Below are 144,179 nucleotides of genomic sequence, written 5' to 3'. Positions count from 1 at the left end.
TGAATCGTGTGGATGTTACCAAACTCAGGTTCCTGTGCCCAATACACAGTGAGACCAAACAAACCAAGACATCTGAGTTTGCAGCAGAGGAAGGTTTATTGCAGGGGCCGCAAGGAGCACAGGTGGCTTCTGTTCAAAAACGCCGAACTCCCCAAAGGGTTTCAGCAAAGCATTTAATTAATTAACTTATTTATTTATTTATTACTGTGCTGCACGGCTTGTGGGATCTTAGTTCCCCGACCAGGGATTGAACCCGGGCCCCCGGCAGTGAAAGCCCAGAACCCTAACCACTGGACTGCCAGGGAATTCCTATCAGCAAAGCGTTTTTAAAGGCCAGGTGAGGGAGGGGCATCCCAATGTATGTGATCAGCTAGTGCACAATTCTCTGACTGATTGACGGTGATCAATCCTTAGGCACCAGAAGGTCTGGGGGCTACGTGCTCATGATTATCAAGTAGTCAATTTCTTCCAGTTGGTGGAGGTTGTAGCATCTGAAAAACTCAGGAAATATGCATCAGATACTATTATCTGGGTACTTCAGAGAGGCCCTAAAGCAAAGGATATGAGGAGGGGGTCTGTCCTGGGAAAGTCCAGAGGGTCCTGCTTGGTTACGTGGAGATGGGCAAGAGGAGAATTCCCACAGTGCAGCCAACATGGATCTCTCTCTCCACCCCAGAGTGGGAGGCTCCCTCTACCTCTCAATGCCTCCACCCACCCCAGGGCACGGGGCTTTGGGAACCCTTTGTTGCCTGAGGTTAATAAGGCTTCAAAGGAACTTCCACTCTCTTGGAGTGAAGTAGAGGCCACAGACCAAGAATGAAATGCAAATTATCTTGCCTTATTATCCTGCCATATTAGGTATGCATAAATTGCTAAAGAATTTTTCAACAAATATTTTCAGAAGTAATCTCTAGTTTCTTGTGTTTTTGTTTTGTTTTGTTTTTTACTAATTGTACTTTCTTCCTTATAGTGTTCCATATTGTTTAAAGCTCTGAACAATAAACATGTTCTTTTATAATTAAAAAAAGAGCTCTTTTCATGTCAAAAAATTATGGGAATTTATAGATAGGTCAATTGAGGGGGCAATTGACATCTTTACGGTATTAAGTCTTCCTGCGTAGGATGATGGGTAGGAATTAACTCTGTCTATTTGAAGCTCTGCTTAGGGTATTTCAGGTAAGTTTTGTAGTTTTTTCGTGTACTGATAGGTATTTCATATATTTTGTTGATTTGGGGCGTTTTTTGTTGTTGTTGTTCTTTGTACATTGCAGCATGTGAGATCTTAAGTTACCTGACCAGGGATTGAACCTATGCCCCCTGCATTGGAAGCATAGAGTCTTAACCACTGGACCATCAGGGAAGTCCCTGATTTTGTTAATTAGGTGTTTTTTTTTCTATTTTAACTTCAAAGTAACTCTTGCCGGTATACAGGAAGGGATTGAGTTCAATGTATTTCTATGAACTGACTGTCAGGAGGAAAGTTGACATCCTGGTTTTGTAATCAACATTGGTGCAAATGCCTTTGGTGTCTTGCCCTGAAGGGGCGTTTGTGGTTTATTTCAGAAAGCTGTTCTTTTTATTTGTTAGGAAGTTTCCCGTAGTTGCCTTTTTACAGAGTTTTTTTTTCAGGAATCTTTCAAAAATATTTTAGTATATATAAGGATTTTCTTATGGTGGTTCCTCCCAAACTATTAATACAGTCTTTATTATTAATCTATTTCTAAAACTGAATCATCCCTGGGTTTTTGGGGGGGGAACAAAACAACCCCACCCTTCAAGGAACAGTATTCTTCTATCATAATAATTCTATTGCTAATATTTTTCTTTGCTTTCATATATATTTATAAATGACACGTGTGTAGCTCTCTGTTTTTATATACTACATTTCTCAGCCTTTCTTAGCTACACTCTGCTAACTTCATAGAATGAACTGGAAAGTTTTCCACTGTTTTCCATGCTTTTAAGTGCTTAAGTGGTATAAAAGCTGTTTCTAAAAGAGCTGATAGGGGTTAGGGATGAACAAGATTGGCCACGAGTTGGTAATTGTTGAAGCCAGATACTACTCTACTTTTGTATATGTTTGAATTCCTCATAACAAACAGTTAAAATAATTCTTTTTTTTTTTTTAATTTTTATTTGTTTATTTTTTATTTATGGCTTGTGTTGGGTCTTCGTTTCTGTGCGAGGGCTTTCTCTAGTTGTGGCAAGTGGGGGCCACTCTTCATCGCGGTGCGCGGGCCTCTCACTATCGCGGCCTCTCTTGTTGCGGAGCACAGGCTCCAGACGCACAGGCTCAGTAATTGTGGCTCACGGGCCCAGCTGCTCTGCGGCATGTGGGATCTTCCCAGACCAGGGCTCGAACCCGTGTCCCCTGCATTGGCAGGCAGATTCTCAACCACTGTGCCACCAGGGAAGCCCCTAAAATAATTTTTAAAAAAAAGAGCTGATAGGCCTTGTGTCTCAATACTGTCCAAACATTTTACAATGAACACTGTAGATTATTTTTATAATCTAATAGAATGAATACTTTATTATACAAAATATGTTGAAGAATACCTAGACAAGATGAAATGTAATGATAAATTAAATAAAAACTGGGTTGTAGAAATCGTCTGTGTGGAATAATCCCAAATCACTATAAACACAGGCACTGAAATAAGCTGGAAAGAAATATCACAAGGTTAACAGAGGTTATTTCTGGATGACAGAATGACCAGTGATATTTATTTTCTCCTTTGAGTTGTCCTGCATTTTGCCGCTCTTTCCACCATTCACATGTAACATGTCTGCAATTAGGAATAAATCGATGAGTGATTTGTTAAAGACGCTGTCCCCTTGAAAGTAAGAGCTGAGGACACGATCGTGCTCATTGTCTCAGAAACCAGCATCTACTGCAGGATGATCAAGTTCTGTCCAGAAAGGCTCAACCATGCCTTTTCTCTCCATCCATTAACAGTGTCCCACAGGAAACTGAAAAGCGGAGAGGAGCAAGGGGTGAAGGTATCACGGGCATTCTGGGCAGTCCTGGGAGGAGAAAGGTCAGCCCAGTTCCCCTGAGGATGGTCACCAGCCAGGGAAGGGTTCCAGCATCTATGATGAACTCATTTTGCAGACATTTCTAAGAAAAAGTCAACAATTTAAAAGATGGTGTCTCACTATTGCACTACAGCCGTACCATGATGCGCATTGTATGGTGGCGGTCCCTAGACGCAGAAGTGAAATATGATTTTTCGAAGAGGCACTGAGAGCAGATTTCCTCAGGTCGGGACTTATTCTGGTCCAGCTACCCTCACACACATCAGTTTCATGTCCAGTCCAGCCAAGAAGTCCCTCTGCCTTCCCTCTGCACAGAATCACGGGGCATCACAGCTCAGCTCCATGATGGGAGGGATGCTTCCCATCCCTCCTTCCCCAGCCGCCCCAGCAGAGACAGCAGCCCTCAGCTCCTGAGATAACGCAGAGGAGAGGAACTGCCCATCCATCTCTTTCAGGTTGTTTCTCCCTGATCTCCAAACATCATTAACCCGGTGAAAAATTCCATAAAACCAGCTGCGTGGCTTCATGTCAACACAAAAGTAAACTCATCGTCCTGAGAGCAGAGATGCCGTGGAGTGTTTGTCCATTACACACACCCTCCCGCTGGGCCCACCTCTGCTTTCATGTAAATGGAACCATCTGGACCATGTGATGCCCAGGCGCTGAGCAATCTTAACGCAGGAACATGCAGATTAGACACACGGGTCTTCCCACAGCTGTCCGGCCGCGGCAGCCTGCTGTGAGAGGAACAAATGTTCCTTTCCCATCATCTTTCTTTCTTTCTTTTTCTTTCTTTCTTTCTTTGTGGCAGTAGAGGTGTCTGAAAAGCTCCTAAACTCGGTTCAGGAGTCATTTCTTTTCCAAGGCTGCCCCTGATTCTGTCCCAGGTGTCCTACCCTTCTGTACCTATCTCCCCGCTAGCAGTTTGTACCAACAGCCAATCATCAGTTTACCTCCCCAAATGATAGTAAGCTCTTGAAAGATTAATAATTACAACAAAGGGTAGCATTTATTGCACTAATCGCTGCACTAAGCACTTAATATTTATCACATTTATTACAATAGTTATATGAGTTATAACATTTACATCATTTATATCATCATATACCTTGGACTTAATATATCATCATACATACATTATACTTAAAATATGTATATCATTTCTCAAAATAATCTGCAGGTCGATTCTATCACTGTTCCCATTATACAGATGCATAAACTGAGGTTTAAAGAAATGAATTAACTTGCCCAAGGTCCCTAGCTACTGGGTGGTGAGCTGTAGACTGCACAGCCCAAGCACTGTCTATGGCTGGATGCTGACAGTAGCTGATACACAGAGTTACTCACCTCTACAGCCTCAGGACCTTGCAGCCTGCCTAAGACAGAGAAGATAACCACCAGGATACAGTCATTGACTGCATACCTGGCACATTTAACAGCAGAGTCAGACAAAGACCACCTGGATGAGGGAACAGAAAAGCTTCAGGGTCAATGTTACAGCCTGGTTACTTCTCTGACCACCCTCTTTTTTTTTTTTATCTGAAGTATAGTTGATTTACAATGTTGTGTTAATTTCTACTGTACAGCAAAGGGATTCGGGTATACATATATAAACATTCTTTTTTTTGAACTTTTGAATTTTATTTTATTTATTTTCTATACAGCAGGTTCTTATTAGTTATCTATTTTATACATACTAATGTATATATGTCAATCCCAATCTCCCAATTCATCCCACCACCACCACCTCCCCCTCACCACTTTCCCCCCTTGGTGTCCATACGTTTGTCCTCTTCATCTGTGTCTCTATTTCTGCCCTGCAAACCGGTTCATCTGTACCATTTTTCTAGGTTCCACATATATGCGTTAATATACGATATTTGTTTTCCTCCTTCTGACTTACTTCACTTTGTATGACAGTCTCTAGATCCATCCACGTCTCTACAAAAGACCCAATTTCATTCCTTTTTATGGCTAATATTCCATTGTATATATGTACCACATCTTCTTTATCCATTCATCTGTCCATGGGCACTTAGGTTGCTTCCATGACTAAATGTAAATAGTGCTGCAATGAACATTGGGGTGCATGTGTCTTTTTGAATTATGTTTTTTTCTGGGTATATGCCCAGTAGTGGGATTGCTGGGTCATATGGTAATTCTATTTTTAGTTTTTTAAGGAACCTCCATACTGTTCTCCACAGTGGCTGTATCGATTTACATTCCCACCAACAGTGCAAAAGGGTTCCCTTTTCTCCACACCCTCTCCAGCATTTGTTGTTTGTAGATTTTCTGATGATGCCCATTCTAACTGGTGTGAGGTGATACCTCATTGTAGTTTTGATTTGCATTTCTCTAATAATTAGTGATGTTGAGCAGCTTTTCATGTGCTTCTTGGCCATCTGTATGTCTTCTTTGGAGAAATGTCTACTCAGGTCTTCTGCCCATTTTTTGATTGGGTTGTTTGTTTTTTTAATATTGAACTACATGAGCTGTTTATATATTTTGGAGATTAATCCTTTGTCCGTTGATTCGTTTCCAAATATTTTCTCCCATTCTGAGGGTTGTCTTTTCATCTTGTTTGTAGTTTCCTTTGCTTTGCAAAAGCTTTTAAGTTTCATTAGGTCCCATGTGTTTATTTTTGTTTTTATTTCCATTACTCTAGGAGGTGGATCAAAAAAAATCTTGCTGTGATTTATGTCAAAGAGTGTTCTTCCTATGTTTTCCTCTAAGAGTTTTATAGTGCCCGGTCTTACATTTAGGTCTCTAATCCACTTTGAGTTTATTTTTGTGTGTGGTGTTAGGGAGTGTTCTAATTTCATTCTTTTACATGTAGCTCTCCAGTTTTCCCAGCACCACTTATTGAAGAGACTGTCTTTTTTCCAATGTATATCCTTACCTCCTTTGTCATAGAATAGTTGACCAAAGTTGCGTGGGTTTATCTCTGGGCTTTCTATCCTGTCCCATTGATCTGTATTTCTGTTTTTGTGTCAGTACCATATTGTCTTGATTACTATAGCTTTGTAGTATAGTCTGAAGTCAGGGAGTCTGATTCCTCCAGCTCCATTTTTTTCCCTCAAGACTGCTTTGGCTTTTGTGTCTCCATACAAATTTTAAGATTTTTTGTTCTAGTTCTGTAAAAAATGCCATTGGTAGTTTGATAGGGATTGCATTGACTCTGTAGATTGCTTTGGGTAGTATAGTCATTTTCACAATATTGATTCTTCCAATCCAAGAACATGGTATATCTCTCCATCTGTGTCATCTTTGATTTCTTCCATCAGTGTCTTATAGTTTTCTGAGTACAGGTCTTTTACCTCCTTAGGTAGGTTTATTCCTAGGTATTTTATTCTTTTTATTGCAATGGTGAATGGGATTGTTTCCTTAATTTCTCTTTCTGAACTTTAGTTGTTAGTATATAGGAATGCAAGAGATTTCTGTGTGTTAATTTTGTATCCTGCAACTTTACCAAATTCATTGATTAGCTCTAGTAGTTTTCTGGTAGCATTTTTAGGATTCTCTACGTATAGTATCATGTCATCTACAAACAGTGACAGTTTTACTTCTTTTCCAATTTGTATTCCTTTTATTTCTTTTTCTTTTCTGATTGCCATGGCTAGGACTTCCAAAACTATGTTGAATAATAGTGGCGAGAGTGGACATCCTTGTCTTGTTCCTGACCTTAGAGGAAATGCTTTCAGTTTTTCACCATTGAGAATGAAGCTTGCTGTGGGTTTGTCATATATGGCCTTTATTATGTTGAGGTACGTTCCCTCTATGCCCACTTTCTGGAGAGTTTTTACCATAAATGGGTGTTGAATTTTGTCAAAAGCTTTTTCTGCATCTATTGAGATGATCATATGGTTTTTATTCTTCAATTTGTTGATATGGTGTATCACATTGATTGATTTGCATATATTCCTTGCATCCCTGGGATAAATCCCACTTGATCATAGTGTATGGTCCTTTTAATGTGTTGTTGGATTCTGTTTGCTAGTATTTTGTTGAGGATTTTTGCATCTATATTCATCAGTGATATTGGTCTGTAATTTTCTTTTTTTGTAGTATCTTTGTCTGGTTTGGGTATCAGGGTGATCGTGGCCTCATAGAATGAGTTTGGGAGTGTTCTTTCCTCTGAAATGTTTTGGAACAGTTTGAGAAGGATGGGTGTTAGCTCTTCTCTAAATGTTTGATAGAATTCACCTGTGAAGCCATCTGGTCCTGGACTTTTGTTTGGTGGAAGATTTTTAATCACAGTTTCAATTTTGTTACTTGTGATTGGTCTGTTCATATTTTCTATTTCTTCCTGGTACAATCTTGGAAGGTTATACCTGTCTAAGAATTTGTCCATTTCTTCCAGGTTGTCCATTTTATTGGCATAGAGTTGCTTGTAGTAGTCTCTTATGATGCTTTGTATTTCTGTGGTGCCCGTTGTAACTTCTCCTTTTTCATTTCTAATTTTATTGATTTGAGTCCTCTCCCTCTTTTTCTTGATGAGTCTGGCTAAAGGTTTATCAATTTTGTTTATCTTCTCAAAGAACCAGCTTTTAGTTTTATTGATCTTTGCTATTGTTTTCTTTGTTTCTATTTCATTTATTTCTGCTCTGATCTTTATGATTTCTTTCCTTTTACTAACTTTGGGTTTTGTTTGTTCTTCTTTCTCTAGTTCCTTTAGGTGTAAAGTTAGATTGTTTATTTGAGATTTTCCTTGTTTCTTGAGGTAGGCTTGTATTACTATAAACTTCCCTCTTAGAACTGCTTTTCCTGCATCCCATAGGTTTTGGATCGTCGTGTTTTCATTGTAAGCTGTCTCTAGGTATTTTTTTATTTCCTCTTTGATTTTTTCAGTGATCTCTTGGTTATTCAGTAGTGTGTTGTTTAGCCTCCATGTGTTTGTGTTTTTTATGTTGTTTTCCCTGTAATTGATTTCTAATCTCATAGCGTTGTAGTCAGAAAAGATACTTGATATGATTTCAATTTTCTTAAATTTACTGACGCTTGATTTGTGACCCAAGATGTGCTCTATCCTGGAGAATGTTCCATGTGCACTTGAGAAGAAAGTGTAATCTGCTGTTTTTGGATGGAATGTCCTATAAATAAAATTAAATCTATCTGGTTTATTGTGTCATTTAAAGCTTGTGTTTCCTTACTAATTTTCTGTCTGGATGATCTGTCCATTGGTGTAAGTGAGGTGTAAAAGTCCCACACTATTATTGTGTTACTGTCGATTTCCTCTTTTATAGCTGTTAGCAGTTGCCTTATGTATTGAGGTGCTCCTATGTTGGGTGCATACATATTTATAATTGTTATATCTTCTTCTGGGATTGATGCCTTGATCTTTATGTAGTGTCCTTCCTTGTCTCTTGTAACATTCTTTATTTTAAAGTCTCTTTTATCTGATAGGAGTATTGCTACTCCAGCTTACTTTTGATTTTCATTTACATGGAATATCTTTTTCCATCCCCCACTTTCAGTCTGTATGTGTCCCTAGGTCTGAAGTGGGTCTCTTGTAGACAGCATATATATGGGTCTTGTTTTTGTATCCATTCAGTGAGCCTGTGTCTTTTGGTTGGAGCATTTAATCCATTTTCGTTTAAGGTAATTATCGATATGCGTATTCCTATTACCATTTTCTTAATTGTTATGGGTTTGTTTTTGTAGGTCTTTTTCTTCTCTTGTGTTTCCCACTTAGAGAAGTTCCTTTAGCATTTGTTGCAGAGCTGGTTTGGTGGTGCTGAATTCTCTTAGCTTTTGCTTGTCTGTAAAGCTTTTGATTTCTCTGTCGAATCTGAATGAGATCCTTGCTGGGTAGAGTAATCTTGGTTGTAGGTTCTTCCCTTTCATCACTTTAAATATATCATGCCACTCCCTTCTGACTTGTAGAGTTTTTGCTGAGAAATCAGCTATTAACCTTATGGGAGTTCCCTTGTATGTTATTCGTTGTTTTTCCCTTGTTGCTTTCAATAATTTTTCTTTGTCTTTAATTTTTGTCAATTTGATTACTATGTGTCTCAGCATGTTTCTCCTTGGGTTTATCCTGCCTGGGACTCTCTGTGCTTCCTGGACTTGGGTGGCTATTTCCTTTCCCATGTTATGGAAGTTTTTGACTATAATCTCTTCAAATATTTTCTCAGGTCCTTTCTCTCTCTCTTCTCCTTCTGGGACCCCTATAATGGGAATGTTGTTGCATTTATTGTTGTCCCAGAGGTCTGTTAGGCTGTCTTCATTTCTTTTCATTGTTTTTTTTCTTTACTCTGTTCTGCGGCAGTGAATTCCACCATCCTGTCTTCCAGGTCACTTATCCGTTCTTCTGCCTCAGTTATTCTGCTATTGATTCCTTCTAGTGTACTTTTCATTTCAGTTATTGTATTGTTCATCTCTGTTTGTTTGTTCTTTAATTCTTCTAGGTCTTTGTTAAACATTTCTTGCATCTTCTCAATCTTTGCCTCCATTCTTTTTCCAAGGTCCTGGATCATCTTCACTATCATTATTCTGAATTCCTTTTCTGGAAGGTTGCCTATCTCCACTTCATTTAGTTATTTTTCTGGGGTTTTATCTTGTTCCTTCATCTGGTACAAAGTCCTCTGCCTTTTCATCTTGTCTGTCTTTCTGTGAATGTGGTTTTCCTTCCACAGGCTGCAGAATTGTAGTTCTTCTTGCTTCTGCTGTCTGCCCTCTGGTGGTTGAGTCTATCTAAGAGGCTTGTGCAAGTTTCCTGATGGGAGGCACTGGTGGTGGGTAGAGCTGGGTGTTGCTCTGGTGGGCAGAGCTCAGTAAAACTTTAATCCACTTGTCTGCTGATGGGTGGGGCTGGGTTCCCTCCCTTTTGGTTGTTTGGCCTGAGGCGACCCAGCACTGGAGCCTGTAGGCTCTTTGGTGGGGCTAATGGTGGACTCTGGGAGGGCTCACGCCAAGGAGTACTTCCCAGAACTTCTGCTGCCAGTGTCCTTGTCTCCATGGTGAGCCATAGCCACCCCCGCCTCTGCAGGAGACCCTCCAACACTAGCAGGTCGGTCTGGTTCAGTCTTCCCTGTGGTCACTGCTCCTTCCTCCGGGTCCCGATGTGCACACTACTTTGTGTACGCCCTCCAAGAGTGGAGTCTCTGTTTCCCCCAGTCCTGTTGAAGTCCTGCAATCAAATCCTGCTAGGCTTAAAAGTCTCATTCTCTGGGAATTCCTCCTCCCGTTGCCGGACCCCCAGGTTGGGAAGCCTGACGTGGGGCTCAGAACCTTCACTCCAGTGGGTGGACTTCTGTGGTATAAGTGTTCTGTAGTTTGTGAGTCACCCACCCAGCAGTTATGGGATTTGATTTTATTGTGATTGCGCCCCTCCTACCATTTCACTGTGGCTTCTCCTTTGTCTTTGGATGTGGGGTATCTTTTTTGGTGAGCTCCAGTGTCTTCCTGTCGATGATTGTTCAGCAGTTAGCTGTGATTCCGGTGCTCTCGCAAGAGGGAGTGAGCGCACGTCCTTCTACTCTGCCATCTTGAACCAATCTCTAAACATTCTTTTTGATATTCTTTTCCATTATAGCTAATCACAGGATATTGAATATAGTTCCCTGTGCTATTCGGTAGGACCTTATTGTTTATCCATTCTATATATAATAGTTTCCATCTGCTAATCCCAACCTCCCACTCCATCCCTCCCCCACCCCTCCTCCTTCTTGGCAACCACAAGTCTGTTGTCTATGTCTGTGAGTCTGTTTCTGTTTTGTAAATAAGTTCATTTGTGTCATATTTTAGATTCCACATATAAGGGATATCGTATGGTATTTATCTTTCTCTTTCTGACTTACTTCACTTAGTATGATAATCTCTAGTTGTATCCATATTGCTGCAAATGGCGTTATTTCATTCTTTTTATGGTTGAGTAGTATTCCATTGTATATATGTACCACATCTTCTTTATCCATTCATCTGTCGATGGACATTTAGGTTTTTGCCATGTCTTAGCTATTGTGAATAGTGCTGCTGTGAACATTGGATCTGACCACCCTCTCCTTCATGGCTTTCCTAGCAGCCCCTAGAGCACTTACTGCACTGTGCGATCACATTTATCTGAGTGCTCATCTGTCCAGTTGCCTGCCTGCCCCTCTTGACTATAAAGTCCTCGAGGAGATCTGCACCCCTGGTGCCTGGTGTCCTCTCTCCTTCAATAAAAAATGAGGGAATGAATGAATGAAATGCATCCACTTCCTTCCAAATGCAGCTCCTCCTCACTTCTCTGTATTTTTTAAACTAATGATGCCAAAAGCTTTCCCCATCACTCTGGCTGGACGGCATCCCTTCACCAAACACCATCAAAGTCTTTCCTCTTACTGTGTTGTGTCTCTCTCGTGCGGGGCAGTTCGACACCACCGTTGAGGAATGAACTCTGACTGCTTTTCGCAGGGCAGGGGTCCTCCAGGAAAGAGGGAGCCTCCTTCAAATTCTCTCCTCCCGGGTACCTGGCCTCCTGGAGGTCTGGCTTGATTCAACTTTAGGAAAATAAAGAAATGTGACCCCGCATGTATGCTCCAGTATCCGAAAGCAATCATCGTTTACAATTTTCTTGTCCTTTCCTTCCACCAGGATCCTGGTTTAGACCCTGGCCTCACGTTCAGACTGTGTAAACAACCTCCTTACCATACATCAGAGGATCTCCCATGGAAAGGGAGTTGGAAATCAGATCGATACCACACGCCCTCTCCTGGCTGCATCTGAGCCCCAGAGCTGTAAAGTGACTTGGGCGATACCAGAGCCTCACGCAGACCCTGGGCTCCCGGGCTCTCAGAGCCCTTCAGGGGTCTTTTATTCTCAAACTCACCCTCTCATCTCTTAAGACCACTTTACAGCCTGTCTCTTTTCCATGTTAAGAAGCAGAACTAGGCTCGTTCAGGAACAGAGGAAATTGCACATTTTTAAAACATCAGATTGATTGTGAACTGTGCAAGAGCGAAATGCTTCCATTTCCTATAAATCTGTTTCCACTCAGTCAGCTGAACCTCCCGGGCGCAGTCGGCGGCCGCGCGTACCACCCAGTGGACACAGCCTGGTACTACACCCGTGGGGGAAAAAGACCCTGGCCGACATCTGACTGCAATTTCCTTAAGGCTATTTTCACCGATGAATTTCGACCCACGTTCTTCTCTGTGTCAGTGAGCTGAGCAGATCAGCTAGACTTGAGCGGTATTGCCACTGGGATATGATGGAATTTCAGGAGAAAACAGGGAAATCCTGCTAACACTCATGACTGTTCATTTCCCTTTAAAATGTGGAGCAGGGGAGGGTCTTTAGAAAAGGCAATTGAGAATTTGCTCATTATTAACTAATGGTACTTAGAACCTACTATGTAGTGACGATCTCCTTACACCTGCCTCTAAGTCCCAGACTCCAAGACCTTCATGCACGGTTCACCATTTCTCCTAGCCAGAATTTTGTAATACAACCAGCATTCCTGATTCTCAGTTGGATAAACAGAGAAAAAAGAGTTCAAGAAGCCCCTCAGTGACTCACAGAATCTCAGAGGTTCACAGTAATATACACAGGCCTACTTGATGGTCTACAGTGGCTGTAGCACCTTCTAGAAATTCAAGAAATTTAATTTGTAGATGTTATGAAAATACAGAAAATGAAAATACACTTTAAATGACCGTCCTCACCCTTCTCAAGTTGTGAGCTAATAATTATGAAAAAATGAACTGTAAGTCAGACACAGGACACCTATGAATAAATTTAAAAGTCTCCCCCAAATCGCACCAGTTAGCCTATATCTACCCATACTCTTCGTTGTGGGGATTATATCTACCCCACAACTACCGAATCTGAACTCTAGTGCCCACGAGCCACAACTACTGAAGCCCATGCGCCACAACTACTGAAGCCCACACACCTAGAGCCTGTGCTCCACAAAAAGAGAAGCCACTGCAATGAGAAGCCTGTGCACCGCAACAAAGAGTAGCCCCCGCTCGCCACAACCAGAGAAAGCCCGCGCGCAGCAACTAAGACCCAACGCAGCCAAAAATAAATAAATAAATAAAAATTATTCTTAAAAATCGATCATGGCAGAGCAAATTATCTTTAAAAAAAAAGTTTTTTGTGTTAGTCAGAAATGGCCATTTGCTCACATAAGTGCCTGTAATAATCCATCAGTGAGGACACTTTCTTCCGAAAGTATGAAAAATGGCTGAAAAAATAAGATCATTTGTTATTTCAAACAACAGGACTTGAAGGCAAGACTTGTTCAAAGTAGGTTCAACATTGTCCTCAGAGACCAGGTCTTGTTATTTTTCTACCCCAGCTAGACTCATGGTCACAAAAAAGCACAGGCATCGCTTGTAGACACAAAATCCTACAGAAAGGGCAGGGCCTTTGTGCCTGCGTCTCTTTTACTACAAGAGCCCCTCCCAGCAGGCTTCTCCCCGGGCCCCACCAGCCAGTCTTAGCTGCAAGGGAGGTGGGAAAAGACTCAGCAAGCTTCATGCTCAGCTCTATTCTGGGAGGGGGTCCTGCCAGGAGGAATAGGGGGATGGGCGGTTAAATGACCATTTGGTTCTAGTTCTAGTTTTTTCTCTTTTCTTCTTTTATCCCCAAGTGCTCGGCATGACACCATGAGCCCCTTCCCCATAGCATACAAGGAGCATCTCACTCTCTATCCCACCCTACCCCCTCCCTCTCTACACAAACACAGACACACACACACACACACACACACACATAAACACAGAGCTTCACTGCATTCATTCAGCCAACAAACATATGCTGTGTCTATGATGGGCCAGACACTTAGCTAGATGCTGCAGACACAGGTGAACAAGGTGGGCATGGTCTCTACCCTCTGGGAACATCTGCTCCGGGCAGGGAGCTCCCCAGGCCGTAAGGGAAGGGACCAGCAGGTACGATGGATGCCGAGGGGCCAGCGGGGTGGGAAGCAGAGGCTCAGGGCACCGAGAGGCTAGGTGGGCTGTGGGGCTCTCTGGGCCTCCCCCTCCGCCGACACTGGCCTGTGGCACCCCACCCTCACCCCAGGAGGCCGTGAGCTCTGTGGCTCTGAGCACCCGGGCAGTGCAGAAGAGGGCCAGGAACCTGTGGGTGACCTTCAGGGCAGCGGGAGGGATGGCAGATCAACAGATAAACTTGGAGGGTGGAAGAGATCAGCGGGAAATGAGGGGTGGGGAGGAGGGGAGGGAGTACAGAGGGGCGAGACTTTCTAAGCAGAACAGTGTTTCCCATCAGTGTTTCTATCAGGTTAACTTTAATTCTGCGTTGACACTGGGTTTTGGCCACAAGGAAGAGAGAAGAGCAGGAAGCAGCCCTGGGCTCTGATGGAGCGGCCTGTCCATCATCACCTGGACCCGAAGACAGAGGGCCTGGTCTTGGTCTCCGGTCCCTGCAGCCAGAGCTCTTTTCCCTCGGGATCTGCAGGGAAGAGGACCCACCTGTTGCCATGATGCCCCCTCAATCACAGACACCATACAAGGAGCACGTGAGGTGTTCCAAGGACACCTGTGGCCCGGAAGGATGACTTTAGGAGCAATAAACAAGGAGGCCCTTGGCCCTAAGCACATCCTACCTCAACTGGTAGATGCAGTCACAGCATTCATTACTGAACGAGAAGCAAGAACTAAGGATGCCCCAGTCTGAACAAGGTCCCATGGGAGAAGCTGGGGTGCTGGGCCTGGACACCTGGTCGGGGGAAAGGCCTAGGGCGGGGGATGGGTAGTCCCCAAGGGTGAGCTTTCGGGTACAGAAAAGTACAAACCTCAGCCATCAGTCAAAGCAATGCTGTCCTCAGCCAGTAAGGCTTTGCAGAGACAGAGGTTCAGGTCTGTTCCAGGACCATAGGGCTGGAACTGGGAACCAAGGGGAGGAAGGAGGGCTTGAGTCGTATTTAAATGGGATGCTTGCAAGGCAGTGGAAATAGCCTTTTCCTCTAGCCTTTTTGGGTCTCGGCTGGGTCTCTGTAACAACAGACAGATTGACAAGAGAAAAGCATCCATATGCATTTACTATGAGCTGTATGGGACACAAGAACTTTCAAAAGTGAAGACCCCAAGGGGCGGTACAGCCTGAGCGATTTCGTGCCAGTTCTGATGAAAAGTGGAGGGTCCTGGGAAGACGTGATGGGACCAAGGGTATGAGCTATGAGGGATGAACTGGGGTGGGGGGTGGTTAGCAAGGCTGTTCCTTCAGATTCCTCAGCTCCGTCCATCTTCCCAGACGAGGATCCTCCTCTCCTCCAGGTACCAGGAGGGCACCTCGCACATGCTTCAGGGGAAGGTCAGAAAGCCCTTCCTGTACCTGCCGTTTCTCAAATGCCTTTGGTCAAAAATACTCCATACGCCCAGGGGCCATGTTTTGGGGTCGCATGTCCTGAACCTCGTCATGTTTGTCCACTGCGAACTATGAGAAACAGGTGCCAGGAACAATTCAGCATCCATTGCCCGTCGTTGTCTTGGTTTCACTGAGGTTTTACCTTGGGTACATTATTTCACTTCTCTGCAGCTCAGTTTTCTCTTCTTTAAAATGGGACTACATAGATAATCTACAAGGACCTACTGTATAGCACAGGGAACTCTACTCAATATTCTGTAATAACCTATGTGGGAAAAGAACCTGAAAAAGAATGGATATATGTATATGTGTAACTGAATCACTTTGCTGTACACCCAACACTAACACAACGTTGTAAATCAACTGTACTCTAATATAAAATAAAAATTAAATTAAAAATAAATAAGTAAAATAAAATAAAATGGGGCTACAGATATTCACCTCGTGAGGTCATGTACGAGCCCTTGCCTGGGTTACACGTGGTGTGGGCTTTGAAGGAACCCTTGCAGGTGTCAACTTAAAAAAAAATGCACAACGTGAGAGTTTTGAGTTCAGTTTTATTTGGGGGCAAAACGAGGACGGCAGCCCGGGAGACAGCACTTCAGAGAGCTCTGAGAGACTGCTCCAGAGAGGCAGCGGGGAAGGTCAGGATAGATGTGATTTTGGTGAAGGGGGAGTACATGCAATCGAGCACATATTTTTTTGCAGCAAGTTTCTGCTAGTCACGAGGAGCAGTCGTCCCCATGAAGGATTTTAGTGCTTTTCTAGATAGGAGGAGATACAAGGACTGGGCTCATAAAATCGGCTCCTGAAAATATCTAACTACCTGAAGACCTGTTCCGCCAGTTTTCCCCAGAGCACAGAGGGCCTCATTTCTGCTCTCCACCCTGAACTCCTTTCGGGGGGGTGGTGAAAGTCAGCAGCTGCAGAGCCCATGATTTAATCCTCGTAGAGGTAGATGGCAAGTGCCAGTGGCAAGTGCCGATTTGTAGCTGACACAGGTATGGAGGTTGGGGGGCAGTGGAAATGTGGTCACCGCTGCTCTGAGAGATGTTGGACTTTCTAGCCCGAATACCTCCTTTTTTTGGCCTTTGTCTTCAGCTCTGGACCTTTCAGAGGTTTCTCCTGGGTTTGAAATCTCTCAGCTGGTTCTCTGCTAAGGATGACCCCAAGTGATTCTTTATGATTCCTTGTCATTACTGGTCTCACGCAGGTCAGCGTTCGCCACACCTTACTGAGCAGTTTCTCCTGTCTCTTCCTTAAGGAAGAAGTAAGGTTTTCAAATTCACCTGAACATGTAAAGGGACAGATCGAACCTCTAGGGGATCCCCTAATTGGCAGCTCAGCCCAGGTCCCTCCCCTGTCACTCCCAGGGGACTGCAGCCCATCTGCCCCTGCATCTTCCAGAAGCTGTTTCGGCGGCTGACTTGGCTTCCGCACGCCCTGTACTGCTCTGAACGTACCTGTAGACAGAATGTCTACCTCAGAACGGAGATCATCAATGTTCCCCTCTGTGAGAGGCCTCCCAAACTTTCCCGATGAATCAATTCCATTGTGCGTGCATCTATATACTATACGTGAACATAGAGGGCTGCCTAGTGTTTGACGAATGAATTATGTATTATATTATAGCTTTATAAAATTGCATAATACACAAGTATATAATAGAAATGGTTAACAATGACCTATAGGTCTCCCCATAAGTCTGAGAGTTCCTTCAGGATAAAGGGTGTCTTTTCCATGTCTCTGTGCCTTATAACTAAGACTAAATAAATGCTAATTACAGGAATGAATCTATTACAAACTTGCTGTGGAAATAGACACCTATTGTTACAAATTTTTTAAATTTAAAAACATTTTTATAAAGTAATAAAGCCATTTGTTGTCTATAATTAAGTCTTGGTTGGGTGACATGGGATTTAGCATAAGTGACTCCATTTTGGGCCTGTTGTCTTGTTTTTAACAGAATAGACAAAAATACAATCACTTATATAGGAAGAGGTGAAATATATAACTAATGTACAGTTAATATTTGCTTTGAAATTTAAAATTCATTGGTAGGGAGGATGTGTTTCACTATGCAAATGACTGATGTAACTTTGCACTTGGGGACCAAAACATTGAGGCACTGGATCAACTTGGCTCTCGAGAGAGAGTTTTCAGTGATTGTATATTTCGTACAGGTCCTCGGAGCTCCTTTCTATCTGCCAGGTTGGATGGTGCCTGATTCGTGAACTGTTGAATAAAGTCAACGAGATCTTCAAAACTAACCCAGTTGAATTTTGTTTTTTAACATTTCCCTCCTCCTGGGTTTGAGGTGGTTAAGAAGGAAGATGGGGAAAGGGGTGAAGGACCTGACAACCAGAGTGGGCTTTTAAAGTGATGCTTCCTTGGCGCCATTTTCTGGCTGAAGCTGAATTGTGTGTCTAACGTTAATAGAAGTGAAACAGGAAAGAAAATGCACTGGAACCATTATTATTATTAGTGTTGTTGTTGTTATTATTATTATCATTACAATCTGCTTTCTACTATCCTTCCAATAAGTAGATATTTGTAACCCCACTCGTGCTACCTACAATGGCCATCCTCTTACGGACGTTACTTGCTCACAAAATCTTCAGAGAGTGAAATAGCAGGATGCCCATCTCCTTCTGTGTGAGCATGATGAACAGAATCAATATTTGAATTTTAAAAGTTGGCCGTTTTCAGGGCTCCATGTTCAAGGCATCTGATGAGAATGACTGTAAAATACACAAAAAGTCTACGACAATTTCCACAAGTCTGATCTCGGCACCCAGACGAAATGCTCATGACAGATCCACATTATTTGGTAAAACGCTTGAAAACCAAGAGCTTATCGAGAACGATCCTTCAACCAGCAGTAGTTCTCTCGATTTGTGAGCGTATCCACATTTGGGTCTTTGAAGGAGAAAAGACAGTAAGAAATGAGGTCAAGCTGGGATTTTCAAGCTAAGTTAGCAGCTCAAAATGAAGGCGTATGAATCTCTGCCTTTCTGTTGTGTGGAAAATCTGCCAGGGGCTAAACTTTGTCGTTAGATGGGCCTCAATAAGCAAGCCAGGTTAGCTGGGGAGGGGAGGGAAGAAAAATGTGGCTTCCTGTGGTTTTCTGAGGGTCACATCAGTCTTAGGAATTAGGGATACTGGGGGCAGCTAAACATATGCAAATAAAATGCAACTTTTCGGAGGGAATTTATTGAGTTCCTTCATTAGCACTGAGGCCAAGGGCGGTCCAGAGCTAATGCAAAGTAGATCTGAGGGTTTCCTTTTGTTTGGTTCAAGGTCCTCCTGGCGGTGGAAGTAATGGGGTGAAAAGGCACACAGCGCTGTCCTTGAAAGGGAGCAGGACCTGTGAGCAATCTCAAGTCCTTTTGGCTTGAATACCAGCCTTTGTCTCCAAAGGACCATGGCTGGGCTCCCCGAGAGTCCCAGTAATGAAGCAGTTGATTAAGACCTCATTAAAAGTTCATTGACATTCATCACGCCCCGAGCCATCACTGCAGCCCAGTGAGACGGGGCAAGCGAGGGCTGGGACCAGCCAGAAGCTTAAACCCTAGGTCTGAATGCCCTCTCTGCCACCCCATGGCTCTGTGTTCTTGGGTAAACATTTTAATCTTCTGCGATGCCACTCTTCTCAGCTCTAAGTGACTCCAGTTCAACGCTGCCGTGAGCAAGTACTTTGAAAGCTTTAGTCATTTTGTACCTCTGCACTCTTACCATCACCCCTTTCCTGTCTTCATCTGGTCGTGGGAGCCCCTTTAGGAACAGCCAAGACATTTATTTCTTGCATCGCAGCACTGTGAAGCTTCCTGAGGCAGGAAGACCTCTGAGAAATACAGTCAGGTTATCAGAAAACAAGAGTCTCTGGTCTCTGGCAGGTGCTGACACAATCCACTCGGTCCCCAGGAAGGAGAAAGTGCAGGCAGCTTAAAGCTTCTCTGCCCAAAGGTGTCAGGTGTGCTCTTTTGCCCAAATTCAAGCTCCTGGCCTCAGATCCAGGAACTAAGCACAACGGCAAATCGCAAAGTGTGTTCTAGGGACCACTTGTTCTAACAGATGTCTGGCCTTCCACCAGGGGGCTGGGGCAGGGAATTCTGCCTCCTTTCCCCAAAGGAGCCCAGGAATCTGCAAGGCCACCTTCTTTTTTTTATTTTTAGTGAAATATAGTTGATTTACAATGTTGTGTTAGTTTCAGGTGAACAGCAAAGTGATCCACTTATACATATATATATGTAAATATATATATATTCTTTTTTCACATTCTCTTCCATTATAGATTTTTACAAGATTTTGGGTATAGTTCCCTGTTCTATACGGTATGTCCTTGTTGGTTGTCTATTTTATATATAGTAGTGTGTATCTGTTAATCCCAAACTTTTAATCTATCCCTCCCCCTACCCCAAGGCCACCTTCTAGACCGTATGGTTCCACGTCAACTTCAACCACTGGACTCAACACGGGCATGTTTTGTTGTGTTTTGTTTGGACATAGACCTGTTAAAAAATAAAATTTAACTGAGTAAATTTTAAAGATCTTATTGGCTTTACTCAATGATTCATAAATTGGTCATCATCCAATCTAGCAGAGAGAAAGGAGCTCCGAGGAACTGGACAAAGTCAAAGACTTTTACAGGCAGAAGGAGTGGGAACAGGAAGTTATACTCGGCAAAAAGCAGATTGGTTATTGCAAGGTCACTTCCCTTTAGGGGATGCAAGGGTCCACCAGGCAGATGACCTCACTGGTGCTGATCAGGGGATTCCTGATTCCCTGGTTTAAGATTCCATTTCTGGGAGAGGCTGAAACTGTAATTAAGTCTTGGTTTCGTGACATGGGGCTCAGCATCAGTGACTCCACTTTGGGCCGGAAATGGCCTCTTCTGCTCTGGGACCCTCCTTCAACTCCTCTGATGATACTGTAAAAATTTCCATCCCTGACCATCACCTCCAACCTCAAGTACCCTCTCGCTCTTCCTTTCTTACCGATGTTTGAGATCTCTCCTTGTCCCGGCAGGGGAGAGAGTCTTACTTCAGCTCCAATTCTTCTCGTGCTCCGAGAGATGATATATACTTCATGTCTGATTCCTCCGCTTAGAGCCAAGTTTCTGAAAAATCAAAGCTTTATTCTCTCTACTCACAGAAGAGCGGTGGCTTTTAATTCTGTATTTGGGCTACAGATTTCTAAAGGTCTGCTTCAGAGCTCAAAAGGCAATGAATTTTTTTTGTTACTCTCTCTGATTCTTCCCTGCCCAGAGGGCGATTTATAGAGTGTCCCACTGGCTATACGACTGCTTGGTGGTGACGACAGAGCAGTGTCTACAGAAAGAAGGATTAGAGGTAAATGGTGTTGGCATTTTTTTTTTTTACTTTTATTTTACTTTTTTAACTGAGATATAATCGACACATAGCATTGTGTAAGTTTGATGCATTTATATTTTGTAACATGAATACTACAGCAACATTAGCTAACACCCTTATCATGTCATATAACTACCATTTCTTTTTTGTGTTGAGAACAGTTAAGATCTAGTCTCTTAGCAACTTTGAAGTTTATAATGCAGTATCTTTGACTATCATTGCTATGTTGTGCATTAAATCTCCAAAACTTATTTATCTACCAGTTGCAATTTGTACCCTTAAATAACGTCTCCCCAAATCCTCCATCCCTAGCCCCTGGGGACCATCAATCCAGTCTCTTGTTACAAGTTCAGTTTTTTTTTTTTAAGTTTCCACATACAAGTGAGATCATATAGTATTTGTTTAAAGACTTATCTCACTGAGCATAATGCCTTCAAGGTCCATCCATGTTGTTGCAAATGGCAGGATTTCCTTCTTTCTCATGGCTGAATACTATTCCATTTCATATATACAGACCACATCTTATATATGCATTCATCAGTTGACAGACAGGTTGTTTCCATGTCTTCACTGTTTTGACTGATGCTGCAATGAACATGGGTCTGCAGATATCTCTTCAAGATAATGATTTCATTTCCTTCAGATATACACTCAGAAGTGGGAATGCTGGATCATATGGTAGTTCAATTTTTAATTTTTTAAGGAACCTCCATACTGTTTTCTATCATGGCTGCACGAACTTCCATTCCCATCAACAGTGTAGGAGGGTTCCCTTTTCTCCACACCCTTGATGTTAGCACTTTTTAAAGGCCACTAAATTAACACTATTCATTCTCCTCCAAAGTGCAGAATGAATAAAAAGATAGAGGAATCAGATGGAGATAAATATTAGCTTGATTACTGATAAAAACTGGATTGGATGACACGGTCTAGATGCACAGCTAAATGGTCTTGCTAATTTTTTGCCCTTGAATTCAGTAAATTTCCCCCCTGGTCACTGGCCCAGCTTAAAGCCCAGAGGTTTTTCCTGTAATGCTACTCCATGGAGAAGCAGAGGAGGCTTACATTCCATGGAGAAGCTCATTCCAAAAGAGACCCAGCAGGCCCAGTGTCCTCTTCAACACTCATCAATTAAGTAAGTCATTTCTCCTCCCTTGGGAAGGACAGAATAAGGAAGGAAAGAGTGGGGATTTTCCTTGAAACATGAAGAATCAAAAACAAAGCGTTCTAAAAATATACGTATATGAAATTAGAATAACAGCCAACCCAACTCTAAAGCATTATTTGCTAATAGTATCATTATAAAGTTCTGAATTCAATTTGCTCGTATTTCATCTCAATAGTTTTGCATCTCTATTTAGAGGCTAGGTTGTTCTCCACTTGTGTTCTTTGTGCAATGCTTCTCAGGTTGCCCTCAAGGTATTGCAGTACCATGGTGTGTGACAGGACTTCCGTTGGCCCCTCTAGGGCCACCTCTACCTTCCTCTACCTGCTCTCTGCCCTAGGAGGCTGACCCCCAGGGACCACATCAATGGACTCCATTGACCTATGGCTTCCAGTTGGGTTTGGCCAATGAGGAACCAGGACGGAAATTGGAGGGTGGGAGAAGAAGGGGGTGAGGGCATCTATTCTCCCAAGCCTTCCCTGCAAGTTCACGGGAAGCTGACTGGGTCCAAGGAGCAAATATCACAACTGCTGCCAGGCCCTCCTAGGAGGTTCTGATAAGACCCTCTCCCCGCCCCTTCAAGCCAAGGGTGGTGAACAGGACTGCACTACCATCTGGCACTTCTGCATCCTTCCCACACCTTAACTGAGCGCTCTTCAAATTAGTCAATGTGAGTGTGATATCTGTTTCCTGCTGGAAAGCTGATTGATACGTGTGGTTAGGCTAACTTAGTAAAACGCACTGGAAAGCCTTCTATTTTTATCTATGCTCTGGAACACATTAAATAGTGCAAGAATTTTCTAGTCTTTGAAGGTCAAAAAGCTGCTTTTTAGTGCCCTCTTGGCCTCGTATTTAGGGGATGGGATAGTCCTTTAACAAATGCTTAAAAATTTTCTCACGGTGATTGCTTTATTTAGGTCTCTTCCTTGTGTCAAGTTTTGAATTTCCTACAAAAGCATCCGTTTCTGTAACAATTTGAAATGTATTCACATGGAATTGTTTCCAGAATCATCTTTTTACTGTTTTAATCCACTTAGAATCTATGGTCACCTTCCCCGTCTCACTTCTACTGTTGTGTATTTGTTTTCCCTTATTTTGGTTAAGTTTATCTGGTTGTGTGTGTGTGTGTGTGTGTGTGTGATTTGCCCCAGGTCACACTGGGCATCAAAAGCAGAATCCATGTTTTCTGGTATCAAGCCAAAATATTTTGCCTGCAAATGACAGTTTTTCCTGAGCCTCTGCCTGTCAGTCCTTCTGGGCAAAGAATCAAAATGAGCCCCAGATCAACCAGGGTCAATCCCAAGGTGAAAATTTCAGGAATCAAATGGAGAAGCAAGTGAGTTCTTTCACCGCTCTGCGTCCTTAAAGCCAATTCATACCTTGATAGAGCCTGTGACGTAGGTGATGACTCTCAGCCAGATCACCAGGCAGATAAGAGAGAGGGCAGGAGGACTCTCCACTCTGATCTTCTGGGTGATAATACTTTTAATTTTCATCAGCACAAGACACTGTCCCAAACCAGAAGGGGTTTGCCTAATTCATCGTGGTCCCTGGCCACACGATGGGACCCCTGACAAGCTGAACATTGAGGAGTGAGAGAAATGGACATCATGAACGCTCATGAATTGCAAATGCTTCTTCATTAAAGGATGCTCTCCTACTTGGGACCATCTGCTTGATGTAACGGGGCCCAGGTCCTCAGGCTAGAAACATCTGCCACTTTAATCATTTTACCTCTTAATTAAAGCGCAACCAAAAGGAGGCCAAACATCGCTATGACCCTGAACATGTCAGACCTTAGCCATACAGAGTGGAGAACACATCTGACTGGATAAAGCATGAATGAGAGCATATAGGTGTGCGGTTCACCCAATGGATATGCTCCCCACGGAGATAAAACAAATTTGGGCAAATGAATCCCCTTTCCCCATTAACTTTGTGTATCATTTCAAAGACACTTTGTCTTCAAATTTAATTGATCTTCCACCGGTAGGGCCACCTGACCAGTTGTCTGTGAGCTGCTCTGCCCTGCGGCATCTCTGTCAAGTAGTTAATGATCTATAAATAAACACATTAATACACAGGGGAGATGCTATTTAAAGGAACCCCATGCTAATCCTTTTGCACCACAAAGAATTCTTTTATAATGCAGATAGTCACCCTTTAATTGATCTATCTTGTAAGTTCAGATTTTCGTATGCATTTTCCATGCGTCATCAAAGAAACAATGCGTGGAAACACTCCAGTCTGTGCCCAGTAAAGCACTTAATAAGTGGCAGGTGACACCATTATTTCTCACTTTGGGATGTACCCATATTGTTTTGAGCTTAGGTCAAATTGTACGCACGCCACCGAGATTCTGGGTATACATCTGTCTACCCCGCCTCATTAGTCTGTAGTCTCTCTAAGATCCTAGACGTTTATATTTCTTTTATTTTGTTTCTCATATAGCTGTCTTGTGCTGAGTTCTGTACCCCAAGTAGTGAAATGTTGATATCAGTTGATACCAGCAAAAAAGTCATATATGCATCTTTTAATACTAAAAATCCTTTTAAAATGCTAAAAAAAACTATATATATAGTTTTTGGATATATACTCAAAAACACTATAAAAGATACCTGAAAGAATTGAAAGCATAATCTCAAAAAGATATTTGTACACCATGTTCATAGCAGCATAATTCACAATAGCTAAAATGTGGAAGCAACACAAGTATCCATCAATGGATGAATGGATAAGCAACATATGGTCTACACATGCAACGGAATATTATTCAGCCTTCAAAAGGAAGGAAATTCGACACATGTGACAACATGGGTGAACCTTGAGGACATCATGCTGAGTGAAATAAGCCAGTCACAAAAGGACAAACACTGCAGGATTCCACTTGTCTGAAGTACCTATCATGATCAGATTCATAAAGACCGGAAGAACAGTGGTGTTAGGGGCTTGAGGGAGGAGGACTAGGGAGCTAGTGTTTACTAGATAGAAAGTTTCACTTTTCCAAGATGAAAAGAGCTGTGGGGATGGATGGTGGTGATGACTGCACAACCTTATAAGCATATTTAATACCACTGAACTGAATACTTAAAAATGATCAAGATGGCAAATTTTATGCATATTTTACCATAATAAAAAAATTGGAGAAAAAAAACATTCTAAAAGATCATTGTTTAGACAAATACAATAACAGTGTAATGTGAGGTTGATAATGTAATGTAAAATTAAAATATACAACAATAATAGCACAAAATGCAAAAGACATAGAAAAGCCACAGGAACTTGAAACAGAACAAACTAGGGTGGTAAAACTATCTGGTTTCAAGACTTATTACAAAGCCACAGGAATCAAGACAGTGTGTTTTAGCATCAAGATAGACACATAGATCATAGAAACAGAATCTAGAAATAGACCCAGACATGCTGAAAAACTGATTTTTGACACTAAGGAAATTTTGTGGAGAAAAGATTCTTTTCAACACATGGTGGCAGGACAACCAGATATCCACAAAAAAAAAAAAAAAAAGAAGAAGAAGAAGAAAAAAAGAATGAAAGATAGACAAAGGGAACTTTGATCCACACCTCACACTACACTCAAAAATTAACTCAAAACGGATTATAGACCTAGATGTAAAGCCCAAAACTATAAAACTCTAGAAGAAAATACAGGAGCAAATGATTTTGACTTTAGGTTTGGCAAAGGTTTCTCAGCTACAAACACCAAAAAACATAATCCATACAATTAAAAAATTTGTAAACTGGGCTTTGCCAAAATTAAAAACTTCTGCTCTTTGAAATACACTTTAGGAGAATGGAAAGATAAGTCACAAATATTTACAAATCCTGTATTCAACAAAGGGCTTGTATCCAGAATAAATAAAGATATATCAAAACCCAGTAATAAGAAAGCAAACAACCCCATTCAAAAATGAGAAAAACATGTGAACAGGGAGTTTAGCAAAAATATGCAGATTGAAAATAAGCACAACAAAAAATGTTCATAAGTCATTTGAGGGTGTGAGTTAAAACCACAATGAGATACTACTACACACTGATTAGCATGTGTAAAGGAAAAACTCAGTTCTCTACCCCCCATGTAGGGAAAAACCTAGTTCTTCCCTATTGTGTATTTCTTCCCTGGGCATCTCCTGTACAATGTACACAAACACTTCGCTTCTGACACTTCTGGTCACCAAATGAATGAAGGTTTCCCCACACACCAAGCAATTCTCTGTGACACCAGCTGGGTGTCCTATAATTTAACTCAATTCTGACATCACCTACCCAGAGATAGTGTCAGATCCCATGGGTTATGGGCTCAGGCCCACAAGACTCACACACACACGCACACACACACACACACACACACACCCTCTTAACCTGGACTTCTGACCAACCAGCTAGAGGTAGGAGTTGTCAACGACCCCCTCCTCGGGTTCAATTAATTTGCTAAAGTGGCTCACAGAACTCAGGAAAACAGTGTATTTATGTTCACTGGTTTATTATACAGGATATGATAAAGGATACAGATGAACATCCACGGGGAAGAGATGCATAGGGCAGGGTATGTAGGAAGCACTGCAGAGCTCACGTCCCACTCTGCCAGCATCTCCACGTGTTCATCAACCCGGAAGCTCCCCCGAACCCTGTAATTTCGGGATTTTATGGGGTCTTCCTCACGTAGGCATGAGCGATCATTAACTCCTTTTTCAGCCCCTCTTCCTTCTAAACAGAACCAGGAAGGTGGGGCTGAAAATTCCAAGCTTCTAATCATGGCTTGGTCTTTCTGGTGACCAGCCCTCATCCAGGAGTCACCCAGAGTCACCTCGTTAGAACAAAAGACACTTGTCACCCAGGAAATTCCAAGAGTTTCGGGAGCTCTGTGTCAGAAACAGAAGTCAAAGACCAGTATGGAATGGGAGATGCTCCCAGTGTTCTTAACACTTAGGAGGTTACAAGGGTTTTAGGAGCTCTGTGCCAGGAGCCAGGGGCAGAGACCAACATATATTTTCTATTATCTCCCGGAATTGCTAAAATTGGAGACTGACCTCCACCTGCCTTGCGGGTGGAGGTATAAAATGGCACAACCACTTTGCAAAACAGTATTGCCGTTTCTTACAAAGATAAACTTACCCTGGCCATAGAAGTCAGTCATTTTATTCCTAGGAATTTGCCCAAGAGCAAAGGAAATATGTATTCATTCAGACTAGCACACAAATGTTCATAGCAGCTTTATTTATAATGGTCTCCAAACAGAAACAACCTTAATATCCATTAACAAGTGAATGGATAAACAAAGTGTGGTAGCCAAACACTTGGAACACTTGTCCACAATTAAGAGGAATGAACTACGGATGCATTTTTAAAATATATTTTCAAATATGTTCAAAAATGTACAATGAAATGGATAAAATTAATTTCAAAAATATATTATATTTAACCCAGTATATCTAAAATATTATCATTTCAATGTATAATAAACATACAAAAACACTGTACATAAATTCAATGGAAATTTTTTCTTCTTTTTTTTTTTGGCTGCATTGGGTCTTCGTTGCTGGACGCAGTCTTTCTCTAGTTGCGGCGGACAGGGGCTAATCTTCCCAGACCAGGGATCGAACCCGTGTCCCCTGCATTGGCAGGCAGATTCTTAACCACTGCACCACCAGGGAAGCCCTCAATGTAAATTATTACTGAAGTTAAAAATTCAGTTCCTCATCACACTGGCCACATTTCAAGTGCTCAGTAGACACACGTGGCTGGTGGTTACTGGGCAGGGGAGTGCAGATCAAGACCACTTGAGAATACACTCACTTCCTCCGTGGTCAGTATTTATGCAAAAAACAAAGGTCAGTTTAATCCTTCAAACACTTGCAACCCACCTACAACAAGTGAAGGACACATTCATGTTTAGCAGCAAAAAGGGGAGGTAATCATCTCTTTTCTCCTCCCCGTGTCTTAACACTTCATTTTTAGAAAGTGATTGCCAGTGGCCTTTGGGAACAGCTGGATGTGTCCCAGGGGTCCCAGTCCTTTGGACCACTTGTCCCTCACCACTGGAAGCCACTAGAGCTCCTGGAAAACAGTCATTTACTTTTGCAAACTCAGGTCTCCCCGGCTCCATCAGTCCGAAGTAAGGAGCACCTTGCCGTGAGAGGGGCCTTCCCACCCCTCCTTCTGGGAGAGCTGTCTGCAAAAATAACCCCCAACTCAACAACCCTTCCTCTTGCAAACCCTGTTTTATTCTCTCCACGACAGACCTCTAAAACTTCCTTCCACCCAAAGGGCAGATTATGTAAGAGATTACAGGAGAAAAGAGCAAAATCAATGAAAAAAAAAAAAGGAGGTTTTACAACAGCAAATTTTTCTTTTGTCAAATCAGAAATGAGAGTGACTCTCAGAAAGAGTCCAATAAACAGAGACCTATTTATTCTATTCTTCAATTTCCTTTGATACCAGATAATAAAAATATGCACAGGATACAGAGTGGGGAAAAAATTATATAGTGTATTAAGCATAACAATTGCCTAATTATGAGTCCTGCAGTTGTCAGCAAGCTTCAAGGGTGAAGCAGAATTAGAGGATTTCAGTGCAAGAATTTAGGACACCAAAGGCAAACTGGGTCTAATAAAAACCACAAAAACGAGGGGACCTTCAAGATGGTGGAGCAGTTAAGATGTGGAGATCACCTTCCTCCCCACAAATACATCAAAATACATCTACATGTGGAACAGCTCCTACAGAACACCTACTGAACGCTGGCAGAAGACCTCAGATTTCCCTAAAGGCAAGAAACTCCCCATGTACCTGGGTAGGGGAAAAGAAAAAAGAAAAAACAGAGACAAAAGGATAGGGACAGGACCTGCACCTCTGGGAGGGAGCTGTGAAGGAGGAAAAGTTTCCACACACTAGGGAGCCCCTTCACTGGGAGTGGCAGGACATATTTAAAGTGATGAAAGGGAAAAACCTACCCAGCAAGGACCTCATTCAGATTCGATGGAGAAATTAAAACCTTTACAGACAAGCAAAAGTTAAGAGAATTCAGCACCACCAAACCAGCTTTACAACAAATGCTAAAGGAACTTCTCTAGGCAGGAAACACAAGAGAAGGAAAAGACCTACAAAAACAAACCCAAAACAATTAAGATAATGGTAATAAGAACATACATATCAATAATTACCTTAAATGTAAATGGATTAAATGCTCCAACCAAAAGACATAGACTGGCTGAATGGATACAAAAACAAGACCCGTACATATGCCGTCTACAAGAGACCCACTTCAGACCTAGGGACACATACAGACTGAAAGTGAAGGGATGGAAAAAGATATTCCATGTAAATGGAAATCAAAAGAAAGCTGGAGTAGCAATACTCATATCAGAAAAAATAGACCTTAAAATAAAGAATGTTACAAGAGACAAGGAAGGACACTACATAATGATCAAGGAATCAATCCCAGAAGAAGATATAACAATTGTAAATATTAATGCACCCAACATAGGAACACCTCAGTACATAAGGCAAATGCTAACAGCCATAAAAGGGGAAATCGACAGTAACACAATAATAGTAGGGGACTTTAACCACCCACTTTCACCAATGGACAGATCATCCAATATGAAAATAAATAAGGAAACACAAGCTTTAAATGACACATTAGATACGATGAACTTAATTGGTATTTATAGGACATTCCATCCAAAAACAACAGAATACACTTTCTTCTCAACCTAAGTGTCCATCGACAGATGAATGGATAAAGAAGATGTGGCACATATATACAATGGAATATTACTCAGCCATAATAGAAACAGTCCTTTGGTTCATTTCTGCCAAAAAAATTCTTGTGCTCAGTATACAAATAGAGCTGGAGTGGTGTGGAGGTATAGCTCAGTGGTAGAGCATTTGACTGCAAATAGAGCTGGAGGTGGAAAAATTATGCAAATGAATTCTATTCAAAATCTTTAGTTTGTTAGTTTTAATGGAGGTAAAAGGAACATTCTATCACCCAAGCAGGGGCTCTCTCTGTGGAAATCTACTTTGAAACCCATACATTGTAACTGACTCCTTGAATTACCTACTTGAGAGTGGCATGAGAAAAATACCCATAATTTATAAACTTTCAAGACTGACATCCCCTGTCCACGTGGGTAATGAAAGCCTTTCCAGTGCTTTTGAAGCTGAGTCACTGATTTAGTAAGGTAAAAGAATATTCATCTCCTTTAGGATGAATAGTGCGAATATAGGGAAGTGCTCTTAGAGAATAGTTCTCTTGTTGTTCTTCTTAATTTGGCAAAGCAATAAAATTATCCTGGGAAATACCTAATGGAAACCAAAGGGGCACAAAGAGTAAAGGGAATGCTTTTTCACTCAATTAGGAAATGTTTCTTGTCTGCAATCCTTCAGCGATGTGGACTCACCGTATATTTCTCAGAGATTCAGGTCCAGATAAACAGTGTAGGAGCCTCAAGGTGGTCCCATACCTCTCCAAATCTTAAACCTACATGCCTGCCCCATATGGATCAGCCCATTGAAGATTTTATATTCTAAATCCAAGTGCAGTAATAAAGCTTGGGCATTTAAAAATCTTATTTTTACCTTCTTCTTGGCTCCATCTGGAATTCCAAAAAGAAAAGGGTCACTATCAATCCCAGAGAAGATCCACTGGAAATTCTCAACGTGTAGAGTTAAGTTTTAGAGTCCACTGATTAGATTGTGAATGTTAGAGTCTAAACATCACAATCAATTATGTCAAATCAATAGGTAAATCGATTGTGAATTGTCTTACAATTCTCAGCAGTCATTGCACAGAAGTGCACAAATGTATTGAAAATGAGTGTCCCCATACAGTCCCCCAACATAAGAAGCTCATGTTTTCTCTGTACTAATACGGATGGAGTTCATGTTTTCTCTGTACTAATACGGATGGAGTTCATTCCACACTTCCATCCTCAACACACACACACATCCCTCAAAATCAATCTCATTTACAAATATAAACACCAAAAAAGCCTTAATAAAATACTAGCAAAAATAACCCAACAATATGTCAAAAGAATGCTGCTTTCCAAAAAGTGGACTTTATTCCATTAAAAAAATCAATGACTCAATATTAAGAAAACCATTGATAGGATTCACCTTTCTTTTTTAAAGGTATAAAAAAATAGTCTTCTTGATAAAGATTGAAAAAATTGGTAACATTTAATATAAATTCTTGGTTAAAATTCTTATTGAGAATCAGAAATATGTACTTACTGAAATAAATTATTGCTAAATAATTATAAGCACTAGCATTCCTATTAAATTCAGAAAAAAAATGGAATGATGTCTACTATCACAGCTATTATTTGGCATGTTCTAGAAGTTTTAGAAAATTAATAAAATTTTAAGAATTAAGAACTGTAAATACGGAAAAGGAAGAAAAGGCACATTGTCCCGCTTTTTTTTCTGTTTTTGCTATGCTGTGATTATCTATGTGAAAAGCCAAGATAATCAACTAGAGAAATATTGAAAATAATGAGGCAATTCAGTAAAAGAAACAAGTATAAAACTTGAGAAAAATCAATGTTTCCAACATGCCCACAATAACTAGCAATAAAACACCATAGAATAAAAGAAATTCACAAAAGCCATAAAGCATGTAAATGCCTAGAAACAGAGTTAATGTAAAAGAATAGGACCTATATAATGAAAACAAAAAATGTTACTAAAGTGTAAACAAAGAGTGGAATCATTAGAGTTTATCCAGACTATGTGCCTGCCTGGGAAGTTATCAACGTTTCCCCCAATTGACATTTATACATTTAAATGAACTCTTTCAAAATAAATACTGAATTTTTGTTTTCAAAATAAAAGGGTCTCCTTGTAGAACAGCTCATAGCAGCTTATAGAATAGATAACTTCTTCTGGCCAAGAACTACTAGAAAATCTGGATTCTATTTTTTTCATCTGTTTGACAGCATCAAGAGATACCAAGACCTACAGGACTCAGGCAGCAGATGTGAGAAGAAAACCCCAATGTCCTTTCCTAAATTTCTGCTTAAAAAATTTGCCAATTAATAAGCAACAGACCAAGAGATTGAAAAGCTGTCCTGAAAGCAGTTGCAAAGGGCAGGAAGGCTAACAGCGTTCTTAGCACCTCGAAAAGTTGGGGAGACAAAATCGAAGTTCAGAGTCGCTAAGACATAAAGGGTTCAAGGTCCTGGAGAGAAGATAATTGCAAAGAAGCCAGCCTGACACCTCCCTGCATTTGCCATTTCATAAACGGTAACCTCCTGAGTGCAAAGCACAAAGCAGCTGCTAGGAGGGCAGTTTCGAACCAAAACTCCATTGCTACAAATTCCTAAGATTGCAATATTTCTCAGAAGAGCTCAAGGACGGAAAATAAATGTCATCAAAACAATCCTCTGGGAAAACCCAAGATTCTGTGAGTGAAGAGCTATGTTAACTGTTCATCTCCAATATCCTGTTTTGCTTTATATCACTCAGAAGGAATAAGAATCTCATCCCTTTAAAATATACATCCGAGAGCACAAAAAATAAAAGGTGATGACTTTCCAAACAGAAAGAACAGACCTAATGAGAAAATTAGGAAGGGCTAGAGCAAACAGCTGTCCCTTTTCTTTTCTTTTTTAGGAGCTTTATTGAGATATAATTCTCCTACTATACAATTCACCCATTTAAAATATACAATTCATTCGTTTTTAGTATATTCACATCTGTGAAAAGAGGTGCAACCATCACCACAGTCAATATTAGAGCATTTCATCACTCAGAAGGAAACATACTTTTTAGCTATTACAGCCCTACATCCTTGTCCGCCCTTTCCCAGCTCTAAACAAATCTGTCTCTATCCATTTCCCAGTTCTGGATTTTCATAGAAATTCAATCGTGTAATATGCAGTCTTTTATGACTGGATTCTTTCACTTAGCATAAGATTTCCTAGGTTCATCCATGTTGTAGCATGTAGCAGTACCTCATTACTTTTTATGGAGAAAGCATGTGGATAGACTACATTTTGTGAATTCATTCATCAGCTGATGAACTTTGGGGTTGTTTCCATCTTTTGACTGTTATAAATAATGCTGCCATAAACATCCACATACAAGTTCTTGCTCAGACACATTTGTTCATGTCTCTTGCATAAATACCTAGAAGAGGAATTGCTGGGTCATAGGGTCATAGGGTTACTGTGCTTAACCCTTTGAGGAACTGACAATCTTCTCCAAAGCGGTTGCACCATTTCCATTCCCACCAGCAGTGTATCTGGGCTCCAATTTCTCCACCTCCTCATCAACATGTGTTATTATCAGACTTTTTGATTTGAGCTTACCTAGTGGGTATGAACTAGTATCTCACTGTGGTTTGTGTTTGCATTTCCCTGATGACCAAAGATGTTGAACATTTTTTCAGTTGCTTACTGGCCATGTGCATATATACCTTGGACAAAAATCTATTCACGTCCTTTGCCCACATCTTAATTGGATTATTTGTCTTTTTATTATTGAGTGTAAGAGTTCTTTATATATATTCTGAATACAAGTCCTTTTCCAGATATATGATCTGCAAGTATTTTCACACTTAGAATAAACTACGGCAGACGGGTTCCCAGATCAGAAAGACTGGCCCACGGATGGGAGATCCACCACAGCCACGTGCGAAGAAAGGAACTGGTAGCAGGTACCTGTTTCTACTCAAGATTTTTTAGTTTAACATGCCTCTGTTTTGGGCAGCCCCCATGAGTTATGTGTAGAAAAAGGGCACCCTGTCAGAGTTGGTCCAATTTTTCTGGAGACAAAGTTGGCCATACCTATTATACTTCTTAAAAATATGCATGCCCTTTGTCTTGGTAATATCCTTACCAGGAATTTAGCACTTGGATGTACTGTTAAAATGCATCAATATTCATGTGTAAGAATGTTCACTGGAACATTTTGGTAATAATAAAAACCAGGACACAATCAAAGTGCTTATCATTGAGGGATTGGTAAATAAATGTGCAGCTACACAGTGAATTACTATGCAGATTTTGAAAGACTGAAACAGAGCTCACTAAAAATAGAATAAGGTATATGTTCCTATAGAAAGATCTCCAATTTATATCCTTAAGTGAAAAGAACAGCATGGTGTAGAATAATGTGAGTACTTTTCTCCATTTTGTGTAAATTTTACAAACACTTGAATGGATGTATCTGTGTGGGCATTGCATTTTTTCCTGGCAGAAATCATGAACTATCTCTTCTGGTTACCTTTGGCGAGAGACTATGGAGAAGAGGGGGAAAAGAGGCTCTCGCATGTCATGATCCTGGATGTGCATTACTTTTTTAATGCCAAAAGTGTTACCTAAATGGTGAGATTTGGGCCATTTCTGTTCTTCTTTGTTCTTAATTATTAATTTTTAATTTTTAGTTAAATGTTATAAAAGAAACCTTATGAAATAAACATGTGTGTTTTCAAAGTTCAAGCACGTTAAGTTAAATTTCCAGTTTTTTCAATCACCTTGTGGCCATCTGTGCCACTTTACCCAATCTATCCGAGTCAAAACAGAGAAAGCGGGTCTCTGCTGGAAACCTTGGAAGGGAGAAGCCCTTCCATCACGGATGTCCAAAGACGCCAGAGCATGAGGTGCCTGAAGGTGGACTCATTCTATATCCTTCCACCTCAGAGTGTGATCGGGGCCGGCAGCACCGGCGTCGCTCAAGCTCTAAGTTGGAAATGCAGACCCTCAGCCCCTACCCAGACCTACTGCACCAGAATCTGCATTTCACAAGACTCCCAGTCAATTCATTAGCGAGTTAAACTCTGAGAAGCACTGGACAAGCTCAGAGGTTGTCACCCTCAGCTAAACGCTGTAATCACTGGCAGGGTTCTTGAAACCTATCAAGGCAGCATGGGTCCCACCATAGACACAAGGAATCTGTATCTCTGGGTGAGCCCTGCACGGGAGAGTCTAATGTACAGGTAGTGAGATTCCCCAGAACAGCCAATATCTCCTTGTAATACACCTCTATCATGACATTTGGGATAAACACTCATTTATAGAGTGCCTTCTACCTGCCCGTCCCTATGCTAAACATTTACACATATAGATCACCCTGAAGGTCTGGCCTCAGGTCACCATCATGCAGACGGTCCATCGCATCACATCTGTCCCCCAAAGGTTAGGGACCCGCGCTGCTCACGCCAACATCCCATATATTAAGTGAGTGTGTGCCATGCTCTGGACCCCATGCGGGTCACCAGAGACCAGAACACGAGAAAGAGGGTTCAGCTAAATAACACTCAGGCTCCTCCGGCCCACTTTCAGGGTCTGTTTCAGCTGCAACGCCCAGCCTCTCCAGTTAGCAGACGTTTGCACAGGCTTCTGGAAGGCATAAGATGCCCCCAGAGTCTGGACAAAGGTGATGATTTTGGTCCCTTAGCACCAAACTGCAACCCAGATCATCTGCCCAGCAGCGGCTCCGTGACCCTCTTGCCTCTGCTCCGACACGCACCTCGCACCCTCACCCACAAAAACCCACAAGAGCTCAGTGAGTTACTCTGATGTTTATTTTAATGCATCTTAGTCCACACAGTTGGTATAAAATCAGAAAAAGCTAAGCAAAAAATATAAAAAAAAAAAAAAGGTCTGGAGTCTTAGCATCAGAAGGGCCCCGTATATACATCTACAGTTGGTGGCCAGTACGAGTCATTGCCAGACAGTCCTTGGAGGCAGAGGACAGTCTAGACCCTGCTGCATCCCGGGAACCCACTGTCCCAGGGGGTCTAGAAGCTTGTCCTGATGCTCCGACCATAAGGAAAACGTGGGAGTGATAAAGGCGGTGGTTTATTATTTATTATAGTAATAATAGCAGCCTAGCTAGGTACAAACGTGGTTATAAACCATTTATCTTACACAGAATTATTCAGGTCTCCATTCGACTTCATGCTGTAAAATTGTTAATTGAATTTCCAGTGAGGCGTTTAGATGATTAGTGATCATAAGGAATGGTAAATACATAGCACCACTTTGTAGGTTTGTTGTCACCAATTTCTCACCTAGATGCGTGACTGGGACACCCCCCTTCAAGGGCAAGTATTCCAAAGCCACAAGCCGTGATTCTCCGAGGGCTCCAGTTTGGGGGTTCTGTCCGAGTGCAGGTAAGGCTGCACACAGAGGCGTGGGCAGTGCATGTCTGTGTGTCACGCACTGGGTCACCCACAGTAAAAGGGCTTTGGGCCATTTGGGGTTTCTATCCACACTTTGGTTTTCTAAATGAGGTGGAGTGGGAGGGAGGTATCTTCTTTCAGACGAAAGGGAAGGGGCAAGATGGACTTATTTTATTTCTGGGCAAAACAAACAAAAACAAACAAACAAAAAAACTGAGCTTGAGTATATGGTTAGGATGTCAAGTTCCTTAGCTACTTTAAGGTTCAACCCAAGGCTGATGGTCAACACATAAAGCAAACAATACTATGTACACATATGTAGAAAGTGTTATAAATAGGTTTTATAAACCGTCGATATTATATACATCTTCAATCAACACTAACCACCCCCCCGCACCTGCTTTCTGTTTGGTTTGGTTTGAGTTTGGGTTTTTTGGCTAGCTCCTTTTTTTTCCTGGCTTCTGGTTTACTTCCTCCCTCCCTGCGTGCGCTCAGACCCTCGGACGTCCTGTCCCGGTGCCTCATTCACGTTTCCGCAAGATCACATAGATGACGCCGCTGAGGAGGGCCAGTGGGAAGGCCACCCAAGCCAGGATGTAGGCAAAGCCGTAGGTGTTCTCCGAGTTGGGATGCCATTCCGGGTGCCTGACCGTGTAGATGGATGCCGCGCTCATCACACACAGACCTGGGAAGGAGAGGGACCAGCTGGGGGCAGGAGGGCTCATGGAGCGGGGACCCTGCACCACCCCCGTACCAGACTCCATGGGACCCGGAGCACCTGCCCCACCCACCCTGCTCTCCTCCCAGACTCGACCCCACCTCACACAAACACACACACACACACCAGTGCACCCTTCTCTCTTTCTTAGGGAGAAGGATATGGGCTGCAGGAAGAGAGGGCACATCCATCTCAGGCAGGAATCTGCCACCAGATCCAGAACTGACAGGAGGGGCTCAAAGGTACAGGAACCCAGGAAACGATCTGCTCTCTGTGTCCAATCTACGTGACCCAGACCATGGCTTTCAAGGTCTCCCCTCCTCTTTCCTCCTCATTTCCTTTAACCGTCACCCATTGCCAGTTGACACGAGGGGCCCAGCGAGAATTCGGGTGGCAAGAGAAGTCCACCTATATCTTTGCAAGGATGGCTGGGTGTGGGAGCCCCTGGAAGTCTGTAAACCACTCCACAGATGGGTGGTGGCATTCTCTGAAATCAGGGAGAGTGACACCTCACCGTTATCTGAGCGGCACTCATGCTGAGCACAGGGGCAGAACTCCATGCTGACCTCCTTAGCAGGATCGCTACATCAGAGACCAAGCAAGCAATGCCCATGGGCACCACTAGGCAGACAGAAGAACACATGGAGAGGAAAGGGGGGAGGACACAGGGAGGAAGGACACTGCAGAGAGAGGAGGTGGTCACGGGCAAGCTGCATGGTGCCTGGTCCCTTTCAACTATTCTTGGTCCCCCAAGGTTGGTCTAAAGCCCAAACAAAGGTGAAAGGGTATCAGATCCGCAGGCAGGTCAGGCAACCCCTTCCTTGTCTACCACACAGCCTTTGGTGGAGGGACAAGAAAATCCTCCACCTGAGGCCTCACAAAGCAGGCAAGTTCAAGCGTGACGGTCCATGCCCACGGTGACGGTCAGCATCCCTGCAGGGAGGAGTCCAGTGACATGAGCACCCCAGCCCAGAGCAGCACAAAGCCTGCTCTGTCCCCTCCTGAACACAGGGGCTTTGACAGGCTCTGACTGACTCTATTATAAGTCCAGCAAGCATGTGGGATGCCTGTGGGTCCAGAGTCCCCCAAGGCCCGGACCACCTACATCTAACCTCACTGCTATTTGGGTTATTTAACTGGACACTGCGACTCTGTTTGAACAAAGTGCATAAGTGGGACTGTGTAACATTCACTGCCCCGATAAGATTGTCCTTCTGCAAGTCAGAGAGAGAAAACGCCCACTCCATTGGCCCCCATTGAGAGAGTCACACAACAGTCTTGGGACCACAGGGGCATCAGCTCCAGGACCTGCCACCTACAGATAGCCCGGGAGATGGGAAGACATCTGTTTCCGCGGGGAAGTCATAGCTGGCCAATGGTCACAGGAGGGAAACTGCAGTTTCGATCTGCTGGACCTCAAGGTCTATAGCTCACCTCTCCAAAGTGCTAATTCTTGCCTGTCTCTTAGGCTATATCTGACCTACCTAATGAAGGCAGAGCCTCAAAGGTGAGGCAAGAGCAAGGGAGAGAGTGAGATGTAAACAGAGCAACTGAAGGGCAAGACGGTGCCCATCATCTTTCAAATGGGGCGTGTGTCTAGCCAGCATCGGCATGAGAAATGCAGTGATAGCTGTGTGGACCAGCTGTGTCCAGATTTCCCCAGCAAAGAGAAAACAACAAAGAAAAAACACTTTGTCTATGACCTGGAGGGAGCGAGAGAGACAGGACACACAAGTGCAGTGACTAACTCAATGGCTTAATTATATGACATTCACCCTGGGAGAATCTCAGAAGTAAAGGAATTTATGCTTCACTTCAAGAAGCCATACACTTATACACTTGCAAAGTCAACAAGAGGATACACACTTTATAATTATTGTTGTCGGGAGACTGATGTTTTAGGGAATATATCATTACAAGGCTGTCTGTATGCAAAGCAACAGACGTGCCCCAGAATACAGAGCAGGTAGTGCCATACAAGGGTCCCAAAAAGTCAAACATTTCTCCCAATAAAGGGATTGTGACGCGTGTTCTTGGCCACCAGTAGGTGGAGATGCGTTTTTGAAGGTCTCCATGGAGAAGGTAAGTGAGGCCACCAACTACACACAGGTGTGCTGCCCTCCCCAGAGATGAGCAGGGAGGGGCCTGCATCTGGGAGCGAAGGTCAGCTGTACGTGGAAAGGCACTGATCCTGTCCAGACAACACAGAAATGCTGGCCACTCAAGACTTCCCAAGAGTTCCCCCCTGCCTCAGCATGGCTGGGTCTGCATCACTAGAAATGCTCCCCGAAGACCAGGCCTCGAGCCCCCTTTAATGGTGACAGCAACCACAGGTGAACAATCAGAGCCCAGCATCTTTAGAAGGGAGCAACCAAGAGACATAAGGCAGAGGAAGGAAGGGAGGGGGCTCTCTAGGCTTCCTCATCTTCATTCTGTTCGGTTCAGTCAACATGGAATGAGCACCTGGCGTGTGCAGGTGCCATTCTGGATGCTGAGTGCACCGAGATCCACAAGACGTGGTCCCCACCTTCAAGGTGAGTGTCATCCAGAAACAGACACGTCAGTAGAGACTTCCAATAGAGTAGGATGTGATTCCAAGGAAAGCAGAGAGAAACACACCGGATGCCTTGAGAGCACGGATCGATCAGGGCCTGGGGAATCCTGAAAGGGGACACGGGGCTTGACCGGGGTCTAAAGGATATGGAAGAGGTGACCAGGTGCAGAAAGGTGTGAAGGAAATCCCAGATAGAAGGGAGACCATGAGCGCAGCAAGGAGGACGGAGGGCCCCGTGGACACCACCAGTGGGTCCCCCTCAGAGTCTCCTTGATGGAGGCTGGAAGAGAGGGCCATCAGGGCACTTGACGAGGTCATGGAGGGAAGCACAGCTTTTGTGGAGGAGAAACAGGATCAGAGGTATGTCCAGAAAGACCGCCCCAGATTTAGAGGTGGGGACAAGATGAGGGGCAGGAAGGTGCATGAGTTGGCTTTTGCCCAGCAATGGTGTTTGCAAGTAAAAGAAAAGAAATGAGCACAATATCTAGGTGTGATGCCACACAACGGAGGAGCCGGTGGTGGACTGGGGTGGGGGTGGGCGGCTCTGGCATGACTGCCTGGTGAGTTAACTTAGGGAACTGGGGGAAATGGTCTTGGAAGCTGAGGAAGTACAGTTTCAAGGAGAGAGATGGCAACAGTATCGAAAGCAGGGGAGGGAGTCAGCAAATGGACATCAGTGTACATCCGCGACCTCTGCTAAAGCAGCTCAGTTAGAGCCTGGAGCAAAGCCAGGAGCCTGGGTGGGGTTGGCTAGGAAGTGAGCATTGGGGGAGACCACCAAGATGGGCAGCGGAAGTGCCTCCCTGGAGCTGGTTTCATGAGCGAGGCCCCTGTCTCTCCCCAGCTCACCCTTCAGGCAACAAGGTGGGGCAGGAAGAGGCTGGAAGGTCCATTACCCGGAAAGCACTGGGCTCTCTGTCCCGCCCACACCGAGCCTCCTCTGTGCCGCCAGCCCCCTTTCCATTCTCAGCCTCTGCGTGATTCCTGCAGCCTTGCAAATCACCCACAGCATTACTAGATGCCCATCTGGGCCCAGCCAGGGCAACATCTGGGATGATTCGCCCAGAACTGGTGTTTCTTAACGTGGTCTCTGACTTAAACTGTCTTTGAACCACTCAGAACAGGCAGGGCACTGGGCTTTTATTCCTCCCCCAGATTTTCATTCTAAATGCTCTCTACCCATCTCAATGTGTATGAAAGAAAAGGAACAAAACAAACAGAAAAAGTAAAAGTCACTTTTAAAAGGAGTCTCCTCCTGCCATCCTTGCTGTTCCTCGTAATCACAATAAACACAGATCGCAAAAACTACACAGGTGGCCTGAGTTTAATTCTGCCAAGGGAACACATTACCCAGTCACCCAACAAGTGGGACATTCAGGGTGTTCTATGAGGTGTGCGTGGAGCTCGCCGCTGGGTGTGACTCGTGAAATAAATCAAAACATAGTCTGTATCTCCGTGAATTTCTTGATGCTTTCCCATCCAGTGTAACTCAACCCAACAGAGCCAGGGCCAGGGTAAGCACTGCCTGGGAACAGATGGCTGCAGGTCCTGAAAGTAAGAATGACTCCAAAATCCAGATATAGGATCAGGACGGCCCTTGTCTAAGAAGAGGGTTTAGAAGAATTGACGGCTCGTGGATAGGATGAGCTCTGTAAATCATCCTAGAAGAACTTACAGTGCGATTAGGGCAGGTTAACGGCTGCAATAGTGGTGCCCAACTCTGGATGGACGTCAGAGTCACCAGGGAGCAGCCCTGCCCAAGAACTCTTAAATGAGACTCTCTGGGGATGAAGCCTGAGCACTAGCCTTTTTTAAAAGCACCCCCTTTTTTAAAAAAGGTGATTCTGGTGTGCAGCTAAGATTGAGGAACACCCAGCTAGATGATGGAGCCTCTCAAAAGGTCTTCAAGAAGCAGCCAACCTAAGAAGTACGTAATCAAGGAAAGACAGTTCTTAAAGGTGAGACTCGCAGCTTATTATAAGTGGAGAAGAGATGATGCAGTGAGACAGGCAGCCCCACAAGCACACGCAAGGCAGAGATGGCTCCCAAGTCTGCAATCAGCCGAAGAGCCCCACACACCTTTCACCTGCTTTTCCTGCATGCTCACGCGTGTGTTTAAAAAGTCCACAGCTGGGCCCTCCAGAAGGAAGCTACGCAGAGACAATCCAGCCCTGACAGCCCCTGGGACACTCAGCATATTTTGGAGGCTTCCACACAACAGGCTTCAGTGTTTGAAGAAGCATCTGCCCTGCGTGGATCCCAGCTATGGTGGCCAACCCACTTGTAGACTGCACATCCCATGATGGTAGGGCTCCTTCCTTCCTTCCTTCCTTCCTTCCTTCCTTCCTTCTTTCCTCCCTCCCTCCCTCCCTCCCTCCTTTCTACTCTTCTTTTTGTTTTCTGATTGTTTTTGCTTTTCTGATTTGTTCCTTGACATTAAGGGGTAATTTCTCAGGCTATCACCAGTCCTCATCCCCAACAACCCTTCCCTAACTGTCTCTCTAGTTACTGAATCCTTCATAGGCCGTGAGATGGGAAACACACGAGCAGGGTTGTCAGACACTGAAGTCTGGGAATCTCTAAGGGGAGTCCCCACTCTCTTAAATCCCAAGTTTAGTGGGAAGACCCTACAGCAAGTTCAAACACAACATTCTAGAGAGCTGAGGTTTCTAGAAGACTAGCTCTCTCAGGTCCTTTTGACCGGAGGGAACAAGCACAGAACATTCTTAGGACGTACAAAGTACAACCGCTATTCTGGATCAACACTTCAACCTCCAGACAACTTCTTATTCACAGATGGACCGCTAAACTGACAAATCAATAACTGAAAACTAGGTCTCATGAGAGATAAGAAGCTAGATTTGAAGGGGATAACGCAAGAACAAACCATGTGCTTCTATATTTGGAGGTTTTCATGGCAGAGTTCTAGAAGGCTTGGACTGAGTTTGGAGAAGAATCCAAACAGTGAAACGAGGAGGAATGAGTAAACAAACTTTGGAAGATTAGCAAAATCTCAGTACCTAAGAGGGTTTGGGTTGAACGAGGTACTTATCTCTGGACTTTGGTTTTTGACCGAAAATGACCTTGCTAAAAAGACAATGTTAGAGAATTTTAAGCTAAAATATCTCAGTTGGAAAAATGAAGATGAGGCACTCCCTGCCCTGAGATGCCCCTTCAAAAGTAAGTTCGCTCTGTCCAATGTTTTTAGTCTCACTAGTTCTGATGGTGTAGACTCATTCATCACAGATGTTTGGGAACTTGGGGATCATAAATGGGGTCGATTTGAACTCATCTTCCACGGTCAATCAGGTTCAATGAAAGATCATACCAAAAGTAGAGTTCCTTAAAAACTCGGGTGGATTCTGAATCTCTAAATATATTCAGTCCACATGGGATGGGAAGAAATGGGGGCACCCAGTGTCCTTGCATGAGCTGCGTGTTCATTTAGCCTCTCCCAGTCTCAGTTTATTTATCAGTAAAATAACGAGTGCGTATAGATCAAATATAAGTATTTTACATCACTTTTTCTTGAGGATATAATCATTGATACCATGGAGAGGATCACCATTGATATCAAACTGCAAACAGGGAGCCTAAAAGGAAATCCCAGAATATATTCTAGTTTTCTGTGTTACTTCTGGAAATGGGGTGAATAATGATCACTGCTCCTAACGTACCCAGAAATGATATCTCACTGAAGAATTAGTAATTTAGCAAAGCTGGCAACACTCCCAGAAGCTTGGCTGATATAATAAAACCTTGATAAAATCAAGTGGCAAAGCACTATTTGGTTTTGAAATTCCAAACTGTGCACATTGACATGTTGTATTTAGGTATTTGATGAGAAATGGTTCTCTAGTTTACTTACTTTTTCCAGTAAAGCATAAGTCTCTGGCTTCTAGAAAAGGGTCATAGACATTCAACGTCAGGTTGTGTCTTGCCATACAAACCTATGTAAGCCATGAGCTCTGCCTGCCCATCCATCCACCCGTCTATCCATCCATCCATCCAGGACTTGTGTGCTGTTTTCAACCCTCCAATGACTGCTCATGAGTCATGGTGGTGATTCAGCAACTAAACAAGAGATGCTACACCCCTGCCCACTCAGGGGCCAGAATTGAGAACACTTCTCAGTCCCCAGACGTACTCTGGCACATACAGATTTTATGAGTTATTAGCCTGGACTGTAGAATCCACCACATCTGCTTCCTATGTCTCTCCAGTGCTCTGCTGACTCAGTCAACTGGCCATCAATGGACAGAAGGATAAAAGGAAACAAAGTGAGACAATGGCCAGAATCCAGAGACAAGAGCTAGAAGGCATCATCACGTCTAGGACCCTGCACATGGTGCGTGTGGATAACCTGGAACCGATGGCGTGTTACACATGCCGAAAGGAAGACACCAGTAAGTCAGAGCCTGGTGGACCCCAGGGGCCAGAGTAAAGGAGAATAAGAATTTGTCAGGTGGCTCCCTCACTGCTTAGAGGTAGGCGACAGGTACCTGAGAGCAACCTCGGCAGCAGATCGGGGCCATTTCCATGCTGAAGCAGGGATGGTCCCGGGGCATAAAGTGAGCTACAGAAATCCACCCTCAAGCCTGTCCTGTGCTCTACCGACATCTTCAGCATTTACCTCTGATGATATGTCCAAACTGTAGCTCCATCCCAGGTTACGGACCCTCCTTCCAGAACCCCTAGTCCCGTTTCCTATGCACCCCGTTCCATGGAGCAGTGGAGAGTTCCCAGATTCACACACACACACACACACACACACACACACACCCTGTGCTGTATGAAATCCATCCGCGGGGAGGACTCCTGCACGCCAGTCATTCTGGAGCCACGCCCTTCTGATTGATCATCCTGCAGTCTGGGGGTGCCCAGCCCCCTCATGGACTCGGTCATCTCCGACTTACCAGCGAGGATCTGGAAGACTCCGGTGATGTAAAACCGGCCCCCCTTGGTGAGGGTGAAGAGCTGGCAGAAGAACAGGAACAGGGACAGAACGCTGAAGATGATGGACAGGATCATGGTGGCCTGGACAGACTGCAGCCATTCTGAGGGAGGAGACACTGGGTTAGGAAAAGCCAGGGCTTGGGGCGCGGGGAGGCGGGGCTCTGCCGCGGGGGGCGGGGCCCGGGGCACCAGGACAGCTGAAAGCCACGCCCCCCGGCCCCGCCCCGGGCAGCAGCAGCATCCCTCCTGTGAACAGAACTATTCACTTTCCCGCTCTGAAAAGTCATTCTTTATTTCCTGCTTCCTTTTGGAGGGAAAAAAAAGGTATTAATACATGTTTAATCGTAGACGCTTTAAGCAAAGGCTCTAAGACACTACCTAGTCCCACCGCAGGCAGTTAAACTCCAGTTCAAATACATTGAATTCCCTTCCAGTCTTTTAGCCAAATGTGTTACTGACACAGATGTGCGTGTGTTCAAGGGGCTCTGAGCCCCGCCCTCTGCCTCTTCTCTCCCTGCCCTCGGGGGTTCGAAGGGCTTCTCGGAGCCCCTGGATTCTGAGAATAGTTCCAAACCACTGTTCAAAATATCAGCATCCCCCAAGGAGACAGAGAGACCGTGGGGATGGCTGGGAAGAAGAAAATGCTATTGGAGCCAAGACTAATTCTGTAGAAAGTCGTAAGAAAATGCTGATGGGAAGAGCATGCTTTATTTAGCTACGAACGCCTGCTCTCCCTCAGCCACGCTGTGTCTTTTCTTGGCTGATCTCAGAGCAGCTGGTGCTCAGTCCGACCATCAGATAGGACCACGGATGACACTTCCTCATCTTTGCTGAACCCCCAGCCTTAGATCAGATCTCCAGGCATCCAACTGAAATTCAGGCGAGGAAGGGAACTCTGTAGTTCACCGTCTACTGCAAATGAAGGTCATTTCAGGAAGGAACGGATAAGAGGCAACAACCTGGGTTTAACACCAGAGAGGGGAACTTGCAGTGTGCCCCCGGGAGACCTCCAGGGGCCTCGCCAACCTGTCGCCTGCATCCTTCCTTCCAAGCACCTGAGAATCTCTGGGGTGGGCGCTGCTCTAAACAAGAAAGATCAATTAGAGACGACCCAGGTTTGATCCTCTCCACTCAGTAATGGATTAATGTGCATTGGCTTAGAAAAACACACACCAGTGCTTAACACAGTAGAAAAAGCTGTGAAATCTGGATGGTTTATCATCAATAACTTGCGAAGATGTTCCCTTTTTTTGGTTTCTTTTTGGCCACACCATGCAGCATACGGGGTCTTAGTTCCCCGTTCAGGGATCGAACCCAGGCCCCTGCAGTGGAAGCACAGAGTCTTAACCACTGGGCTGCCAGGGAAGTCCAATAACTCACAAAGGTGAACCTGTTTTGAGCTGCGAGTAGCTCAAGGCAGAATTTTAAGGGTGCTGGTTAGGGTAACCGTGACTAGAGTTTCACAGACACAGACGTTTTTCCAGACTGAGCCTGGAAGCATTTTAGAGTTGGAAGAAGCCTGAGGGATCAACTAACCCACCCCTTTGTACTGACCGAGATTTCCGGAGATGTTTGGATGAGCCCCATTGGCACAGCCAAAGCTGGGAGGCCCTTGATTCTAGTCTAGTGTTCTTTCCACCGTGACGGACTATATGCTTCTTTTATCTTTGCAATTTCTTTGTCAATTAAGGTTAGAAAAGGATGTCTGATGGGCTGTGAGCCATCCCAACTTCATTTTTATATCTCTAATTGAACCACTATGCCCAGCGTAGCAGTTCTTCTGGAGGAGTGGTCTGCAGCAAAGCCAATGCTGCCATAATATCATTTTCTGTAATAAAGCAATTATCCAGCACTCTGGTAGGTGAAGCTGGAAACATAAAGAAATCTCATCCCCAAATCTAGAACTAAAACAGTGATTCTATTTTGCTGCGGAATAGCCTTCAAGGCACACCCTCAGAAGGGGCACAGCTGGTGCAGGTGACATCCTAGATTTCCTTCTCTGATTCTGAGATCTTTTCCTAAGTCTTTACCTATCATTAACAACAGGAACTTCTGCCAGACCTCATATTTAGAGAAAACTCAAAATCATACATGTTAAATCTACATCAATAGGAGAAGTCCCTTAGATTTAATAATGTAATGAAATTCTTCTCGAAACTCTTTCACCAGGAACTTGAATTTTAGTGCCAACCTCATTACAATTGAGTTAGCTTTCCGTAAGTTGCTCCTCAAATCAGATCACAATCAGGAAATCAAGGAAGTTTTTATTCAATGGGTCTTGGCTGAACGCCTACTGTTTTGAGCCAAGCTCTCCGGTTTGTTCTGGGGATACAAAGTTGAAGAAGAAAGTTTTCAACCTTAAGCACAATAAGTAATACACATACACGATGAGAGCAAGTCCAACTATATCAATTACAGCATGTGTGAATGGGCTCAGGTCACTCATTATAAGATGTGGAATTCCATCTTGAATTACGTAATTCGTCTCTATAGTCTGATACAAGAGATATACCTAAAACCAACAACTGTTGAAAATCAAAAGATTTTTAAAAGAGACACCAGGCAAATATTAACAAAAACATACAGTAATAATAGCATCAGGCGGACGGAATTCAAATCGAAAAAGATGAAAATGGCCAAAGAGGGATTATTTCACAGTGAGGAAAGATCCAGTTTACCATGAAGAAATAAAAGTCATAAATCTCTATGCATACAATAGCATGGCCTGGAAAAAATATAAAGCAAAAAATAACTGAAATATGAGAAGAAATTGATAAAGCTAACAATCATAGTGGAAGACTTAAGCATAGCTCTCTCAGAATAGGTAAATCAAGTAGATCAAAAATACGGTAAGATATAGATTATTTGTATTACAGCATTAACCAATTCAGTTTAATAGTTATGTAGAAAATTTATGTCCCTATAACAAAGACTACAAATTATTTTCAAACACACATGGGACAGTCTTACAAGCTATGCAGCAGGCAACAACCAAAAAATCTCCATAAATCTCAAAAAAAAGCAGACATGATGTAAACACAACTAAAGGCAAACAGAAAGTAGAAATTCAAAACAAACCAGCCAAAATAAATTTGGAAATTTTAAAATAGTATTCCAGATAATCCCTTGGATAAAGAAATCAAGATGAGAAGTAAAAACTTCTTCAGCAAGGAATGATATTGACAGTACGTGTGTTAAACCTACAGGCTGTGGTCCCAGCCGTGCTCAGGCCATGCACTCCATTAGAACAGGCGTGTGTACCCCCGGCTTAACTGGCTACTTGCATATTTTTGCCCCTGAATCCCTCTGCTGTAACAAGTGGGATTAACTATCTCAGAGGATTGTTGTAACGATCAAATAAAAGTGTTGATATAAAAGCTCTGTACAATACAAATAACCCCATTAAAAGGCTGAGCTGAGGGGCAGGGTAAATAAGCACCTACAGACTGTTCCAGGGGTGGTTCCTGGGGCATCTCCATCTGGGCCACACCAAGTGAATGTATAACGGGGACAACCGTGTCCACATAAGCCATATTATTATAAGGTGCCAACAGGAACACCAAAAAGTATTTTAATACAACTCTGCTATCAATTCATACGGAATCTTCAGCACAGAGGTTGGCAAATTATCTGTGACGAGTCAGATTGTAAATAGTTTAGGCTTCGCAGGCCATATGGTCTCCGTGGCAACTACTCAAGTTTGCCATCTTAGCAGAAAATCAGCCTTCGTCGATATGTAAATGAGTGGGTGTGGCCTGTTCACCTAATAAAATCTTATTTACAAAATCAGGCCGGGGACCCAACTGGACCTGCAGGCTATCGTTTGCCAACCTCTGCTACAGACAAGCACATCCGATGTACAGAAAACAATTGTTAGAGTGGAGAGACCTGGACGGCAGGGAAAGCCCTGTCGACTGCAGTCCTGTTTCCTACAGATCAACCTTAATGTGAGGCCACCGTGCCAAGCGGTGAGTCTGAACTTCTACCCAAGCCCCGAGGCAGTGATACTCTTTTCTCCCAAATCACAAGTTCAGGGTCATTAGCAGAGCCCATGATCAACACTCACTGTCATTCTCCAGGCCTTGTTCAGTGCCTGAGAACTATTCGTGGAATCCCCGGGGGCAGCGCTGTAACCTCCAACGTTGGTGCCAAGCACAGGAATTAAAAGCCTGTCGCAGACCTGCTGTTCGGATGCGCGTGTCAGGTAATAGGGCTGCTGACAGCTCTCTGACGTGGGCCAGGCCGTGGCTGTCAGCACACCCGCTCCCCCCGCAGAAGGGAAAGCTGGAGATGCCCAATGACCAAAGGTCAGATTCCTGCCCCAGCGGCAGCTAAGCAATGAAGGAAATACATCTGCCCCCTCAGCTGTATTCTTAGCCCAGGGCCAACGATCTGGTGAGTTAAGAGCTCAGAAGGGATGCAACCCTCTTCAGTGCACCAGCCCCTCTGTGTTCCTGTGCATCTTTCAGTCCCAGCCTGGAGCCACGCCCCTGGCAGCCCCTCCCCACCTTGCATTCCACTCAGGCAGTTCATAAGAGCTCTCTGACTCCATCGAGAGAACAGGTTTTCCGGAAAGTGAACAGAAGGACAGTGGCAGTTGAGTCAAAGCATAAACTGGGGGAAGCCAAGCCAGGAGGAAAGAGGCCATGGGGGTGAGTCACCACTGCAGGAGCAAGTGCCACCCATTTGCATAATGCTGTGCTGCTTTCCAAAGCACGTGACCCCCCAGGCCTCGATCCCCACCCTCAAACCTCGCTACCCACTGCCATCCCACAAACCGCCACTTTCCTTCCTCCTCGGGATGAATGTCATCCCAGAGATGGCTGACCTGCCGAGCGGCCTGCCTCCTATCCAGGTGGCCTTGGCTGTTAAGCTTCGCCCAGGTGGGAGCCTATACAGGGCCCCGCGTGGTCCTCGCCCAGGGCTCCAGCTTCTTCCCATTCAGTCCAGCTGGGAGCTTTGAAATCGGGCCCAGGGCTCGGGCTAACTCTGCCCGTGACCCACGCAGGATGCTTGCCAGAGGCGCAAGCTACACAGGGGCTTTCAGCTCCCTCTGGCCAGGAGGAGCTCACGCGGATGAGGAAGACCACGGGGGAGGCTCTTTCAACCCACAATCACGAGGGCATTTCAACTCCAGCAGAACCTCTGGCTGATGACTAGTGAATAGAAGTTCAAGGCGCTCTGGCTGCACCTGACACCATCACTCAATTAACTGCCCTCCTAACCAAGAGGCTTCCTGATGGGCACAGGAACTAGTTTTCCAGAGTCTAATTTATACGTGTGGTTTGATACCACAAGTCTTATTCTCACTAGTCTTTAGACTTGAACAGGGAATATAATACAGCCATTGAGGTTCTGAGGTTACTGAAAATATTCAGCTGTTTCAGGCTTCCTCTATTCCCTGGTTGGAAAACTCTAGTAACAGGAGGGTCAGGTTAGGCTGTGTTTCCCAAAGACTTGTTGCTAATTAAACAGAAAAACAGAGGGAGTGGTTCCATGGTCAAGTATATTAACCTCCCTCCTCGGACACTGCAATGTACAATGACGTACTCAAGGCTCTGAGAAGTCTTACCATTAAAAAAATAGCCTGGGTAACTTTTAAATGGTGTTTTCCAAATTGACTTATTGGAGAACCTTTTTTGTTGGTGTTGTTAAGAACAGGCCACCTGGACATGCGGGGTTTGGCCACACACAATGACAGTGGAAAGGAGAAAGGCATTTTAACTGCCCGATCACAAGCTGTGCTGATGGAAATGTACAGGGAAGGAGGGTATGCCTGGGGGGAGGGGGCTCAAGATCTTTGCTTTAAAAGGCATTCTCCATATAAAAATAATCAGAGGTCCCCTCTCCTTTTTAATCCTAAAATATAAAAAGAAAGCCAAGCATCATGGAAATTAAGAGCCCCCAGCCCACCAGTCATAGTGAAGCACCCACTCTTCTCTCCTCCCCATGCCTACTGAAGTTCTACCCAATTTCCAAGGCCCACCTCAAAGGTTCCCCTCTCCGCACCCGCTGTCACAATTATATCCTGAACAGCAAGAGGCTCCAGGACACATGGGATGCGATGGGTGCCTATTCAAGGTCCCACCTCCACGCTCACCCTATTAGGCCACCAGGGCACCTGCCCCAGGTAACCAGCTTGGAAGAGGCAGACCCAGTGCAGAAAAGCAGGGACTCCTGGTACCCGTCCACTGGGGTGCTGAGAAGTTGAAAAGCATGTTTGAAATCTAACAAATTAAATAATCCTGCTGCCCTCCTTTAGGTTTGGCATCCACAGAACATAGGGAGGAAGGAGGAAGAATGGGACAGCAAAGGGAGAGAGTTTCCCCTTCTCTGCTCACCCACCTGCCAAGCCAAACCACGAGCCACCTGCAGAGAAGCAGCAAGAGGCCGATGCTTGCCACCCAGAGGCAACACGTTAGCCAGCTGGGACAGCAGAGGACTGTCACCCGCACCAGAAAAGCCACTGCAAGAAGAAGGCATCACCCAGAGAAAGGAAGACCCCGGGGGGATAAAACCGCAGCCTCCAAATATTTGAAGAGTCAGTCTGGGGACACGACGGGGGTTTAAACTCCTTGAGGACAAGCCTGCAACCTGTAAAACCCAGGTCCAGCCCACCAGGCATGAATGAAGACAACCAGAAACGACTGGAAATTCAGGGGACAGCCGTGGCCTCAGCTATGTAATTTGTTAACGACAGCATCCCATGGCATTTCCCCCGCGTCACCGGCCCCTCCTCCCCAACCTCTCTGCCAACTCCTTCCTGTGCCCATCAGCTGCCGGAGTGTCACGAGACTCACTCTGGACCCCTTTGCTCCTTCGGCCTCTCCTCTCATCAACTCCCCAGCACCACGACATTAAATACCCTCCGTAGACACGGAGGACTCCAAATCTGAATTTCCAGCCCAGACCTCTGCCCTGAGCCACAGATTCCCAAATCCAAGTGCTTTGCTGACATTCTATATTCTCAGTGTAATGGCCAGAATGAGCTTTCAAAACACAAATCAAGTCACGCCACTCTTCTGCTCCAAACCCTTCAGTGTGGCCGGGCTGTCCTTCTCAGCATCATGGCCCGAGCCATCAGCCCGTCCTCTCCTGCCTGTAGCCAGCACACTCAGCCACGCCAGCCTGGCACTGGTGGACACGTCAAACTCTTCCCGCCTCAGGAACCTGGCCCTTTCCATCACCTCCTGGAATTCTCTTCCTGCTGTTCTTCATACAGCTGGTCTCTCCCATCTTTTAAGCCTCCGTCCACGTGACTCTGGCAGGAAGAGGCCTGCCGTGACCAGCTGCTTCCTCCCCAGTGGTGACTTTTATTCCATCGCTCTCTCTGTCTCCTGCAGAGCGCTGCCCACTGCCCACAATGACTCATTCATTGTCTATCCTCCGTCTCCCCTGCGTAACTGTGAGCTCCATCCATCAGGGCAGGGACTGGTCTTTCTTGTTGAGCTCTGTCTGCCCAGCACCTAGGATGTGCTCCATATATTTGAAGAATGGATGAATGGACCACGCTGGCAGCTCTTTGAAAATGAAAGAGGTTCTCTTGAAAGGTAGTGAGCTCCCCATCACTGGTAGCAATGTGCATGTGGTGGGCACATTGCAGAGAGTCTGAAGCTAGTGGGATGGGAAGGGGGATGAATCTGATGACCTCCCAGGTCCCCGCCAACGTCAGAGCCTACGTGTGTGCTGATGAGCACATACTCAGAAGGCTTCGTGCCAGACTTCCTCTCCTCAGGCACCAAAGACCGACATCCACACCCTCAGGCCACCCCACGGCCAATCCCTGCTCCTGAACTACAAGGGATGCTTTCTCTACTCTGGTAAAATCCTGGGAATGCAATTTAAATTTTTTAAAAAGCAAAGCCTGAGCTTCAAGGGCCATATGGTACAGACACAGGTCTGAGCAAGCCTTCTGAATTAACTCATGGATGCTGGCATCTGACGAGAGACTCCAAGGGTTGAAACAGCATCATTGTGACACCACGTCCCACTCCCTGCACCTCCCTCATCCTGCCAGGACCTCCTCATCCCACGAGGGCCTGTAAGATCAAGAGCCATTACTGGGTCAGAGCTTGCGGGTTGGCCCAGGGAGCCACAGAGATTTTAAATTGCAAAACATGAACCCATAAGTGCAGAGGGCCTCCTGTGTTTTCTAAATTCTGACCAAAAGCTGAGCCACAGATGAGGAAATGGTATGATGTCCTTGCAGAAATGACAATGCCACCAAGTGGATAAACGAGATAAATCTGGGATCACAGAAGACACAGACACAGGAGACCATCGAGGGCTCAAGTCAGGGGCTCCTGAGACTGGCAAGACTTATTTTTTTCTAATTTTCAATCCGAAGCATTGGTCTAACGCTGCCCACAACCTAACGGCCACGAGGTCGCTGCTGCTGCTGGAAATAGATAGGTGCATTTCTACTTTGGAAGATTTCTGATGTATTCTGCCTTATAAACGCACAAGACTGTTACTCCATCTTGGAATAAAACAGCCGAGAAACGCGTATAAGACAGAGCAGGTCTAAATGAAATCATAAAAATTAGAAACCCATCCATCTGCACCAAACTCCTTTCTGGGGTCTAGAAGGCCCTACAGGCTGGCCTGCTGCTTCATCTCCTGTGCTCTCTGTTCCTCAACTCTGCCAGGCTCCTTCCGGCCCCAGAGATCTTGTCCTCGGCAGGTCCCGCTGGCTAGAACCTGCCCCAGATGTCCCTGTGGCTGACTCCTTCCTGGTCATCCTCAAGCGGCCATTTCTCCAAGAGGACCTCCTTCCTCACCCCCGTCCCTCCTGACACATCACCCTGCTTTATTCTCTTTATCCTTCCTATCACTGCCCCTGATTATCCACGTTTATGGACTGTTCCGCCCAGTAAAACGGAAGCTCTTATCCACTCTTGCAGCCTTGGTGTCTGCGATGGAATCTTCTACGGGGCAGGTGTTCAGTGAATAGTCCTGCATGAAAGAACAGAGGGAGGGGGGAAAGGAGGGCAGGGGGAGTCCTGAGGTGGGAAGTTCAGGATCAAGGAAGTGAGAGAAGGCTGAAATTCCAAGATGAAGGGGAGGAGAGATGGGAGGTGAGGCTTAATGGGAAACAGGAGCAGGTCGTTCAGGTATGGACCTTAGCAAAGATGCTCATCTGAAGATGGAGAGCAGTAAAGGACCTCTGAGAGGTTTTAAATTGAGAGTAATATGATGAGGCTTGTATTTTTAAACTTCATCCTTGATTCAATATGCAAAACGAGTTACAAGGAAGGAAGAAAGGTCAGGAGTTAGGAGGCTGCAGCAATGGCCCTGACAGTAACTGCAGGCATGGTGACGGGCGTGGGGATGAAGAGTGACCAGGGGGACCTAGGATGATTCTGAGAAGGGAGAGAAGGAAACACATCCTGGCAGACTCTGAGCATGAAGCTCACTGGATGGTGAAGCGGCATCCACTAAAACACTAGAAACCATCAAAGAGGGAGATTGGGTGGAGGGGGGCAAAGGCTGGCTGGTTTGGAGATGCCTCTGGACATCCCAGCCAAACTGTCAGGTAGGTAGCTGTGTATGCTCGTCTGGAGGTCAGAAGAGAGGTCCGGACAGGATGGAAACAAGGATTCAAGAGACATCATGAAACAGTAAGACTTGTTAATGACTTGGGAGGTGGAAAGAAAGAGAGGGAAGTCGAAGGAATATCCAGTTTCCAATATGGGTCACTGTCTGGCTGATGGGGCCCAGGACACAGCAGAGATGGGCTATTTGGAGAATCCTAAAGTAATTGGGCTCTGCTCTGAAACTGCATAGGACACAGCAGAGCTCTTGTAAAAGAGTATGATTGGTATGGGGGGGTGGGGTAGTCAAAGCCCTGAAGAGAAGAGTTTCAAGCCAGGCTTACTGGGAGGTGCTTGCTATTAAATTTCTATGAATCGAGAAGCCATGCTTCCCATGCAGCCAAATGACTCCATTCTCAGCCTCCCTTGTCATTAGGTGTGGTTCTGTGATGAACTTCCAGGAAAAGATAAAAGCAGAAGTGTGTGGTCTATCTGGAGACATTTCATTAAAAGGGAGGGGGACACATTCTTCTCCTCCTCCTTTCTCTACCCTTGTTTGAAGGGTAGAGAAATGGCTGGTGCTCTAGCAGCCTTTTTGGTCCATGAGGATGAGGACCAAATCTGAGAGATGGCAAAGAAATAAGCTAGAAAGTGCCTGGGGCTCTGACAATTTCATGGAACAACCATGCCTATCTCAGGCTGCCTACTTCCACACTTCTTTTGAAAGAGAGAGAAATAAACTATCTTATTTAGGCCACTACCATTTAAAGATGTACTGTTTTATGCAGTCAGTCTTAATCCCAATCGGAACGCTAACCAACTGGTCTAATGTGTCCTTCCATTGCCTTCCCCTTGCTTTAGGTCATCATTGCCTCAATAGGGAATTGCCTCCTCCTTGCCTGTATTTATTTAAATCCTGCCCATCCTTTGGAGGATGGATCAAATCCCCCCTCCCACATGAGACCTGCCTTCCACTTCCTCCCCTGAACTCTGGCGCTGCCCGCCTGCCCCCACTCCTTGGGTGATTCATCCCCCTGCACAGAGCTCAGGACTGTCAAGGCCAACGTCCATATTCTCCAAGCCCTTATATTCCTCAGGCCGAAAGTCATTCAAAACAAGGTCATGATAGATGTTCCCCCACTAAGCCTCCTTCACCTCTACCTGCAGCCAGGATCAGGATGGGGCCAGAGGGTGTGTAAATACATTTAGAAAATGGAAAAGCAGACAGAGTTGAGGGCATTTAGTAAGGAATCTAAAACTACTCTAATATCAAGAAAGAGTTTGAGGGAAAAAATCTAATCTGTTTCCTTCCAACTGTATAACATAGACGTTTGACTGCCATGCAGTTAATGTGGCAACAAGCACCATCCATATAAGAAAAAAAAGTGAATGACGCCCTGCAGAGGTGCACTGCCCCAGCCCCGCACATGCAAAAACAAGCCCCTTCAGCAAAAATAGCAAGTCATGTAAACCAACGCGTTTTCACATAACATGCTTGCAACGTATTCTTCACAAATTGGTATCAGTAACGAATTACTTTCAATTACTAAAATAAAAAGTATGTTTGAAACATTCTAAGAGCAAATACGGACCAAGGTGACTGGTTTACACCTGTAAAGGCAGTCTAATTTTTTTAATTCTGTATTTTTTTCACCTCTTGTTTGGCACAGAAATGGTTAAACCCAATCGAAAAGGCAAAGGAGTCCCAGAGGCTTCACCCCCATCAGAGCTGAGGTTGTAACACAAGCTGACCCATCAGAAGATGAGAACAGAGATACCGACCACTGGGGAAGCTTAAATGGAAAGTTCTGACTTAGAATCAGCCCAAGTGCAAACAAACCCAGCTTGTCCAGAGTTCCTCAGAACGCCCTTCCTGGGAGAGACGAGAAGGCAGATGTGGAGGGGAAGCACGATCTGGGACCCCCCCCCCAGGGAAGCAACCACGCGGATTTGGATAAAGACCCTGGATGCACACCCCAAAGCCACTGTCAACGAACCCGGGAAGATGAGTTTGGACACAGAGAGCCAGCTGAGCGATAAGAATAACGCCGGTGCCTCTTTGAGAGCTGCCGCGAGGGCGGAGCAGCCACTCCTGACCGCAGAAGATGCAGAAGGCAGGTCAGCAGCAGGCAAACATCACTGTTCTGCAGGGAGGACCATTTAGATCACTGCGCCTCTGCCGACTCATCCCTCTTGAAACCCAGCCGGGTTGGAGTATGCCTGCCAAAACTGCCCCTTCCGGGACTAAGAGTTGCGAATCCCCTGCCAACCCCACGTGGCCAAATGCCAGTTGGGCAATGTCCAGGTGGACACCTCGGGGTGGGGGGGGGGGAGTGTCTCAGGGAAAGCCGGCCCTTGTGGGCGGAGTCACAACTCGTGGCCACCAGGTGTCAGTAGCGAGCAGGGAGCCTCCCGTCCTGAGCTTCAGGGAACTTCAGCCAAACCCTGCCCCGGAGACCGGATGCTGTGGCTTTGGGGCCAAGCAGTGCTGTGGCCACATGCGCAGACACTCCTGAGTGTTTGTTATTTGATTGCCAACTCACAACGCAACCTCTAGGGTGGTTTGAATTCAATATCCTTCACAGACTCAGAGAAACGTTTAAGGACTGCTCCCTTCAACAAAGACTGGGGTCTTTCTTTTCTTCCCCCCAGGAAAGTGGAAACATAAAGCAGGGTCTTCTAGACCTTGCCTATCCTCCCCATATAAACTACAGTAGTTCGAGCGGTCTCTCTTTATACTGAGGTTGGAGATATTTCGTTGGTGATGCTTCAGGGACAGCTTGAGTACTGCTGGGTGCAGAGCCCCAAGGAGAAAAGTCCAGCAAAGAAACTGGACTGTGCAAATCCAGAACGAAGGGCCACTGCCCTCCCTGCTTTGTTGAGCTGCATCTGAACTGGTTTCTCTCACTGAGCGTAACATCTTCAACAGAAATACTTGATCTAGGGGCTGCTGCAGCCTCATCAAAACGTGTACTTTGCTGGTCTTTAAACCCAAGATGTCAGGAAAGCTCTGTCACATCTATAGGTACTTCCCTCTCCAGGCTAAGGACACGTCCTTTGGAACATGAGACCGTGCAGAGCCTGGCCCACTGTGTTCTCAACACCAGGCACTGTGGCCCCTGCCAGGGTCCACGCTGCCACCAGACACCTCCCAGTCACCAACAAGAATGCATCCTATTTATCTCTGCCTCTCCACATCCAAAGACACCAGGTCCCCGCTGAGCCCTCCTTCCCTCCGGGTGCTGGAAGTATCTGGTGTGTGCTTCCATGGCCAATTAACCCCTTAACCTGAACCCAAGAAAGCCTGGTTTCCACTATCTCACAGAAAAGATGCTAAGGACAGAGCAGAAATACTCCCGGGCTCAGCCTGAGGTTGTGCAAATAGCGTCAATGCCCCATCTTGCAAGGAGGAATCACTCAACAGCTGTGATGCTAAATGGCACCCCTGAGGCCCAAGATGCAGAGAGGAAATCCTATAACTGGAGACCAAAAGCTGGCCCATCTATCCTTAGGACAGCGCCTCCATCACTGCTCCAGGAAGACACAGGACATTCCTGGATATTCTACCACCAAACCAAAGACGCTAATTGGATTGAAACTCCCAGTGGGGTCTGCCTACGGTTTTGCATCATCACTGCTTATGTGTGTCCGCATTTCTTGGCTCACAAGAAGCCTTACACAAGTGATGGGAAGCAGGGGGTGTGGTGCTCCAGGGTTTCACTGTAGGTAGAGAGAATGCACAAAGACTCCCCAGGATCTCAGTGTAGCCAGTGAAGCGACTGCCCCTCCCCTTTTGCCTTGGGACGTCTTGGCCACGTCCCACCCCACCCTGGCAACAACTCTCTAGCTTGTGTCTTCCAAGAACAAGTGCTTCCAGGTCTGGACAGAGAAACATGCCGCGGACAGATCAGGACGAACTTGTGGAATAAAAAACCATTCTCACCGTTTGCTGAGGATGTGAAACAGTGTTGGACGTTGCTCGACGAAGAGGTGCTACAGTTTTGCCAGAGGTCGGTCGCGTGTCCATTGCCCACCATCCATTGCTGGAAAGAACCAGACGTGGTGAATCAGGGGAGTCCGTGAGGAGGGACGGAAAGGGGGAGGGAGAAGGCCAAGGGCAGGCAAAGAGCAACCTCATCAAGCCGTCTACGGGGCCTGCCCCTGCCCTGCCCCGGGGCTGCCTAGCCGGAGCCCAGGGTCGTGCTTGAGAAAGGGGAGAGGTGGTGGTCTGGCCCAGACATCCAGAGGGGAGGGCCGGGGCTTTGCTAGTGAAAAGCACTCTGTAAGTGGAAAAGTACCACACACACATAAGTTGCTCTGTGCCGAGGTGTGTGCTGTAGTAGAAGAAGCCATGAAGTCAACCCAGGACACCTGCATCCAAGCCGTCTCCCCCCACCCCCAATCTCCCGGGTATCATTCCCGAAGCTGCAGCCACTCTGAGCCCATTTCCTTACTTACAATTCCTATCAACCGGACAAGATCGCCATAAGGCACACTTAAGATGTTGGGAGGATGCTGGTAAATGATGAACCAACTCACCAATCCCCAACATAATTATTTCTCAACCTTTGAACCAGGCCAGAACATCACGCCTGGGACTTGCTATATATACAGAAGTTAAGGCCACGGTCGCATAACTGCCCGAGTCTGGGCTCAGCTTCAAGAAAATAAGTTTAAAAGCTAATGAGCTTGATGTCTGATGGTTTTGCAACACAAGTTATCCCAGTGACCTGTTTGTACTGGAGGAGGCTTTCCTGAGAAGGTGCCATGTCCACAGCGCAAAGCAGACCTGGGGCTGTGAACTCTCAGGGAAAAGCCAATTTGAACTTTCCAATTTCAAGTCCTAAAGGCTGTTTTATGAACTAAACCGCCCATCTGATGGATGCCATTTGGAGAAAAAACAAATCTCCCTAAATACTCCACTTCCTTCCTCAACGACCCTGCATTAAGGAAAATGCTACACAAGCTTATCAAATGAAAGGCGGGGTGGGGGAACCCCTAGATCTGTACCTAAATTCTTTGGCTTAAAGAGAGACCTGCGCGGCTTAACCTAGCCCCGCGCTCGCTTCCTTCCTCCCCCTGAATCTGCTCTGGTTTTCGCAAAACTACTTTTGGAAAGGCGCGGATTGCCAGAAACTGCAAAAGGCCCTGGGATGTCTGAGACGCTTTGTCTGCAAACTGGAGGGGGCACGGTCGGAACGGCCATCCGGAGGCCGAGCTCGGGGTGAGCCCCGGCGCCCCTCCCGCCCGCTGCCCGCCGGAGACTCACGCTGACGATCGTGGAGACGAACAGCAGCACGAGCACCGCGACGTGGAGAACGATGATACCCAGCAGCAGAAGCAGCATTCTGGCGGCGAGTTCTGCTCAGCGGAGTCTCTGCCTGGCCGGAGAGAGAGCCGGACTGGACGTGAGGCCGAGCGAACTGGCCTGAGCGAGCGAGCGAGCGAGGCAGGAAAGGAAGGAGGCAGGAAAGAAGGGAGGGAGGGAGGGAGGGACGCGGAGGGAGGGTCCTGCGCTCGGAAGGCCCGGGCCTGGCGCCGCGCCCGGCCGCCCACCCCGCCCGGCGACCGCCGAGAGAGGGCAGCAGCCGACCGCGGCATCCCCGCCCCGCAGTCCGTCGAGCCCGCCTGCGACCGAACATCTTTTGCTTTTGGAACAAAACAAGTGGTACGCACGACGCACGTCGAAGTCACCCCGGGAGGCGAGGTTTTTCCAGAGCGCCAAGCAGGGGCCGCAGCGCGCCTCCACCCACCTGGGGGCTCCGGGGGCAGCCCAACAAGGAGAAGGGGGGCGGAGGGCGAGAGCTCGCGTTCCGCCGTGGGGTGGAGCCGGGGGTGAGCGGATGGGGCCCAGATTTCTGCGAGAGGCCCGGGGACACCAGCGGCGAGCTGGGAGGGAGAGCGCGCGGCGGGAAGCCGAGTTCCCAGACCCCAGGGCGCTCCGCATTCCGTTAGACTCCCAAGTTTCCACCCAGTTCCTCCCGCGCAGGGGAGCCGGCCCGGCCCCAGCACAGCTTGGCATCGACACCAGCGGCCCCGGAGAGAAGGCGCAGAGCGGGGTAGAGCGGAGAGGAAAGGACGGCCGGAGAGAACTGCTGGGGCCGGCGCCTCCTGCCCACCGCGCGCGCTTCCCCAGGCAGCCCTGCGGGTCGGGCCGTTGCGCTCCCGGGACCGGGGCCCAGGAGCCTGGATGGAGGGGAGCCAGTGTCCGGTGGGAAGGAGAGACGGAGGGAATGGGTTGGGTCCCAGGAGAAGCGCAGCCGGACGGAGCCGGCAGGACATCTTCTCTCCGCCACGGTGTGGTCCTAGCCCCACATTTTGCAGACCTTAGGGACTGAGACCCGCCGACCTGTGGGAGGATTTGCACGTCTGCGAAGATGAGCTGCGTTTGGGGGGCTACTTCAGGACAGAATCTTGGGCCAGAGACATCGTTTCAATAACTCGGTTTTTAAAATACCCAATCGCAAACCTCTCCGTTCCTCCCCTTAAGCAACACGTTCAGTGAAACTCTGGAATGTGCAGGAGGAAATAAGCACGATTTTCTGATGTCTCCCAGAAGGTTTAAATTAAATCCAGTGACTCCTAATGCCGAGGGCGGGGGCTGGGGGGGGGGGGCACGGGGGTCCTGTACCCCGGGGATGTCCACCGCAGGGACCGCTTTGCCAATGAGTCCAGCGAGGCGAAAAGTGCTCCGCCTCTGCCCCATACCCGGACACCAGCACCCACGTCCCCGGCGGCTTATAGACCACCAGGCACCCCGCAATGGATCCCTACAAGCCCCGTAGGAAGGACGCGAGACAGGCGGTGGTCTACCCGCGATCGGGGACCGCGCCAGCCCGGGGCCCCCTGCTCCGCGCGTTCTGTCACCGTCTACGGAAGATGCCCACGTTCCTCCTCCATCTCCTCCACTTTCCCTGCCAAAAGCACTTACAGCCCAAAGGGATAGCTGTCCCCGATCCTCGGAGATCCTCAGAGTGGCCTCGGGCACAAACTGCGTGCGTCCGCTCGGCGGCTGGCGTCCGGAAAGACAGCTGCTCTGCGGGGCTGCGTGCGCCGAGCGAGGGGCCGGAGGGAGGCTCCCGGCGTTCCCCTTTAACGGGAACAACGCCCTGTCTGCGTCGCTGCAGTAGGGTGTGTCCCTGGGTCAGCGTGTGCAGGGGGGCGGGACTCGGGGAGGGGAGAGGGCAGTGAGGAGGGAGGCAGGGCAGGAGCCAGTTCCTCGGCCTTCACTGCGCCCCAGGAGAAAGTCGATGACTGCAAAACAGCGGTGACTTGTCCTCGAAACTAGGAGGCAGCGAGCTTTCTCACCTCCGCTTCCCTGGCTCCGCGGAGTTCACGGAGACCAAGAGTTGACCGATATACTGGCCCCTTTGCCCACGTGGGAAAGCCCGCCAGAGGTCGCCTCCGTGGGTGACCAGCGCGGGGCTCTGGGGCGCACGCAGTCGGACCGCGCCCGCGCGGAGAGCCAGCCTGGATGCCCCTCCCACGGGTAGGGGGACAGACCTAAGCGCTGGCAGACCTCCCTCCCCTCGGGTCCTGGCGTCCCTGGCCTGCCCTGCAGTCCTAGCGGGGCGCACCCGCGCCAAGCCCGCCCGCGCAATCAGGTCTGCGCCCAGGCCGTGCGCCGGTTGCCTCGGATTCCCAGGACCGATCTAGCGGGCCTGCTTGGGTGAGGTTTGGGGGAGGAGGAAGAGGCTTGCCCACTGCAGGACAGCGCGCCCTGGGGTCGCTGGGGAAATCCAGACCACAACCCGGAACGCTCCAGGCGAGTTTGCCTGGCTTGGCGCCCGGCCTCGGCTCGCGTCCCTGGCCACAGGGTGGGGAGTTGGCCATTTGAGGTGGGGGAAGAGCAGCCAGGGAAATCAGCTGATTCATAGCCGCCTGAACGGGGTCCGCCCAGCGTCACGGGGAGAGAGGATAGCCCTTCCGGGCGCACGATAGGCGCGCCCCAATAAGACGCTCTGGGGGTCCAGCCTTGAGGCAGGAACCCGGAGCCGGAAGGTGGGTGCAGCAGGTCATACACAAGACACCTCCACCTGCCAGCGTTTGTGTCACAAAACATCGTCGCTCTGAACGAGTCAAATACTCCCACGCTACTTATTTTACTATATGAAAGCAGCTGCTTATTGTAGCTAATTGTACATTCTTCAAGTAAAAATAATTTGAAAAAATCTTCCAACAATGGGCTTTCAAAAATCCTTAGATTAAAAAGAAGACTCCTTGTAAATTTTTCGCTCAGTGCCCATGACACCTCTGTGAGAGGTGGTGTGGTCCAATGGTTAGGCACGTTGACACTGGGCTCAGATGAACCCGATTACCCTGCTTACTCAGGGTTGCGGGTTTGGGCACTTAGCTGAAGTTTGGGGTGCTTCGGTTTTCTCATCTGGAAACAGGACTGAGAATGGCCATTTTAAAGGGTTATGGTGTTGATTAAAAGTGTGTGAAGCAATTAGCATAGCGTCTGGAAAAAAATAAAGGATCAGTACCCAGTAAATTGTCACTATTATTATTATTATTATTATTTCACATTTAATCCTCACAACAACCTTTTAAGGAAAGCCTGACCCCCTAAACTAAAATTGCTTATCAATCCCATAGATTGAAAGCACATATGTAGGTAGAAGGACTACCTTCTACCTACAAATGGGAGTGACCTCTCGCCTGCTGGGTCATGGTCTAGGCCGGGTTTGCCCTGGGAATTATTGCCCCCCTGCATATGCCATTCAGACATTTTTATTTATTTAACCAATATTCACGTGATCACCGTGTACCCGGGACTATTCTACGCACTTTATAAATATTAGCATGTTTAACTCAGGAGTTTCTTTCCCTTCCTTTCTTTTTTTCCAACTAAACTTTTAAATGACGTATATACATCTAGAAAAGTGCACACGTGGTCAGGTAGAGCTCATTTCTTCCTTTCTTTTGAACCCAATGTTTTAATCAATAACCAGGTCATACCACACTGCGGGACACCTGAACACACCCGTCCCTGGCGGTCACCTCACTGCCCCTCGCCTGCGTCCTGCCTACTCAGCCCCGAGGGGTGGAAGACAGGATACCACCCAGTGTGGCTGGTGTCACCAGCTCCGCCACACCCAGAGCCCAGCCAGGGCTCCGGAGCGGAGGTTAGGTTTCTCCCTAACCTGCTTACCAATCCAAGGCCACCTGCCAGCTGTGCGTGCAGAGCTGTTTCCCATCAGGGAAGGTGCATCTGGTCCCCTTTCTCCCTTCCACTCTGGGTACACTGAGGTTTCTAGATGCTCCCAGAGGGTCCTTCTCGCCTCCCCAGCCAGAGTGTATATCCAGCTCTTAACCAAGGATTTTAGAAATCCTCTGACTCTCCGGTGAATTCCAACACACACGTGCCATCTCCCCTGCCACCCTTTCCATTTGTGGTTGGCAGGGCATGGGGCTGGGCAGCTCTCTGTAAAGCATAAGCACACACCATCCAGAGGCATAGTTTGCCAAGACAACTCACCAGGCCAAACAGTGTAACCCCTTCCTCCACGCGGCTCTCTTTGCAGTCAAACGTGACGGATGCCCAGGCAAGACCCCCCCCCCACCCCGGGGACAGGGCAGTGGACAGACCGGCAGTTGGCAGATCTAGCCCCGCTGCTTCCAGCCAGGCTCCTCGAGATGTGCCCTGGTGGTGCTCCCTGTAACTGAAGCCAGACCGGGCGTCCATCCAGTTTATTCAGGGGCTGGTCCAATGCTGGGATATGTCATGGTGGCCTGAGAGCCTCTCAGCCTCTACTATTTAAAGAGACAGCGCCCAGCTTTGCGTATTTGAGAGTAAACACAATGATCCCTAGAGGCCCTGGGGGGCGTGGACAGCCTGGACTCGGCCAGGAGAGGAGCTTTGGGTGTGCCCATTCTCACCGCAAGGGGCAGCCCGTGTGAGAACAAAGAGGTCCCCCAGGCCTCAGTCCCATCCCCCTCCCCTCCCAGGGGAGTCTGCAAAGATGAAATACACTGTGTGTATAACACGTGCGTGCAGGTAGGTTTCATCCTTGATCAACAACATCATTTTAAGGGGCTCAGACATTGCACAGGTCATCTCTTCACAGCATCTCTGCAGGGAACCAAATCACGTCCACAGTCCCAGCCCCCAACGGCAGAGGGGCCCTGCTACCTGCCCTGTCTGTCTAGACCCCTCTGTGTCCTACCACATGGGCAGGTACTGGAACACAGCTCCAAGAAATGGGTTCTTTCAGCTCTGTCTTCCATGGGCCTTTAATCGAGTCATGATTAAATGTTGACCTTCATGAGATAACTCAAATAAGCAAAGCTCTGTTGAGAACATTCTAACCTGTCAGGCAGGACAGACTGGAAGAACAATTGAAAAGCTGCGGAGAGGCAGACAAATGAAAGCAGGTGTTCCTCGGGCTCTTTGCAGCTTGTCCCCCTTCAAGCTCGGAAAGCGTCCTCCATCTCTAGCAAGTCCTCCTGGGTGGAAGCTTCAAGGCAAGGGGACTTGGTTTCATTGAATGAGTTTCCTGGAGTTCTGGCAGTTTCTCCCCCTCTTATGTCGAGGGTGCCCCATCCGGAGCGCCCATGTGTGCGGGGACATCCCTCTCTGCCACAGATGCTTTGCGTTCTGTTGGCCTCCGCAGTCAGGAGGTGGCCTGCTGGCCTTCCCCCCTGTCCTACCCCCAGCCAGCATCTTTCCAGGCCCAGGGAAACAATTTAGCCTCTTTTCGTATCTCAGATCTCAGCTTCGGCTTCTCCTTAGAATCACCCGAGAGCTTGGGAATATCCTTGCCCCTGCCCAGAGCCGTGGACACGGTGGCCTGGGAGGGGGCTCAGGTGTGGGTCATTTCTAACGACCCCCGGATGTTCCAGCATCCAGCCAGATTGTCACATGGTGTCAGGCGGTCCCGGGCTTCCTTCCAGCTGCCTTCTCTTGTGGAACCCAAATCGAGGTAAGTCCTAGTGTGGGCTGCAGTGTTACACAAGCTGTGGTCAGAGTCTTGCCAGGCACAGCAGGGGCGTGTGTGTATATTTGGTGTGTGTGTGTGCGTGCGTGTGAGACAGACAGACAGACAGAGGAGATTCCCACAATCCTCCGCTGACACGGTGGTGATGGGGACCGATGAGCATGATTTCCCGGCCTCCCCAGACAGCCCCCTTCCTGGGTGCCCCCGTGATCCGACTCTGAAGCCTGCATGACAGAGGCCGCTGCCCCTCAGGCCAAGACTAAGCCTGGAGACGTCTGAGAAGATTGTTCCTGCTCCGAGCCCTAAGGATTCAGAGGAAGAAGGCTCGGGTAGGGTGGGGTGTGGGGAATGGATCTTGCTTCTGGCTGGATTGGGCCAATCTCATCAGCCCTCCATCCTTGCATGAGCTCTGCATCCGGGACCTGCTGTCCCAGCCCTGTGCATCCTTCCACGTGGCCCCCTGCAGCCAAGCCCTGACGACCCGCTGGCTTTGGCTGTGACCTGTTTGACATGCTTCTGGAGGCTTCGAGGCATGGGAGCCGGTCACTGCTATGCTCTGCTGGCCCCTTCGTGGGTCGCAACACGCTGTCCCACCAACCTGGGCCAGGGTCTCTGCCTCCCCACGGTCAACCGAGGAAAATGCCTGCCGAGACCTCTCTCCCCGCTTCTAGAGGCCCCTCTTCAGCCAGATGGGACCCCAATCCAGGCATCTGTGCTGAGCAATGTATCCTGAGGACCATGGAGAGTATCCACTGGGCTACTTGCCATGATAATAAATAGAATAGTCACCAGATCACATTTATTATTATTATTATCTCCTCCCATCTTCTAGCTAGGGAAAATGAGAATTGGGCAAACTCCCTGAGGAAAGAAAGTGAAGTCACATCAGACTAGCTCGTCCCAACACCTGGCTGCACAGTGCTACCTCGGCTCACTAGAGATAAGTCATCCACAAGTCACTGACCAAGGTAATAACAGCAAGAATAGCTCACCTTTACTTGGTGCTTCCTGTGTGTGAGGCATCATTCTGAACATTTTGTGTGAATCAGATCATTTTATCTTTACAACAGCCTTTGGAACCAGGCACCCCATCAGCCTCTTTTTTGCAACGGGGAAACCAAAACACAGTAAGACACCGAGTGACTTTCTCAAGACACCCCGTGAAGAAATGGCAGAGGCCAGATTCAAACCAGGCATCTGGCTGCAGAGCCCATGCTCGGTACCCAGTGCTGTTTGGAGCCTCTTATGAGTGTCCGACTTTCACAGCACATCTGTACCTTTTTCATGGCGCTTCCATAGATGTTATATAATCTAATTCCCTTTTCTCACCAAAGATACTGACACGTTTTATCCATTTACACATCCCGGTTTCTTTTCTCATTAAAAAAGGAAGAGAATGTCCTAAAGCCTCCACCAACTGCCCCAGTCCTGTGCGTCCCCCTTTCCAGCGCCCTGACTTACCCTGCCTCGGAGGTGTCAGTTTCACTGTCCCGTGCAGCCAGCACCGGGTGGAACAAGCACGTGCCTCACAGTTTGATTTCATAAGAGCATCACTGTCCTCTACGGAGAGGAGAATCTGAGCAGATTCTGAAAGTGAGAGGCAGCCCTTATTTTCCGCACTTACAGTGGCGAAAATGCTGTTTCATATGGTCTCTTATTTGAAGGGAATCATGACCATTTTTCTAGCTGGAAACTGAGGCTTGCAGAATTGACAGTGTTTCCTCCAGGGGCCAGCGAGTACCTGCCGGGGCTGGGACCTGCAACCAGCTCCTCCGATTTCCAAACCTGTGATTTTTTTTTTTTTTCCATTATGCAGATTCCCCAAAGGAAAAACAGAGGTGAGTCTCAACTGGGCATTTGTCCAGTGGATGAGGTGGTTGTTGGAGCATCGGCCCCTCACCAGGCACTCGGTCAATGTCTGGGGAGTGTTTACTCGACCAGGGAGGACTTTCCTGTCTCATGACAGCCAGCAGCCTGTGTGGGCGTTCCTGGCGAGGCCCAGACCCAGCTGGACTGAAAGGGTCCTCCAAAGGCCGGCTACTGCCCCGTCCAGACCCACCCAGACTCTTCTGAGCAGCTTATTATTAAGAGAGCAAGCAAAGGAGGGGAAAGAAGGCAGAGCGGAGGGAAGGAAGGAAGGGAGGGAGGGAGGAGGGGCGAGGGAGGGATGGGGAGGAGGAGAGGGGAAAGGGGAAGGAACGAAGCCGGTGTGACTTCCGTGAGCAGATCCCGCTAGAACTGGACGTGTCTGAAATTATGTCATCTCCAAGTCCCTGGAAGATGTTCTCAATGAGCAAGAGAAGCAGGTGAAAAGCAGCCTACGAGACACAAACTCTGGTTGGCCCAAGGCCGTTCCCTAAATTACACAAATATACAATGTATCATGGGATAAATTGCACCTTTAGCTCCTTCACCTGTGGGAGAGAGAAAGCACAGACTGATCATGCAGAGCCATTGGCATGATGCAAAGTACAAAGAATTCTTTGTTCCCAAATGCACTGTTGCTTAGGAAGGCCAGATTCCATAGATGCAAGCAGAGGGGGGAAGGTGGTTTTTTCTCTGACATCTCACGGGCTGGCAGAGAGAGGATGTGGAAACAACTCAAGCAAGAGAGGGTCTGGATGGATTTGTACTTGAGATTGAAAACTCTGAAGCTTTACTAGAAACTCTTACTCCTAAGGGACATTTTTCTGCTCTGGGTGGGGAGAGGCTCCCGGAGGTGGAGAAGGGGACAATCTTGCCACATCACGATGATGGGCTAGGAGAGGCGTGGATGGGCTTTCCAAGCCCCGTGGAGACCAGGTGCGACAATGCCAATGTTGGTAGTTTTTGAGGGAGGTGGACAGCAAAGTCCACTAAAAGCTGAGGGAATGCTTGATTCAGGCAGATGGGACCACATCAGGCTGTGGGGCATTCATCACCAGCAAAACAAAAAAAAAGCAAAACAAAACAAAAAAGGTACACCTGAAACTAACACAGTATTGTAAGTTAACTATACTCCAATAAAAAAATTTTTTTTAAAGAAAGGGTGCACGCACACCATCCCGCAGGGGACCTGGGGGAGCACACCCGCGAAGCCTCGTTGCCTCCACGGTGCTTGTTTCTGTTCCATGAGTGCCTCTGAGCTGGAGGAACGAGGTTGCACTTCAAGTGAACTTGAGAGCAGAAGTTTTCCTCCTCACGACTCCTCAAACCACTTACCCAGCGTGAAACCTCAACGGAAGCCAAGGATGTTCACAGATGGAGGTCAAAACCTTTGCAGAGGTTCAAGGCAGGACTGGGCAAAGCTTCAAGTAGTTTGACTCTTCATTGTTAAAGACTAGGAAATTTCTCTCCAGGGGACGTCGGTGATAAGGCCTGGGCTTCATGCGGCAATTACCTTAGAATTCTGATCTAGACATTAAAATTCTAGAAATGTGGATGTGCTAAACAAAAACTGCAGCTATATGTTTCAGCACTTTTATAACGAAGGAAAACATGAATATCCTAAATCTTGAACAACAGGGGAGTGACGGGACAAAAGTCGGTACAGTCCTCAGATGAAATGCCGTGTAGATATTAAACATAATGTTGAAGAAGATGATTTAATGAAATGAGGAAAAGTCAACAATGCGTGCTTGGAGGGGGGAGTTACAAAATACCATCCCTATAATTGATCGGCACTCCCCAGGTGCTGTGCTAACACCTCGCATTTAATACCTACAACGATCCCAGGATGGGTGGACGGCTGTGACCCCTGCAGCCCCGCAAGGCTAACCGAGTGCCCAAGGGCACAGAGCTTGCAGGTGGTGGAGCCCAAATGTAAACTTGGACCATACGTCACTAAATTCCATCAAATGTGCCATCTTAGACTCATCCCAGGTTCCACAGCGACAAAAATGAAAGACTGCAAATCTTGGAGAATGACAGCCAACGTCTGTGTTTCCAACTTCTAACATAAGATGGGAAAAATAAGGTTGCATGCAACTGAACATATCACAGGGTTATTCATGATTAATAATCACAGATCTTAGCCTCGTGCCTCCGTCAGGATGAGCCTCTGACTTTTCTGGTGTCAGTGGAGGAATTTGCACTCGGCCCACCCCAGGGAGGGGTCAGCAAGGCCTTGGGCCAGGCCTCGCGTCATCTTTTGTGCTGTCTCCAGACGGGACTCACACACCCAGGCACGGAGGTGGTAGGACACCGCTGAATTACAAATGAAATACGATGTGTATCTTACAATGTGGATGGTCAAATGTAAGCATTTACATGGACCATGAGTTTGGCAACCTTATGTTGTTCATGTTTAAATACATCAGGAGACTCAGAAAAAAAGGGGGGGAGTGGCCTGGACTTTGGTTGCTCCTTAGGGACCCTGAATAAGCCAACAGTTCTTTAGTTTAGCATGTGACTTTGAATCTGAGAATCCCTACAACCCTCAGCAAAAGCGAGGTCAGACGTGGTTCAGATGAAAACTGTGGTTCATTCGACCAAGGGGATTAAACTGACCCCCTTGTCTTACTATCTTATTTCTCAGAATCTCTCTCTCTCCCTCTCTCTCTCTCTTTCCCTCTCTCTCTCTCTCTCTCTCTCTCTCGCCTCATCTGTCCCTTATGCCGTGCAACCATAATGAAATCAAAATACCCTTAATATCTGAATTTCAGTACCTTGTGAGTTCCTAAATCCTTGGAAGACCTCAGGACCCTTTTGAATTTTCCTCCCAAGTGATATATCTTCAAGAGTCTCCCCAAAGGATGCTCTACATGACATACTCACTCCTCTATAGTCTTGGATCCCTGAACTTATAACCGTGTCTTGGGAATCCCTAGGAGGGCGCTAGGTGATGAAGCATGTTCTAAATGTGTGGTACCATGGAACGTTTGTTCCCAGATTTCTTCCCGAGACTTAGATTCCCTGGAGCTCACTACTGGAAACTCTGGGCTACGTGACCCTCCCCGGCCCTGACATTCTAGCCTCAATCAGTGGAGACAAATGGCAGAGATGGCATTTCCTCAAACTGGCTCCAGGCATTTCAGGAAACGAAGAGGCGATGTGAAGGTAGCAGGCATCGGCTAAGGCCCGCAGGCCAGCTAACTTCCCCCCAGCAGGGAAGAGACAGCTTCCACAGAGGCTGTGATCCTGAGTAAAGAATTGGCTGGATGTGGTCTGAGGTCATCGGAGCGACGTGGTTCCCAATCGCCACTCAGGCTCTCCCCTGTCATACGTTTATTCTCCTTTTAGGGGGACCACAGCATCTTAACTCGGGGTGGCCTCATCATGGTCTTCAGAAGAACACCCCAGAACCCAGGTACGGGGTTATAGGAGTGATCCGAAGGTGGCCTCTGGGTATTGGCCCCTCAGTGGTTTATATCTTGAGCATAGGCTGAGACCCATTACCTGAAAGCTTGCTGGCATCTAACGCCAATTTTTACACAGCCAATCAGTTTAAAAATAGCCAGAATGAGTAAAGTTTTAGTTATTTAGAACCTGCCTGCTTTGCATACCCCATGAAACCTCACCTCACATCTGCAGGCTATTGATGAGAGCCTTCTGGTTGTAAGACCCCCAAACCACTTCGGTCCTTCAGTCCTCTGACCCAGAGACGCCCCACCGGGCAGCTGGGCAGCCTCAGTGGGACCCCCCTCCTGAGGAGTTCCTTTCCCTCTTCCCTTTCTGGATGGTGGTCCCTATGCAGAGTCTCATGCTGTGACGGACCTTGTCTCTCATTCAACCCTGTCCAAGAGCCTAATGAAGCTTGCTGTGTGTTACAGCTTCTTGTGGTCATATCTTTTTTCCTAGATCAGCCCCAGGCCCCTCTGACGCACCCCAACATATAGAGAGAGGTGACGCGCGGAGGAATATTGGAGCTGGTGCACAGAAACCCAGCGATGACCGTAGGATGCAGGCTGCAGGGGAGGGCAGGAAATCCTCCAGAGAAACAGAAGCATCCTGGTCGTATCATCACGCAGACCATCCCAGCTTCTTCAAATGACCCAGCTGAAGAGCTTCTTCCAGAGAATCCAGAGTGCGAGTGGTTGGCATGGGTTGCCAGTGATGGACCCCCAACTGGAAGACCTTCTGACAAAGAAGCTTCACTCGATCCAGCTGAGGGAAAAGACCTGTTATGGGGTTGGGTGCCTGGACCACTTAGCTATGCAGCTATGTAACGGAAAACCTGGTCCATGAGCCTGTCCGTAAGCCTGGTGGCACCAGAGCCCCACTCTCAGCGCACCAGTGGGTGTGCGTCCGCTCAGATGACTGCTGGGGCCATTTTTCTTATTTTCTTTTTCTGGAAACGTGAGGTTTATTAGAAAAGGCAAGAAAACTGTTTCTGCAAGCTCAAGTTTCTCTATTCTTTTTTCTGTGTTTTTAAATTGAGGTATAGTTGATTTACAATGCTGTGTTAGTTTGAGGTGTGCAGCACAGTGATTCTGAAAAATCTTTTTCAGATTTCTTTTCCTTTCTAGGTTATTACAAAATATTGAGTATAGTTCCGTGTGCTATACAGTAGGTCCTTGTTGTTTATCTATTTTATATACAGCAGTGCATACCTGTTAATCCCAAATTCCCAATTTATCCTCCCCCCCACTTTCCCCTTTGGGAACTATAAGTTTGTTTTCTATGTCTGTGGGTCTATTTCTGTTTTGTAAATAAGTTCATTTGTATCATTTTTTTAGATTCCACATATAAGCGATATCCTATGATATTTGTCTTTCTCTGTCTGACTTAACTTCACTTAGTATGATCATCTCTAGGTCCATCCATGTTGCTGCAAATGGCATTTTATTTCATTCCTTTTTATGGCTGAGTAGTATGCCACTGTATATATGCACCACATCTTCTTTATCCATTCATCTGTTGATGGACACTTAGGTTGCTTCCATGTCTTGTCTATTGTGAATAGTGCTGCTATGAACATTGGGGTGCATGTATCTTTTCCAATTAGAGTTTTCTCCAGATATATGCCTGATGGAGCCATTTTTCGCCTAACAATTTCACCAGCTGATCCCTACTCCCTATTCTTTATGCACAATGTTATGTGTGAATACCTGTGTGAATAGCTGAAACCAGCTGGTGTTGTCTTAACAACCACACAATGAATGAAGATCGAGTTCCCAGCCTACACCAGTGGTTGCTTCTATATGGGAGACAAAAGTCATACAGTTCCTCTTACTAAGGTCACTGGACTTTACTGGCTTCTTCCATGATGACAGAGTAAACAGATGACTAAGCGTTTTTGGCATCCAAGGCCATCGACAGTCAGAACCAGACTCTGGGAGCAGCGTATTTTGAACATCTTAACCTCAAATATGTGAAGAGAAGGAAAACTGAAGCCCTCTTAAAAACATATTCATTCAATAGCTCTTTAGTGAGCAGTTACTATGGGCCAGGAGCAAACAATGTCACTTGGTCTCTTCAATCTTGATTAGATGCAAAAATAGCCAGGAAATCTTCCCGTCCCTGTATGCCCGCCTCTTTGCGATGTAGCTTTTCTGTTCCCTCCATGAAGAGGTACAGTCTGTTTCTCCACTGTTTGAATCCGGAGCTGACCACGTGACCTGCTTTGGCCAATGGGACGTTAGCAGGATGACATCAGCAGCAGCTTAACCCCCACTTGTCCATTGGGGGTTACCCTCCTGCTGCTGGGCACTGTTCCCCGTCATCCCAATAAGCCCAGGGAGGCCCGCTGGGTATCGAGAGACCACGTGGAGCGTGATCTCAACCATCCCAGCCAACACAGCAAAGGCCCCAGACATGTGAGCCACCCCAGGAAAGAACAGCTGATTCTGGCCCAGACCAGAAGGGATGCCAAACAAAGCCCAGCCAGCCCTCAGCATCGTGAAAACCAATAATGTGTCATTTTAAGCCACTGAGTTTGGGGATGATTTCTTACACAGCAGAAGCTAACTGATACATGAAGAATCACAGGGATGGCATTTGGTACCAAACAGGTTGTATTCAGAAGCAGGACTCTCTGCCAGCAGGGCAGAGGCAATGTCCTCGCGGTAGTGGATAGACTTCGTGGCACTCCTGGTGCTCTGGGGCCTGGAAAACGGGTTTTCATTGCTGGCTCAGCTGCGTCTCTGAAGAAGGAGAGTGGTAAGGTCAGAGAGACTGAGAAGACTCCTGAGCCTCCGTGGGATCCTATAGACATGCCAGATGGACGTGTCCCCTGGTCACGCACTGGATGTCATGCCACGTAAAATTGCTCTGAAACCTTCTAAATTCTCACTCTCAATTTCTACTTACTCACAGCAGCCCTGTACTAGTTTGTGAGCTGGCACCGGTCCCATGTGTGCACAATACTTCCAGCAGCATCGCTGTGGAGAAGGCTGAGCCGGGCCCTGCAGTTGGTACAATCCCTGGCCTGGAACCATGAACTCTCATCTGTGGCATAAGCTTGACTATTAAAATGTTTTCTGTGAACAATGAAACAAATGGCACTTTTTCAATCCCCAACGCAAGGCCTATGGAAAATCAAAAAACAGGAAAGCTTTTATGAAGAACAGAACCCTTCCTTGGGAAGAGCGCTGAATAATGAAAATAACTCTCAACGTTCAGCACTTCCTTGGCTAGAAAAACTAGTTGTACTGGGAAGCATTGTTCTACCACCTGTGAGCCACAGTTTTGATGGCAGCACTGATCTGAGTGCTGGCCCTGCCTCGAGCGCTGGTACAAGCACTGCCCAGCGAGGCTCAGCTCTCAGGGCTGCGGGAACTGCACTCCAACCCGCGGAAGGCTGCAGCCTGCTCTCTGAGCGGCCACTCCCCTCCACCGAGCCACCACTTTCCTAACAGCCTGCAGACACCAGGACCACGCAGGGTGTCATTTCCAGAGAAATCTGCGAAGTACTTTAAAGAGTGTCCCTTGAAGCATCTTCCTGAGGGAGGGCCTTGCAGCCTTAAGATTTTCCCTTCATGGGTGGAAACAAAGTTTGACATGTGTTGAATTGTTCTTTGGAAGGGGGGAAGATAAGACTTGTCAAAGAGTCAGGGCTGCTGCGGCTCCTTGGCAACGAAATTGCATGCAGCCCCAGGACATTCTAGAGCCAGTTTTCCTTCATCTGGAGAGGATGTTTATCTCTGAAAGGTACCAGCATCCATCCATTGCCAAGACCAGAAGCTGCAGCATCATCCCAGACTCTTCCCCTTCTCTCAACACCAGTTACCCACTGGCCACCAAGTGCTAGCAGCTGCACCTTGGAAATGTTTCCACCACCTTCATTCTCACGGCAACTACTCTATTTTAGGCCCTGGTTTAATTTCTCTGAATTACTGCCAAAGCCAAATGCTCTCTCCACCTCCATTTTGTCACTATCTAATTACCATTAGTAATAACAATCATTGGGGCTTCCCTGGTGGCGCAGTGGTTGAGAATCTGCCTGCCAATGCAGGGGACACGGGTTCGAGCCCTGGTCTGGCAAGATCCCACATGCCGCGGAGCAACCTAAGCCCGAGAGCCACAACTACTGAGCCTGCGCGTCTGGAGCCTGTGCTCCACAACAAGAGAGGCCGCGATAGTGAGAGGCCCGCGCACCGCGATGAAGAGTGGCCCCCGCTTGCCGCAACTAGAGAAAGCCCTCGCACAGAAACGAAGACCCAACGCAGCCAAAAATAAATTAATAAATATTTAAAAAATAATCATCATCATCATCATCATCATCACCAACTTATTATGTTCTGGACACTGTGCTAAGTATTGAAATTTTGACCTGAGAAATAGTTACTATTACTTTTCACCAACATTTTATTACAAAAAAAATTACCAAAAAATTTGAAAGAGTGGCCCAGTGTACACCAAATTCCTACCACTTAGAGTCTCTATTTGCTACCTTTTAGCAGAACTTGCTTTATCACAGAACTATCCATCTACCAACCCATTTAACTTTTATTCATTTAAAAGTAAGTTGCAGATGTCAGGGTATTTCACTCTTAAATAACATGGCATGAAAATCATTAAAGTGCAATACATGTTTAACTCTTTTGAGGTAAGATTTACATACAGTACAATGTGCACATCTCAAGGACACCACGGATGGAATTTGATGATTGCATCCACCTGAGTAATACAGAACGTTACTGTCAACCCAGAAAATTCCATCAAGCCCCTTGCCAGTCAATCCCCAGCCCCCAGGGGCAACCACTGTTGCCAACTATTATTTTTGGAACTAATATTTGTATTTTTTTTTTTTTAACTAATGAGGGAAACAAAGCTAGAAAAAGTGAACAATTTGTTCATAGAACCAGTCAAAAAACCTGGGTCTTTCTATCTCCAGAGACCACTTTCTCAGCCCCGTTTTGTCCACGGAGCTTCAGCCAGGTGCCTCTACTGAGGTAGCACTGCCCACTGAGGGCTCCATGGAACACGCTAAATATTTCTTGGGAAAAAAGTCCATTGGAGGATTTCCTGATGGACATGAGCATCTAGAAGAATTCTAAAGGTTCTGAGAAGTCCTGCAATAAAAAAAAATCAAAACAGAACAAAACGAAAACCTGGTTATAGCCTATTTATTAGCTGACTTACATCCTTTTCTCCTGTAACAAAACGTGGTGTGATGGTGCTTTGAAATATCCCCGACGTATTCCGTCCCAGGTGACAGGTGGGCTGCACTTTGCAGTGCCTCTAACGAACATGTGTGTTCTGTCCTGCCTTCCAAGCCCTGCCCTACCCCTTCTCACCGCCTGAAATTCTCTCGGCCTCCTTCTCCTCTCTGACTTGTGCTCTCCTCCAGCTCTCAGCTTATTATTTCTTGGAAAGTTCCCAAACGCCCTGAAAGGACCGGTTAGGAATCCATCCCCTGTGTTGCTACGGTCCCCCCTCACCACCCCCGCATCCCGCCCAAATAGCAGTCCTCTCCGTTGCCTTGGAGATCTCTTTTTATTAGTCCGTCTTCTGCACTGTCTCCGAGTTGGGCCAAAGCACCATTTCTGACTCACAGCAGGTGCTCCGTGGATGGCTGTAAATTTTAACCTTGCGGCTCGGAGCAGGGCTGACCTTGTTGGTGAGTCCCTAGTACATCACAGAAATGAATCTGTGACAAAGAGCTGTTGCTTGGGCTCCTGTCCCACAAAACCACAAATGTCACAATCCTGCCACCAGCACACCGGGGACCGTGCACAGAGGTAGCCGTGGACTGTAATGGGGGCACCCAGGCTGGCTGCTGACCTCTGTCACATCTGGCCCTGGAGGATGGGAAGTGAGTGAGATGGAGGGGCCATCGAGTCCCTGAGGCTGCCCGGGACCCTGGTCAGCTTTGATTTCAGTTCAAGTTCTCATATGTTCATACAAGCAGCTTCTTTTTCTTCCTCTGTCTCTATTTCTGACAACCAAACTAACTACCTGCACATCGAGATTTTTAACACTTCTTGATTTCATTGCTGGAGAGTCCTTCTTTTAGGTTAGGAATGTTGAAACATGCATCAGTTTTATCAGATTTTCCAAGGGATGGAGGTGGAACCTACTCCCTGGAGAGGACCCCGTGGACAGAGAAGGACAGTGCTGGGAGGAGGCGTGGCCCGGGAAGGGGGGAGGTGCAGGCTACTGAAGGGCGTCCAGACAGAGGAGAGCATCGGGCAGCAGGTGCTTGGACCCGGGGTCCCAGGAGCGTGTGGAAGGAAGGTGCTAAGGACTTTTGGTGAGCACCAAAATGCACCAGGCTTAAATGCCTAACACACTATTTCTGTGCTCTTCAGAGCAACCCTATCATCCCAAGCCAACTGAGGCTCAGAGAAATTAAACGAGGTACCCAAAGTCACACAGTTACCATGTGCTTACAAAGAACTACAATCACTACATGAGCCCCCAACAAAATCACTCTTTTCCATTCACTAATGATGCAATTTTAGAGAATTCTTTTCCTTAAATCTTTTTTACGCCTAAAGTGGGCCATATCGATGCTCCGCCCAAATACCCTCACATCCCATTTTATCATTTCTCTGCACCTGCACCCCCAGTTGCCCCCATCACTGTGTTTCCAATGGCCAGTACCTGCAGCTCTTTTTCGAAGGGCTGCCCTTGGGCTCCTGGACCACTCTACCTGCAGGCTCGGAGAGCTGGGGGTGCCTGGTTCTCACATACCTGCCCTGCATCCCCACCTTGGTCATTAGCCAGACTGTCCGGCTGAGGAGAATGAAAGCACAGACCCCTTGCTTTGGGTCGGGGCAACTCGGAGGTGTAACTAGCCCTCCAAGCTTCCCCATAGGGTCAGGACAAGTTACCTTCTGCAGGATTTTGCCTGAGATGGTGGCACCTTTGCTTGGCTCCTCCCCTTTCGCTCCCTGCTTTCTCCATCCCTTACCAACCTGCCCTGGGAGCATCTGCTTAGTAAATCACTTGCTCTTGAAGCCGCATCTCAGGGTCTGCTTCTGGAGAACCTGACCTAACGCACGCCTCACATCCTTTCTGGAAGGTGATGGGAAGGGCAGGGAAGAAGAGGAGGGGAGAGAGAAGAAGGAGAAGAACTTTCGCTTTGGGTTACCCTCCTTGGCTATGACCTCGTACGTTTTAGCTTGAAGTTTCTGAGACATTTATTTCCCCACCACTGATCCCCGTAATTGTTGCCTTTAAGTCTGAAATTAGAATGGTAACAGGACATTAAGTTTGTAAAATACTTAAATAGGCTGGAGGGACCTCAGAGATTGGAAATTGGCCCCTGATAGGCTGAACTCAGCCCACCGACATGTTTGGTCTACACAGCGTAGAACCATGGTGTTTTCAAGTTGAATATGTCGCCAGCATTTCAAACCTGGAGTCACACGAAAATGTCCATTTCTGGCTTGTTTTGAAAAACTGGGATATTAGGCAACACCAATCCTGCATTATGTATGGCAGCAACCATTTGGCTCAGACTTAAATAGTATATTAGTCAAGGCAGAATGGGCTCTGATGACATAACAAATAAAACCCCAAATCTTAGCAGCTTAACCCAACGAAAGATTAGTGTTCATTCACTCAAAGTCCAGAGAGGGTTGGTGAGGGCTCTGCTCCAAGCAGCAACTCAGGGATCCAGGCTTCCTCCTTCCTGTGACCCATCATATAAATTAGTAGCATCCAAGATTACTGGGGGGAGGAAGGAGAGGTGGAGGAAGCACCTTGGCTGTTGACCACCCAGCTTGACATTTCGCTTCAGAATCCATTGACCAAAACTTATCAGGTGGACCCAACTCAGCTACAAGGGAGACAGGGCAACGTAAGAGCCGACAGAATACCTGGTGAGTATTTTCTCTGCCACACAGGAATATGTGTTCTCTGTTTTGCTAAATATCCACAGATCCTATTACCTGCTGAACATTGACATTTATTTGCCATTTATCATCTCACACCACTCCCTTCACTCATTACATTACCTGGGTTAAAAGGAACTGTATCAAGCTGGAGAGCCTCTGGGTCCATAAGAATTCCCCAGTTACCCTTTCAGGGCAGCCCAGAGCCTCGGACAGCCCTCCCCACGGAGAAGCGGGCCCTCAAGTGCTTAGACAAGACCTTCATCCACTGACCAAAAGGCGCCTAACTGTTCCCAAAGGCCAGACCTGTCACCCACACCTCTCCATTTCCATTTCAGCAGGCACCTGGCAGCAGGTAAAGGGGCTTTTTGAATAAACATGGTTTCCTTGCTCTTGTCTCCCAAAATCTCCTCCAGGAAAACAATGTATAAAGTGGGGACTGTGTCTTCAAACCAGGCCACAAAACCTACTTAACAGAGAACGTAGTTGAAATTCCCTCATGCGGAGGAAACAAGCTTTTGTGGGTTAGCCAGGAATGAAACTACCACTTAAAACTGATGCTATTGGAAACGATATTTCAAGGGCAAAAACAACCAGCTTATGAACTTTTCTCGCCATGATCACTTTTGTTTGTTTCTGGTCAGCGGTTAAATTCCTATCACGCTCCTTGGCCAGCAACAGAAGTCCCTTTGTTTGGTTTTTGACCAGTATTTTCCAAACAGGCGAGGGTCTTTCTCATCTTTTGATCTTACTCACATGGTCAGTACATGACTTATCTTCCAAGAATCTGCCCCAAGATCACTCCCTTCGTGAAGCTTAACCTGACACTTTCCCTCTACCACTACACACTTTGTATAGAATAGAGCCTTTCTATTCGTGAGGAATACATTCTGAGCACTTCATGAGTTCCTGCATCGGGGCCCACCAGTAAAGCACCCTTATTCTCTCTAAATGCTCTGTTTTCTGGACAAGAACAGTCGTGTCCTTGGAGGTCTTTCATTTCTCCTCTTTTCCATCATTGTCACTAGCAACTGGATTTTTCTCAAGGTTGTTTCTCACTACACTGAGATAGTTTTTTATGACACTGTGAAGGTAACTGTGCCAGTCCCCCCATCACCCCCCCAGAAGCCAGCATCTGTTGGTGGGAAGTCAGTTGGTGCCCTCATTAATTTGGCGACTTGTTCTTGCCCATACACTTCACACTGTGCCCTCAGCCAACCAGGTCATACTGCACCCAGCAAAATTAAAATCACTGCATGTGTGAATAAACTATGGTACATCCCAACAATGGAATATTATTGAACACACACAATGAGCTATCCAGCCATGAAATGATGTGGAGGAAATTTAAATGCATATGACTTAGTGAAAGAAGCCAATCTGAAAAGTCTACATACTGTTTGACTTCAACGTTATGACATTCTGGAAAATGCAAAACTATGGAGTCAGTAAAAAGATCAGTGGTTGCCAGGAATTTGGGGAGCAGTTAAGAATGAATAAGCAAAGCACAGAAGGTTTTTAGGGCAGTGAAAATACTCTGTATGATATAATGATGGGTAGATGTCATTATACATTTGTCCAAACCCATAGCATGTACAACACCAAGTGAACCCTAAGGTAAACCATGGGCTTTGGATGATGATACTGTGTCAGTGTAGATTCATCAGTTGTAAAAACTGTACCACTCTGGTGAGGTACGTTGATAATGGGGGAGGCTGTGTATGTGTGGGGCAGAGGCTATATGGGAAATCCCTGTACCTTTCTCTCAATTTTTGCTATAAACCTAAAACTTCTCTTTAAAAATAGTCTTTAAAAAAATCAATGTATGGCATAGACCTATGTAAGTACTCAGAGACTGCTGACACCATGAATACCAAGTCCATTGGTTGAGAATCTAATTATACTTTATTGCATTTATTTATTTATTTCCTTAGTGGCATCTTCCTTCTAGGCTATAAGGCTTGGAAGGCTGGGACTTGTCTTACCATTTTCTGATTCCTATGGCTAACTACAGTCCCTGGCATAACATAGGCACTTTATTAATATTTGTTGAATGCATGCATGAAAGAGTTGTTGGAGAAACATACAAATCTCCAAACTTCCATGTATTACTAGAAAGCCTGCACATGAACATGGGGACCCCATGTTTATATATGCACCACACTTTGTTAAATATTGCTTTGAGTTGTTTTACAGCTTATTTATTTATGTTACTTCAAGCATTTTAAATTTCCAACCTAATGATTCATCGACTAACCACTCTGTCACTTGCACTTCAAGACAGGTTTAAGGAAAATAGAATTTGGTACAGTAGAATCATAGGATGTCACAAGAATGCCTAGGGCAGTCATAAACGCTTCTTTGAAGGTCTTTATCATCTCACCATCATTCTCTATGACGCTTCCTGAATGCTAATGTGTATAGGAACTTTGAGAGCTTTCCTACAATAAAGTAGGAACCCTCTTTGCTTTTTAATCTGATTAAAAACTTAGAGCATGTGGGCTTCCCTGGTGGTGCAGTGGTTAAGAATCCACCTGCCAATGCAAGGGACACGGGTTCGAGCCCTGGTCCAGGAAGATCCCACATGCCGCGGAGCAGCTACACCCGTGCGCCACAACTACTGAGCCCGCGCACCCTAGAGCCCGTGCTCCGCAATAAGAGAAGCCGCCGCAATGAGACGCCTGCACACCACAGCCAAGAGTAGCCCCCACTCGCCACAACTAGAGAAAGCCCTTGCACAGCAATGAAGACCCAATGCAGCCAAAAATAAATAAATAAAATAAATTTTTTTAAAAAACACGTTATAAAAAACAAACTTAGAGCATGTATGTGAAGACACACTATTATTATTATTCCCATTTTAAACATGAGGAAAATGGGGTTCCAAGTATAAAGAAACTTCTAAGTCCATTGGAGTTGGACTCTTCTGCCACCAGCTTGATCTCAAACTTCAACTTTCTCCGGGTTCACGTTACCCAAGGATAAATACTTCACGGCGTTGGGTGGCTCTAACAGCGGATCTGATAACTCTTGACGAGCCGCTGCCTGGAACAGGCTCAGAATTTTATGTGAACTATTTGGAGGCCTCTGATGAAAGGCTGTGCGGTATGAACATTCAGTCATGGTCAAAACATCTGAGGGACTGAGCTATGTTTATCCAGACCTGGCAGATCTTATGTTCAGAACTATTTTCCTGGAGCACGCTGGAGGGGTTTGTCTTTGCCAGAGAATGTTCCTATATCGTTTCTCTCGAGTGAGAGGAGAGCATCGCCCCTGCTGTGCACGGCAGGATGCAGCTGCCTGCTCTGCGGCCCTCCCAGGGGTGTGGGAACACAGTTTTCATCAGATGCTTATAAGCACTTTGTTCATTACACAGCCCTCCCAGCGCATGCGTGCGGACACCACGGCCAGACAGATATGCGGGACATCCACGCCAGCTTGTAGACAAGCCCGGGGGTTGTGACGCCAGCTTCTACTGCTCTTTTCTTGGCCACGAACTTGTGGTCTGAGTCCTAACCCTGCTCTCAGCACGTGTGACCACATGGCTCCAGGACAAAATGACAGAGCTGTGCTGTTGGGGATCCCCCTCTGGAGGCAGGCGATGGCAGTAGGACCCAAAGGCATCATCAATCCCTGGACAGATCCTTTTGTGAATGGGATGACTCGTTAGCATCTTTAAAAGCAAGCCATTTCTTACAAGCTTGATGACCTAGTTTTACCTTAGTTTGGGAGTTCGGTTCCTTTCTGCTGTCTCCCAAACTTTACAGAAGCCTGCCTTAAATGCCTCCTCTCAGCGGGACTCTAAGACATCAAAGGAAGTCACTTTCCACTCCCACTGTATTAGTTTGCCAGGGTGGCCCCAACAAATTGCCCAGAGAAGACGGCCAACTTCTCCCTGTGTCTTCACCTGGCTTTCCCTCTGTGTGGGTTGGTGTCTAAGTACCCTCCTCTTGTAAGGACCCCAGTCCTATTGGATTAAGGCCCACCCACACGACCTCATTTTAACTTACCTCTTTAAGGATACTTTCTCTAAATACATCGCATTCTGAGGTACTGAGGTTTAGAACTTGAACATAGGAATTTTAGGGGGACACACATAACACATAACACATTCCTACAGAGAACAGTGTAGTGGAGCCTTGGCGATTAATGAGGGATTCTTCAAAGGGAAGACAAATTTGAGAGGAGAGAATTGCAGCATCACATCTGAACTCCCTTCCCCCCCAGAAAAGAGCAGACTTGGAGTTTCTGGGTTTCTTCCTTTCTTTCTTCCTTTCTTTCTTTCCTTTCCTTTCTTTTTTTCTTTCTGTTTAAATTTTATTGGATTAGAGCCGATTTACAATGTTGGGTTAGTTTCAGGTGTACAGCAAAGTGATTCAGTTACACATATACATATCCACTCTTCTTTAGATTCTTTTCCCATATAGGTTATTACAGAGTATTGAGCAGAGTTCTCTGTGCTAAGTAGGTCCTTATTAGTTATCTATGTTATATATAGTAGTGTGTATATGTCAATCCCAATCTCCCAATTTATCCCACTCTCCCTTGCCCCCTTGGTAACCATAAGTTTGTCCTCTACATCTGTGACTCTATTTCTGCTTTGCAAATAAGTTTCATCTGTACCATTTTTCTAGATTCCACATATAAGCGATATTATACAATATTTGTTTTTCTCTTTCTGACTTACCTCACTCTGTATGACTATCTGTAGGTCCATCCACGTCTCTGCAAATGGCACTATTTCATTCCTTTTTATGTCTGAGTAATATTCCATTGTGTACATGTACCACATCTTCTTTATCCATTCCTCCGTCAGTGGACATTTAGGTTGCTTCCATGACCTGGCTGTTGTAAATAGTGTTGCAATGAACATCAGGGTGCACGCATCCTTTCCAATTCTGTTTTTTTCTGGATACATGCCCAGGAGTGGGATTGCTGGATCATAGGTAGCTCTATTTTTAGTTTTTTAAGGAACCTCCATACTGTTCTCCATAGTGGCTGCACCAATTTACATTCCCACCAACAGTGTAGGAGGGTTCCCTTTTCTCCACACCCTCTCCAGCATTTATTGTTTGCAGATTTTTTGATGATGGCCATTCTGACCTGTGTGAGGTGATACCTCATTGTAGTTTGGATTTGCATTTCTCTAATGATTAGTGATGTTGAGCATCTTTTCATCTGTCTCCCACTTTAAATCTCACCCCCTGTATTAAGCTTTCCCAGATCCTAAAAAGAGCCCCCACCTCCATCCTTACCTCCTTACACCACTTCCTTCATGTTTCTTCAATGGTGCTTATCCTACCTTGTCTTCCAAGAACTGCCCCCCATGACCCTGCAAGCACGAGGGCAGCCCTGTCTCCTCTTCACTTCACTGTGAAGTGCCCCCTGCATCACCTGACCTTTGAGGATACCACACAAGATTAACTGGATAGAGTTACCACCCCTTCTATGTGTGCCTTGACACCACGTTCAAGTTCTTTATTGCTACCATCATCTTCTGAGTCAATGTCTTAGTTCGTTCAGGCTGGCATAACAAAATACTGCAGACTGGGGAGCTTATGCACAACAGAAATTTACTTCTCACAGTTTTGGAGGCTGCAAGTCCAAGATCAAGGTGCCAGCAGATCTGGTGTCTGGTGAGAGCCCGCTTCCTGGTTCACACATGGCCATCTTTTTGCTGTGTCCTCACGTGGTGGAAGGGCAGGGGAGCCCTCTAGGGCCACATTCATAAAGACAAGAATCCCATTCATGAGGGCTCCGCCTCCCAAAGGCCCCGCCTCCTAATACCATCACCTGGTTGGGGGTGGGTAGGTTTCAACCTGTGAATTTTAGGGGGACACACATTCAAACCATTGCAGCCAATGAACACTAGTGCCTGAGAGAAGGAACATCTTCCTCTACCTTTTCATATTTTGGTTCACAGAAGAATGGACTTTCTCTCCCCTCCTTATGGAACACTTTTGAAGGGAGCATGGCTGGCCTTTCTCTACCCCCTTCCAGGCTCCTTCCCCAGGAAAGACTGGGGATCACTGACTCACTGCACCGTGAAAATCATCACAGCACTGGGGCCACTAGGTTCAAGCCCCTGCTCAAGGGCCCAACACTCTTTTTGGTATTACTAGTGACATAAAGCCAGCTGGCTATCCTCACTCTTGTGCGACAGTCAGTAGCTGAGTCAGGAATTCTCTTGGGGCCCGATCTCTCTCTCTCCATTGCCATCTGAGAATGTGGCCCCAGATTTCAATTCTGGGGTAAGAGCCAGGAAATAAGAGACCCCCGTCTTGTCCCAAACTTGAAAACCCTCTTCTAATTTCCCACACTTTGCACTGGGATATTGGGCTCTGAATTGGTAGACCCAATATCCCATTAAAAAGGAAGCATGCAAATGAAAATGCCTCTCTGTTGCTTAGTGAGACCTGTGTTTATAATCAAACAGCAGGAGGAGAGAATGTCCTTCTAAACCTCTATTCACACCGTGGCAATTAGTCAGAAGGTTAAAGGGGGATCAATTAAATAACTGGGGCATCTCTTGCAAGAAAGGGAAAAAAATAAACCCCATAATTGGTTGAGGGTATTTAGAGGGACATTGTCTGATAGAATGGGGGATCACATTCTCTGGGGAATCACACACTTTGAACTTTTCAGATTATTCCCGTTTCCTGAAAACCAAAGACGGAAGGTTTTCTACATTACCTGTCCCTAGGGATACTGAGTTTTGCTTATACTGTTTTCACAAGCCAACTTTTACTGAATATATATCCATCCTGTACAAGGACATCTATCTAATTCATTTAAGCACTTAGTTTTATTTTCTTTTTAAATTATCCTTTTTTTTAAATTTGTCATTTTTTGGCGTTGTCACTCTCTGTTGTTTTAAATCCCCAGTTCACAGAAAAGAATCAATGGCTCAAAAGTGGTTTGTTAAGAATAAGAGTGTAATGAAAATAGTAATATAAATACTACAGCTCAAAATAACATCATAAATATAAATAGGAAAGAGGAATTCAGTCTAGTTCAAATATAAACTATGAACCTGCATGTGCTAGAACAGTGATAGGCAAGTAGATTTCCCGCAAACAACTCCAACTGGAGAGTTGAATGAAAAGTCTGACAAATGAATTTTTAAATTGGATATCACGGTACTTAGGAATTTCTTTCTTTCTACTCCGAATTGATTTGTCCTGTTTGGAAACTTTGTTAAATAGGAGTATGAAGATTTTGCATCATTTTCCAACAGTGACCTTTTCCAAATAAACCCACTGAGTATTTTTTTTCTAAAACAACCTCAAAATATTGCTTTCCAGTCTTGAATGGAATATTTTTCTCTAAGGAGTCTAAAACTTCAAAGCCAACATCCAAAGACTTCTCCAAAGCATAAACAGGTTTGAGTCAAAATATTTTCCCAAAGTTTGCAAAACCAATTTCATAGCTTTTGACACATTTATGCTCAGAGAAGAAGTCGAATGAGCATGTGGAAATCATTAGGACCATTCACTACCTATTTCCAGTTCTCTGCCTTCCATGTGCCTGACAGCACTGCATCTCTCGGCTGCCTTTGAAATCAGGCAGGGCCATGTGACCTGCTTCAGTCTGAGAAATGAGGGTGGATAAACAACTTTCAGAGCTCTCTCTCCCCCGCTGCCATGACAACTTGTGCATGTTCCAACAGTGGCTTTTCCACAAGTCTGGATCCCAGAGTGAGGATGATGTGCAGCAGAGCCTTCAACTCTCCTGTGTTGGACATGAACTTTGCTGGGCTAGATCTGGGGGCCATTTGTTACTGCAGCATAACTTAGCCCAACCTGACTGATACATAGTGATGGAATTTATGACGCAGAGTATTAACAGCATATAATGTGGAAGAACAACGTCATGAGGGGTGGTGGTAAGGCTTGTGTTTGTTTTTGGTTTGCGGTTGGGTGAAACCACTGATGTATCAACTTTTGAACTCACTTGGAATACGAGTGACATATATTCAAAGAAGAGGCTGGCCACTTTTTTCTGTTGGAAACTTACAGTACAGAAGAAGAGGTATTTATTTTAGTGAGCAATTATTGTGTGAGTCATGGTGAGGATTGGAAAATGTGCGTAGGGGACACTAGCTAAGTAGGCACTGGGGGAGGAGTTGCCGTGAAAATAAACATCGGTCTTCTCAGGATCACCACTGTGAGTGTTAATTGTGAGGCAATAAAGCAGGAAAGATGCTCAAATTGTAAATTACAACCGAGTGGTGTCCGTTTGGCATATGTTTTTTCAACACATGGTGTGAAAGTATCTGCAGGAAGCATAAGATTTTACTCTCTACACAGACTGTATTGGGTAAAAGGCACTCAAATGAGCATTTGAATTTAAGAATGAATGAGTTTGGGGTTTTTTTAAAGCATTACTTGGTGGCACTGATAATATCACTTAAAGCCATTTCAGTGATGTCCAGTGCTTTGTGCGTGTGGAATACCTTAACTATATATTTGGCAATTTATGAAGATTCTTCAAGAGATGGACACTTGGTACAAATGACTTAATAGCAAAGAATTTGACTCTTTCCCGACACTTTATGATTTTTTTTTTCCATTATCAGAAGAAGAGATAGATGACATTATGGGGTAGACGGTGTTTTAAAACTAGCCAAATGACGCCACAGAATTTGAAAAATTCAAAAGCTCAATGCAATCAAAAAGTGCGTGAGGAAATGTTCACTGCTCCTTCCCAGCTTTTAACTTTCATATACTTTTATTGTACTTCTGGATGTTTGAATAGACACAGAGAGTATGTACTTTCATGACTTTTAAAAATCTGTAATCATTTAGAGTTTATATTAGTATATCCTACCAAATTAAAACCTAAATTAATTTTTTGGCAAATAGCCAATTGTTGAATGATCCCTCCTTCCTCCCTACTATTATGGAGCATTGATTTTATTAGATCCATATATATATGGGCCTATTTTTGGACTTTCTATTTCATTGATCTGTCTGCCTATCCCAGTTTTAATTACTATAATTTTAAAATACTGCTTCTGGAATAATAAGTAAGAAAGGCTGAAAGATTTTTAAGGATATTGAGAGAAGTTTTACCTTACAGTAACTTTAAAATCATTATCAAGTAATTCATCTCTTTAGAAGATAATACATGCAGTCTCATTCTTCCAATATGTTTAATTTCTCACTCTCGTCACTGGCTTCTTTCCCTATACTTGCAAACATGAACAAGTTTTTTCTATCTCGAAGAACCTTGTATTGACTGCCTTGTGTTTTTCTGGGTGTTGAATTTCTGCCCTTCCTCTCACTGCTGGTCAACTCCTGTTCCCCATGGAACATAGCCCTGTTTCCCTTAAATTCCTGTGTTATCTGGTTACACTGTTCTCCCCAAAGAGAACTATTAAAAGTTATCAGCGATCTCCTTCATGCCCTTCAAGTCTCTTTCTGATCTTTGACCTTCTGTGACCCTTTACACGATGCTACACTGGTCCCCACACTGCCTGGACCCATCTCTGTTCTCTCTCCACTGCCCTATTCTGGACCTCCTCTGACTTTTCTGGAGGCAATTTCTCTGCCTGCACCCCCTACCCTCCGCCTCCTTGACTCCCAGAACAGTCCCTCTCCTTGATGTTCCAATGCCACCATTGTTCCCAGCCCCTCTGGACATCTTCTGGGTGTGGGAGAAATGAGCCCCTAAGGGAAAAAACCTCGACACATGGTTTTCCTTGAAGCCCTTCCATCTTTCTGCTTTGGCCACCACGAGTCTATCCTTCCTACTTCCTCGGTAGCTTCCACTGAGAAGTTCATTAAAAGCTTCTCTGGCTTCTTGCTGTCAATAGGTCAAATCTAAGTCTCTCAGCCTGGCACTCAGGACCACCAGTGTCAGTGCACAAACTTAGTTTGCAGCAACCATACCCACTGCTACCCTAAATTAACACTCGGGCCGAAAGGATCTGGATTTCAATCTGGACTCGGACGCTTAGTGGCTGTGTGGGCTTGGGCAGGTTACGTAGCCTCAGTCTCTGCAAACCCAAAGACCAGGGAGTGGCATAGGCAGTGGGGTTTACCACATGCAGCCTGTGTGTGTCAGGCACTAAAGAACCTGCAGGGCTCAGGACCCTTTGCCTTGAGCACAGACGCAGAACACGGCCCATTTGTACAACATATGGCAACACCTCTGGACTTCTGGAGGTAAACACTGGGGCCCTCCCTTTCTCTTCTTTGCTCTTAGAGGTCCACCAAGTGATTCTCTTTTCTCATTGCTCACCCCTTTTTGACCCGATGGAACTATTTTATTTCTTGGCATCCCCCGCAATACTCATGACATTTAATAGATGCTCTATAAAGCTTTACAAATAAATGGTTGTTTGAGACCGCCGAGTCATAGCATAGAAAAAAGATCCCTGAGAGTCAGAAGATCTGAGCTTCTGTCTGGATTTGCCCTATTCTGATTCTGTGACACTGAACGACCAAATAGCTTTCCTGAGCTTTAGTGCCCTAAGTTTTCATGTGGAACCCTGCTAATTTTCAGTGTTTAATAGCCACATGTGGCAGGTTGCTACCATTTTGGACAGAGAGGATGTAGAACACGTCCATCATTGCAGAAAGTTCTATTGGACAGCGCCGATAGCTACAACAGCACAAGAAGATGATGACGTGGCTGGCAATAATGTCATAAAATAGTCTTTATGAGAAATGCCTAGAACAGAAGCTTCACTGACGGCAGAAACACAGCCGCCTTAAGTGGAAGAGATAGCAAGTGTCTGTGGGATGTACTCCAGGGCATCGAAGGAATTAGATTAGCAGAGATTCAGACAGGCAACTGAAAAACCTCATCGTAAGCATCTGGGTGTTATCTGAGCTCGCTGCGTCATAGGAAGGAAGAGGGGAAAGCAGCCCTACTTTATGTGAGTCTCCAGCATTAAGCTAAAGCTACGAGGCAATTCCCAAAAATATTGCGAAGCTTCAAATGGGAAACAGTGGTTTTCAGATCTTTAAGCTTCTTAATCGATTAAAGAAATTGAGCTTGAGTTGAAGAAGCAAAACGATGGTATTTAGCTCAGAGAAAAGAAGACTGGGAGGACCCATGTAAGAGATGATACCTTTCCCAACCCGGAAATTTCACCTGATAACCCTCTGCTCAATTCTCAGGATCTTCTTCAATATATTCCTATAATGTGTAACTTTTAAGAACACCCCTTGGCCAGGTTTTGCTGTACCTGCTGTACTATAAGTTCCTAAAGGGCGGTAGCCATATCCCTCCTTCCACGCTTCACATCACAACCAGAGCATCCAGAGCATCTTTCAGGAATTGAGAGGATGTCTCTCCTTGCATCAAGCCCTCCAATGGCCACATATCACAAGTAGGATCAAGATCAAACTTCCACAGCCAGGACCACCTACATACTCTGAGGGACTCAGTGCAAAATGAAAATGCAGGGCTCCTTGTTCAAAAATTATTAAGAATTTCAAGAGGGTAATAACAGCAGCGCACTGAACCAAGCATGAGCTCCTCTGAGCCCAAGGCCCTGAGTGACTGCACGGGTCTCATGTCCGCGAAGCCAGTCCTGCCTGTATGTAACTCCTGTATGTAGCTCCTCACATGTTCAGGGTCTTTGAAAATGTGATTCTCTCCACCTAGAACACCTTTGCAGGCTCTCCCACCCCCAGCACGTTGCCCATTGATTTTCTTACCATTCAGACAGTTGCTTAAGTGTCACAACTTCAAGAGAGCCTTCCAAGATGCAATCCCTCTCATAAATTCTCATAATTAGCTTAGTTCTTTGTATGATGATTTGTCAGTAGAATCCACTGGACAGCAAGCTCCATGAGGGCAGAGACCGTGTCGATCTTGTCCATTGTGTTATCTCCAGAGTCCAATACGGCACAAACACCTGGAAGGGACTCAGTAAAAATCTACTGATTGAGTCAATGAATAAAGAATGAATTGCAATTTTCCACATACTATATCTTCAAAGAATTGGCTGGTGGGGACAGCTGGAGGGTGACGTTGGAGGACAAGATATCACAGACCCCAGGCCAGACCCCAGTTCCTAGCACGGTTTCACTCCGTACACCTTGCTCTGCTCTCCTCCAGGGATTCAACCAACCAGCGAACAGGCAGACAGAGTGAAGCTGAGGTTTGGATGACTTACCACTGAACCATCCTGCCATTCCTACTGGGCCACAATATATCCTCTTGCTTGCCACTGGATTTGATCTTCTATCGTGAAACTGACCAATAGTGATGGTCATTGTTTCACCACTGGGGATAAGGTCTTTCTGCATTATCCCCGAACATTTGAGCTTTCCCCTCCCTAAGAGATAAACATTATCATCCTCTTGAAGCTTGAACAATAAACACATCTCAGAACTTCTCTATGAAGGTAGTTATCCAACCAACCAGAACTCAAGTGACTCTTGAAATTCTTCCTAGATAGCTCTATGTCTGTAGATTTGGGGTTTTCATTGACTCCTCATCTCTAAATTTCATAATTAGACTCCTTTCAACATTCCCTAACACTGTTACTCCACAATGCCTAGTACTCATTTTACTAATACATTCCTGTGTATCCTGAGCTCCATGCGAGCAAAGAAATGTGACCTGAGCTAAGGGTCTTAAAATCCACAAGATAAGATGAACAGAATCCAAACCAAGGTAAGAAAAGGAGGCACCTAGTTCTAAATTCTTTTTTCTCTCTAGAGGAAGTTAGCTATTTCTGTAGCTGTAACTCCAGCTCAGAGACAACCCAGAATGCACACAAACGGGAAAGAACCTATTTTAGTTAACTCGCACCAAAATGCCGGTAAGTGACACAAAACACAATCGCTTCCCATTTGGGACTGAATGCTCTTTAGGAGAAATATGGTTCCAAAGACCCAGGCACATGGAGAGCAGTCCTACAGTCCAACAGTACCAACGGTTATTGCCAACAGGATGCCAGAAGAGGTTGATTTCTAGAATTGCGTACATTCTGTCAAGTCGGAGATTTTTTTCTTCTATCTGACGAAACAGAGTATACACGCAGTATTATCCTTAAATGCTATTTAAAGATAGAATCAAAGACGTTGAGATCTAGGACTTGGCAATACTTTGGTAAAATTAATTCATTGTGTTGATGAGATTGATTGTTCGAAATATGATACCCTCATGGACATCTCTTGGGAAAAATAACACTTTAGTTTTAAAATAATTTTCTTTAAAAAACCACAACCTTTGATAGTGTCTTATTCTTTTTTTTTTTTTTTTGCCACGCCGCAGGGCATGTGGGATCTTAGTTCCCTGACCAGTGATCGAACCCACGCCCCCTGCATTGGGAGTGCAGAGTCTTAACCATTGGACTACCAGGGACATCCCATGATAATGTGTAATTTATTCTGGACAGTTAGATCTCTACCATGATGCCACCAGAGTCGCTTTTTGGTCATGGTGAGCTCTTTAGAAGCTCCTTGCTAAAAGGAAAAAGTTGGCAGCAGAAAGGGTCTCCCATTAGCTCTCAGCAAAATAAGCAAACAGCAGGGTCCCCAGGGAATGAGCCATTAATCACAAAACAGAATGCTTCTGATGTTGGAAGGGAAAGATCTGGGCTGAGGGAGAATATAGAACTGTTTAGAGCAGAGATCGCAATATTTGTGCCGCTTCTTCTCCATCCTGGACCCCTGCAGGTTAGATTAGCCTTCCGACGTCTAGATTCTTACCTGTGTGAACTCACACATGTCCTCAGACTCCTCCTTAACATTCCAAATAAGCACTGCTATGGTCTAGAGCTGGTCCTCAAGGTAAAATATATTTTCCATCCTTGGAGAAGACATTAAGTATTGTCTCTGTTCTCCATGAATGCCTGACTATAGCAGGGTTCAGAAAATACCATCATGGCACCCTGCCTAGAAGGCTGGTCTTGGCAATCTCACCAATGGTGGGTCAAGCACTGCTGGGACCAGTTGAAGGGCCAGGGCTAGAAGAGTGGAGACTGACAGGGAAAATTAGAGGCACATCAATGAGAACCAACTCCCCCTCCTCCTGAACTGGGTCAGCCCTGCATACAGAAGGAAGGACTCCATCCCCGTTTTCAGTGCAAAAATTATAACCAAGAACCGGACCCCACCTCAGCTATTTACAGCATGAACTCAGGACTCAAAAGTGCCCTGCGAGGTGTTTATGACAACACTCTCCAGGGATGTAAATGGAAATTGCTAAAATTATAGGTGACTTGGTTATTTAGGGGCAGTTACACACATTTCTAAATCTGAATGATGCTTGGGTGGGAGGACGCCTTTGACATTCCAGCAGCCTTTCTTAAAGCCACATAATATTAAAGATAGTTTGAGCCTGAATATATAAAGCCAGATCACGTGCTGATATTTGCGGACCTGTGATTCTGACGCAAGATCACACTCTGAGTCTTGGCTGTTCATGGATCCCAGCGTTTGAATATCCGCCCTCGGAAGTAGCTGTGACATTTCAGACCAGAAACCGAATGTTTATTTGTGGAATTTCGCTTTGCCCACAGTTTACCAAAATAACAAGAAAAGTAGCCTTTTCCTATGTCTGAACTACATCTTCTTCCCATCACATTCTTGTAATGCTGGGAACATATGTTTAAGTAAAAGGACTCCACACTCACATATTCCTCAAAAAAAATTATAATTCGTGGAAAAAGTCAGCAAGATTTTCCCTGAAACATGTAACAAATAAGAGACAGGTGGAATTTATGTTTATTCTAACTATTGTCTAAAAATGATGACCACCAACACTTGATTGCTCTAATTGCTAAGTGTCTTAGTGGCACTTATATATCTTTGTTTCCATTAGAAGCAAAGGTAGAATGACGAAACCTACAATTTGATGTCTAAAATGATATACTGAGACCACAAAAATAACCCTTGTACAAGCTTATCATGTTTATGTCAACCCTACTAGCATTTTGAGATGTTTTGTGAAGTTGATTGACCAAGGGGTGCTGGAAAATAACTTTTAAGAAACAGAAAGAGAGAGAGATGGATTTGGCATTAATAGACAGTGGTTAGGACAGAGCAAAGAGAACACAGGCAGAAAAAAGATCCTTACAAGAGAAAGAGGTAGGCATATAAGATGCAAGCTGTGAGAAATAGGAGAGAAAACCTTCCCTCCAGTAACTCATCTTCCCATTTCAGTATTTCCAGATCAAAGGATTCAAAGCTAGCATGCTCTCTACATCATATCAAATTGAATTCCAGATGGTTAAGGGTAATTTAAGAAGTCATGAATGGAATCAGAGGAAATTATAGGTAAATAATCTTGGAATGAAGAAGAGCTTTTCTGGTGTAACGCCAAAGAAATAAATCATCATGGAAGTATTTACGCATTTCAGCCTCTGAACATTAAAAACCATAAGCAAAATGTAAAGGCAAGTGGCATACAAAGAATACATGCTCAGTACATAGGATGAAAGTGTCACATGATTGATATACAGAGAACTCTAAAAAACAAATGAAAAAAAGATAAATACTCGGGGGAAAAAGGCAAATAACAAGGACAAGCAATTGACAGAAGAAATTCAAGGGTCCAGTAAACAATGTTCTACATCACTATTTACTAAAGATGAGCTGGTGAAGAAAGATAACACAGGATTATCAAGATGCAGAAAGACAGGCCCTCTTACAGGCTGGTGGTGGAGTGCTGAGTAACATAAAGTTTCAGGAGGTCAATTTGATAATACACTGTAAAAGCCTTTTTCAATGTGTGCCTGACTTCTGATGTAATGACTCCAGATCTAGGAACTTACCTTAAGGAAAATATTAAAGATGTTTGCACACATTTCACTAACAAGATTAAATCATGGCTACATTGTGATAAAGAGGAGTCAGGCACAACAAAAATATCCAATAATGGGGAATTGGTCATAGAACATTCTAGAACCTCAGGACAATGGACTATTAAAAAGCCATTAAAATGAAGTTATGGAAAGGGATTAAATGACATGGAAAGAGTATACATTTTCAAGTGCAAAAAGCGTAAATGAGTTGAGGTGAGCACGGCACTGGGAACGGTTTCAGCCGAAAGTAAGTGCTTTGTAAGGGCTACTTTATTCGGCATTCCATTTTTGAAAGGAAAACGTGCATAAAAATACAGAAATAGAATATAGGTATATCAAAGCATCTAGTTAGTTTAGAAGTAGGGAAGATTTTTATTTTCGTCTTTTGCTCATCTGTATTTTCTCTTTTTTTAATCTAAGTATAGTTGACTTACAATATTATATTAGTTTCAGTCATACAACATAGTGATTCAATATTTTTATAGAATAAAATAATAACTGCATTTAAAGTTATTACAACATAATGTCTGTATTTCCCTGTGCTTATTTATTTTATACATAGTAGCTTGTACCTCTTAATCCCCTACCCCTCTCTTGCCCCTCCCGCTTCCCTTTCCCCTCTTGTAACCACTAGTTTGTTCTCTGTATCTGTGAGTCTGCTTCTGTTTTGCTATATTCATTCGTTTGTTTTATTTTTTAGATTCCACGTATATGTGATAACATAGTGAAATAAGTCAGACAGAGAAAGACAAATACTCTGTTATCCCTCGCCTGTATTTTCTGAAATCTCCAAGAGTGGTTATTTATTGTTTTTAGAGACACCAAGGCAAGGTTTTAAAAAATGATGTTGTGCATTAACAGCTAATGACATGGAAACCCATTTATAGTATAATATATGAATAAGGAAAAGGAGATTACAAATCAGAAGTGTGGTCCCAAATGTTATTAATTATGTATTTAAATATAAGCATTACATATTAGTAAATAAACATTGCATATTACCTATATATGTAAATAAATTTTATAGATACATATATTGTCATAGAAAAAGGATTGAAAGCATATACCATAAAATGCTGACCAACTTCAGTGATTATTTCTGGGCATTGTGATAACAAGTAATTTCCAGGAGTTCTGTGTGTGTCTTTTCCCTATTTTCCAAAACAGATATCAGCAAATGTTTTTCATTTGTAATAAAGAAAAAGTTATTTTAAAAAAATAAGCCACCCCTGAGATAAGACAGAACCTCCTAGAATGTAAGCGATGTCCCATTTTTCGGCCCACCCAAAGTCAGCAACTTTTTGTCACCCTGGGCCCTCAGAGCTCACTCGCATGTGAGGTTAGCAAGTTCTGCTGATTTGTTGTAACATGCTTTGTGCTTCTCCCCTCTTGGTTTCCACGGCCATCTCTCCAATACAAACTTTCCTTACCCGGTCATTGCTTTCACAAGACCATGTCCCTGCCCAGACCTGTCCATCACTCCCCCTACCCTTGAACCCACCCCCTCAACTTTCCAGGGGTCTCACCCATCCTGTTTCTTCATACACACCCTACGTTATGAATCACAGCCAAACTGGTCTACTTACTATTGTCCAAATGCACTCTCTATTTTTCCACCTTCGATTTTGCTCAAACTATCCCCGACTACTACCTTCCCAGAGGCCTTTCCCCTTCTCTCAGAACCCACCTGCTGGGATACCTGCCTCCACAGCCTCAGAAAAAAATACATTTCTCCTTTCCAGCCCATTCATGTTACACAGAGAATAACAAGAATAACACAAATAAGTGTTCTTACCTTGTCTATTACATCGATTGTTTTTCTCTGGCCCAGAAGCCTAGTAAATCGTCGGGAATTAAGGTTTGGAGGCAAACGAAAGGTTTTCCAAGACAGGACCGCGGCACATGTCTATAAATACGATCCTTTAATAAGTGAATATAGATCAGCCCTCGTGTAAGTGCGCGCGCACGCGCGCGGCGCCCAGGTTCCGCCTTCCTTGGGGAGCGTCACACCTGGTCCAGGGGAGGGGGCCCTAGCAGAAGCCCACCAGCCGCCGGGCGCTGGGGAAGCTCCTGCGCATGCTCATGCACTTCTCCTGGTCGATGTACAGGGAGTTGGCTTTGACCGCCAGGTCGTACTCCAGGGTGGCCTTGGTGTGGACCAGCGACTGCAGGGTGTCCTCCGCGTCCCTCAGGCGCTGCTGCAGGGTCTGGATGGTGTCGTCCACCTCGTACACCTCGTTAACCAGGCTGCGTGGGGAAGAGGCACCGGTTAGGTTAGCAGAAGCCACGCTGGTTATCAGCTCCACCGGGGCCGAGTGTGGTTACTGAATTCCCACCGGTCACACCAACCTCAGAACTACTTCACGTTGCAAAGCCGCAAAGCAAACAGGACGATCCAAGAGGCACACCGAGGATATTCGGGGGACACCAGCAAGTTTTCATACACGCATTGTGCATACACGCGAATATTAAACATTATAATATTTAAAAAGAAGGTAAACTTTTAAACATTTGATTTTTTTGAAAATAGTAAATATAGGAAAAATGGAAACAGCTCAATTTTCATGCATTTGCTTTATCACTGAAAGTTGTTTATATAGTGAGGAAGAGGGGAACACCCAACTTTATTCAGTGGCTAGAATTCAGCCCAACCTGTTAACTACAGTGGGGGAGGGGTTAGTTAATGGGGCACTCCTCCAATTATAATCCCCCTCCCCCCAGCAATGCCCCAAAGTTCCAGAGTAAATATCGAAATGTCAAAAACCTAATAGAACACGAAAATGATAATTCATGAAATCAGCTACGTAAACCATGAAACAAGTTGCAGTTCTGATCGCGCTGATGATGAAAAACATGACACATTTTTCAAGACAGAAAGGAAAAAAGGCATCATTTCATGTAAAAAAATCTAGCATCTCCTTCTCAAATTATTTTAACTGATATCGTTTTCATTTTCATTTCTTTGATTATTAGTGAAACTTTCCTAAATGTCTATTGGGCATTTTGCAATTTTTCCGTGAATTGCCTCTTCCTGTCTTTTGCTCATTTTTCTACTGGGGTATTACTAATTATCTTAAACTTTGGCAAAGAGCTCTTTAAGTTTTAGGCATATTACATTTTTTTTTTTTTTTTTTTTGTCTGTTAAGCTTGTGGCAAATGTTTTCCCTAATTTGTTTTTTACCTTTTAATTTAGCTTGTTTCGTTATACATAAGATTTCAATTTTTAGTTAGCTAAATCTTTCTTTTTCTTTGTGATTTCTTCTACTGTGTTTATATTTAGAAACTCTTTCTCCCCCCAAAGAGCAATTAAGCAAGGACTCCTTTACCCTCTGATTTGGCCAATAATATCCAAGGGATGGGATCACATGGTCAATCAAGAGAAAGAATACTAAACAGGTTATAAAAGACAACGATAAGGATAATAACTTATCTATTGACAACCTTACTTCATATGTATAGATATATATATATAATTCTACATATATAGTCAGTTGAAACCACCAACTCCAAATTCATCAAATTTTGCCCAGTGATTCAAAGCTAAAGTTTTCTTTGTTGGGGATGTTCATTTATCAGCAGACTCGGGGGGGAGGGTGGGTGTGTGCATGAAATTAGCTAAAATGTACCATAATATAAAGAGAAGAGTGACAGTGAACGAATAGGGGTGTGGATGTCGCTGGAGACGGAAAAGGATTTCACGATCGTAGAAAAATATCCAGACCATGGGGAAATCATTCTACCAAGACCATTTTACAGCTTCACAGACTTTGCCACTGGAAGGTAAATGGCAGAGGTCATCAAGCCCAGCTTCCTTGTTCTACAGACAAGGAAATTGAGCCCTAGGGATTGATGAACTGCCCTCCCCACAGGCAGACGGCCTACATGTGTTTATACACCGCTCACAGTTATCCAGGAAGCTAAGAAGGAAATCAGGAGTCTCGGCGGCCATAATAAGGAACTGGGTCCCATTTCCTGCCCCACCCACTCAGCTCCCAGAAGCAGAGACCTGGGAAGTTGGCCTTGGCCCTGGACCCTTTGGGTGAGACCATCTCATTTCTGTTTGTCATCCCCACAGCACAGGCCTCCCAGATAATACACAAGAGGCCCAGTTAAATTTGAATTTCAGATAAACATGTATGTTTTTAGTACAAGTATTTTTTTCATTGTGGGAAAATATAAACAACATAAAATTTACCATCTGAGCCATTTTTAAGTGTGCAGTTTGGTGGCATCATGTGCATTCACACGGCCATCACCACTCTCCACCCACAGAACTCTTTTCATCTTGCAAAATGGCAGCTCTGTCCCCTTTCGACACTAACCCCTATTCCACCCCCCAACCCCCATCCCCCGGCAACCACCGTTCTTCTTTCTGTCTCTATGAATCTGACCACACTAGGTACCTCATACAAGTGGAATCGTCCAGTATTTGTCCTTCTGTGACTGGTTTGTTTCACTCAGCATAATGTCCTCAAGGTTCATCCATGTGGTAGCATGTGTCAGAATTTCCTTTCTTTTTAAGGCTGAATAATATTCACTACAAGTATTTTTACTTACCATAAGTGTTTTTCTGTGTAAAGATGCCTTGCGGTATTGGGGATATACTAATACTAAAATATTATTCGTCGTTTATCTGAGATTCATATTTACCTGGCCGCTAATTTGCAAAATCTGGCAACCCTACCACAAGAACCAAAATAGTGTCAGGCCCAAAATTAGCTCTCACAGAATATTCATTTAAGATGGCACCAAAGCCACAACCTCTCTACTCAAAACCCTCCGCCCCCTGCTTTTCGTAAAGGACAAATTGTAAATGTATTTAAGGAGATACACCAAATCAGCAGCTGCTGGTTAAGGTTGGGGGTGGGCTGGGGGGGAGAGGAGAGGGCAGAAAAGAGGCTCTTGTTTTTTACTCCATATGGATCTGTACTGTTTGAATTTGTTTTAAAATCAGAGCGTGTCTCTCTCTTACTTGTGAATTTAAACAAAGTGAAAAGTTTGACATAAAACGATAAAGGAACCACGTCTTCATTGTGTTATCTTGTATTGAGTATTATTATGAGAGAACAAGAGGAAACAACATCCTGATGATAACGGACACCGTAGCCGGATGATGGAATACTATGCAGGCAATACTTTTTAAAAAAGAATTTGTTGGGGGCTTCCCTGGTGGCGCAGTGGTTGAGAGTCTGCCTGCCAATGCAGGGGACACGGGTTCGAGCCCTGGTCTGGGAAGATCCCACATGCCGCGGAGCAACTAGGCCCGTGAGCCACAACTACTGAGCCTGCGCGTCTGGAGCCTGTGGTCCGCAACGAGAGAGGCCGCGATAGTGAGAGGCCCGCGCACCGCGATGAAGAGTGGCCCCCGCTTGCCACAACTAGAGAAAGCCCTCGCACAGAAACGAAGACCCAACACAGCCATAAATAAATAAATAAATAAAATTTTAAAAAAAGAATTTGTTTTTGCCTTGGGGAAGGAAACTCAGAATACAATGTTGGTTGAAAAAGTCAGGATATAGAACTCTACATGCAGCGTGATCACAATTTTGTTAACGTGCCTGGTGGTAACCGTGGTTATCCCTCAACGGCGAGGAGAATTGACGATGATTTTTATTTTTTATTTCATTTTCTGATTTTCTATCACGAACAGATACAGCTCTTAAAGCCAGAAGGAAAACAATAAATAGTTTCCAAAAAGGAAACACAATTTTGAGGGACTTGAACTCTCTTTGGCCTTGAACTCAGAGAGGTTACCTGAAGTACCTCAGCTGGACCGACACCGCGAAGGGGCAAACATCACATCTCCATCCGAGGCCACAGCGGACAAATGAAGGGGGTCTGGAGACTCCCCAGGACCGCCCTGCAGGCCCACGTTCTGGACACACCCTCCCTGGTGGGTATGCCCGCCAGGGGCTCACCCACGCCGAGGTGGGGTACAGAGCAGATGAGTCACCAGCACCCCAGGCCACCTGCCTGTCCCATCTCAGGCCATGGTGACGTCATCCTTGCAGATGCTGAAACCAAAGGTCTTCTGATCATCCCTGACCCCGCCCTCTTCCTCGCACCCCTACGTCCCTCAATGTAAAAATCTGTTGTGCCTGTCTCCCCGTGCCCCTGCGCCCTTCCTCTCCACTCTGCAGGAAAGTCCTTGAATGTCCCTGCTCTGTGTCTGACCTCAGGGTCTCCACCCTTGCCGTCCCCTCAGCCCACGATGCTCTTACCCCACTCTTCATCCCGCTAATTCACGCCATCCTCAAAGCCCGGCTGGACAGACCCTTCTTAGGGAAGTCCTTCCCTCAGCCCTGGGACTAGTTTGCTGCCCGATGTCGTGTGTTTCAAGAGCACCAGCCCTTCTGTGGCCCTCGGGGTGCTTGTCGTGGCCTGTGTGCTACGTCTCCCTGCCGGCCATCGGGTCCGGGAAAGTGACATCCACAGCCCCTCCTGCAGTTGACAGGGGCACAAAAAATGCTTGATGGATGGGGACCAACTTCTGTGTCCTAGGAGATGCAGCCCATGATGGGAGGTAGGAAGCTGCCCGGAAGTCCGAGTCAAGGGTCTCCCAAGAACGAGGAGCAGACCCCAGGTGATGAAGAAGAAGCGCAGGCCAGAGGGAGCCACCTGCAGCCAGCCCGAGGTGGGGAGCACTGCAGAGCACCCCCAAAAGGCTCATGGATGCAACGACAAGCCGTGAAAACACACCCACACCGTGCATCTCCTTTCATCTTAGAGCCTGAACTGTCTTCTTACTTCCAATGGGGGAGGGAAGGAATTAAACTTAAGTGTGGAAGTTTCCTCTGGCCTGAGATCTGTAAACACAGCATCTGAGAACTGAGCTAAAAGCATATTTTGTTGTTGTTTAGGTCAGGTTGGATTTAAAAAGTAAGTTTCTTTTTTGAAGATCCCAGGGTATACAATACCACTAGCAAAGAAACAGATCTTCAGAGAGGCTGTCGGACACGGCTGGTGATGGGATTTACGAGGGCGAGTTGTTTATAATCACACCGGCCTGCTTCTCGTCTCCCAGCCTTCCCTGAGCTGTTTTCACCGCTTCAGAAAGAACCCTGAACCCAAAGGTAGGGACGGAGCAGGGTGACGTGTGAGTCTTTACTCCTCACAGCCAAACATTAGTCTAGTGGAAAATTTATCTGTGAGGGGTCTTCTGAAAAAAGACACATTAAAATACCAATTTTTTTAAAAAGGAATTCCAGATACTTAGAATGCAGGCAGCTAACATCCTGGTTTTCCCATCGCTGCGTGAAGGCAGCTCAGAGATACTACACCTCCCTCAACTTTCGCCGTTAGAAATATGCTTCTCCTCCTCTTTCAAGGCCACGTTCCACTCTCAGTTTCCTTATTCTTGGCAGATGGCAGACAGCCGTTCTGCTGAAACCACTCATTTTGGGGGAAATTACAGAACTGAAAAACAGTTTGCATTCAAATACAAATAAAACTACCGTCGCCTGAAAAAAATATATCAAGATTAAGCAAAGCAGAGCCTGGCCTGGCCTGGCCTGCCCTCAAGGATGCCAAGAATGTTTAGGATTGCTCTTGAAAGCACCCATTTAGAAAAAGTTCAAATGCAAATCAAAGTCTTGAAATGAAAACAGCACTTTTTCTCTGTCCTCACTCCCCTGAGTTTATGGTCCTTATGTTTTCTTCATCTAGACAGCCAAAGGGTTGCTTTCAGAATGATCAGTTGAATAAGAAAAATAATCCCCTCCTCCCTCAATAACAATCCTAAATTCCACTGCTGTTCCTCTAGGACCATATTTTTGGCAACGATATTTTAACAAGAAATCTTTACGGAAACAAAAGTAGGTTTTGTCCTGAAGTCAGTAAAGGAGCAAAGGAAATAGACACACTGCAGGGTCGACAGGAAGTAAAGGAAAAGCAAATTCTGTTTAGCCGTGAAGGGGGAGAAAAGAGGAAAAATCATTCAGCTTCTCAGAAGCAGCTGTGAATGCCTCATTGTCTGATAACTGCAAAGTCAAACTCGACCACGACTCAAAACCCTTCTAAAAAGCAACCTTATGTTGGTCTGATGGCAGCCCGAACAATTTCTCTCTTCCCGTCTCTACTTTTTTTTTCTCTTTTAATAAATTTATTTATTTATTTATTTATTTTTGGCTGCGTTGAGTCTTCGTTGCCGCTCGCGGGCTTTCTCTAGTTGCGGCGAGCGGGGGCTACTCTTCGTTGCAATGCGTGGTCTTCTCCTGCGGTGGCTTCTCTTGTTGCAGAGCACGGGCTCTAGGCGCACGGGCTTCAGTAGTTGTGGCATGTGGGCTCAGGAGTTGTGGCTCATGGGCTCTAGAGCACAGGCTCAGTAGTTGTGGTGCACGGGCTTAGTTGCCGTGCGGCATGTGGGATCTTCCTGGACCAGGGCTCGAACCCGTGTCCCCTGCATTGGCAGGCGTATTCTTAACCACTGTGCCACCAGGGAAGCCCCCCGTCTCTACTTTTGATGACTCTGCAGAAATTGTCGGAGCATGAAACTTCAGCTCAGCTTCTCCCAATAATATTTGCATAAAACCACTATTCAGGATCTAATCTAACTGGCCAAATGGGTGTGATCCCACTACCAGGTTCCTGTAATAAATAGATACTTCAGACTGGTTGCCTCCAGAGTGGCAGGCCGCTTCCCCTCAATGATGGGCTGTGTGTGAGTAGGGGTTCTGTGGAACCCACTTGGAGAAACATGTGGCCTGGGTGACCTCCTCCATGGTGATGGCCCGGACGACAGCTCCACTAGGAGAAACGCAGCTACTGTGGGAGATGAAGGCCATCTGAATCTATTCTAGAGAGCACCTCTTAGCATCCAACACAGACAACACGCGTGCTGTCCATGGAGGGGGTTTTGCAGTAACGTCTCCTCTGTGACCCTCTGTTTTATCCTCTGTGAGAGCGAGATGAGGATACAGCACCTGCTTTGCTGACCCATCCCATGTGGGCATTGAGAAGGCCAGATGAGCTTAGGTACAGGACGGGGGGTGGCAAAGGCCCCATACAATGAAATTGCTGCTTTGCTTGAACGGAGTTCAGCAGGGAGACGGGCAAGGATTCTAATTATGTCTCTCCTTCCTCCCAGCTGGGTCGCCGTCACTCAGCCCACTTCTGCCTCCATTTACTTATTTGTAAATTGAAGATAATGCATAAGGTAAAGTACGCAGGACAGTGCCTGGCGCAGAATAAGATCAATCAATGGTAACAGCTATTGTGATTGTCACCATCACCACCTTTATCATCATCTTCCTCATTCTTGGCCTCACAAAGACCACCCTTTCCTTCCCTGCAGGGAATCCACAGCCTCACCCCACCGCTTGTTCCTTGGGTAAGAGCTCAAAGTCGCTTTGTCCCTAGGATATAAGGGAATTCAATCGTGGACCAGGCAGACTACAAGGCTAGTGGTCTCTCCCACCGCTCAGTTCAAGTGCTGCCGCTTCGTTCCTCCAGTTGCTATAAATTTGATTTGCTTCTGCACAAAGTGTTTCAAGACCTAAGCACAGCAATGATGAAATCCAGAAAGAGGCAGATAGGCAGGTACTGAGAAATTGGAAACGAAGCCAGAATGGGGGTGGGAGGGTGGCCAATTCCATTCAAGCCCATCCTGAAAGGAATCTTCCAAGTTAAAACAAGAAGAATAAAATACACCTAGTGTCCAGAAGATGAAGTGTAGGGTCAATCCCTCCCACCGTGTACACGTGGGAGATGCTTGATGATGACCAGCTGTTTTCAATTTCTACCAAGAACAGAACAAACTGAAATGAGCTGAAATGAGCCATCGGGGTTTAGGGCATCCTGAGGATGCTCTTAACGATGAGAGCAGGAATGAAGCACCCAAAGAGGCGGATGAGAGCAACGGTGAGAGCAAACAGATGGGGTCGGGGGAGTTGGTACCCGAAGTCCCTTTTCCAATGAGTCAAGGGCACTCGGACACACACAGCGGCCAACCTCTGTACTGTTTCCGAGACAGGGGATCTGGAGACTCCAGACACTCCAGGGAGGTGCAAAGGTCCAACGCCACCTCCACCCCCTGAATGAGGCTAAATGTTAACACTGTTCTTGTGTGTAGTGTTGATGTCATTTCCTTTCTGTTTCAGTCATGGTAAAATAGACATAACACAAAATTTACCATCTCAGCTCTTAAGTTCCTGGCATTAAGTACATTCACAATCTTGGCAACCATCACCACCTTCCACCTCGAGAACTTTTTATCATCCCAAACCGAAACTCCGGGCTGTTAAACACTAACCCCATTACTGACACTTTAAAGAAGGCTCTAGCACCGTGACCGTCACTAGGCCGCTCCACGTCCCCGTGTGCTGGTGGACGAGCCTTAGGAGCTCAGAGCTGCCGGCAGCCTGGGGGTTTCCCCAGAGGAGCCCGAGCTGGCCCTGAGGGTGCCCCCCTCCCCATCACCGTGACCCCCACCTGGGCCTCCCCCCTCGCCTCTCCCCCGCTCACCGCAGCTGAGCCATGTCTCTGCAGAGCTCTATGTTGGGCCTCCGCGTACGCTCATCCAGCCTGGTCTGAGCCACCTTCAGGAAGGCAGACTTGTCCTTGATGGCCTTCTTGATGGATTCGATGGTCATCTCCGTCTGAAAAATCTCCTGCAGGGTCTGTACCAGGAGAAGCAAACGCCCGAGGCTTTGGTGCCGTGCCCTCAACAACCTGCTCCCCGACCCGTGCATTTGTGGCCAGGCCTCCCCCTCTGATGGGGAGGCGGGTTGTCTGAGGGCCTCCTCCTACCAGCCCCATCCCGGGACCCGCGGTGGGAGGTACGGCACCTGCCCGCACCCTTTGGAGAGCATCTCCTCCCGATTCAGCGTGCGAGCACTTAGGCCACAGAAATGGGCGAATGCCACGCATCCGAGCTCGCTTTCTCCTTTTCCCTCAGATCACCGGCTGTTAGATATTTACTGATACACATTTGTATGTGACTCCGAGCAAAGGGAGGCCAGGAGCTTCGAGGGTCCCCGCTTCCCTCCCACATCGGTGCATCCTTGCTTCTTTATCTTCCTGCTGTCTCTCCTCACTAATCTCAGAGAGGTTTTCCTGCTAGGGGAGGATTTGCTTTGAAGCAGATCAAGGTCAAGCTCTGGGGTGTCTCACTTGCAAGGGAGGAGCACTGGTAATCTGGTAATCCCAATTTTATATTCTTCTCTCCTTAAACAAGGTCCCCCCAGTTACCTAAACCTGAATCCCTCCCTGGTTCCTCTTCCTCCTCTGACAAGCAGGCTCCCTTCTTGTGCTCTGAAAATCCTGCCTTCTCCTTAGCCTACGACCTTGACCTCTGCACCCCCATGTCTCCACACCCCCCCCATTAGTCCCCTCTTCTTCAGCCGCTTTCCTGTGGCCTGGAGATGCCCCCCAACCATCACCCAAATTCCTTTGAACCCTCATGCCTTCCCCACCACGCTCTCATCCAATCCCACTGGGTCCTCTCCGGCTGGTACCTTCCCAGCCTCTCCTCAAGTTCACAGCCACATGGACTCAGCAGTGGCCTTGCCTACTCCCTCCACATGCCACCCACCTAACCTCCCAGCGGCCCCCGTATCCTGTCTCTGGCCCTGGTTGCTCTGGTGAGACCACGCGCTCAAAGTCAATGATGAGGCCTCTCCGGAGTGTCCCTCCCCTTGAAACCCTTGCCTTGCTTACTTCTCTGGCCAACTGCTATCCTAATCCCTGATTTTCTCTCTAACTCCTTCTCCTCACTCCAGTGCAAAGTGTTGCCCTTGACCCCTTCTCTGCTACCTCCTTTCTCCCTGCAGAGACCTCCTGTAACCACACAGCTTCAGCACTTGTGAAAGCCAGGAACTCTTACACCTGTCAGTTAAGCTTTGCCCTCTCTTCCAAGCTTTCAACCACCTGCTGAAAATCATTACACTTTTCTATCACCAAGGCCACCCTCAAGGGCTCCCCGCTCCACGAAGCCACCCCCAGCTCTCACCACTGGAAATAACTTCTCCTTCTGCTAAACAAACTGAACCTTTTATCTGTAGCTCCAAAGGGTTCTTTCTGCACTTTTCTGATGGAACTTAGCATGTTCTACGTACGTGTCTTGTCTCACACAAGACACAAGATGGCAGGGTCAGTGAGTCGTCATGTGTGTACACCCCAAAGCCCCTGGCACAGCACCTTGAATGTAGCTGTTATGAGTTGAATTCTATCCTCCTCAACCCCCCAAAATCCATATGTTGAAGTCCTAACCACCAGACCTCGGAATGTGATTGTATTTGAAGGTAGAGCCTTTAAACAGCTAATGAAGTTCTTTAATGAGGTCATTAGTGTTGGTCCTAATCCAATCTGACTGGTGTCCTTATAAAGAGAGACTAGGAGACAGACAGGCATGGAGGGAAGACCACGTGATGATGTGGGAGAAGGCGTCCGTCTACAAGCCTAGGAGAGAGGCCTCAGGAGAAACCAACCCCACTGATAACTTGATCTCAGACTTCAGCCTCCAGGAGTGTGAGAAAATAAATTTCTGTTGTTTAAGCCACCCAGTCTGTAGGGCTTTGTTATGGCAGCCAGAGCAAACTAATACAGTAGTAAACAAAACTTTGTTGAACAAAGGGACTCCATCATGTCAGCCTTCTATGGATAAAAGGCCTTTAGATGGCCCCTCACTGCCCAGGGGACGCCTTCCCATCAATGACTTCCACGGTCTGGCTCCACCTGCCTTTCCAAGCTTCTCTCTCTAGGGACACACACCGTCTGTGCCAGCCAGACGGGTCTCTTTACAGACCTGACTCCGCCTCTGATTGGCTACACCTCCCGAGGCTTTGTTCATCATGTTACTCCACCTGACTGTTTGCTTCTTCCTCCAGACTCCCAGAACGATGTCTGTATTGGCTATTTGGCAACCATGATTTGTAAGTTTCTATTGCTTTTCATTGTGCATGAGCTTTTCATGTTACGCGCACCTTCTCCACAAATATAAGCTTCCTGGGACAAAAACTACATTTTATCCTTCTCTCTTCCCTTCCCTGGATGTAGAAGCTGTCTGACCCAACAGATGTGTATCGCCCAAAGAAGACACCATGAGAAGGAAAGGTAAATTACTGCAGCCTGGGAAAACACAGTGCCCTCGATAGGATAATATCTCCTGAGAGCAACAGAGCCCACATGGTAAGTTTCTTAAAAAGAGAAATGAAACTACTAAATATTCTGCAATAACCTATATTGGAAAAGAATCTGAAAAAGAATGAATATGTATATATGGATAACTGAACCACTACACCTGAAACTAACACAACATTATAAATCAACTAGACCCCAGTATAAAATAAAAATTAAATTAAGAAACAAAACCAAAAAACTATATGCAGCATAATCCACAGAAATAATAAGAACTCCAAGACCGATACTAAGACAAGCAAAAGCACCTTGTTTATCTTGAAACCCACGAATTCTGCCTAAATGTTTCATCTTATTGTCCTTATAAAACACTTATACTTAAAGCACTTTAAAAAGTTCAATATCAGAAACATTTTGAACCACTTAATAGTTTCCTGTATTTGGTTTTGTATTCCAGAAAAAAAGGCCTGAAATAATTTAACAGAAAACATCCCTACCATGTGTCCTAATAATAAATTCCTTTCCTAGTTACATACGGTGATTCATTAAACGTTAATAATAATATTTTTGTTTCTATTAAATACTAGGAACCTTTCATGACATAGTGCATTCTTTGTGTTCCCATTTCCAGTTCATGTTGGATTCCAATTTCATGTTGACACCTGGCTACCTGGCTAAAAGAAATGGTGCACTTTGTACCGGTTTTCATTTTTCTTAGTCTGTATGGCCAGGAAGTCATGTGCCTTACGGTGGAGATTTGTGGTCCCAGGGCCCCCTGCTCTATCTATCCAGGTCAGCTGCGGGGGCCTCCCAGCGCTTGGCTTACCTTTGCGAGGTGAATCTGAATCTTATTTTTAGCATCTGCAGTCTCGGCAATGCGGCTGGTGAAAGCCAGGTTCACTTTGTTGAACTGATTCCACATCTCGTTGGCTGTCACCACCAGAAGGTTCTGGACGTCGTCTCTTAGTTTCGCAGAGGCAGCTCGCTCGCTCTGGGAGCGAAGAATATTGTCGTCGGTTAATTTGGCCCAGGACTCGGGCACTGAGACCCTGAAGAAAAAGGAAATAGACCCAGACAACGGAAACAATGATGAATCAGCCTAGATTTTCTGTAGGCGACCGTTCATCCTGAGAAAGAAAAAAACCCCAATCACTTGATCCTGGTTTTACTGCATGAAGTGTAAACACCAGAGCAAAGCTTCTTTTAAACTTTTCTTAATTGCTCCTGCTTGACTGCTTACTTCTCTGTCAATCCGCAGCATAAATTAAGTCCTCTGCCAATGTGCGGGGCGGGGGAAGGGATTGGTGAAGGGTACGAGTACGTCCATTCATTAGAAATGTGTCTCAGCGGCCCCATAAGCGTTACGAAAAAATATTCAACCTCAGGACTAATCAAAGTGGTACTAATGAAAACAACAACATATTAACAACCGTTTGTCCGAATAACAAAGAATGAAGAGAATGATAATTTTCTGGTGAACATGTTTAGAAAAAGATTCTCTCACCCTGCAGGTAGGAAAGTTGAACTGGTACGGCCATGCCGGAGAGCAAATGTGCATAACTCAGAAATTCCACTTTAGAAAGTGTTTTTATTGAACTCTAATTGACATATAACATTATATTAGTTTCAGGGGTGCAATACAATGATTTGATTTATGGATACATTGCAAAATGGTCACCACAGTAAGTCTAGCTAACAACGTCCACCATCACACACAGTTACAAACCTTTTTTCTTGAATGAGAATTTTTAAGATCTACTGTCTTAGCAACTTTCAAATATGCAATAGAGTATTGTTAACCAGTCACCATGCTGTACTTTATATCCCCAGGACTAAAGATACAGAATGCTTCCTGAATTGGCAACACCATCACGGTGCAGGGGTCATGCTAATCTCTGTATCAATCCACTTCAGAAACTGATCCTAAGGAAATAACCCAAAGATGTATATGTAAGGAGATTCATTTTTAGCAATGTTTATGCCAATCCCTGAAACACTGGAAACACCCTAAAATGTCCCAAAGTAAAGAAAAATTTGAGTAAATTATGGTACCTTTTAAAAAGTGATCCATACAGCATGCGAACTCATGCTGTAGAAGAATATTTTCACAAACAATGTTTTTGACATATCCTGAAGTGAAAAATCAGACAGGCTATACAAACAGTACATGTGTAATACCAATCTTTAAAAATAGAAATCGATATCTACATGAGTGGAAGAATACTGGAAAGACTGACAGTAAATTGTTAACATTGGGCCTCTCTGTGTGGTTTCTTTGCTTGATGGTATAATAGGATATCAAATGAGACTCTTACCGTCGATTAAGGTTTTAGCTCAGGCCATGATGACCAAAAATAACATCCTATGTGCTCCATACCCTGACACCCTATAAGAGACGGCTAAGAATTCATGCTGGAAATAGATGAGGCCCTTTATGGAGGACCAAGTGGTCAGAGTGTGTGTGGTTCGATCCCAGCCCACCACCACCCCCCCCACGTCCACCCCAGAAGGAGAAAAGGAAGATGCTTCCTGCTCTCCTCAAATTAAGTAAGAGGCACTTCATGGGGACCACTTAGGACCTAGGGTCTGAATCTGATTCACACCTGAAGAATCTGAACGACAAAGTTGGTACCCGTTGCTGCTCCTATTACAGGAGAGCTAAGAGGGGGGCTGCTTTGGGGTGACCAGCCCCAAAGGGAGCTTTAAAGGGAGTCCCTTTAAAAGGGGGAGGGGCCATGAGTGTGGTCATGGTTACACAGGCATAGAAATTTGTTAAAACTCATCAAAATGTACACTAACGCCAAATGCATTTTAGCATAGGTGAATTTCACCTCAATCAAGTTGATTTTTTTTAATGTTCTATGTCACCATTTTCCAAAGAGATGTGAAAGCAACAGGACCATTTTTATAAGATGGTAAAGAAAGATAACAGGGTTATCAAGATGCAGAAAGACAGGCCCTCTCAGAGAGAAAAGATCATCAACCCAAGATCGTATCCAGGGGCCTGGCAAAGAAACCATGGATGGGGCAGGTCTACGAAAGAGTGGAAAGAAATCATTCAACATTCAGCTGTTTTTCAGCTTGTACTTCCCACCCCCGGCCCACGTCCAGAGCATCCGATACACTGGTAACATTTTATTTTCTTTGTGCTTAACTGTGTTTTCTAGGTTTTTCTGCCTCAAGCAGATGCTATTTTCACAGTCAGAAATATAAACAATGAATATTCTTCTACAAAAGATTACAGGATGCAAGTGTCTGCAGAACACCGTGCTTACTGACGACCGGTCCATAGCAGGTGCCTCTTACCTTTCCGCATCCTCCCAGGATCTCCGATTTACCTGTGCGCTGCATCCTTTTGAAAGGAGAGAGAATGAATTAAGTGACATGGAAATCACAGAGGCGGCATGCGCCTACTTACATGGCATCCACCCTCTCCACTCCGCGGAAGTAGCTGACGCCGTCCGACGTGTTTCGCAGGTGGTGGCATTTATCGTCGATGCGGTAGGCCGCCTGCTTGTCACTCAGGTCCTTCTCCAGCTCGTGCTGGGAAGCTCTGTTGGCTCTAAAACACAGAGGGGAGACGGAGCTTCAGGATAAGGGAACAATGTCACAGGAGGAAGCATGACGGCCCTTCGGGGTGGGGACCCACCTCCACCCCCCCACACGCACCCTTGACTGCTCTCTGGGTCTCTCCTCCTTCCCACGATGTCCAACTTCTCCATTAAAAGCAGCTTCCCCCGGAGCTGCCCCTACATGTGGGCGATGAGAGCCCTGCCCACACTGTCCCTTCCATGGGCATGAGACGTGCAGACACACAGAAATTGGTATCTGGAGCTCCCCCAGGCTGGGGCCCATCTTCCTAGTACCCAAACCGCTCCGGACAAGACACTGGTTTGGAGCAATCTGTCCACATCTGTGCCTCCCTTTCCTTCTTCCTTTTCCTCAGCTACATCCTAACCCTTCTCTCCTCCATTCCTAGAGTGCAATTCCCTGAGAAGTTAGGAGGTATTCACAGCCAGCCTCTCTCCAGCTGTAAATGACCTCACTTTGCAGTTGTGCCAGGCCTGGAGGTAGAAACCGAGGCTCAAAATGGACCTCCCCAGCAGGAGTCAGCGTGTGGAAAGAGGCCAGGAATTGGCAGCCCCCAGGCTCCTGCTCCCGCCAGAACCCTCCTGGGAAGGAAGAGGACTTGGCGAGCTCTGAGATGCCTGGCGTTCCTGCCCTGCCATGCAGAGAGAGGACCCGGCAGGCAGCTCAGTCCCAAAGAGACAGGCCGGTGGGGCAGGCGTGGGTGACAGGTGAGCCACGTCTTGACTTGTGGCATAGTCCATTCCACATTACAGAGTGCCTACTCTGCGCCAGGATGCATCACAGACAAAGCAAACGTCTCTTCCCTAGAGGAGCTCACATCCTACAGGGGGGTGACAGGCCATCCCCACAAGGAATAAGCAAATCCTGTGGTTTGTTAGCAGAACAATGCAGAAAACAAAGCAGGAAAAAGGGGGCCAGGAATGTGAGCGATGATTCTAAATAGGATGGTCAGGGTAGGACTCTCCTCAAGGAGGTGATACCAAGACTTGCAGAGGGAGAACCAGACCTTGCTGCCCACTGGAATGTGTCAGGTTTTCCTCTGAGTGGAATGAGAGACCACCGACTTACAATCTTAAAGGATCATTCTGGTGTGGGGTTAAGAATGGACTACAGGGGACAGAGAGACCCCGTGAGCAGACCGGTGAGGCTACCCAGGTGAGAGATGGTGGTGGCTTGGACCAACGGGGCGGCAGTGAAGGAGGTGAGAAGTGCTCAGATTCTGGAGATGCTTTAAAGATGGAACCAGGACATATATACACTACCAAATGTAAAATAGATGGCTAGTGGGAAGCAGCCACATAGCACAGGGAGATCAGCTCGGTGCTTTGTGACCACCTAGAGGGGTGGGATAGGGAGGGAGGGAGGGAGACGCAAGAGGGAGAAGATATGGGGATATATGTATACGTATAGCTGATTCACTTCGTTATAAAGCAGAAACTAACACACCATTGTAAAGCAATTATACTCCAATAAAGATGTTAAAAAATAAATAAATAAAGAGCACAGACTCTGGAGCAAAAAAAAAAAAAAAAAAAAGCCAAAGTTGAGTCATTGGAATAGCAGGATTCCATCAGCAGAGGTGGGCAAATCTATGGGTGGGTTGGAGGGCTGGGGGAGAAGACAGCAGGTCTTGCTTTACATTTGAGTGTCCATTAAACATCCAAGCGGAGGTACCAAGTGGGTTGTTGGAATTGGGGAGAAAGGTCTGGGCTAGAAATAAAAATTGGGCAATCGCATACAGAGAGCATCTGAAAAAGCTAGAGAACTGGATGATCCTAGACATTTTTCTATTTCCGGCGCCCAAAAAAGGTCTTGGCATAGAGGAGCCACCCGGGAAAGCCTGTGTGGAACTGAAGGGGCTAATTCTCTTTAACTTGGCCTGTGCCTTCAGGTAAGTCACTTGACCTGTCAAAGCTCTTTGTTTTGTTGTTTGTAAAGTGGAAATGAGGGTAGCGGCACACAGGTCGTCTGCATTTTGTGAATTCTAAATCAGCGTGTGTGTGCAGAGGATGAAAGGAGAGGAAGCTGCATCCCGGCTGCTTCAGAGTTCAGGTTACTGGGTTGAAACTCTGGGATTCTTAGGTCTGTCTCATCTGTGGTCTGGGACCAAGATGCTCCCCAGGCTTCCTCTCTTGGGCTGACACCCTTGACCTCCTCTGACCTGACCTCAGAGCCTCCTTAGGAAGGCCTTCTATCCATCCACCGTCTTAGAGCCCAAGATGGGAGAGATCTAGGCCCCCATGTTGGTTTCTAATGAGATTCCATTCTCAGCTGAGATCCAAGCCCATCTCATGTTCCTTCCTTAATTGTTCCTTCTAGACAAGTGGAGCTGAAAACCTTCCTCCCATCACCTTTGCTGGACCGAGCCCAGTAACCATGTTAGAGATCCCGGCTCCCACAGACCCTGGAGAGACCACCCCAGGAAATGAGGTGGGCATTTTGCCCACTGTGGATTAAAAAGCAAAGGACATGGAAGATGGACAGCAGATTTTAGATTACAAAAAAAAATGAGGATTAGGAACTGGACCAGAAGAAAACAGAACAATCATTGGAACCACCCTAAACTGTTTCTGCAATTTCCAGGGAGCAGAAACCAGAAATTAATATCGGAAGTGGCAGTCGGTCATCCTTAGCCAATCCTCAGCTATCCTCACCGATTTCTGAATTCAGGAGCCCTTCCAATCACAGCTTGAGAGAGATCTCAGCCATCTGAACCTCACCGACCTTCACAGCATCAATCCTGATGGTCAGCAGACTGAGTGAGAAGAACCGCCACCTTTAGAACAACTATTCCTTTGGCTACATCACACGCTACCCCTGACAACATCAGTATAGGCAGAATCATCATTTCCTCTGTGTGACATATTCAACACTACTTCTTTCCATGGCCGTCACCAAATGAACGTTGACTTTTCTAGTCCTATAAGGTGACAGGCTCGGCCAATATTTTTTCTATGCTGACAGCTGTTATCATTGCTTCAAACCCTCCTCTGACTATTATTCTTTGCCCCCAACCCCCACTATAAATATTAAGTACCTACTGTCTACTACTGCTAAGAGAAGAAGAATTTGTATTCTGCTAGAGAGTAGGACGGGTGAACAATTACAGTGCAATGGATGCAGTGAATGCAGTGGTGTAATCACAGCACCAAGGACCATGTACCAGGGTTGCCGAGAAACCAAAGAAGGCTGAGTTTTTGAGGAGAAGTGGAAAGTAAATAGAAAAGTGTGCCACAGTTCATCGCTTTTCCAGCTGTCGGGCTGCACATGTACAAGTCTATCTCTTATCAAAGAATAAAAGTCTTTTGAGTTAAAAGAAACCTTAGCCACACTTCAAGGTAGGATAAAAATCCTTTCTGAAGCATTGCAAAAATTATCTCGTCAAATAAAAATTTAAAGTAAGTACCCCAAGTACGCATTTTACCTTCTAAATAAAAACGTGTAGGTGCATGCGGATGTGTGTCCATGTATAAGAAATCCTTACATAAGAAGCTAAGAGAAATCTGATTGGGAAGCGTGGAAGTATAGTTTCATGATAGAGTTTCAACTGTATAGAGAGGTAAAAGCTCTTACGCTAGTTGGGCAATGGCCTTGTCCAAATGCAGCTTCATCCTTTCTTGACAACACAGAATAATATCAACCTCCTACTCAAGTGAAAAAAAAAAGCCACATTAATGTTTTGATATTGAACATAACATTCAGAGTCAACAATGTAACAAAACATTGATGAAGGAAATCTTTGTTTCTGGGAAAATCGTGAAGTAAAACAAGAAAAGAATTTTATACCCACTTATTTACCTATACGCCCCCATGATTTTGCTGTCTTAATATTAGACTGAGATTCACACTTTACAGGGCTTTAGGGAAATATATTATGGAACAAGTTGGGACAGGGGTAAAATTTTAGGAGTTTTCTTTATTTTTTATCTCTGGTCTTTAATTGAATCAGTCAATCAATCAATCAAATTCTGGTGATACACAAGGTTGAATTTAATGCATGGCTTCTTCTATACTAAGTATTCTTCCAAGAAAAGTGAATCTGGAAGGGAAAAGGACAGCCTAAAAGGCAGTTCTCTCAGGCAGTGCACGTGACCTCCAAAAGACCCAGCTTTTTGTTCCAAACGGAGGCCAACCTCCACCCTAGGAGGCCAGCTCTCCCCTTGTCCTGCCTCTGCACTGCAGCCCAGCTGCTGTACTCGTATAAAATCTGCACTCTCCATGCCACTCTGCTTGACCACGCACATGGCATTTTGATGCTGCTAGGATGTATATACTGTTACATGTATAGCAGAGATTTTGTAGATTTTGTGTTGTAGCAGAGATTTTTAAAATAAATATTTACTTCCCTCTGAAATTCATATTCACATTAGAAAATTTAGGAACCCAAAAGAGCACCTAGAAGACATTTAAAAAGTGCACATAACCATCGCTACCACTTTTTCAAGTGAAAAGTGATCATACCATCATACTGAACACTGAACATGAAACTTGAACACTTTCCCATGACATAAAACTATACTGTGATGAACAAGCTCAAAAATATTTGGACACCACCAAAGGCGATGCCTTTTTTCAAGGTTTTGACAAGTACAACCAAATTGCCCTTCAGAAAAGTTGTACCCATTTACAACAATAAATGAGTGAGTTTCCTCACCTCACACACCCAGTAGACACTATGATTCCTCTCAATCTTTGCCAACATGAAAGACCACCCCCCAATAAAAGCACACTTGTTCAGATTTGCAGGTTAATATTATGGCTGGGTATTTGTTCATGATTTGACTTCCTTCTCTTGTGAACCATCTGTTCATGTGCTTGTCTACCTTTTCTGTTATGTTTTTCTTATTTATAAATATTCTTGTATTTAAAATTCAATCCTTTCCCATTATATGACACATATATATATTTATATTTTTTTTACCAGTTTGGCCCTTGCCTTTATATTTTGTGTGCGGTGTTCTTGATATATAGACATTTATGGTTTCTATGACGTCAAACTATCAAATGTTCCCTTTGGGTTTCTGCCTTTGTTCATTTGATTGTAGAGTCCTCTTCACTCCAATGTTAATTATTACTCAACTATATGGTCTTCTTATTCTTTTATTGTTTAATTGGTTAACATAAAAATATTATGCCTAGAGTTTATTTCAGTAATAACCCTCCTGGCTGATTCTTTGCTACTCTGAATGACTGGAGTAAATCAAAAACTAAATTCCCATGACATGTTATCAAGTCCCCCTGCCCTTACAGGCAGCAAGGATTTCTCACACATTCTCACTGTAGGTTGTGCGTGTCTTTGATTTTTTTTATTGTTCGGTCTTCATCTTTCTCTGTGGCTTGGTGTGTGTGTGTGTGTATGTGTGTGTGTGTGTGTGTGTGTGTGTGTGTGTGTGTGTAGCCATTTCATGGAGGTGTTGGCAAAGGATACATGGAATACTGCTTAGAAAATACCACTTAAAACCCAAAATCCCAGTGAGCTTTTACGCTATGTGTACACAATTCACACAGAGGGAATTCCTGGAACTTTCAGTGGAAAAAATTACATTTAATGAGACTTTTGCTATAAAAAAACCCTTCAACACTAATTTTTATATTTGAATTTAAATAATGTCATATGGTGAACATCGTGGTTGGAAGCAGAAGGCTTCCTGGGAATAGGGAATGCCTGAAACCAAAGACTTTTGTAACTGTCCCCAACGCTAACTTACCTACTAATCCGCACTCACACGCGGGGCTGGTCTGGAAACGCCTCCGTGAAGTGAATGCAGGGCAAGGGCCTTATTCCCTCAATCGCCCGTGAGAAGAAAGTTTGCCGGAAGGTGGTGGGTACAGACAGAGGGCAGAAGTGTGAGAAGAGACCAGATGTAATCAGACCAATAGCTGCCACCTGACACCCAGGGAAGTGAAGGTCATGGCAGAAAACCCAAGAACCACACACTAGGAGCCTGGCAAGCGGTGCCACCCCTTCTGGATCCTGAACTTGGGGAGGAAAAAGAGACCCCACGAATAAAAGGGTGGCAGTGACTTCTCTGAGTTTCTCAGAGTCTCAGTGGCCGAAGTGAATACACTGTGACTTAAGATGGAATGAGAACAAGGAATCACATCCAAGCATTTGAAGAACCTTGAATTAATCCTACTTTCTGAGCAGGCGAAACCTTAGCGAAGCATCTCTTACGGTTCTCCTCTTGGGAGCTGTGGTCTTGGGATGGGGTGGCGGAGCGGGGAGGTAGAATAGAGACTTCACAGCCTTTGGCATGCCCTCACCTCAAGCAAACCCCCTCCTGTTGCCTCACCCTCCTGAGTCTTGGGTGGAATAGTGGTTAAAGACGTGCTCTGGCATCAGATAGCCCAGCTCCAATGCTGCCTTTGCAAATGCTGGGAGCAAAGGCAAGTTATAAACTAAGGGTAATAACACCTGCCTTTCTATGCTGTGGGGTAGATAATCTTGTGCCTCGCAGATGGTAAGCTCTCACTAAAGGGTAGGACTTATAATGCGACATGGGTCATAAAGTATGATTTAGAACTTAATCCTCATGTACGATGTGGGCTCCACCCTCTTCTTGGCTGAGGAATACTGGCCAGGTCACAAGAACCCCGAGTTCTGACCACACGCATGGATGTGTGCCGACTCTCGGCTATACCCTGAACTGTGGATATACAATCATTTCTGGGACCTCATTGTTAAACCCAGACCCTGCTTCCTGTGGTTCTATGTATCCATAGATACATACAAACTTCAAGGCTTAACTGAGCCTTTTTAAGTTTGGGGTAAGTGGGTAAACTATCACACTCTCAACAGGTAGAATAGGCTACTGAAATCACACTTTCAAAATCAAACTATAAGTCCAAATGGAATCTGGATAATGGCAAATGTCACCTATAGGAGCAAGCGCTCCATTTCTATAGACAGTGTGTTTTGATGACGACATTCTCAAATTCTCACTCATCCCTGAGTTTGGGAAGCAGCAGTGTTTCCTCAAAGATGTGCATTCTCAGTATTTGCTCCTGAGTCGCTTGAAGTTGACCCATCACCCGGCTGGTTGTGAGCGGGCTGGGGTCCGACAAGCCATTTAGAGGCGGAAATCCCAGACGGGGAAGGCGTTTCTTGCTACTGGTGGTGAGAATCCACCCAGACATTCTTTGCATGCTGGTATCAGGGTTCTATTCAATACTGTCTCAGACCAGAACCCTCTGGGGATGGAGGCATAGAACCAGTAACAGTACCATCAATAGGAAGGGGAAGGCAGAAGGCATCAGGGTCAAAGAAAAGTTCACTTTTAAGCTTCATGAATGTGAACCAAAAAATGAGTTACCAACGTACATATGTTTGGCACTTGGGGATGCAGAACGAATGCTTAATAGATTATCCGGGCTAAAAAAAAGAGAGACTGGGAAGGGTCCCAGGTACATAAGGGCTGAAATCTTAAGGAATGGCAGAGATCTTGTGGGAGAGAGCCTAGGAGGTAAAGGTCAGAGAACTCAGAACAAAACCATCTTTAATTGGTGGAAGGTGGGAGAGAGCCTAGTGGGAGGACCAGCACCCTAGATCAGATATAACTATAAGCTCCCAGATGGCTTATCAAAAGCTGTCCAAATGCATATACCCTTTGATGCGTGGATTACAGTTTTGGAAATGTATCCTAAGGAAATAATCAGAAATACATACAGTTATCAATACGATGCATGGGTGGAGGCAGGGGCCACATGGGAAACCTCTGGACCTTCCCTTCAATTTGGCTGTGAACCTAAAAATGCTCTAAAACATTGTCTTCTAAAAAAACACAGCACTGCCTTTCCACATCTATATTTAAGAATAAACATCATTGGGCATTTATCCAACAAAAAAAGCACTATTCAAATGCATAGATACAGTATAATTCTAATCTGGAAGATATGTCTGTGTGTCTTTAAGTTGGATGGTGTCTACCTAAGTATGATTATTAAAAAGACTGAAATACTCTAACATTAATAGTCATTTCTGTCTAATTGGACTTAGGTGATTTTTATCTTTATCCTTTACTGCATTTTTCAAATTCTCTCAATAAATATCTATTACTTTCATAACCCCCCAAAAATGTATCTTTTCTAAAAAAATAAAATAAACAACAAAGTCCTACTGTATAGCACAGGAAACTATATTCAGTATCTTGTAATAAACCATAATGGAAAAGAATATGAAAAAGAATATATATATATAATGTATAACTGAATTACTTTGCTGTACACCAGAAACTAACACAACATTGTAAATCAACTATACTTCAATAAAAAATAAAATAAAATGTATCTTTTCTAAATGCCATAAATATCTGATACTATAACTCCTTACTGTGTCTTTACATAACATCATTTTTTGTTTCTATACATTAAACATTAAACGGCACCTTTGCAATGAGGTTTCTTGTTATTGAAGGGTTTGCCCCATATTTACCATCAGCAACTCTGTTTCCACTTCATCATGAACTAGATCGATTCCCATTCTCTTCTCTCGATGAAATAGACATTCCCGGGCTACCTACAGATACACAAATAATGAAAAACACTAATACAAACTGACTAAAATCAGTGACTAGCACTTTTAATAACCTGTTTCTAAAACAAGTCAATAGATGCTCCCAATACCAACTTTTCAAGCCATTTTGCTGGAAATCAAACAAGAAACTCGATGTGACAACTAAGTGAATCCCTGCTGCTAGTGAAAAGGTAAAGAGTTTGAAAAAAATTCCTAATTTGGAAAGTTGACAAACTGAAGCAGATGGCCTCTACTTAATCCCCACAAATCAGCATCTGAGAAAATTATTTGGCATCAATTCCTTCTAGAGAAATAGTTCAATAACCCAAATCATAGTCTTCAAGATCTTATTGCCAAATATTTTCTACTGAGTGAGGAAGAAACAAATGATTATTTAAAGACCTCAGAATGTTTGTGTAGCCAAAAATCCAGGTGATTATTGTTAAAGTACCATGTATTGTTTTCCTAATTATAAAAATAATATGCTTTATCCATTAAAGAGAAAAAGTAGAGAGAAGTCAAAAATGAGTTATCCATGCTCCTATCAGTTTGGTTTGTTTTTAACAGAAGTTACAATGCCCTCATAATTTTATGCTTTTTAGGATTGCTGTTAAATAGTAGACTTGAAATAGTCTTTGAGACAAAGTACATTAATGACTCCAATGGAAAACAGCTTAGATAGCCAACAACTAAATTATGCGTGAAATAACATTATGTAAATGTTAAAATACTTTTTTCAAAGAGTATTTCATGACATGGGATGACTATAATGTTAAATTTTTAAAAAGCATAAAATATAATAGTATGTACACTGTAATCTGGATATGATGTCATTGAACAAAATCTTGGAGTGAATCTCTAATTTTTTAATAGTATAAAGTACACTGAGTAGAAGATGAATGAATGGGTTGAAGGGAACTCTGATTATTTTAATGTGTATTACGAAATTGCTTTCCAGGAAATTTCTACTCAACCATAGTCTACTAGCAATATGCGAAGTGTCCGTCTTCTGCACTTTTGCCAACCCTACACATTATCAGTTTTCATTTTTGCAAATTTGATAAGCCAAAGATGGTTACTTCATTGACTGAGTTTGCATTTTTATTATTGAGTTTTAATGTTTTTGTCTTCTATACAGTTGATCATCAGTGTTTCCTCTTTTGAGTTGTATCTGTTCATGGGACTAATTCTCATTTTAATTGGGATCTTCTGATACCGTGCTGATTGTAAACGTTTAAACACACAAGATATCTGGACAAAAACTGCAGAAAAGAAATTTAAATTATGCCCATCTCATTGAAAGCAGTCATCACTGAAAGGAGTGTCAAGGGAAGAAATTGAATCTCCTCTGGAAATTAAGTAAAAGGTAAGTGGCTGTCATTTTAAGTGTTCATTAAAGTAAGTGGTGGGTGGGGTGGGATGGGATGTATTATAGAACAGACCAGGAATCCTCAAAATGATCCAGAGCTCAGAGAAAGTATGGGAGGGCTTCTGATCCCAAAAAACAATTCATGGTGAGTTCTTTTAAAAGAATATCATTAGTGTCCTGTCGACCTTTCTCAGGATTTCTGTGGTCGTGTGTATTTGTGTGCATTTGTGTTTAGTGGGGAGGAGGGGTGCAGTAAGAAGCTACAGTGTGCAGGGGTCTCCAGCAAACCCCCCAAACCACTAGACTTCTAGCTCTTCGATTCTCTAATCTTTTCTACTATGGATGCCATAAAAAAAAAAAAAAAAGACCTATTGAAAATGCTTATCACCAGGAAAATGAGTCACACAAACATGGAGAAAAATAGTGTTCACTTTGCCCATTCACATATACACAACTACTAAAATAATCTGCATCATTTGGACATCTTCACATACAGAATGTCTTCTTCCAACGGTGGTGGATAGAATGGGGTCAGGGGGCCCATCGCACACTCAGAGGATTAAAGGTAATTTGATCTCCATTCAGAAGCCTGGTCAGAGGCCAGCAACCAACTGAAAGGCTGTCTCTAGGACCAAAACTGGCTTAACTTCTATCCCATCTCTCTATTTAACCAAACCCATTCCATTCCTAAGAAGCTCTAATTTGATCATTTCACTGTGCCTGAAGTGGAATCATAACATACATACAGAAGGCATTTCATGACACAGACTAAAAAAACAGTTTTTTTCCTCTCAAACAACGTTTATGTTAATCCAGGGACAGCAATAACCAAGCAGCCTATTTAAGAGATGGGGAGATGGCATTTTCACCATAAAATACTGTGTGTCTTAAGAGTGTCGCTTTAATTAGCCTCCTTTGCTTTGCATGCAGAATTCTCTCTACTTTTTTTTCTTTTTTGGCCGTACCACTGGGCTTGCAGGATCTTAGTTCCCCAACCAGGGACTGAAACTGCACCCTCAGCAGTGAAAGCACTGAGTCCTAACCGCTGGACCGCCAGGGAATTCCAGAATTCTTTCTACTTAAATGGTTGTTCGGTATAATGTGAGAAAAATGGCAATGGTTTTATCATCACTGAAACCCGGTACAGATTTATTGACAAGGGCTTGGCTTCTACAGGTGAAGCAAAATATAATTCAATAGATAAATAACCTCAGAAATTCAACGACTGGGTTATAATCATAAAAATGCAGTGTCCTTTTAATAAGGTCTTATAGTTACCTGAAGAGGGGCTTCTGTCTCCATCAAAGCCCTCTCCAGTTTTTTCTTAATATCGGTTAGTTCATTTGTCTCTCCAATCATTGCATCCAACTCATGAGTGATTTCAGATTTCCAAAATCCTATGTCGTTGACTCGTTCTCCCAGATTTTGGGTGGAGTCTGCCTGGGTTTTTCTCGTTTGTTGATATTTGTCTTGAATCAAGCGAGATGTATCTATCCTTAGTCTCTCTGAATTGTGTCGGGAAGTGTTGGATTCTTGAAAGTTGGTTAAGTTGGACCTGTACCAATCATCGGGAGTATACCTGGTGAAGAGTGTGGTTCTGTTGGAAACAAAGGGAAGCGTGGTGCTCTCGGACACCCTCTGAGGTCTGGTGCAGTACGGGTCCAAGGCTGGCGAGTTGGAGGCTGCTTTGTAGTACGTGCTTGGTCTCCAAGGCAGGCTCAGACTATGGGTCAGATTGCAGTGGGGGAAGCAGTCCCTATAGCTTGAGGCCATGGCACTGATGGCTGGTAGGAAGTTGGCTGGTGTTGGTCTAGGGTGGGCATAAGTTGCCGCTAAAGTAGAACCTAGAAGCTCCATGATGCTCAAGCACTATTTGTAAATCTCTCCTGTTTGAAAGGTGGGGGAAAGGGGGGAAGCAAAAATAGACAGTCACATAAATTAACCTTTGGTGAAAACTCACAGATAAAAGGCCACATCTGACTTACTATAAGCAGCAGTGTTGTCTAACACATTAGATATTTGTTTTAATTTGATAACCACCTTTACTTGTGACAACATATTCTGCATTTTTTTTCATCTCTGTCTCTAGATTGTATTCAAATTACATTTTTGTAGATTGGCCGTTTGAAGTTTTGAAATATTTTTTAAATTATGAGAAGTAACACCGTCTCGTAACAGATTCAAATGAAGAGCCTGAACTATGCTTTTTAACAGATTGGGATTCAGATCTTGGCTCTGCTATTTACTAGCTGTGAGACCTTGTGCAAATGACTTAAGCTCTCTGTCCTCATCTCTAAACTGGGAATAACAATAGTAATTGCTACTTTGGTTTGTTATAAGCGGTATTAGCCACAAGGGGTTGCTTGCGGCATCCACCCCCGGCCCCCGTGAGTCTTCCTAAATAAACACATGATCAGAGTAACACAGGTGTGGCAGGTAAGCAAACATAACTCAAGGAAGTACCTAGATCCCCTTTTCCTGGCAACTTGCCACCTCTAAGCAACTCGGATATAGACAGACATGCTATGGCAGCCCCTGAGCATTAAGTAAGATGATGCTAAGTATTTGGAATACTTAGCACAGTTCTGGGCACATGGTTAATGCTCAATAAATGTTAGCTTTTAAAGTTACTAGCTCAGAGGCGTATACAAAGTAAAAGATAAATATCCACTCTCCCCCCTTCAAATTAAACTCCTCAGAAGTAGACACTGTGAATAATTCATTACTAGTTGTATCTTTCCAGATTTTTCCTTTTCATATACCAACATATACATTATTTTTAAATCTATATACATCTCCCTATATACATATGCACAGAGTTTTTTAATACAAAAATTGAATTATCTTAATCATTATATGTATCATTCCAGAACATGCATTTTTGAAAATATATGTATTTTGGACCTCTCCCCCTGTTAAAACATAGAGAGCCACTTTACCCTTTTTTACCAGCTGAAAATATTCTATTGTCCGGAATTTGGGGTCATTGTTAGTCCAGAAAGCCAAGGATGCCATAGACTATGACATACTTTTCAGCATCTGAACGTCATTCTGTTCGGGGGTTAATGTCTATGGACGCATTTACTGAAAAGGAAAAATAATATCAGATCCAATTCTGTAGGCTCCTACTAAGAAAAAACAAACAAACAGAAACACATTCCATGATTCTTTAAATAGCTGTTTTGACGCCATTGGTACCCAAACCACAAAATAATCTATTTATAGAATTGTGGCCAAATCAAAATCCACTCGGACTACATGTGATGAAACAGCTACCCACTGCCACTGGTGGTATCCCACATGACCCTAGCTCCCTGATTTTTTCCTTATTCTTCCCTCCCTCAGCCCCCAAACACTTTATACTGGCCAAGCTTAGAGTACGATGGTAAAAACGAAAGCCTTAATAACCACCTGCCATTCCACACCTAAGTCTGAAACGTAAACATTGCTTTTTGAGAAAGCAAATTCCAAGTAACTTGAGCCACGAGGGTCCTCCTGGCTACTTTTAGTTTCAACCCCTTCCCCAAGTCACATCTAGAAATAATCCCATCAGTTTTCTGTGAGCAAGAAGCTTCGAGTGAGACTGGAGCACTCTTGCTTGGCTTTTCTTAATTCCTGACAACAATGAATCTAAAAGCTAATGTCACGCTTGGTCCTTCAATCATGGAATTCCAGGTGTAGAATTCCCACAAGTATTTACTCGACACCTATGATGCTGAAATCTTGAGGCAGCTCAATCCATGTTTGTCAAATATCGAACCATGAGTGTTCAGGTTTAACACATGTGTGAAATGCAGGGGTTCACAAGCCAGAGGAGACATATGACTTGAGAAAATCAATATGGTTTGTAAAAGCATCCAGTGATAATTTTTAATTAGAGATGGGATATAATTTAGAATCTGGAATCTGAAGCATAAAGTCAGTTGTTTAAAAAGTTCCCAGATGTAGAGCTCCTCACATACGGCAGTAAGTTTCACATGAGAGACAATATTCCATTGCCATTCCATATTCCAGGATTCCATGTTCTAGCTCCAGGAGGCCACCTTCTAAGTCATTTAGGAAGACCCAATAAAAGACAACAGCCTGGCAATGTCTTCTTTTCTTTTTTTTTTTTTTTTGGTCATTATTGGTCAAGAAAATTGAGACTCTCATGGCCTAAGAAATACTTAACTCAAAATAGATTTCTGCCTTCAACCAGGATAGAGTAATGAAAACTAGACTTAGCCTCTTACACCTAAAAAACTAGACAAAATATATGAAACAGCTGTTTTCAGGCTGCACAGGACTCTGATCTGTGAGAGAAGAGAAACAAATAAGGTGAACCCTCTAATCACCTGGAGGCAATTTCCAGACTATGGGGAAAACAGATGAAAACCAAACAGAGCCTGGCAGCATTTGTGAGTTGAGGAGGAGGGCAGAATTTGGGGAGGCTGAGACACCTGGAAGTTGGGACGCAGGATTCTGGAGTAAAATGAGTTATGCAGAAAAAGTGCTCCATAAATCTATGTAGGGGTCCACTTGGGTCTTTGCTGAGTAATAGGTTGTACATACATCAAGGAATGTTCCACAAAGCTTGGCAAAGAATGATGGCAGTGTTGTTAGCTGCACAAGTCCTAGAGCTCACAGAGGGCACAGAGACATTTTGAACCCAGACCAATCAGAGTGGAGAGTTGTTAGCGGTCACCTGGAGCATTTGATGGAAAGCCCAGAGAGGTCACACATTAGAATGGGGCTGACCTATCTTTAGAATGAAGGTACTAAAGACTCTGGAAAAGCCTGAATACAGGCCTCAAAGAGCTCAAACTAATCCACAAGTGCCTGCCAACGTCAAGAGCTCAAATATATAGCACCACAGTGTCCAGCATCCAATCAAAAACTTCCAGACATGCCAAGAAGCAGAAAAATGTGGCCCATAATTAGGAGAAAAATCAGTCAATAGAAACAGGCATACAAATGGCGGAGATGTGATGGCACTAGAAAACTGCGTACAAGTATTTAAAGGAAAACAAGAACATAATGAAGGGAGATATGGAAGACTTAAAAAAGAACAAAATGAAACTTTAGGGATAAAACATATAATATATTCTTGCACAATTTCACTAGATTGGATTAACTGCAGATTAGACACCGGAGAAGCAAAGATTAGTGAGCTCGAATCTAACCAAACCAAAGCACAGACTTTTTAATTAACTGGAAAAAAAAAACGAAAAGAGCCTCAGTAACTTATGGTATAATATCAAGTGGTCTAACACCATGCACTTGGGGTGTCATATTAAGAGGAGAGGGAGACAAAATATCTGAAGAAATAATGGCTGCAAATTTCCCAAATTTGATGAAAACTACAAACCCCTATGTCTAAGACGCTCCACACACTCCAAGAGGATAAACACACATCCATGTGCGTGTGCACACAGCACGACCTCAAGGCTCATCGTAATAAAATTGCTGAAAGTTCACAATCAAGAGAAAAAATTAAAATCAGAGAAAAAAGACACAATAGATAGAAAGGAACAAAGATAAGAATTAGTGAAGAATTCTTGTCAGAAACTATGCAAGCCGGAAGAGAATCAAACAACATCTTTAAAGGGCTGGAAGAAAGTGTAATCCTAGAATTCTATTTCCAGTGAAAATATCCTTCAAAGATGAAGGTGAAATAAAAGGGTTTTTTTAATATATATATATATATATATATAAGAGCAAAAGCGAAGAGAATTCAGCAGCAGAACTGCACTAAAAGGGCTGTGAAAGGAAATTCTTCAGGCAAAAGGACATTATACCAGATGGAAACTTGGAGCTACACAAAGAAATGAAGTTTCAGAAATGGTAAGTATGTGTGCTAATAGCAAAAAAAAAAAAAAAACTTTTCTAACTTTTACATTTCTTTAAAAGATGGCTGCTTAAAGTAAAAATAATAAACATTTATTGGGAAGTTTATAATAAAAACAGAAGTAAGTTATATGGTAATAATAGCACAAATGACGGGAGAGCTGAAATGGAAGAGTACTATTGTAAAGGCCTTATGACTAAAATGGAAGAATGTTATTTAAGCATATACTACAGTAAGTCAAAAATGCATACTGTAAACCTCAGAGCAGCAGTTCTCAAAATGTGACCCAGGAAACCATGGGCTCGCCTAAGACCTTCTCTGGAGTGACAAGGTCAAGGTTATTTCTATAGTAAACACCCAGATGTGATTGGCCTTTTTCACTCTCGTTCTCTCAGAAATGTACAATAGAGGTTTCCAGAGGTGACATGATATGCGATATCACAACAGACTGAATGCAGACGTAGATATGAGAACCCAGCTACTAACAAAAATTTTAAAACTTTACCAAAAATGTGAAACAATGCCACTCTTCTCACTAAATTTGTTTCAGAAAACATAGTTTTTTTAATGAAAAGTATTATTTATGTTACTATATAATAGGTTGTTATGGTTATTTTTAAAAGAGTTAATATTTTTAATTTCTCTATTTTAATTTCTGATATAATAAATATCAATAGATGTAATCTACATAAACTAAAGCTCTACAGAGTATGCTCTCTGACCATATCGGAATTAAATTAGAAATCAATAATAGAAAGGTATTCGGAAAATCCTCAAATACTGGGAAACTAAACAACACACTTCTAAATATCCTATGGGTCAATGAAGAAAAAACACAGGAAATTAGAAAATATTTTGAACTGAATGAGAATAAAAAACAGAACATATCAAAATTGTGAAATTCAGCTAAGAGTGTTTAGAGTGAGGTTTATAGCTTTAAATGCTTATACAAGAAAATAAGAATGAGCTAAAATCAATGATCTATACTTTCATCTTAATGGCTAGGAAAAAAAAAAAAAAAAAGCAAAGTAAACCCAAAGTAGAAAGAAGGAAATAATAAAAAGTCAATGAAGTAGAAAATGAACAAATTTTTGAAAAGCAATGAAATCTTAACAATAAAATTGATAAACCTCTTGCAAGACTGATCAAGATTTAAAAAAGAGAAGACAAATGACTACTATCAGAAATGAAAGAGGGAATACTACTAAAGCCCCTGCAAATGTTAGAAAGTTAATAACATAGGATTACTAGCAACCTATGCCAAGGAATTTGACAACAGAGAGGAAATGGACACAATTCTTTAAAGATACAAACAAAACTGACTAAAGAAGAAATACGTAACCTGAACAGCTGTATAGGAATTAAAGAAATTGAATCTATAGTTTAAAATCTTTCTTCAAAGAAAACTTCAGGTCCAGATGGGTTCACTGATAAATTCTACCAAAGTTTTAAGGAAGAAATAATATCAGTTTTTAAAAGCCTATCGCTTACTTGGGTGATGTGCCTTTCACAATGTTTAAATTATTCTCTAAATTCTAACTCAGCCTCTTCCTAAGAGGCCATGAGCAGCACATACTATGATCCTTAACTGATGCTATAAATATCTCACATTTGCAAGTAAACTAAACAAATTCTTTGGGAAGATGACTGAAAATAGCTGTGGAAAAATTCATCCCCTAAATCATGCAATTGTTTTTTTATTATGCTTTTTGTCATGACCAAAAAAGCATTTTAAGAAATGAGACCTGCTACAAAGTCAAATACAGTATTTGACTGTATTCATTGAAGGTGGAGTCAATAGTTATTTACATACTGGAAAAATGCTATAATAGTCTTCTATAAATATTAACATGCTAAAAATATAATTAATCACACAGAGATTGTAAGTCCTGGAAAGCTCCATTTAAAACCCAAAAGGTGGCCTCAAGCTGGAGAAATATATTTTATTAGCACATTTAGGCAAGACTTTAAGATCATAAATATTTCAAGGTATAAAAACCTATAGTTCATAGCCTGCAGAAGGCATGACAAGGGCAGAAAGTTTCCATGACTTGTTTCACACCTTGCCTCAGATCAGTGGCCAGCACAGGCTTGAAAGAATCACACAAAAACCCCTGTTCCTTTGATCATATGTATTTAATTCCTCACAGTTTCAAACTGCAGCAGAAATAAAACACTGCCCCTGACACATTAATAAATAAGTACCAGACTTAGGAGAAATTATATCAGATTTCAGCGTTTAAGTAATTTCTCTCTATGCATATATTAAATAAGAATGCAGGAAAAGTTGAATAATCTCTTTCTTTTAAAAAACAGTTTGACAAGGAACTCTCTTCATTGATGGTGAAAGTATAAATTACTACACATTGGAGAGCTATGGGGCAGTATCCACTAAAGTTGAAAAAGCACATTCCCTATGACTCAGAAATTATACAATTAGAATGTACAAGAATATGTTTCTAGTGATTTTTAAAAGGGAAAAGCCTAAAAGTCCATCGACAGGAGTATGCATGCGTAACTTGTGATAAATCCATGCAAGAATTATCACACAACAGTTAAAAGCAATGACCTAGAGCATGTATAGAATGATAGCATTATATAAACGTTTAAAATGAGACTATATATTGGTTTCTGGATAAATACCTAAGTAGTAAAAGTATAAAAATATGCAGAGTATAAGTAAACACTAAATTCTGGTAGGTGGGGAAGGAGAACAAGGCATGAGATTCCCAAGGGATACATAGGAGGCCTCTTCCGTGTCTGTAACAGTTTTTTTGTTTTGTTTTGTTTTTAAACAAGGGGTGGGTACCTGCATGCTTGAACACTTTGTTTTGTGAAATATTTTATTTTAAAAAGAAAAAAGTAGAATATTTTATCATATACCTCAATACACTTGGCCTATGAGTCTATCTGTTTGCTTTTTTCACAATAATCAAACGAGTAATTCTACCCATTTCTAAAATGTTTATTTAGCTACGCCACCATAAGCATCCAGGGAGAAAACATACAGTTACTTGGTGCAAACTGTCAAAATACAAGTGAGCGCTTCACAGCCAGAGCTGAACAGAAAAGGCCATGGACAGTAAGGGAACAACTGCTGTGACCTGAATTTCAGCAACTCTTTGAACGGCCAGGGGACTGGTCGTCCAGCCCTCCCCTTGGCTGCATTTGGAAGACCGGGCTAAGTAAGCCGGGGAACAAGGCAGAGGGTTGAGGCACACAAGAACCACAGAGACAAACACAGCACTGCCAACAGGTGTAAGGTATTATACGACTTAGGGTCTGGGGTTCTGACACACCTTTCCTGGTTCTGCATTTAGAAATAACTTCTCAATCCGCGAAAAGCATCAGAAACGTACATTAAGAAGGCTTGGGGGACTGGGTAAGTGTACCTGTGGGTTTTACGGTTTTCATTTGCAGGGGTGAGGGTAGCGAAGTGAAGATGGAGGCGGGCTGGGGGGGTGGGGGCGTTATTCCAGGGTTTCCACGACCTCACCCCGAATTCTGAGGCCAGACGTTGGAGTTCTAATCAGGGCGGGGACTCTGTCGGGGTCGTCCCAGCAGCAGGCAGGAGCCCGAGGGACCACTCACCTGTCGGCGGTGCCGGGCGAGGGGCGGGAAAGCGGGCGTGGGCGGGAGGGGGTCGCAGCCCCACAAACTACAACCCGCTGGAGCGCAGACTACGGGCCCCGCCCGGCCCAGCCCCGCCCAGCCTCGCCCTCCTGTGACGTCAGCGCCCGCGGACCACTCAACGACCGCCGCTGCTGGCTCGCCGGCAGCCGATTGGCCGGTGGAGGGAGAGGCGGGCGGCGGGAGCCGGAGAGAGGAGGGAAACCCTGCGGGCAGGCGGCCGTTGCCATGGAAGCTCTCGCGCCTAGTAACCACAGCTCCGGGGGAGACAGAGAGGTGGAGGGGGTGAAGGGGTGAAGGGTCCCCCGCCTCCCCTGCGGGGCCTAAATCGGAGCTCTCTCAGCTGCGCAGACCTTGGTGACCCATTCTAAGGCTCGGGATGCTGACAAGCCCCCGCATTTCAGCCTGGCTGGGAAGACAGGCTGACCTTTCCCCACACCCTGACCTGGCCATACCCATTTGTGCTTCTCCCTGTGACGTAGTGGATGCCATTCTTTTATTGAAGACACAGATAAATCAGTTGTGTCCACGTGGCTTTGGAGAATGGCAGCAGTTAACTAGAGATGGACAAGCCATTTTTCTCCAAAGCCACGCATACATAACTGATTTATCTATGTCTTCAATAAAAGATTCTAACTCAGTTGTGATTTGATGACAGTTGCCCTTCTATGTATCCTGTCTAGGCATTGGAGGGTGAGGGTGGAGAGGGTGTGTTAAAGCGCGGCTGGTGGGAAAATAAAGGAAGAGGAGAAAATAAGTAAGAGAGGTGAGAGCGATATATGGGGGTATGAGTGTGTTGGGATGAGGAGGAATGTTTAGGAAAAGGAAATAGAAAATATTGCCTTTACAGCCAACTGTCTCTAATGTCTGTTCCTTCTAAATTTTTTTAATCCCATAATTCCATTTTTATGGCTATTTATACAGGGAAATTGGAAATATTTCACATTGTCAAAGTTGGGAAAGGTGATTAAAAACATTTTCGGTCTAAATTTTAGAACAATGTAAGTCCTTGCAATGTATTCTTTATCGTTGTTCTTGGAAATTACTCAGAAACAGATTTGGGACATTTTATTCCAATTTGTACCATCAATATCAATGGTATTCTTTTCCTTGAGTGCTGTATTGAGAATCAGTAGTTTTGGAAACTATAACCTGTAACTGGGTATGGGATCCAAATGGCCTTCATGCACAGAATATAACACTAATATTTACAGAAAAGTGCTTTGTGGAGGGTTTATTGGCAACTTAATTGAGTGTGTGATGCGTTCATTGAGAATTTTATCATTTACAACCACAGGAAGGTAGTATCAGTTATCGCTGTTATGTTTTGCTTATGTTACTAGGTTATTTACAGGGGTGTGAATCACCATCTGGCTTTTTTCATTGAATGACTTTTTCATGACATGAAATTGCAGCACACACCTCGTTGAGAGTATTCACAGAGAGCCAAGGTACACAGACTCTATCAAGTTCAGGTATCATATTCTAGCTCACTTATTTAGCAAGTGAGGAGCTGTGTCCCAGAGGCTAAATGACATGCCCAGGGTCGCATTTCTGTGTGTGTCCTTCGGATCAAGTAGAAGACAATGGACTCCCACAGCCTCTCTTTCCTTATGTTTCCATCAGAGCCATTATGTCACTGTCGTATGTTTTCACATATTGTCTCCCCCATTAGACTATGTCCCTGCAAGGGCAGGGACGATGATTTTCCAGCCTTAGTCACAGGAACCATTTTTGAAGCACTTGCTCTGTGCCAGCTTCATACACATCATTTATGACCCTCATCATAACCCCATAAGGTTGAAAATATGATTCCCCTTTTACAGGGACTTACAGGTTAAGTAACTTGACTGAGGTCACATTAGCCAGGAGGTCATAGAGCTGGAGTCTAACCTAGGTCTGTCTGACCTCAAAGCCCATGGTCTTCCCCCTACATCAAATAGCTATATTCCTTCTCGTATATTCTCCTTTCTATCCTCAGCACCAGCCATCGAGCTTGGCCTATGGTGTACTCCTAGTGCATGTTTGTTGAATGAATGAATGAGCGCTTGGAGAAAGAGGGACAAGCTTTCCTCCCTGGTACTTAATAGTGATGTGATTTGGGGCAAATCCCCAAATCATGCCAGGTCTGTTGTATCTCTCCATAAAATGGGGCTAATGATGCTTCACTGGCCTGAAAGGAAGAGCATTAATCAGACGCTCTATTGAAATCCTTCCCAGAAAATAGATTGAAATTCAGATGCTCGCGTATGAGTAGTTCCGGGAAAGCTAAGTGTACTTAGCCCATCTAAGGGGAATGGCACCCACTTCGACAGGGACAGTTGGACTGCTTCTCTTTCTCCCTGAAATAAATAAAACTCAAGGGAAAAGCAACCCAGATTGGAGCTATCAGGTGAGGTGTGTTATGGAGTATTAATCAGAACCCACCCCAGCAGCTGAGATAGCTAGACAATTAATTGATCTCCATGACCTAAAGTCTTATATGATGTGGGAGGCCTCTGAAATCTAATCTTAAAGTTCCATTAAGATTAGACCATTTAGAAGGTCCTGGTATTTATTGGCAGTCCAACGTCATCAATTAATCATCATCCACAACAAAGATGACTCATTTTAAGTGCTGCAGGGAGATCCTGACAATCTAAAGGAGGAGAGAAACAAAGACACAAACAGGACACTTTAAAGATGTTAAGAGTCATACAGTGGTGGGACTTCCCTAGTGGTTCAGTGGTTAAGCATCCGCCTGCCAATGCAGGGGACACGGGTTCAATCCCTGATCCAGGAAGATCCCACGTGCTGTGGAGCAACTCAGCCCGCAAGCCACAACTACTGAGCCCACGCGCCACAACTCCTGAAGCCCGCACGCCCAGAGCCCATGCTCCTCAACAAGAGAAGCCACCGCAATGAGAAGCCTGCACACCGCAACGAAGAAGAGTAGCCCCCGCTCGCCGCAACTAGAGAAAGCCTGTGCGCAGCAACGAAGACCCAGCACAGCCAAAATTCCATTTAAAATAAATAAATTTATTTTTAGAAAAAAGAGTCATACAATGGTATATGTTAGGTTGTGGATTATACTTCATGCTACGTATGAAAAAACGGGGCTATATCAAGGCTACTTAAAATTTTGATCTGGCATTTTAGGAGCTGAGGCCACTTTGTAATAGTCTCACGAAGATTCTGCAGAGACTGCATTATTTTTTGAATGTGACTGTTACAAGACTAACGGGTCTGAGTAGGCTGGTTTTTATCGGCGATACACCGTATTTCATCCACATGAGCCTTTATCAGTTAAGAAAAATTCGCTTCTGAACTCAGCTACCACTGGAAGGTTGTTAAACTTTAGTCAAGGAGATAGAACATGTCAAACAGAGAGTCAGACAGTCAATGTCTCGAATTTACTGGACCAAGATCCCTCATGCAATCACTGAAGGTATTTTAGCTGTGGGCATGCAAGGCAATGAATTAGACAGGTAACTGGCAGTAGTTTGATTTATAGTGGCTCACAACAGCCCATTGTTAAATTTGCAGGAATTTTGTAAGCCCATTGTTAAAGAGTCGTTATTAAGAGCTAAATTATATCAATGTATAATTAAATAAATTATATCGAAACAATGGTAATAAATACTTAAAACATCACTTTCTAATTCTTTTACAACACTTCACTGTTTTTCATCCTTTTGAGTTTATCTTCATCTGTTGCATCATTATGGTGGAAATACTACATAATGACGGTATCCCTTACCATTTTTAAGTTCAGCAACGTCACATTGGTAAATTGGGATTGACCATGATGGGAGTATTTAAACCATGGAAATCCTTAAAAGCTACAAATCAAGGCTTCATTTATGGTTTTCTTGATGGTCTAGACTCAAGAAAGTCATAGAGAAAATGCTATAATGCAGATGAAACTTTAAAAATGTCTTGTGCCTGTGGCCATTACATTGTGACAAGCAAAAAAAATAAAGAAGCTACATTCTCCCAGTATTGAAAACAAACGTCTGATTCAGCAAAGAAGTGATTCACATCATTAAGTGAAATTTCAACATGCATCTTCAGTTTTGTCTTACTCATCAATGTAAATGAAGATATCAACCAACATTCAAGCTGAAACTCCTTTGTTCATCAATTGCAAGGTTGGCTAGAGATATGAGTGTAGCAAAAATCAGTAAAAGCATGCTGCAAAAATCAACTGACTAGATTCACTTTGTTATAAAGCAGAAACTAACACACCATTGTAAAGCAATTATACTCCAATAAAGATGTTAAAAAAAAAATCAATTGACTATGTGGAATTTACAATACAGAGTATTGTGTATTTTTGTGACTATAAATTGTGTGCTATGTATCCTTTATATCATTAAAATGTATAATAAACTTATGTATGTATGTATGCAGACATTTTTCCCAGAGAGCCAGCTGTTAAATGTTTACATCACTGGAAGTGGGCCCCTGTTCTTATCCTTAAAGGGATTATTCTCTGGCAGGACGCAGGCAAAACCCCTGTGCTGCAGACTCCAGTGTGGTGAGAACCATCAGAAAGGAGCTCAAGTCTCTCAGGAGTTCTGAAGAGGGCGAAGCAGCGTCATCCAGGGACTCTTGAAAGATGAGTTCACAGGTTATATGGAAAATCGCCTAGCTCTTTAGACCGATGAGGGTTTGTGGAAATAAAAATGGAGTAGGATATAGATAGATGTGATGTATGTGTATAAGATATACATACAAGCTGATCTAAGCAGACCTGCTCTCTCAGGAAGCCAGATCTTGAGTCATCCAGAGAGTAGCTGAGTCATCATATTTGACGTTGCAAAACTCTGGTTGAGAATCATAGACTAGGCCTGCCAGGGAGCCACCAGATACCCTGTCATTGTGTAACAAGCAGGACCCTATAGGGCCTTCCCGGGACAGGCCTTCCCCCCCATATCCTCTGCTTTAGCTCCTCTCTGAACTACCTAGATAATAGTATTTGATGCAAATTTCCCGTGTTGTTTTGCAGATGTTGAAAACCCCCCACCAAATGGAAGATGTCAACTACTTGATGACCCAGAGCACATAGCCCCAGGCCTCCTGGAGCCTAAGGACTGATGAAGTTAACCCCTGTGACACCACCCTGCTCCCTGTGACCCCCGCCTCCCTCACCTGGCTTTTAAAAACGCTTTGCCGAAACCCTTCGGGGAGCTCGGGGCTTTTTAGGGCATGAGCCACCTGTTCTCCTTGTATCGTCTTGCAATAACCTTTCTCTGCTCCAAACTCCAACGTTTCCGTTTGTTTGGGCTCACTTTGCATCGTTGGGCACACGAACTTGCGTTAACAATTGGAAACCTATTGCCTCTGCTGTGACTTTCCAGTTTTCAAACGGTCTCCCATTGCCATGCGATTTATTTCTCCAGGTCTCCTTCTTGTAATCCTCAAGACTCAAGGTAATCGGGTGTCCCTGTTTCTCAAAGAGCCTAAAACACAAGCTAGGAATCACCTCGGGTGGACCCAATTTTCTGGCCACTCGTCAAATTCTTAGGGAAGCGTCCTGAAAACTATCAAGGAGGCCGTAATGATTCAGCAGAAGCAAGGTGAAGTCAAGATAGTATTCAAATCAGTGGAGCGGTGAAGATGGAAGGAAATCTGGTCGCGATATCGAAAAGCTGAAAGGATGCAGATGAGTGTTCGTGCTTGCGGTAGAAGAAGCAGCTGAATGCCCTTGTCTTCCATGTCCCCGTCTCTCCCAAGGTGAGGCTATCAACCTAGGGAGGAGAGCAGTCGCAGAAAGAAAGAGCAGGAAGGCTGTAAACCAGGAAACTCTACAAACCAGGAATGTTGCGCCCCTTGGCCCTTGGCTCTCTGAGTCTTTGGCTGCCTTTTGCTCAAGAAAGCACGTTAGTTCTAGGGATCAGTGGAAACTGAGGCGTGTTGTCTGGGCTTGCTCCAGGTTTGCCCTATAACTGGATTTAAAAGGAACTTCTGACCTAGCCCCGCTCACTAGGGCCCCAGAAGAGACAGGGGCTCAGGGCAGACATCTCTGTTCAGAAATGGAGGTTGAACAGTCCTTGGGGTAACAGGTCAAGTAGGGTGTGGAGAGGAGAGATACCAAACTACAACCCTCCATCTCGAAGATGGAAGGCCAGCACTTTACAGACTCCGGCAAACAAATGGAAGCTGTGCTTGCCTGGAATCAATGTCAGCTGCTCCACGCCCACCCCACACTTCTCTGGAATGCTCGTAAAAATACTAAGTGCTCCACATAGGCCAATAATTAGCTCGCCAGAGTCACAATGCAGGGACCTTGTTGCTCTGCTAGGACCTTCCCAGGTGAAGAACGGGACACATCAGAATTTCCCGGAGATCTTTTAAAATGCAGATTTCAGGATCTCAGCCCAAGAGGATCTGATTCTGTAAGTCTAGGGCGGGGCCTGGAAATCCAGGCAGATTTCAGTACCAAGGAGGACTTTACTTGGATTTGAGCAATGATACCCGATCTTACATTTTTGTTCAGATGGCCCTTACTTTAATCTTTATAAAAAAGTTGGGGATTTTTAAAGGCGAAGAAGGCACCTGTATCCCGTTTGAGATGAATATTTGTCTACTTACCTAACTTGCATTGGGAATAAGTTGCCCATTTTTTGCTTGTGGGTGAGATGTTTTTAATAGTTATATTTCTCATTTAAATTAAGTTTTAAAAAATTGTTTTAAGTATTCAAGAGGAACCTTTACATCTCTCCTGTTTCTCCCTTACCTGTCCCATTAAGCACACAGTGTCTTTGGAAAGAGGTTTCAGGTAACTGAATCGAAGTTAGTGGAATCACAGAAAGTGAAATCTAGAAGGATCTTAATACCTCCCCAGTTCAGCCCCTTTATTAGATGAGGAAACTGAGACCAACGAGTTTAACTTGCCCCATGTCACCCAAGTGGCCATGGAGACCTGCCCCCAACATCATTTGATGCTCCCCTGCACCCAGAGGCCTGGCGTGAGTATTCTCATCTCACTGGAGCTTTTTTCCTAGTCTTGTTCTGCAAACACCACTTCTGGCCCAACTGAGCAGGGATAGGCTTGCTGTCTCTGAACTCAGCTCATCATGGGGTGCACCGTCTCCCCTCTGCTTGATCAGACCCTAGCCACGGGGATCCATCCATCACCGCTGGAGCCTTCCCTAAGGGAGAGCCTTCAAGGTGAACATTTTTTAATTAAAAAAAAAAAAGCAGACTTCATCATGCCTCAAGATACTTTCATGTCTTCTCATTTACCTAGATCCCTGGAGCCTGCTTTCACATATCTTCTGAGAATACATACACCTATACATTCTCTTTCTCTCTCTCTAAATATATATATAATATCTATATATACACACACACATACTCTCTCTATATATACGTATATACATATATGGATACACACATATACATACACCTATACATTCTCTCTATATATATATATGTATATCACATACATATATACTCTCGCTATATATACATACACATATATATGTATACACATACATATATACACATCTATATATTCTCTACCTCCTCAGAAATTATTTGAGTCCAAAGTGATAGCCATCAACCCCACGCTGTATTAGTTCTTCTTATCTCATTTTGGACTGTCGTCAATGGAGAGAGAAGGAGAGAACGCCGCGGGCAACGCCATGATCAGTAGGCAATCTCCTGCCACCTCCTGCTCCCAGGGACAAGGGCTGTCACTCATAACCGCCTGCAGTGTCCCTCCACATTCCTCCACCATCCGAAGTCACCACTGCTCCAAGGACACTAAGTGCGTCATCACCGTGAATTCGAAAAGGGACCATCCATTGCTTATCCCACGAAGGGACGCAGCTCTGCAGAGGCCCCACTGCGACAGAGGCTGTTCCCTTAAGACCAGGTCTGCTTGGCACCTGCATGGTGGGTCAGCGCCCCAGGACCCAGGCCAGCACGGTTACCAGGGTGCCTCCTTCAGCAGCCAGGTCAAGGTCAGGCCCCTGGCCTCCAGCCTTGGCCAGCTTCCGCTGTGTAACCCGAGCTGCCAAATACACGTTTTCCTTTTCTCTATGAGCCGCGATGTGGAAAGGGTGAGGCAGCACTGCTCCGGACTCACAGCTGCCAGGCATCCCTGAAGACCGCAGCATCACCTGGGCCACTTCCCACGCCCCCGCCCGGGCACCTGCCCCAGCCAAGGAGCTGCGTGTTCCAGCCAGGGAAGAGCCGTGGAGAAGTCTTTCTGCTTGAGGTGGACCCTCTGCGTGTTGGAAAGAACATGGGGTCAGTGATGAGACGGACCCAGACGGACCCAGAAGCAGTCTTGCTTCTGCCCCTGCTGGCCCGAGACGATGAACAAGCCATTTAAACCTCACTGAGACTCAGTTTCCTCATCTGCAATGCTGGGATAATCACACCACCTTCCCAGCTTCTTACGCAAGTTCAACGAGAACACAGGTGAAATAGTACCTCCTCTCCCCTCCACGGAATCCTGTTGTTCCTGTGAGACGAGAGAGGGGTACCTGAGGGCAGGTTTGGGAACCTCCACAGCCCCAGGTAGCTATTTTCTCCTGGCGGGAAGGGAAGCATCACATCATCTTACAGCAGAACCACAGCAGGATGGGACTTAATTATATGTGGCTGCAAGTCAGCCACAACCTGGGATCGTGCATCAGCTCTTCCAGAAAATGACCAAGGGCTTCTTGAAAGGTGACAACTATTTTTAAATAACTAAACTGGAAAAAAAAAAGAGTTTTCTTCTCTCTCCTCTCAGCTTAAGGCAGATGGGCCCAAGGACTAATTTAGATCAGGGTTTATTATGAATCTTGGGGCTAATTTTTTTTTCCCTAGAGTTCCTAAGCGTTCCAAGCATACAGGCTAGAAATAATCATGGAAACAGATTACCTGATTCCTGACACACACGCCCAGGAAGTTTAATTTATCTGGTAGTGCAGTCTTTCCCTGGAGTCTCTAATGGAGCCCAGAAGAGACGGCAAAGGATGGGGACGCAGTGAGGCTACCGTGGCTCGCAGGGCTGCTCTCAGGAGGCACAAAGCAGAGGAAGGGGCAGGAAAGTGTCTCACTGGGTCTGGGGCATTGTCCGAGATGCAGCCCAGCTCCCCTCTCCAGCCCAGAAGAGACCAGCGGACTATTGGACTAGCCCACTAGAGGTACTGGAACACTTTCCAAGGGCCAGGCAGGCCCTCCAGTGGTTTCAGGGCATCCATTTCCATTCTGTACATATTCATTTCTACAACTGATCTGACCGGAGGGGAGCAGGGTCCTAGAATCCTCCTCCTGGCTCCCCGCCCCTTTCACAGACACTCTTCTGACTTTCAGGAGTGTGTTGCCCTTGGGTGAAAAACATCCCAGGGTGTCCAACCAAGGGACAATTCAGACTTGGTAATGGGTTCAGAAAGTGTATCACTCTGATAATTAGATAGTGAATTTTGTTGCCAATCCAGTGGTTTCCAGTTGGCTTCCTACAGCAAGGAAGGAAGAGCTAAACACTTGTCCATTCATCAAATAATTTTTGGTGATAGATGATCTTGTCATTTTTGACACATAACTCAGAAGGTGTTCTATTTCCAATTGAGTAGCATTGATATAAGAATACTCCTTCCATCAGTCAGAAAGAGAAAGACAAATACCATATGATAGCACTTATATGGGGAATCTAAAATAGGACATAAATGAGCATATCTACGAAACAGGAACAGACTCACAGACATAGAGAACAGACTTGTGGTTGCCGAGGGGGAGGGGGAGGGATGGAGTGGGAGGTTGGAATTAGCAGATGCAAACTATTATATATAAAATGGATAGACAACAAGGTCCTACTGTATACTACAGGGAACTATATTCAATATCCTGGGATAAACCATAATGGAAAATTATATATATTTATATATAGTATATAAATATATATTATATAATATATGATTTCTGTACACCAAAAAGAAACACATTGTAAATCAACTACACTTCAATAAAATAAATTTTTAAAAAAAGAATACTCTTTCCAGTCCTATCTAATCTGTGTGAGCAAGGTTTCTCAACACCAATAGCTCGAAAAATGAGGCACTGGCACAGAACTGATACTGAAACTAAGCTCAGTTTAGCAGTGATATGTGCATTGATTAAATAAGTAAATAATATCCCATCCATCTCATCAAGAAGCACATTTCCAATGAAGTTTTGCTTTGGGGGTTTAACAATAAATTTATGTAGTTTCAATTCACAGTTTGTTTGACTAAAGATAACCACAAGATTTAAGAACATGTTTTGGGTTTAAATATTAGCCAGTAGTGAAAGAAAGGGCTCAGGCCAGTGCAAGGGAGCCATTTCAAGACCTCAAGAAAGAGGGCAACTGGTGCATTTTTACTTGGTAGATGTGTTCCACAATCATCACACTTATATAGACCACCCCAAATTCCTTTGGGTTACTCACCCAAAGGAAGGAAGAACAGACTTTTAGAGCTAGAAAGCAGGTCAAGTGGCTTTTATTTTTATTTCTGTCTTATTCCGGTATCAATGTTTTGTTCCACAGGAAGTGAAAAGTATATATGCTTGCACTTTTTTTCTGGAAAAAGTCCATCCCTGACCTCTTCCTCTTGTTCTGCAAAGCAAAGACTATTGGAAATCTAAGGAAACTCAAAAAGTATACCGTTCAGTCTCATCTCTTTACAAACAAGGAAAGGGAAGGGGAGCCCAGGGAGTTGCGACAGTCACGGTGTTGGAAGGTTCTGGACCAGAACACAGATGATCTGACCCCAGCCAGGGAGGAGCATTCCCCACCCCCAAGTCATTACGGCTTTCACGGAGCACATGTGAGCTCCACTCTGCACAGCTGACATCCTGAGACTTTCATTTACCTTTTTTTTTCTCTATTAAATATTGTTTCCTGGCTCCATTGCTTTTTTCCATTTCTGGTTTTCTCTCTCACTTTAGTGGAATAAATCTTTACAGCTTCTTATGCGAAGGTTCATGGTCAGTAAAATGTATAATTCCTTTTTCATCTGAAAATGTCATTATTCTTCCCTCACACTTGAGTCCCAGTTGGTCTCAGTAGTAAATTCTAGGTTGAAAATAATTTCCCCTCCGAATTTTGTCATCTACCGTTCAGGGCTGTGTGATACCATTTTGACTCCTAATCCTTTTTGTATGTGACCCGGTTTCCCTCTTGTAACTCTGTGTCGTTAATCACTATTGTTCTGAAATTTCATAAAAGTAGAATTCTTATGCGTTCGATTTCTTGTTGATTGTTTGTTTGTTTTATTTGTCATGATCCCAGACACTTGGCTGGTTACTATGTGGACTGTCATGTCCTTCTGTTCCAGAAAACCTTCTTGCACTATTTGTTTGATAATTTTCTCTCTTCCATTTCCTCCGGAACTGATATTAGATGATTTTTTGTTTCTTTTAAATTGATCCTCTTAACGTTCCCATCATTTCTCTCCTGTTTTCCATTACTTGGTCATTTAACTTTTACATTGTGGAGTATTTCCTCAATTATATCCCCCATTTGTTTTACTCCCATACTTCTAATTTCCAAGAGCCTTTTAGCGTGACCTGATTTCTGTTTTATTCCGAGAGCAACACCCTTGCACGACTGCAATGCCATCTTGTACCTGTTTGGAGATATTAAATTTCACGGTATTTTAAGTTTTCTTCTCTGCCCTGCATGGTTTCTTTCCTCTTCTCCTGTTCATTTTGGACTCTTGCCTCAAATGCCTGGTAATCCTTGACACCCTTTTATTATATGTGTCAGAGCAAGGCTCTAAGAAAGACACTGGAAGCTCTAAATATGTGAATAAGGCTTCTCACCTGGTGGCCTCCACATTTGGGCACCTCCAGATTTCACTGTGTGAAGCTATTTTCTCTGGGGAAGAATTCCCAAATCCCTACCCCTGCATATAGCTGCAGGGACTCTGTGAGCAGAGCAGAGAAAAGGGGCAGGGAGGGGGTTAGGGGATCAGACTTTCATTTCATACCTGTTTTTATCCCTACACCACACCCCTTCCCCCCACGTTGTACCTGAAATGTCCAGGACCAGAGTTCCTTCTATTTAATTCATCCAGAACATAAACCTGCAGTCTTCTGAGTGGAGTGGGGCAGAGCTAGAAGACCAGGAGCCCTGGATGGAAACAGTGGTCCTGTTTCCCATTTCCAGCCTCCAGCTTGCCTCCAACTTTCTGTGATGCTACCAGGTCCAGAGCCTTCAAGGGGTTTTATGGAATTAAATAGCTTGTTTTCCTTCAGTATTCCCTGCCTACACACATTAGAATGTAGTTTCTTCCTCTTTACTTAGTCAGTTCCTCTCTCCCATCTGTTTTCCATCTTGTAGAAATCTGTTTAAATCTCTTGGCCACTGGGGGCTTCTGTCTGCCCTTCTTAGCCCTCAGAAGCCTTACACTTTTGTCCTCCTGTAATGTTATTTTAGGGTGGTGTGGGCAGAGAGGTGGGGAGAGAGGAAAGATTCATACATGGATTTAATCTGTTATCTTTTATTGGGTCTTTTATTTTCTTCTATTGTTTTCTAGTTTCAAAGTTAAGCTCATAGTATGAATTGGGAACGTTTACATCTTTTTCTAGGCTCTGGGAGAGTTCCTATATTTCTTGGTAGAATTTTTCCAAAACAGGATCTGGGACTTATATCCTTTCGAGGGTTGGATTTTAGACTGCCTTTTCCGTTTTTCTATGGTAATCGGTTTATTTAGGTTTTCTACTGCTTCTCAAACTTTTTCAAAATGTGGTGTTTGGAGTTTCTGGGTCTCCAGTCCAGATCTTTTACCTTTTGTTTCATTCTTTCTTTCTTTTTTTTTTTTTTATAAATTTACTTATTTATTTTTGGCTGTGTTGGGTCTTGGTTGCTGTGTGTGGGCTTTCTCTGGTTGCTGAGAGCGGGGGCTACTCTTCAATGCGTTGCACAGCCTTCTCACTGCGGTGGCTTCTCTTATTGCAGAGCACAGGCTTCAGTAGTTGTGGCTCTCGGGCTCTAGGGCGTAGGCTTGGTAGTTGTGGCGCACGGGCTTAGTTGCTCCGTGGCATGTGGGATCTTCCCAGACCAGGGCTCGAACCCGTGTCCCCTGCATTACCAGGCGGATCCTTAACCACTGTGCCACCAGGGAAGTCCCTGTTTCATTCTTTCATCTGTTTGTTCTATAGTATAAAAATCCAGGACATAGAGGCATTATTCACAATAGCCAAAAGGTGGAAGCAACCCAAGTGTCCATCAATAAATGAATGGGTAAGCCAAAGTGGTGTATGCTTACAATGGAATAATATTCAGCCATAGGTAAGAGGGAAATTCTGACACATGCTACATCATGGATGAACCTTGAGGACATGATGCTAAATGAAATCAGCCAGTCACAAAAGGACAAATACTGTAGGACTCCACTTATATGAGGTCCCTAGTGTAGTCAAATTCGTAGAGACAGACAGTAGAAGGATGGTTTCCAGGGCCTGGGTCGGGGGAGGGGGGCAGGAATGGGAAGTTAGTGTTTAATGCGGACAGAGTTTCAGTCTTGCAAGATGAAAAGGGTTCTAGGGATGGATGGTGGTGACGGTTACACATGATGTGAATGTACTTAATGCCACTGAACTGTACATTTTAAAATGGTGTCAATGGTAAAGTTTATGTTATGTGTATTTTACTTCAATTTTTTAAAAAATTAATCTAAATTTTTTAAAAATCAGGGAGAATTTCTTTTTTTAATTAATTTATTATTTTTCATGGAAAGGCATTTTATTTGAAATATAGCAGTGTGTACATGTCAATCCCAAACTCCCAAACTATCCCTGCCCCCTACCCTTCCCCATAAATAGAATAGTACAGTCTATAAACTTTTGAGACTGAATCCGGCCCACGGCAGTGAAAGCACCAAGTCCTAACCACTGGACGGCCAGGGAACTCCCCCAAAATCAGGGAGAATTTCTTGCTTTGACCATTTGGTGCCTGGATTTATTTTTTATATTTAGTTACCCATTCCATATATTGAAGGATTTTTAAAATTATCTTATTTTGAATTTATAAAATTTCTACTTGATTCTTTTTTAACATCAGTCATTATTATGTTGTGATGATTCCTCCCAATTAGCCCATCATAAGATGATAATTATCTATATTTTAAAGTATTTTTCTGTTTTCACTATCGGCAGGGGGATGATTTTCCCCCTTGCTAAGCTTGGTGGTTCTCTTTCATGAGGTTGATCTTCTGGAAAGGCCAGTGATTCTTGTGCTTGCCTTCATTTGGGGGATTCCCTCTTTGCCTGTAGACCCGTTTATTCTGTGGACCTCACTATAGGGGATTGTGGGCAGGGGTTTTCTGGGTGTGAGCAGGTCTCCACTCCTCCCTGGGTTCGGTAGCCTCTGGGAACACTTCCTTCCTTCTTAGCCCCAAGTACTCTCTCTCACTATCCTAGTCAGTGGACAGAAGTCATTGCTTCTTGAAGTAGGAGTTGGAAAAGGGGGTTGCCTAGCCCAGCTCACCTTCCAAAG

General features: G+C 44.8%; 2 protein-coding genes across 3 annotated transcripts; both read right to left on the bottom strand.

Moving 5' to 3' along the window:
- Nucleotides 1–35,422: 35,422 nt before the first annotated feature.
- On the bottom strand, nucleotides 35,423–60,976 carry PMP22 (peripheral myelin protein 22). Of its 2 annotated transcripts, none has more exons than XM_061175458.1 (5): nucleotides 60,733–60,976; nucleotides 59,071–59,182; nucleotides 57,745–57,844; nucleotides 44,229–44,369; nucleotides 35,423–36,725 (listed from the first exon to the last, which is right to left on the bottom strand). In XM_061175458.1, the coding sequence occupies exons 2-5, from the start codon at nucleotides 59,146–59,148 to the stop codon at nucleotides 36,562–36,564; spliced, it is 483 nt and encodes a 160-aa protein (XP_061031441.1). In that variant the 5' UTR covers nucleotides 59,149–59,182; nucleotides 60,733–60,976; the 3' UTR covers nucleotides 35,423–36,561. The 2 variants fall into 2 exon arrangements, with proteins under 2 accessions (XP_061031441.1, XP_061031442.1); XM_061175459.1 differs by having other exon boundaries at nucleotides 59,071–59,178.
- Nucleotides 60,977–95,567: 34,591 nt separating this feature from the next.
- On the bottom strand, nucleotides 95,568–123,269 carry TEKT3 (tektin 3). Its single transcript, XM_061175923.1, has 8 exons — nucleotides 123,201–123,269; nucleotides 121,540–122,147; nucleotides 118,812–118,895; nucleotides 113,954–114,024; nucleotides 110,208–110,351; nucleotides 107,616–107,838; nucleotides 104,177–104,331; nucleotides 95,568–95,962 (listed from the first exon to the last, which is right to left on the bottom strand). The coding sequence occupies exons 2-8, from the start codon at nucleotides 122,116–122,118 to the stop codon at nucleotides 95,746–95,748; spliced, it is 1,473 nt and encodes a 490-aa protein (XP_061031906.1). The 5' UTR covers nucleotides 122,119–122,147; nucleotides 123,201–123,269; the 3' UTR covers nucleotides 95,568–95,745.
- Nucleotides 123,270–144,179: the final 20,910 nt, after the last annotated feature.

Source organism: Eubalaena glacialis, chromosome 19, assembly GCF_028564815.1.
Source record: "Eubalaena glacialis isolate mEubGla1 chromosome 19, mEubGla1.1.hap2.+ XY, whole genome shotgun sequence".
In the NCBI taxonomy this organism is placed as follows: Eukaryota; Metazoa; Chordata; class Mammalia; order Artiodactyla; family Balaenidae; genus Eubalaena; species Eubalaena glacialis.
Note: the sequence above shows the minus strand (reverse complement) of the source record. Positions and strands in the feature narration are given on the sequence as shown.

Excerpts from the sequence above, each read along its gene's own strand:
- PMP22 (XM_061175458.1), bottom strand. The coding sequence starts at position 59,148 with ATGCTGCTTCTGCTGCTGGGTATCATCGTTCTCCACGTCGCGGTGCTC. Across the intron at positions 57,845-59,070 it reads TCGTCTCCACGATCGTCAGC|CAATGGATGGTGGGCAATGG; the intron begins GTGAGTCTCCGG and ends GGTTCTTTCCAG. Across the intron at positions 44,370-57,744 it reads TTTCACATCCTCAGCAAACG|AATGGCTGCAGTCTGTCCAG; the intron begins GTGAGAATGGTT and ends CTCCTCCCTCAG.
- TEKT3 (XM_061175923.1), bottom strand. The coding sequence starts at position 122,118 with ATGGAGCTTCTAGGTTCTACTTTAGCGGCAACTTATGCCCACCCTAGA. Across the intron at positions 118,896-121,539 it reads AGACAGAAGCCCCTCTTCAG|GTAGCCCGGGAATGTCTATT; the intron begins GTAACTATAAGA and ends GTGTATCTGTAG. Across the intron at positions 110,352-113,953 it reads AAGGCCATTGCCCAACTAGC|AGCCAACAGAGCTTCCCAGC; the intron begins GTAAGAGCTTTT and ends TCTGTGTTTTAG.